The sequence below is a fragment of the Gracilinanus agilis genome, chromosome 2, assembly GCF_016433145.1.
Source record: "Gracilinanus agilis isolate LMUSP501 chromosome 2, AgileGrace, whole genome shotgun sequence".
NCBI lineage: Eukaryota > Metazoa > Chordata > Mammalia > Didelphimorphia > Didelphidae > Gracilinanus > Gracilinanus agilis.
The window spans coordinates 689,464,118-689,608,296 of NC_058131.1; the positions used below are offsets into that span (position 1 = coordinate 689,464,118).

Here is a 144,179-nt window from a genome sequence, read left to right on the forward strand (position 1 = left end):
GAGAAGAGAAAAAAGAGACAAGAGGAGAGGAGAGAAGAGAAAAGAAAAGAAAAGAGGAGAAAAGAGAAAAGAGAAGAGAGAAGAGAAAAAAGAGGAAAGGAGAGAAAAGAAGAGAGGAGAGAAAAGAGGAGAGAGAAGAGAAGAGAAAAGAAAAGAGGAGAGAAGAGAAGAGGAGAGAAGAGAAAAAAGAAGAAGAGGAGAGAAGAGAAAAGAGAAGAGAGGAGAGAAGAGAAGAAAAAAGAGGAGAGAAAAGAAAAGAGAGAAGAGAAGAGAAGAGAAAAGAAAAGAGGAGAGAAAAAGAAAAGAGAGGAGAGAAGAGAAGAGAAAAGAGGAGAGAAGAGAAAAGAGAAGAGAGAAGAGAAAAAAGAGAGGAGAGGAGAGAAGAGAAGAGAAGAGAAAAGAGAAGAGAAGAGAAGAGAAGAGAAGAGAAAAGAAGAGAAGAGAAGAGAAGAGAAGAGAAGAGAAGAGAAGAGGAAGTACACCAGTCCAAATCCTGATAGAGATTCCAGAAAAAATCACAAGTGATTTGTTCTACTCAACTTGGCACAGGGAGATGAGTCATCTTTGAATATTAGAGATGGGACTGGACCAGGAACACCATGAGTTGAGAGCTCCAGCACCCAGAGAAAAGTTCTTCATGGCAAGAGGAGGTTCCCCAGAGCACCTATGGAGCATCACTAGATCAGGGCATCAAGATGAAAACAGGTGCCAGCTGGCAGTTATGTCATCTGCTACCTAGTTCTGGGTCATAGATCCAAGGCAGAGTGAAGAGACCTGCGCATAAGGCATTCAGAAAGAAATCAGTTCAGAAGCAAGAAGCAATGGTGGGGCTCAGAACCCAGAAGCAGAAAGGAGTCTCAGCTCCAGCTCCTAACCTAGTGTGCAGAGGAATAACCAAGATTGGCATCCCAGACCAAGTAGAGTCTATAATTCTGCTACATTGGACCAGCAGAACTTTTCTAGCTGGCTAATAGAAACTGAATCTAAAAGCAGTTCGTCTACTGTTTCTCAGACCCAAAACCAGATCAGAACTTGCAGAGCTCAAACTAGGGGTGGGCAGCAAAAAGACTTTGCCCTGGAAATTTTGCCCTTTGGGAAGATTGACAGCTTTCAGATTGCCAGCCTGAAACATCCTTGACATCCCGGACTAACACAACACTCAATAACCCAAGAAAGCAGCAACAGGACCAGCTTAGACTTTCCCTCCAAAATGGCAGCAGAGCCCAGTCCTAACATCAAGTCCAAAGTCAAGAAGTAGCCCGGAAGAATGAGCAAAGAAAGAAAGAAAGGAGGGAATGATTCCAAAACATCTAGACGCAAAGCTTAGAGGAAAATACAATTTGGGCAAAAATTTAACTAGAATTCCTGGAAGAGATGAAACAAGAGTCTTAAAAAAAGGGTTTAAAATGTTTTTATAAATGAAATGAGTGCTTGAGGAAAAAAATTGGAAAAGAAGTGAGAGCTATGGAAAAAAGAAATGGAAGGGAAATCAGTAGGTTGGCACAAGAGATACAGAACTTTGCCTAAGCAACAAACTCTCTGAAAATTAGACATTGAAGTTAGGTTGGTGCCAGCCAGTGGGGGAGCCTTGAATGCCAAGCCAAGAAGTTTGAACTCTCCTTGGAAGGCAATACATTTGCATTTTGAACTCCATTTCCAAATCTGGCACTCTCTTGTACTCCACTGCCTTCCAGGGTTGAGTAGAACAAATATAATCATGGACATGGAAGCATTTTAGAAAGTAAAAAGAATACGCAACCCTGTAAAATCCCAGGAACAAAAAGCCCATTCAGCAGGCGTCCTTTGTTTTGAAGAGGACCAGCGATATCACGGAATGATGTTTCGATGTCCTCGTGAACTGGATTTAATGGAGGCGGAGTGGCACGAAGGCACCGGCTTCACTCTCTCTTCCACAGAAGTCAGGCCACCTGGAGGTGGCCCAGGATGCTCTCCGCTCTCCGGACTGCTCTCCTCCCGCTTTCTGCTCAGGGCGCCTTCCCAGGCTTGCCGTAGACATCTCCCTGCCTCATCCACGGCTTTGAGGTCCTTCAGGCACCCTCGAACTGGTTTCGCCCACTGGGGCACGGCTGCCGTGCCTGCGCCTGCTTCTTGGAGCCACCCAGGCTGGGTGAGCAGCCCTGAGAAGGGCTCAGCGTGGCAGATGCTGGGGAAAGAATGAATGTTTGAAAGTTGGAAGCTCTGGGTTCGGGTCCTGACTGGTAAATCCTAGCACTGTGGCACTGGCCGGTTATTAGGCTCCACCTGCTTGACTTTAGGCTTGATTCCATTCGTTCAGTCCATTTGCTTGTTTTTAGCCATCGGTGCTGGCCCAAAGTGCAATGGGCCGCCTGGGGGGGGGGCAGCGAGTGTCCCCTCACTGAAGGAGTTTGGGTGGGTCCTTGTTGGGGATGTTATAGAGGGGGTCTCAGTTGGGGGCAGCCAGGCAGGATTGGGCTAAAACCAGCTTGAATAGGCTGGAGAGAGAAGATGGTCAGGGTTTGAGGACAATTTGTGTGATAAAAAATATTCATTTTTTAAAACTCTTATCTTCCTACTAAATATTGACTCCAAGGCAGAAAAGTGGTAAGGGCTAGGAAACAGGGGCTAAGTGACCTACCCAGGGTCACCCAGCTAGGAAGTGTCTGAGGGCAGATTTGAATCCAGGACCTCCTGTCTGTGAGCCTGGCTCTCGATGCACTGAGCTACCTCAGCTTCTCTTGCATGACTATTCTTTTTTTTTTTTTAACCCTTGTACTTCGGTGTATTGTCTCATAGGTAGAAGATTGGTAAGGGTGGGCAATGGGGGTCAAGTGACTTGCCCAGGGTCACACAGCTGGGAAGTGACTGAGGCTGGGTTTGAACCTAGGACCTCCCGTCTCTAGGCCTGACTCTCACTCCACTGAGCTACCCAGCTGCCCTGCATGACTATTCTTAACAAAGCTGGGTAGCTCAGTGGATTTAGAGACAGGAGGTCCCAGGTTCAAATCCAGCCTCAGACACTTCCCAGCTGTGTGACCCTGGGCAAGTCACTTGACCCCCATTGCCCACCCTTACCACTCTTCCACCAAGGAGCCAATACACAGAAGTTAAGGGTTTAAAAAAAAAAACAAAGCTAAAAGTGCTGGTTGTTTATGTTTGCTTCCCTGTTTATTATTTTCTAAATAAACCTTTGGTTCAATTCCTCCATCATTCAGTTATAATCAGGCTTCTCCCTCCATTTTAGTAGTTCTTTACACTTAGTCCAATTCCCCTTCCTGACATGATGCCGTGTAAGAACTCAGTCTTGTGTTCTGCTAAGTTGGGCTTTTAGCATTTTATAGATGGTCCAGAGGAAGAATTGAACTGGGTCCTGTTGTGGAGCTCACAGTCGGGGAGAGACAAGAACAACATCCAGGCTTGCCCTTAGAGAACTCCGTCTGGGGGATCAGGAAGGAGATGAGGAGCCTTGGATGTCCAGAGGCAGGAGAATACAGGGCAAGGCCCGCTCCTTGGGCCCCGAGCCTGTCCTGGGCAGCCACAGGAGCTGCTCAAAGCCAACGAGGGCCTTTGGGGACAATTCCTCAGGAAGACACTGGCCCGCGGGAGCTAGAGGGAAGCCCAGCTGAGCCTGGCTGTCCTGAAAGGAAAGGCCTTTCCTGATTTTGGGAAAGGTTCGGGTTTGGCTTTTTCCTCTTCCAGAACAGAGATAATACCAGGACTTGGAGGAATCAGCCAGTCTCCACTGGCTGCCATGCTGCCGTCACAACAGTGCTGCCCCTCTTCCCAAAGCTGCCGAGGACTGGAGGAGTTTGTATCTCATGTAAGGTCCCTGGCGTCCCCCACTCCTGCTTTCCCAGGGATGGAGGGTACCTGAGGCCGGTCACCCTGCCCATGTTGTAACTGTACCCCATTAACTGTCTCTCTTTCCCCTCTCTCTCCTTCTCTCTCTTTGTCTCTGTCTCTCTGTCTCTCTCTTCCCCCCTCTCCCTCTTTCCCCCTCTCTCTTTCTTTCTCTCCTTCTCCCTTTCCCTCCCTCCCTCGCTTCCTCTGTCTCTGTCTCTCTCTGCTCTCTATCTCTCTCAGTGTCTTTCTCTGTCTGTCTCTGTCTGTCTGTCTCTCTCCCTCATTCTCTCTCTCCCTTTCATTCCTTCCCTCCCTCCCTCTGTCTCTCTGTCTCTGTCTCTGTCTCTCTCTTCCTCTCCTTCTCCCTCTCCTTCTCTCCCTCCCCTCCCCACATTAGTTTTCTATGGTTCCATTTTGGAGGTAATTTCTTCCAGGTATCTCTATTTCAGCTTGTTGATGCTGGCACACGGGTGAGCCTCTCCCTCCTTATTCAGCTCAGTTATTTAACCAGCAAACAGAGTTTGGATTCCAGTTTCACAGGCGGCCAGCTGTGTAGACCGGCCTTTCTGAAGATAGTCTTATGGCAAAAAGAAACCCCGTTCCAGGCGATGGCCTTGACGATGCTCTTTGAGGTTCGCTGTAGCAAGTTCCTGCCATTTGAGTTTAAAAAACATCAGATCAAAAAAGAATTCTTGAAAGGGGCTTGAATGCGTTTTCCTTTAGGCAGCCTCCGTGGCACGTTTTTAATGCCTCCCTTCCAAACAAATCAAGGTAAAAAACCAACGAATGACTCTGAAGCCCCCATCAGTCCGAGTCTGTCCTCGTGGGGGATAAGTGACAAAAAGCAGCGCCAGTTCTGGTGATAGAGGGAGGACCCGAACTAAACCAGCTGGACTTGTTAGCATTTCTCCTTCTCTAAACCATCTCGTAGAAAATCACCAATTGGATGGCGCATCCTTCTGGAAGTCTGGATCTGTGGTATGGCCTTTCAACACGGATCGCTTTATAAAATGAGCCAGGATGTGTTTGATGTAGTCTGCAGACCCTGTCATGAAGGACCTCATGGTCTGGGTTCCGTCCCTCAAGTCGGGCTCGGGCTGATTTCATCTAGTCTCGGACATCTTCCTCACCTTCCATCTTAGAATCAATATCACGTATTGGTTCCGAGGTAGAAGAGTGCTAAGGGCTGGGCAATGGGATTAAGAGACTTGCTGTAGCTAGGAGGCCATGTTTGAACCCAGGACCCCCCGCCCTCCTCCCCAGGCCTGGCTCTCAATCCACCGCCCACCCCACTTTTTGCAGGTTCTTTCCCGGATCTGGATCATTATAGATGGCGGCTCATTACGAGAGCATCCAGCTCTGCCCCGCTCAGGATCTTTAGCAGAGCTATTCTTCGACGAGTGAATCCTCCACAGTGCCCTCCTCCTCCAGGCATGGCCACTTCTGGATCTGGCAGAGGCTGGACAACATCCACCATGGCCAATGAGCTCCTGTAAGTGATCTCGGTAGCAGAAGGCGAGAGGTGGAGGCAGCGGGGTTAGAACCCGAGACCAGGAGCTCAGGAGAAGAGGGATCCCAAGGTGGGGCGACAGGGGAGCCATGAAACATTTTTATTTTATTTTATTTTATATTTTTTATATCTTTCAAGTATTTATCCTTTTTCATATCTTTCAAGTATTTACCCATATTTATATCTTTTTTGTATCTTTCAAGTATTTACCCATTTTACATCTTTTTTGCATCTTTCAAGTATTTATCCTTTTTCATATCTTTTTTATATCTTTCAAGTATTTACCCATTTTTATATCTTTTTTTGTATCTTTCAAGTATTTACCCATTTTTATCTTTTTTGTATCTTTCAAGTATTCACCCATTTTATATCTTTTTTGCATCTTTCAAGTATTTACCCATTTTTATATCTTTTTATATCTTTTAAGTATTTGCCTATTTTTATATCTTTCCAGTATTTACCCTTTTTTACATCTTTTTTTTCTCTTTCCAGTATTTACCCGAGCCTGGAGACTGAGGTGGGGGACATGGGAGAAGACTGAAAAGATCTTTTTCCTTCTCAAAATTTTCTAAAGGCATTTTGCAACTCTTGCGTACACACACCATCCCCATTTTACAGAAGAGGAAACGGAGGCAACAGGAAGCTGAGGGACTTGTGTTTGGCCACACAGGTAGTGAGTGTCTAAGGATGGATGTGAAGGGAGTTTTCCATCGAGCTGTCCCTGCCTCTCGTGGGCCGACGGTTTGGCTAGAGTGCCACCCAGTGCGTAGACGATGTGGTACATTCCCTTCCTGAATAAGTCGTCCGAAAGCGCCTGCCTGGCTTCTGCAGCTTGTGGCAAGCAGGGCGCTCACTCAGGGACGGAGACGGCCCAGTCAAAGACCCCAAAGGCTCTGGGCTCTCCTCCCGCCGTCATTGGCCTGGTTCGTCCCGGGGGCCCACGGGAGGCTCCGTGGAAAGATCAACTGAGCCATTCCTTTGCTCAGTGAGTCAGTAACAGAGGATGGAGCGCCCGAGAGGACGGGGTGGAGAAGGGCGGCTAAGCCCCGCTCTCTGCCTTCGGGGGGCTCCCGCAGCGAGGATCTGGGTGTGCAGGCTGGGGGAGGCCGGCGTCCCAAAGGGAGAAGAGGCGGAAACGGAGATGCCTCCACCTCACGGAGATCAGGGGCATTCGAGGGGAGCCAAACCCAAAGGCCGCCCGAGGTTTAAGAGGGAAGCTTGGCGTGGGTGAGGGATGGGCACCTCTTGGCACCGGCTCCTCTTTGCAGAGAACAAGGCGGCTTCCTAGCGGGAGGAAGGATTAGGCTGGCGGCAGTGAGAACAGATGAGGGGAAGAGAGAGGAGGGAGGCGCGATCTGGGTGCGGACATGATGGCAAGAGTCCAGGCACAACCACGGCCGGCCAACACCGAGCGGGGACAAAGCCACTGGGTGGCCAGAGGTGGGAGGGTTTGGGGCGGGAAATGCCTGTGTTTGGGACGAAGGCGGCTGGGGAGAAGAATACAGCATCGATGGACCTCTAGGGTGAGAGATGGGGGGACACCCGTTATTCAGCCAGGAGCTGAGGTAGCCAGTGGATACCCGGGAAAATGTCATCCACTCCACCATCTCATTGGCGCCTCAGTGGGCACCTATAAGGGGGGCAGGAGGGTGTCTTTGGTTTGGGTTTTGAAACAAAGTTCTCTCCTTAAGAATTCTAGCATGTCTCCACCAATGCCCGATGGCTGGTCTCCTTCCTGGCCAGGATTCCTGGAAAGGGTGCACATTATCGCCTTGGCGTGATGACAAATAAATGCGGACTCATCATCCTCGTAGGACTTTCCATTCCGGGACATCATGGCCCCAGAAACAGCGGTGACTGGGGAGCCTGTTCAGACAGGGGGAAACATTCCTGGGGCTTCCATAAGGCTTCTCTCTGGGTGGGCAGCTGGACCCCCACAGCCCCCTTCCCCAGGAACATGCCGTCAACAAACCAGGAGTTCCCAGCCTCCCCTCTTCACCTCTGTGATTATTGAGAGCCCTGGAAGCAACCATATCAATGAATTCCACAAAAACTTGTTAGACATCTCCCGTGTGCCAGGCGCAGAACTGAAGTGCTGGGGAGACAAAGACAAAAACAAGACAGCCGCTGCCTCAAGGAGCTTCCATTCTATTGCCTTAGAGCTGAGGTTCCCAAACTTTTTTGGCCTCCTGCCCCCTTTTCAGAAAAAAATATTACTTGGCCCCCTGGAAATTAATTTTTAATTTTAATAGCAATTAATAGGAAAGATAAATGCACCTGTGGCCATCACCGCTCTCTGGATCGCTGCAGCACCCACCAGGGGGCGGTGGTGCCCACTTTGGGAATTACTGCCTTAAGAGTGTACACTCTCTTCTGCGGGAAGGGGTGTCTACACCAAGATTGTGAAGACTTCATGTATCTCATGGCATTTTATGAGGCCTCTCCTTGGGACAGAGCCCAATTGACCTTGGACTGTCAATATTTCCGTCCTTCTCTCTTCCCATTAGGGCGCACGCTCTTTGAGGGCAAGGACTACAGTCTTCATCTTTGTATCTCCGGCCTCCAGCAGGGTTCTGTTTAATTACTGCAAGTTGAATTGAATATCAGGCCTCACAGAAGCTTCTTCTGCATGGGACTCCCATTTACCAAGTGGAAATGCTTCCTAGGAAAATTCACGATTGGCTCCAGCATCCCCGAGTGTATTGCTCCAGTAGAAGATAAATTATAAAATAAAAGGCAGCAGAATATAATATTGTTGGTCCTTCATTTTCAAAGGGGGCCAATGACATCACAGGGCACTGCCTTGACTTGTGCATGAATTGGATTTAAATGAGGCAGAGGGGTATATATCAGCCTCACTACTTCCAGAGTCATCAAAATTCAGTGGCAAGATCAAAAAGTCAGGATGCCTGGAGATGGCCCGGGATGCAGCGGACCACCTTGGCATCTTCAATGTCTCACCAAGGGCTCCATGGTGCTTGGGTTAGTCACCTTCATGGCCATTGGAAAAAATTGCTCTCATCTGCCCATTCCACCCAGGAAGTCTTCACAATCTTGGGGTAGACACCCCCTTAACCAGAAGAGAAAGTAGACTATAAGGCAATAGAATGGAAGTTCTTTGAGGGCAGCTGCCATCTTGTTTTTGTCTTTGTCTTCCCAGGGCTTTGGTCCTATGCCTGGCACATGTAGATATCTAATAAATATTTGTGGAATTAATTCATATGGTTGCTTCCAGGGCCTGTCAAAAATAATTAACCTTTAATTATTCTTGAGATTCTTTAAGCTTTAATTATGCTTAATTAATCTTAAGAGAGGTAAATTGTCCATAACCTTGGGCAAACCCTTAATGGGTGTTCTTTTATTTCTCTCCTCATATGGTGTTTATTTTAAATTTATTTTTAAAAGCATCTGACTATGAACTCGATCAACAGCACAAACATTTCATTATACACAGAAAAACAAAAAGAGAATTGTGTGTGAAGCCTATTAAGGTGTATACACACACACACACACACACACACACACACACACACACACACACACACACTCCCTCCCCCAGGTGGAGGTGGAACAGGCCCCAGCAAGGACCATATTTATCATCTAGAGAGGCCGGCAACCCTAAGTTTTGCCTCAGGGCATTAAGTCTGTGAGCCCCACCTCTCAGGAACTCTCTGCCAAGGCACTAAGGAAGGAAGTGGCTACCCCAACCCTCAACCCCACGATGGAATCACAACTCTTTGGCTTATCCGAGGACTCATTCAATTTTGTTTTCCACTGACTCCCATCCTACGTGAAATGCTCAGGGCTTAAAATGTTGCTCTTTTCATGTGTGTGGGAGTCCCAGGGAGACAAGAATAGACACCTCTAGTGGCTTTTTCCCCTCATTCTTTTCTAGCAGAGACTGATATCTGTCAGGAAGGGAAAGTTAATGTCTTCAGGTGGGCTGTATGCAGTATTTTTATCCATGTTCTTCCCTCTTTTCCCACTGCAGAAAGAGAAGGCAGCAAAGGACAAAGGGCCATTTTTTCATTTTTCTTTGTTTCGAGGGCCACCAGTGGGCCAGAGGCTGGTTGCTCAGTTCTCTTTGGAGAGAGGACATACTGGGCTAGAATGATATCCATATGCTGGGGATGGAATTCCTTTTTTTTTTTAAACCCTTGTACTTCGGTGTATTGTCTCCTAGGTGGAAGAATGGTAAGGGTGGGCAATGGGGGTCAAGTGACTTGCCCAGGGTCACACAGCTGGGAAGTGGCTGAGGCCAGATTTGAACCTAGGACCTCCCATCTCTAGGCCTGACTCTCACTCCACTGAGTTACCCAGCTGTCCCCCAGAGGATGGAATTCTTTTGTTCAAACTTATCTCCTGGTCACTGTTCCTTCAGAGGGAAGAAGTACCCCAAGAATTCTATGCAAGGCTTGACTTCTTTCCTACCAAATGCCAGTTCTACAATGAACATATCTAGAAAATGGCAAAGAACCCCCTTTACCTAAGTTAAAAGAACCAAAATCAGAGAAAGTACACTAAGAAGAATATATACCAGACAATACAGAATGAATGAGCTCTCTCATTGGGAGCAAAATAACTTTAAATCAACTAAGAGAGAGTTTCAGACCTCACCCACCCAAAGGGAAATTCCCTGGAGGTCTCTAGCAAATGAGTTCAGACCAAGCTAGCAAGTGGCATTGAACACTAGCTAATGGAAGGAGGGCTATTTGGAATAGAGGAAAGAAAATTTAGGGGGAGTCTTTAGTACAAGGGTCGGCAACCTTTTTGGCCATGAGAGCCATAAACGCCACATTTTTTAAAATGTAATTTTGTGAGAGCCGTACAGTGCTCACAGTGCTGCTCCTGTAACAGTGCCTGAAAAAAATGGACTTTATGGCTCCTGCAGAAAGAACCATAACTGGCCCTCGAAAGAGCCAGATATGGCTTAAGAGCCATACGTTGCCGACCCCTGCTTTAGTGCAATCTTCAAGTACCTTAAAGGGTGTCATGAGGCAACTGATTATATGGACAGGTGAGGGAAATGGAAGAAAGAGGACAGGATGATTCCGAAGGTGCAAACATGAGTAACACAAAGGATAGAGATGCTTCAGAAGAAATAAAGAAGCTTGGAAGGAGGAGCATGTTGAAAGGAAAAGATGGTGAGCTCCATTTTGGAAATATTTAGTATAAGATATTGATGATCATCCTGGTGGGGATATCCAACTGCCAATTGGTGATGAGGAATTGGAATTCAGGAGTGATCTTAGGGCTGAATAAATTTGTAATCTGAGTTTGGAAGACCTTATCTTCTGCACTAGACATTGATTTATAAACTAGAATTATCTTTATGGGATCTTTTTACTTATGCTTAATAAGCACCACAAAACGAGATGCCCAAATGCCCTATGAAATGAAGCATTCTGTTGCCTTTGAATACACAAACTGCTTTCTTTATTTGCCCTTCTATAAGAATAAACAGAACCAGTACCCAAATGTTATGATAGAAGGGGAGAGAGAGAAAGTGTATATGGGAGACTTTGGGGGGCATCACCCCAAAACTGGGTGACCTGGATGGTTGTGATGCCCTACAGGAGTTGGGGACGAGGCTTCTCTACAAGATAAGGTATTGGGTACCCCAATCCAATTCTGAATGAGGGTGGGGTTCACAAAAGCCTCCCCCGAGGTCCATCAATTTCACAGCGGGTGGTCTGGCTCCAAGATGGAGGCAGCCGGACCAAGCTGTGATTCCCCTCCCCCTCGTCTCTCAGGCACTCCGGAACACTATCTGGCTAATGAATGGCTTTTATTAATATCAATATTGGGATTGGGGAAAGGGGTGAAGGGCAGAGGGATTTGGGGTGCCCTCTTCTCTATTTCTATGGGGTCTGTCACTCGGGTGGGAACCTTTGGGGTTCCCACTCCTAAGCGTCTCCCCTTGCCTCTTTTTGTCCCATCCCCCATCCTTACACTTCCAAAGTGAACGTGTAGGTTATGTTTTAATTTAATTTATGTGTCACTATCTTTTACTTAAGAAATTCCTTTTAAAAATGGTTTTGTTCCTAACTGCAATGTTGTTATAATGTTGTCATCCCTTTAAAAAGTCCCCGCCTTTGCAGAAGTGGGAAGACTAGAGGTGTGGAATATTGTATATAGTACTGTTAGATTTAACTGGTCTGTCCAAGGAGTGAAGAGGGAGGGATACAGGTGAAAACAAAGATATAAAAATAGATATTAACAAAAATACACATATATGTACACACACACAACCTAATTCCAGTTCTTCCAGTAGCATGTGGAATGAATAATTGATGAACAAAAATTTCACACTGAAATGACCAACAATTAGTTAATGTCTTCATGTGATCCACATACTTTTTTTTTCTGTCTTCTCTCCTTTCCCACTGCAGAAAAAGAAGGCAGCAAGAGAAGGACAAAGGGCCATTTTTACATTTTTCTTTGTTTCAAGGGCCACCAAAAGCAAAAACTCATCACTGAATGAACGAACGGCCAGCTTTGGAGAGGTGATGGGTCTCTCCACATTTTAGGAGAGTTACCAGGATAGAGGGAGAACTGGCTGTTGTCTGTTGGCACAGTCTTCAAAAACCTGGGGTCCCACCTCCATGCTGCAATGAGGCATTGAAGCTGGGCGTAAATGGGAGACATTTTAACAAGTTGGGTTTTTGTTTGTTTTTAAGTTCATTTCTGGGTGTGCTTTTTTATACTGCAGAGAGACAACCATATAGGTAGAAGACCTTAAATTCATGTCAGATGAAGTTCATTTGAAGGAATTGGGGGGGGGGTGTAACCTAGAGAAGAGCTGGGGGTGGGATAGGGAATATAATACTTAATTTCAGGTATTTTAAGGGCTGGGATAGGGAAGAATGAGATTTGTTCTCTTTAGCAGAGGGTAAAGCAGGAGCAATGTGTAGAAGTTACAAAAAGGTGAATTGAGTTGTGGCTACATTTTCCTTCCTCCCCATCTTGAGCTCCTAGTAAAATAATTCAACTCTCCCCTGTCATCTTCTCTTGCCCACTTATCCCATCTCTGACCTAGCTCTACCCAGCCTCACTCTGCATTACTCCCATCATCCTACCTTCATCACCCCTAATCCTCATTGAAGCTGGAGAACATCAAGAGATCATGACATGTCCTGGATCCAGCTGCCAAGTACTATCAGGTGGGTCCTTGCTGCTGCCTGGCAATCCTTTTACATCTCCCTGACTGATTCACTATCCTTTTCTTCCTCACCTTCTCATTTCTCCTCAAATCTCTCATGGCTCTATGTCAGGTCTGGCAGGACTCCTAAGACAGAGCCGATGTCGGAGTGGGAAGGGAGATTGGAAGTTTTTGAAGTGTCCCAACAAAACCTCCTCATGCTAGAGAGGGAAGAAACAGATTGCCAAACTGAAACAGACCCCAAAAAGGACCCAAAGCCTGATTGATCTGAGTGGAAAGTTGTGCGTGGGGGGAAGGTGCCCTGGATATTCTGGGGACTTAAACACTGATCTGGAATGAACTCTCAGGACTACTCCCTGCCCCACCCTCAGCTTCCCTTTTGTGTATCGTTTTCCCACATTAGAGCATAAGCTTTCTTTTTGTTGCTTAGCACACAGAAAGCACTTCATGAATGCTTTATCAATCGCTCTGCTCTGTGCTCCACTGCATATAAAAACAGAGATGATCAGAGCTGGAAGGGACCTTTTGCTGCTCCCCATGATTTCTGGACTCTTAATCTTTAAGTTTTAGCTTCCTTCCAGTGATGATTTTAATTGTGAAAAGAAGGGGGAAAGTCAGAAAGTTACACAAAATGAACGTATTTTATTTTTTCCTTTAATATTACAATTCTAAAAATTCACTTGAAGATTGTGCACCTAGGTCCAAGTAACACACGAGCCGGCTGACGCCTTAAAAACAAGGCCTTCCTTTGGAGGCAGGTCACTACGGACATCTGCAGCCAGCTCCGGGCTGGAAGAGGGTGGCTCGGAACGCTTACATCACAGATTCCAGCAGCACGAGAACATCGGATGCCCAGGTCAGAAGTGCCACCCTGGAGGGTTTCTCCCCATTGCCTGCTCTCCAATGGCCAGCTCTAGCTCTGTTGGCCAAACCTTCCCTCAGTGCACAGGAAGGAAAATGCTGCGAGTAAGTCCCTCCAACTCCCTCCCCAAAGGAAGATGGGGGCCAGTTTATACAATATCTTAAACCATTAGTCAAAGAAAACAAAGCAGTAATACTTGCCTATAATACTTGATATTCCAGTACACAGTATAGTTGGAAGCAGAATGACTACCGTCCCACCTGGGCAGGGGCAGCTTTTCTTCCCTCTGCCGTTACTCTAATATTCCAGCACGAGTAACAGAGAGGGCCGCCTGGTGCCCCAAGTTCATGCATACAGTGAATGCTGACCCAGGACGGACGAGAACAGCAACTCAGTGGTTTGTGCTTACATAAATACCCACGAGGGGAATCATGCATTGGCCATATAAAATAAAATGTACGTAACCTAGAAAAACCTTGATAAAATTGCCTATAAAAATATAAACTGTAGTGAAAATATACAAAAAGCATTTATGAACAGATAGCCATTTCATTGAAGCAGGGGGTTGGGTTATCACTCTCATCCTAAACGTCAGCATTTCCAAAGCCCTGGCTTAGAACTGACCAGGAGGACTGGGCTCCTCACGAATGATCTCTCTTGGTCTCCGGAGATTCATCATCTGCCCCCCCCCCCCGTTTTCCCTATCGGTCCTCACTACAAGGGGATAACACTGAGGGTGAAGAGCGTGAACCCCTACCCTAGGATGAATCTTGAGGAGGTCCGGTTCCATCCTGCTAGATCTTTGGTAGACAGTGGATGCTGGAGTAGGGGATAAGCCGGCCCCTTTCTTCCCCCTGACCCCAACCCCTATTCCCCATGAGGAGGTCGGTGAAATTGTTCCTCTACAATCTCCTCTGATGGGGCTCCAGAGCAGTGGGGAAGAGGAGGAGGTCCTGGGGATGGGCCCCAGCACTGCCAGCGAAGAGCTGTCCTTGCCTCCCAGGAGGAATTCTGTATGGACAGTCCTGCAGACCTATACTGGTGCCATGAATTCCTCCCAAAGAATATTCCTCAGCTCTAAAAGCATAGCAGTATCTACTAGGGAATCAACTGATCAAATATCATCCCACCAAGAAAGGGCTCATGTTTTTATAAGCAATTAGGGAAAAACAAAATATTACCCCCCCCCCCATAACAAAGGCTAGGCTTTCACATTCAGCCCACAGGTTACAGTCTTCCTATCTAGAAATGTTCTTGAAGTACTTTCAAAGAACAATCACAAGATCCATTTCTAAAAAGAGAAGGTGCGAGATGTTTGACTCCAGTGGATCTGCCAAAGAGGAGGAAATTCCCGCACTGGAGCTCCCAAAGTGAGCAAGTGTCTCTTGTGAGGGCAGCGGTCAGTGACTGCCCCTGAGCCTTGGTATGCTGAAGCCCCAGAATGGCCCCATGTCCCAGCTCTCCTAGCGAAAGGAGTTGTGAAGAAGCGGGTACTTCAATCACTCCAGCTACACCCCAGCCAGGGATGAACTCTGAAACCTACTATCAGAATAGAAAATGAGACTATTATATGAAAGGTGTAACTAACTATAGATACTGGCTTCCTCCAAAGAATAAAACTCTAGATTCTAGAGTCAGAAAAGTTAGACTGAGACTCACTTTAGAATACAATGAAAAAAATGGATGACGATACGAATGGAAAAAACAAACAAACAAACAAAAAATCAAAACCATGACGGAAAAAGGATTTCTAGGAATCACTGAACAAATCTGAAAATTAGTGTCTGTAGCACACATATCACTTTTTCTAGAAGAGTTCAGTTAAGGTAGGGACTTTGGAAAAAATGTAATTTTTAAATCTCAATTTGTAAAAAATGCTCCTTACAATGTTTATGAATTAGAGTGGAACCAAGAGTATTAAACACAAGATGATTTCCTCCAACTAGGGCCTGTCCAAACCCAAACTGGATGAACAGTTCCTACTATAAACTAAAGGAAATCCCCCAGAACAAAGTTCCTCTTACATTTTGATTAGAACAGATGGCTGCCGCTTTATTATCAGGTGGCCATCCCAGGGTATATTGTCTAACAGCAGAGAGGAAGTCCCTCTAAGAAGCCGGCCACAGGCTGACAAGGGACCAAAGTCAGTCACTAGAGCTAAAGACATTTTGCTCTCTGAGAGATCTGGGAAGTGATTTGACCTTGATTTCTTTCTCTACCTTCTTACCCAGGAATTGCTAAAAATAAGACTAATTGGGGCCCCGTGGGAGCCATTCACCCTACAATGCTGAGAACCAAGCAGTGCTGGAAAACTTGGACGGTAAAACTTCTCTGAAGTGGTACTTGAATTAGAGAATGTGAGAAAACTCATCTGGAACCAAATCAGTTTGCTCTTTGGACAGATATGTCTGAGAAAACAGGAGGTGGGGGGCACTGAGGAAACATAGCTAAGCTCGGCCCATCCAGCATTTCTGGTCAGTGTCCAAAGCTGTGCCTGTATGGTCTGGTTTTGTCCAAGAGTTTTGCCAAGGGACCTACCATAAAGGACTTCTCCCCCAAATGGCTCCCAGACTGCCAAGGATGATGGCCCCCCAGCATAGAGATACACCGCCAAAAGGTTCATCTAAATACAATTGGACATTTAAGATGAAACCCCTATTGTTCTGCACCTAAAATAATTATGGTTGGCAAATATTATGGACAAGAATTGAGATGGGGCTCTCTCTGTGGAGTTTCCAAGTCCAAAAGCTGCTTTAGAATGTGTTTGTGAAGATGACCATGAAAGAACAAGGAAAAGGACAAACAGGACTGACTTCTCAGGGCACGTCAGGGGCTTTAACAACAGCATTTCAGTGATGGCCCTTTAGAAAAGGGCATCTTGCACGTGGCCAGTGCAGCAGACCTCGGGGAGGGAGGGCGCCCACCCCTAGAGACGCTCCAGCACACAGAGGCCCTGCGAGCCAGAGCAGGTTGGAGGGGAGGACCACAGCTCTGGGCCTCTGACCTCACACACAATGGACACGACTGGGGGAAAACAGCTGTAAACAAGTGAATGGGATCCTAACGTGGGCACGAAAAAAGGCCGCCGTGCTTGGGAAACGTGTCCAGCAGATTCCCAAACACGGACAGTTTACATTCTCTGCCTGACAGGAACAGACCAGCCTGAGGTCCATCTGCTCCATTCGCTTTGGTCATGGCATCCCGAGGGGACGGCGGGCCGGACCTCAGTTGTCCTCGTCGTCATCGCTGATGAGGTCTCGCTTGTCCGTGTTGGTGTCTCGCTCCCTCACAAAGTCCTCCCGGATGGCTTCGAGTTCCGTCAGCTCGAGCCGCACCTTCTCCAGGTGGTAGCTCCTCCGATTCCGAATGGGCCGGAGCGGGAAGGGGTTCAGGTCCCCAAAGGCAATACTGATCAGCTTCCTATGGGGAAAAGAAGAAGGCATCATTGGCGTGTTGTCCCCTTCAGGGCCGTCGTCAAGCAGCCGGTCACCGAGCTCAGGGAAAGGGAAGGAAGGCCGAAGGCAGGTCCTGGCCTCGAGGGGCTCCCGGCCTAGGGAGGGAAGCCACAGTGACAAGGAGGGAGCAGGAGAGGGTGAGGAGAGGCGTTAGCTGAGACCTACAGGAAGCCAGGAGGAGGAGGACGTGTCTGGACCCCAGAGAATATGGAGAGGAGCAGGTGAAAGAAGTCTGCAAATGAGGATGGGCCTTCAAGGCCAAAGCCTGGAAGTAACAGGAATTGGCTGAATCCAGGAGATGATTCGGTCATATCTGTTCTGTAGGAAAGTCACTCTGGCAGCTGACCAGAGGGTGGTGGGAAGACCCCCCCCCCCCAGCAGCTGCTGCAGCAGTCCAAAGGACGAGGGCAGTGCCAGGGGAGGGAAGGGGGCACGTGAACAGGAGATGGGATTGGACAGGAGCAGTTCCTGGGGGAGGGTGCAAGGCAGAGCCAAAGACCCAAGCCTGAGGGTCTGGAACAGTCAAGGGGGAACTGGGAGAAAGGACAGGAGCTCCTTGAAGGCCAGGATTAAACCTCCTGTTGCTCCTAGGTGGCAGTGCTGCCCAATGGGGACTCGCTGGTCATGCTGGGGATTCTGGCTCAGGGAGAGGGCCTCTGGGGTCTCTCTCATCTCAGATTTGTTAAATAAATCAGGTACCAGACACATTTATCTCATGCCTAGGAAAGTCTGACTAGATCTGTTCAGAAGTGTTCTCAGTGCATGGTGAGGCAGAAAGTACAATGGACTAGGGAAGGAAGGTCTGGGTTTGAATCCTAGGTCTGTGGGACCTTGGCAAGTCACTTCTCTCTGGGCTTCCATTTCCTTGTGGGTTCCCTAGATAATACTGAAGGTCTCTAGATCTAAATTCTTTAAGACCAAGTAAGAGATAGAGAATATTGCAAAATGTAAAATGAATGACTGATTATATCAAATTAAAAAGGTTTTGTACAAACAAAACCAATGCAACCAAATTTAGAAGTAAAGCAACAAACTGGGAGAACATTTTTATAACAAAACTCTCTCACAAAGGTTTAATTTCCTAAATATATAAGGAACTAAGTCAAATTTGCAAAAAATCAAGCCATTTCCCAATCAACAAATGGTCAAGGGACATGAACTGGTAGTTTTCACACAAAATCAAAACTATCAATAAACACATGAAAAAATGTTCTAAATCCCTCCTGACTAGAGAAATGCAAATTAAAACAATTCTGAGGTATCACTTCACACCTAGCAGACTGGCCAATATGGCAGCAAAGGGAAGTGATAAATGTTGGAGGGGATGTGGCAAAATTGGGACACTAATACACTGCTGGTGGAGTTGTGAATACATTTAAATTCTATTCTCTGTGATCCTAGGGCAGTTGTATGCCTGGACTACCATAACTAACTCCTTGTTAGCTTATTCTCTGCAGCTTCTCCACTCTCCACTCAGCTCCCAGAATGATCTCCTGTGGATCTCATTGTCTCCAGGAAAATGCAAACTCCATTGTTTGGAATTTAAAGCCCTTTGCAGTCTTGTTCTAGCCAGATTACTGTATTTATTACACATTATTCTCTTCACACATTTGTCCTCTGCCCACCTGGCTTACTTGCTGTCCCTTCCCTGTGATATTTCACCTCCTGTCTCCATCTTTGCCCAGGCTGGCGCCCATGCTGATAATAACTCATAGTTTATTCAAGTCTTTTAGAATCCCTCAATTTCCTTGAAGCTCAGTTCAAGCACAACTTCTTAATGAGGCCTTTCTAGAGTCTCATAATCACTATGACCTTATATTTGTTTTGTATATATTTTATACTTCTTTTTCTACGAATACACACATAGATTTCCCTATACTTTATGAATGTTCCTGGAGGATGAAGGCCGTTTTTGTCTCTGTATTTTGAGCACCCAGCACACCTGGTGATTAGTAAGTATTTGCTGGATGATTGAAGCATTAGATTTCAACAAATTATGAGATCAAAGGAGGTCAGAGCTACAAGAATCATGGCATCTTGAGCTGGAAGGGACCTTAGCATCAAGTCTACCTGTACTTCTCTTTAAAGCAGAGGAAACAGAAGCCCAGAAGGAAGAAGTCATTTAATCACAGCCACAAAGCTGGGTGATAGCAGAAATTGAACTAGAACTCACATCTCCCAAACCCTGGTTCACCCTAATGTTTTCTACTCATTATTTCTCTGATGAACTAAGAAAGCAAAGAAGCAAAGTCACCATGTTACCATGGACAAGTCACAACCTGTCCTGGGTCTCCACTACCTCATCCATAAGCTCAATGGTCTTCAGAATCCCTTTGAGCTCCAATAATACTCAAATTCCATGCTAAATTACTGCAGTGTTTTTAGTTCAAAAATATTGAAGTATCAACTCCATAAAAATTCACAAGATGGCGCTCTGCTGCTATATGTAAAAAGCCAATTGGGGAAGAAGCGGATAAATTCTGTTTGGCAGGCACTGGGTTGAATGCCACTTTTATTAATGTTCCCCATTAGAAATGACAGGCATTTGGCACTACTCCCAGCATATGTAGGGACACTGGCAATACTGGAGTCTGCCCAGCTATGAACTTTGTCCTATGAGCCAAAATAGCCTGAAAACAACTCATGTCATAAATAATCAGCTGCTTTGGTACTCAAACTTTGTCAAATCTTCCTAGAAACAGAGAAATGACTATAAACAGTTTGAGTTCCTCTCAGTCCTGGGATTCCATGTTTTGGAGATTATTTCTCCAAGATCCCAAATAATCACATTATGTAGGGATAAGCTAAATAAATAAAGGCTCTATCTTCGTTTTTGAAGAATTATAACCCTCCACTGGAGCCCCCACCTCTGCATCATCATTGGAAAGAGATAACTCAAGATTCCCAAATGCTATGCCAGGAGCACATAAATCCAGCCAAGTCCTGCTGAGTTCAAAGGGTTTCTTCCTGGTCCAGTAAAGAAGTGTGTTTCCATCCACTCTCACTAAGTGCAGGGAGGGAATTGTCACTACAAGGTTAGACAAGAAATAATTAATATTTTTAGCTATAGCACCACTGATGGAAACCCAAGTTAGTGAAAGGCATGCCCACACCATGAAAGTCATGGATTTTTTTAGCACTAAAATACAAGGATTGAATCATCAGCACTAATGAGAGGCCGAGCCACATATTTAAAAGCCATTCCATATTTTATGGACTACATCACCATATAATCTGGACATTAACTTGCCAAAAAACAGTCGGTGCTTTCTCCAGTTGAGCCAGCCTCTCAAACCCTCCAGCCCCTAACATTTCACTTGGTGATCTTTTGGTGGCCATGTTCAGTGGTTCTACTGCCACCAAGTTCAGTGATCCTGTTCTCTTACCCCCAAACTCCTATGGCCTATAGTCTTTGTCCCATGCCTTGGAGCCCTTGATAATGTGATACTGAATTGCAGGAGTAACTTAATATGCATGGGCAGGTCTCGTTTCCCTAATATAACAGTAAGGTCATGAAAGGCAAGAATCCTTAGAGAAATCATTTCCCTTCTCTAGACCTCTTAAAAGAGAGGGTGGCCTAGACAGAAAATGTCCAGGGCCCTCTGATGTTCAAAAAATCTGTAAGCTCTTCCCAAAGTATTTAGCAAAGTATTTCTAAACAATATCAACAAATTGGACAAGTATTTGTTAGAAGGCTGCTTATGAAATTTCTTTTCTGTCAGAGAACTAGAGCTCAGTAAAAAATGATGCAGAAAATACACTAAATTAGAGGAAGTGGTTGTTACCATTTGCCACACTGAGAAGCTGCTCACTAACTATTGGCACTTGGGGGCTAATGTGATTCAGAAGACCAACAGTGGACCGTTTATCCTCCCAAGGCCATTATGCGGGTAGTTTGGGGCCACCTTTGACACCCTCACTGCCTCCCCAGGTAAAATCTGATTCAAATGAGGATTGTCACTAAGGAATGAAACTGAGCTCCGGATGGAAGGTGTTTCAGTTCTGAACTAGGAGACGAGGTTCCAGTCCTTTTTAGCACCAATGACTGGTCCCATCCCTCCATTCTCTGTCACGGACCAGAAGGTCAGGGATAATTACTCTTGAGGTGTCTGCAGAGACTCCAGAGGCAGCCTTGAGCTTGGCCCCACCACTGCAAAGGGTGATTTCTTCAGGAAAGAACCATTAGCCAAGACTCCTAGCCCATACCTAGCATCGAGGACAGTGCGGGTGAAGTATCGCAGACACTTGAATATGGCCATCGGATCGTGCAGCTTCAGGATTGCTTCTTCTTTGTACTTAAAAAGTGCCAGAGCAAAGCGGAAAATGACCTGTGGATGCAAACACAAGAATCAGAGGATTCTGGGAGAATCCCCACAGTCACGCCTGCTCTGAGCCCTGCCACCTCCTCCTATCCCAAACTCAGGTATGTCTCATTTTTCCTGAGGCCGACTGCCAACGAGGCTTTTGTGGGCTATGATCATGTTTGCACCCTCAGTGGAGGGAACGTTTGGCTGCTGGAAGGAGAGTGAGAGCAGCTGACATCACAGCCCCTCTCTGAATGCTGAGCTCACTGGCTACTGCTCAACTGACCCGGGGCTTTTCTGCGTCTCTCCTTAAACTCCAGCATCATCAGCTTCACTTTGACCAAGACCAAGCTTTGTGACTGAACACATTTCTAAACTTTTCTTTTATAAGCTAATACTTCTCCTATTCCTAATGCTACATGAAATCAGAAACTACTTTTCTTATCTAAATTAATGGATTGCTGATTATGGGGAAAGCACTTTTGATACTGATTGGATAGGTAACTTCGCTAAGCCTCATTAAGCCTCAGATTTCTCATCTATAAAAAGGAGAAAACAACTCTTACACCCTTTTGGGCCTTAAGTAGATATTTGGAACACAGTCTCAAGGGCAAAATCACCATGACACAGCCTCTGCATTCGGCTCAAATCAGAATAGGTTCCAACTGACTGAAGGCCTCTCGGTTTCATTTCACCTCTTACACTTTTTTCTGTTTGACTCAAAGACTTCCAGAGTACAGTGATTATCCAGGTGGTCCTGCAGTGCCTTCAGATGCATAGGCTGGGCACATACCTTTGGTCCTTCATACAGGAAAGAGTCCCAGATTTTAAAGAGGATGTCACTGACAACACTGTCCACAAATATCACCAGGAACCAGTTGAAGGTAATGAGTGTGTAGTCGACTTTGTACTGCTCAAAGTGGGCATGTAACCGAGGCAGTTTCTCACTCATGAGATCCTTGAATACTCGCTGGTCAACCTCAAGAGAGACAGAAGAGGGTGGTAAGCAGTATTCATCCAAGCCAGTTCAGCAGTCATCTAAACCACCACTGAGAGCCTGCAGTGTGCCTGGCACCATCTGAAACACAGAGTCTACTCTTGGCATCTAACCCAATGCTGAGCACAGAACAAGAATTTCCCCAAAAGCAGGCTAACTGAAGAACCTCAGAAATGCTGTGAACAGTGGGAAAGGCAAGGACTAGTATTTCAGTACTCTTCAGAATGTCAGTTTGAGATCTCTTTGAGCCCAGCAGGAATGAAATCTGTAGCTCAGGTCTTGGTCTGATTTTCTTTCCCTTCAGAATTCTCACAAAATTTTGCATCTGCCTTTCCTATTCAATTAGATAAACATTTCTTCATCTATTTGGATTATGGTGATTTATCTTGGATTATTAGTTTATAAGTTCTTTCAGGACAAGGCCCACCTTTTACTCACAGTCCTCCTTATAAGACTTTCCTTCCTAACTTTAATCCCATCTTTTTTTGCCCTTTTCTTTTTCACAGGATGGTGTAAAAACTGGGAACTGACACCAAAATGGATTTGTAGATCTATGAGAGTGTCTATGACCAAAGGCTCTTCTCCTGAAAGCTAAGCAAAAACACACATAATATCCCAGAATACAGAGACTGGAGGGAAGGCTCTTGGATGTCATTAATCCTTCATTCTCAGGAGGAAGAAACTGAAGCCCATAGAGATTAAGTGACTTGCTCAAAGCAACATAGGTAATAAATAGCTGAGGCAGAATGCCTTTTATAAGATGGATTTTACATCATTTATAATTTCCCCAGTATTCCTACACCTAGTTTCCTCCCAGAGAGCAGTCCCATATAATAAAGAATAAAAAAAGAGGAAGAAAAAAGTTCAGCAAAAAAAAAAAAAAAGTTCACACTGAAAATGTGTGATGTTATATGTGATATTCCAAATCCACACACCACCTCCCTCCTCTATAAAGAGACTGGGAGGGGGAAGTGTCTTTTTACTTTCTTTTTTGGGGCCAACCTTGGCTACTCTAACTTTATGACATTCCTCTGTGATTGTTAAGTGGTTCTTGCCATTGAATTGGCTGTTTTCCTGGCTTTGCTGGCTTCACTTTGCATTAATAGTTCACAGAAGTCCTTCCAGGCATCTTTGCACTCACCATGTCTATCACTCCCTACAAAATCTTAATGATCTGTTATTACCGTAGATTATAATTGTTTAGCTATTTCCACTTCAATGGAAATCTTCCTTGTTTACAATTCTTAGCTACCACAAAAAGAGCTACTATAAATATTGGGATGCATATGGGGTCTTTTTTGGTCCTTAATCTCCTTGAGGATATGCGACCACCAAGGGAATCTCTCAATCTAATGGCAGGGATACATTGGTAACTGTATTCACATGATGCCATGTTGCTTTTTCCAGAGGGATTACAGCACAGATCTAATGTTCTTTCCACACTAAATGGTGTCTTCTCTCCACATAATCTGCTATAACCACAGGCCTACAGAATGTGAAAAACCTTTCTATTATCATCAATAAATTATTCCTTGTTTAATTTTTCAAGCTGACAATTTCTTTCATTAAGTTAAATAACTAAAACTTTAAAAAGGAATAAATTTAAATTAAATTTCAGATTAACTCTAAAAACAAATGATGAAAATGTAGCATTTACCTCACGCCTATCAGATTGGCCAATATGACAGTAAAGAAATGTGATAAATGTTAGAGGGGATGTGGCAAAATTGGGACACTATTGCATGGTTGGTGAAGTTGTGAACTGATCCAACCATTCTGGAGGGCAATTTGGAACTGTGTCCAAAGGGTTATAAAAGAATGCATACCCTTTGATCCTGTAATGCCACGACTGGGTCTGTATCCCAAGAAAATCATAAAAAAGGGGAAAAGACCCACTTGTGCAAAAATATTTGTAGCAGCTCTTTTTGTGGTAGCAAAGAATTGGAAACTAAGGGGATGTCCATCAATTGGGGAATGGCTGAACAAATTTTGGTATATAATGGTGATGGAAGACTATTGTACTATAAAGAATGATAAGCAAGATGATTTCAGAAAAAGTGGGAAAGATCTACAGGAACTGATGCAGAGTGAAATCAGCAGAACTGGGAGAACACTGTACACAAAAACAGCAATGATCTGGGACAATTCCAAAGAACTTGTGACAAAGAATGCCATTGTAGGTTTGGCTCCTACCTGGCTCACCAAAAACTGTTATAAAAAAACTAGTTCCTATGGAGATATAGATATCTAGAGATGTGGATGTATCTCTGTATTCTTCCTAGGGGGAATGGGGGAACACCAACCCCAATCACCCTTGCTAGCTGTTATAATTTACCCTTTCAATAGCAGTTGCCCAGGGAGGACCCCGAAAGGTTAGGTGGATGGGTAACCCTTTCAGGTCCAACCTGGGGTTGGATAAATTATTATAGGACTCTGATTAGCCTTGGATCACATCTGGTATCTGACTGCATTAGCTCCCTCCCGAAGGGTCATGATACAAAGACCACTCAGGAAGGTACTTATTAAACACTCTTTATCTATAATCTAAAATCAGGGAAAGGATAATCAGGATAAGGTTTAGGGATTGGAGACCCCGTCAATCTAATATATATAACTAGACAACTAGACTGGAGGCTACTGATTTAGTAGAAGCTGGAGCTTTGTTCTTCACAACCCCTCTGGCCCAGCCTGGCCGCTACCAAGCCAGAGAAAGTGACTGCTCTTGACACAGCTGTGTTGGTGATTTATTCTCTCAGCTTTTTCACTATCAGTGTTTGGTGATGTACTAGCCCTCACAGCCTTCAAGAAATATTCAGATCCTACCACCCTCTTCTTCATAGACCTCCCAACCTCCCTTCACCACCCAGGGCCCCAAGCCCAAAGGAAGACAAAAAGTCAAAAGCCAAAAGGCCAAAGACCAAAGGCCCAAAGATCCCTTCCAGGTGGCTGTTAGGGTTATTCATCCTCCCAGACCAACCGACTTTTGCCCCTGGCTCATGGCATCCGGGAACATTCCAATCTCTCCAACTGCCTCCCTTGTCAATCAAGGTGACATCCAACATTTTTCAGGATATGAATGTAACAACCTCCAGAGAAAGGACTGTTGGAGTCAGATGCAGATCAAAGCATAGTATCTTCCACATTAGTTTACTTACAGTTTCATTTGGGGGTTTTGGTTTTATATGAGTATTCTTTTACAATAATGACCAATATGAAAGGTTTTGCATAATAGTATATGTATAATCCTGATCAAATTGCTTACCATCTCTGAGAAAGAGGAGGGAAGGGAGGAAGGGAGACAATTTGGATCTTATAATTCTGGAAAATGTATGTTGAAAATTATTACATGTAATTAGGAAAATAAAATATCTTCGAATAATATAAACTCTATCTCCCCCCACCCCCCCAAAATGTAGCATTTGCTAAATTCTGCAATACCTGTGATCCTAGTAGAGTCTTTGTGTAATAATCTCGAGGCATGAAAACTTCCACAATGGTAACGAGACACCAGAAAGCATCTTCTTGGTCCAAGTAGAGGAGAGCGACTGCAGCCAACCTACAAGTAAACCAAGAAAAGTGAAAAAGCTGATACTTCCAGAAAACGACATTTGCTTCTATGTTATTTACAGGAAACAGATGCATTTCTCTCAAATAGCCAGAATAATTTATAGCTTCCCAATAAAGAAATGTTAGATGTTAATCTAGCATCCCTGAAAGTTTGAGAACAGAAAATCGATATTCTTTTCCTTTTTTTGTTTTTAACCTAGTCTTTCTTGCCAATTCTTTCCTTTGAAGGGACTATTTCTCTGGAGCAATCACATCTTTTTCATCAAAAACAAACAACAAATAAAACAAGAAACATTTCTTCAACTCACTAATCAAATTTGTGTCCTGTTCAAAAAGTTCAAGTAAATCCATGGATACTTTATAAGAAATTCAGAAACCAATGTGGAAAGCAGTGGTAGTTAAAAGCCCCAAGATCTTTCTGACTCTCTGGGTGATTATGGACAACAGAGGGTCTGTCTCTCTGTAAGCCTGCTTCCTCATCTGCAAAATGAGGATAATAATGCTTTTACTCAATATGGCACAAGGTTGTGAGGAGCGAAGCATTATGGAAGTCTCTGTATTTGGGAGGACTGACTTCAAAGGAATCAGAGAAATTGGTATAGGTCTGATCTCCTGGCCTAAAATTCTACAAGGTTTTAGAAAAATTAATCCAAGAGAGATAAGAAGGTTTCAAGAATGAAATTCTGAAACTCCAAATGGAAGCAATTCTGAAGAGAAAAAGAAGAAGGGCATTGTCTCCAGAGGTGGAGACACAAGCCCAGAATACTCCTTGCCCAACTTCTGTTGTCCAAAGACATGCACAGAGGATGGGAGCAAAGGCACTAGGGGAGGTCAGACACAAAAGAAGAGAAGCATTCTGAGAGAAAAATGCCAAAGGAGTTCCATTGGGGGAAGAGTTCAGGGCACCAAACGGTGTTGGTGGTTTGGTTTAGTTTGAGCTCTACCAGGAGAAAAGAGGAACTGCCCAGCAAGGACATGGCGCCTGCTTCTGAGGGGTATACAGTGATCACTAAGGAGGAGCCTCCATGGAAGACGTCTGAACAGGAAGGCTACAAGGTCAGATGTGGGTATTAGGAAGGTTGCTTTGCCAGCCATGTGAAGAATGCATAAGAAGAGGGCAGAGACTAGTCAGGAAAACCAGTTCAGAAGCTACTACTGCACTAGGCTAGGAAAGAGCTATTGAATGCTCAGAGTGTATACAACACAAGACTTTGAGCCACATTGGTCAAAACTAAATTGCTCATTGGGGGAATACCGTTGTCCAAAAAATCCCCTCCCTAGGAACTGCTCATTCCTCAAAAGGCCAGGTCAAGGATTTGGATCATACTAGGGAATGTAAAATTCTGATATCAAAGAGATGCGGGCGGAGCTGGGCACAGTCTGACACTTTTATGGGAACATTTTTCTCTGAGGGTATTAATCTGTCTCTCCCTGTTCATCAGAGAGAGAAGAACCAACTTGTGTCAGACAAAAGTAAAGTGGCTTTCCTCCATACTGCATGAAGTGGGGGCTTATTGTTCTAGATTTCTTCAAGATACTAGATATTCTGTTTCTTCTCTTCCCTTAAAAAGTAAGAAGGAAACACAGTGCAGTTTAAGAGCACTGGCCATGGGTCCAAGGACTTGGGTTTTAATCACATCCTACTCCCACCCCTGACCCTGGTCCAGATGGCTGCACAGAGCTCTGCCCCTGCTGGATTCAAACCTGTTTAACCCTTGGCAGTATCCTATATCGGGATTTCTCCACGAAAAGGCCAACAGGACATTGCGTAACTTCTGAATGCCTTCTGAAGTGGGGGAGGAGTAATGCTTGTTATTGGGCAGCGTTCTTAGGAGATCCAACTCGATTTGCTTTGAGGCTGGATTCTGCTTCTCCAGGGCACTCTGGAGCAGGCTCTGGAAATATCCAGGCTCAGCACGGTCCTTAAACTTCTTGGTGCGAAGGTCGACACACCACTTCCACATTTTGGAACGATGTTCATGTGGGATCCCCGTGCGGATGAGATTTTTCAGTTCAGGAGAACAGATCATCTCTCGGTTCATGGTGCTGGCAAAATAATTTTCCCATTTGACCCCAGTGGAAATCTCCTGATTTTCCGTGAGAGCCAGAGTCTTTAGATCTAGTGCTCGTACTTTAGCGACTAGCTTCTCCTCTTCATCATCCTCAGGAACTGTCCGGAACCCGTAAATGTCATATTCACTGAGGAGAAGAAATTTAAATCTGCTTTAGGTCTTTTAACTACACCATTAACAGAAATGTGTGCATCCTCATGACAGTACTGCTCCTATCTGCTGGTAAGAGCACAGACTGGAGCCTAGAACCTGGGTTCAAATTTCCATCTGTGTGAATATAGCCAGGTCCCTTCCCCAGGGCAACTGGCCTCACTGTTACCTTGATCTTGACATTCTATGGTGCCAAGAGCTAGAGTGGCCCAAAGTGGCACAAAACAGTCTTTGCCTTCAAGGAACAAGGAAAGGAGGAGAAAAATAAGCATTTATATAGCGCCTGCTATGTGCCAGGCATTGTGCTAAGCACTATTTTCTCCTTAAATCCTCACAACTCTGTCTGGTAGCTACTGTTGCCTCCATTTTTATAGTTGAGGAAACAGAGGCAAAGAGAGGTTAAGTGACTCGCCCAAGTGACTAGGATCTGAGGCCATATTTGAACTTGGTCTGGTCTTTGTGACTCCAGGCCCAGTTCTCTATCCCTGTACCCACTGGCCCCAGGAAAGCCCCTTCTGTGCCCCAGGTACAAGGGTGAAGCAGACCCTGTTCACAAGGACATTCTACTGGAGGAGGCCTGGGCACAAAGTAAAATAAGCTCTTCAAAGTTCAATCAAAATGAAGAAATCGAACAATAATAAACACAAAGACACAAGCCATAATGCGGTGCATGCTTTGATTCTCTCTCTTACTAAGTAGCTCTGGCCATGTTACTTGACCACCCATAATTCCTACCTCCTCACTGACCAAATGAGGGATTTAGATCTCAAAGCACTCTTCTGGGTTTGAGGAGTCTTTGCATCTGTTTTTTTTTTTTTCTTAATTAGTGAGGCTTAACAAAATATTTCTAAGAAACAAACAACAATAAAAATGTCAGAGCCCAGCATGGCTATGGCACAGGGCATGGGAAGGCAGCTGGTGTTACTGTCTCCCTTTGTCCCAAGCCTTAGAGCCCTGTGCTCATCCTCGGGGGGAGGGAAGCAGCCTCCGCTTCCTTTCTTCTTCACCTGTAAAATGGGGGCAAAGGCAGTCCAAAGCTCCAGGCAATCCTTCCCTCCAAAGGGGAAAGTTAGGAAGGCAGGATTCCTGCGTGCCCACCCTGGAAATGGTCCAATGGCACATTTACCTGACAAGATGAGGTTTGACAAAAGCTTGTTCAGGCTGTTCTGGGCCTTCCACTTGCAAAGCGTCTTCCAGTAACCGGGCTATGACATCGTGGGCAGGTCCCTGCTCTTCAGAGCACACGGGAGTCTTCATTTCTTGAAGCAAAATCAAATACTTGCTTTCTATTTGACAAAGCTTGGCTTCCAGGCTGGAATACTGAAGAAATTGTTCTCATGACCACTTTGATTCAGATGCAGACACAGAAAGAACAGAAATATGCACACACGTCTACGTATAGACAGACAGACTTGCTTTGTCAGGAATCTGTCCCTGAGGTGAGGGCTCCCTCCTTTAATGTAGATCACAACCCATCACCTTTTGGCCAGCTTTCTGCTGACAAGCCTCTGCACTTAGCTGCTCCTTACTCAACATCCAGCCTATCAGTGGGTCCATACAATCAAAGCCTTCTACCTTGGGAGGGCTCCATCTCCACCAATACAGCCTTCAAAGGATCAGTCACTTGATCAGAAGCAGGACTTGAGTGGAGAAAGATGCAGGAAAATAATGCCCTTCTCTCCCTCCATTTCCTCATCTCTAAAACAAGTTTATAAGAGCTTACATTTCTATACTGCTGTGAGGTTTGTGAAGCCCTTTGCATACATTATCTCACTTTAGCCTGTCCCAAGAATGTAGCTCTTCTACCACCACCCTTCCAGGGTAAAATGGGGCATTAATTTTTCAAGCCCTAAAATGCTAAGAAAGTAAGATTATTTATTAGAGTCTATGTTCTTTGGCTCCATTTTACAGATGATAAAATGACTGTAGTCAAGCTGGAAAGGGCATGACTATCTGTTGGGCTTGCCTCCTTTCCATTATCTGACACCTCTACATTCATACATACATGCACTTTTTAAAAACCCTCACCTTCCATCTTAGAATCAATACTGTATTGATTCCCAGGCAAATGGGAGGTAGGGGCTAGCTGATGGAGATTAAGTGACATGCCCAAGGTCACACTGCTAGGCAGTGTCTGGGGTCATATTTGAACCAAGGACCTCCTGTTTCTAGGCCTGGTTCTCTGTCCACTGAGCCACCTAGCTGCCCCCTATACATATACTTCTAGTTTCTTAGTCATAAGACTAAGAAAGACAAAACAATTCCTGAATAGTTTAAACCTCTGGCACTTTTTAGTAAAATTCTCTTTTAAAGCAAGATATGCCAAAATGATATTTTAAACTATTTGCAACAGAACTACTTAAAAATGTACTGTTTAAATGTCATAAGAGTATACCTCTTCTCAATCAGGCAAGCCATAATAAAAAATGATTAATTGCATTTACTTCAAAGTACCACCAAACTTCAAAGAAGTAATCACTTCCTTCTCTATAGGATTTTTGTTTTAACTGGCTTTTCTAAACTCCCAAATTGGAATGTCCTCCTTTCATATCTTCCCAGCACAGGGTAAAATTTTCAAGCTGACCTTAACCATTAAATCCTTCTCTCGTCTTTCTGCATTTCTTCGAAGAGCTGACAGTTCCAAAATTTCTTTATTTAGAAATTTATTCTGTGTTTTATACCCTTGAAGACAGTCCTGCAGAAGGGAGGAAAAAAAAAACCACTCCATGATTATAAACATTCTGGAATTCTGATTATGCCATCAGCATATAAGTAATTAACATAGCCATGTTAAGACATGTCTTTTCTTAATAGCGAGCATTTACATATATCCCTTTAGGGTTTATAAAGCACTTTAAAAGTTTTCTCATTTGCTCCTCACAACAACCCAATTTTATATATGGGGAAACTATACTATATTGGGGAAATTATATTATATGTGGGAAAATATACATTTTATATATGAGAAAACTGAGGCAGAGAAGGGCTGACTTATTCATAGTTACTTTTCACATTACAGAACTGACTTGATCTAAGGTGAGCGAACTGAAGCCCTCTTTAGGCTTTCAACTTAAGGACAAATATTCTTAGTAAAACAAAGAAGACATTAAAACTGACTGTTTTAAAGTGGGGATTTTCTCTGCTGCTTTTAATAAAAGAGCTTCCTTGCCTGGGAATCACTTCTTAAAGTTACACAAACACTGTGAGTACCCAAGACCACTCTGGAGACCACAATTACCCAACATCTTAGAGTAAGAAGAAACACAGATGTTTATGGACACCTTCACTCCATGAGAGCCTCCCAAATGGAGAAATGGGGAATGTGAGCCCCAAAGAGGTTGTGCTGCTATGATCACAAAGACTGGCAGGTCCTGTGCCCCACTGATCCTATCTCTCAACCTGTTACTTCCTGGGAACCCCACTGACCTCTGCAGCCTTCCCTTCTCTACTCTCTCCTTTAAAACCTATAGAATCAGACTCAGAAAAGATGAGACGCCCCAGAACAAAGAATGTTCAAAGGCAGAAGGAACTTCAGAAAAGAGACAGTTCCAGAAGGAATCTCAACAGGCAGGACTGGAAGGGAACCTACCCCTGAGGCTGAAGAAAGAGAAGATGCTTGCTCCAAGGCTGGTCAAGCCCCAGTATGAACCCAGGCTTCCTGACTCCCCCTGTAGGGTTCTGGGGCATGATGCCAACCCTCAATAAATACATTCCTGATAATGTTTAAGTTAGACTCATGAGAATCAAATCCTATTTTCATGGCATGTCACACACTCATCTTCATTAAATCCATACAGGCTCCATTCTCAGCAGGAGCATTTATCATTCCAACTACCTGGTACTGTTTGTGCATTTTTTAAAAATCACATCCAACACAACATTAAATTTTAGCATGCTGGAGTTGGAAGATATAAAAAACTGTCTTGTACAATCTCCTCAACTTTTAGGTGGGAGAATTCCATGTGGCAGAGCTGGAAACTTGATGCCTGATTCCCAGACTTGTTTTCTGTTGCTCCACGGACCCCTTGGTTCTAGAGCTACTCCCATGTTTTCTGTAAAAGGACACACAGCTAGATCTATATGCAGACACAAAAGCAATTAGCTGATTATATAATTTGGCATTCCAGAGCACATTGATAAGCCAGTGACAAACTCTGCTGACCTGAGGCTTAAGTGTGGGCTGTGCAGAGATACTCAGGCATACTAGCAGCTATCAACTGGTTTCAGGAAACCAAATCCCTTGGAAGTCTGAGCAGGAAAGACTGAAAGGTGTCAGAGAAAGAACAATGAAACTGGAGTCTTCATGAGAGACCATAGGTACACCAGGTACACACACACACACACACACACACACACACACACACACACACACACCCTCAAAATGAGTTAAATTCAATAAATTAAAACAGGCTGAAAGAACGTGCTAAGTCATGTCAAGGGATTTCATGGAAACCAGTCAGGAATCATTGGGGCAGTGATGACCAGGGCTTCCTGCCCACACTCCTGGCAGTGTTGGCCAAATTCTTTGTTTGAATGCTTGTCGATTTTCCCAACTCAAGTGTTCTTTGCGTCACTCTCTATGAATTTATATGCCCCCATGTGGCTCATTATTTTTCTCTGGGATCTGACCTTTCATGACCCACCTGCCTGGTCAACTCAGCTAGGAAAGAAGAAGTTTCTCAGCTCTCCACTCAGAGAGGTCACTCAGGCTTAGAGGAATGGGGTCCTCGGAGAGGGGTCCTTGACTGTTTTTGTGTCTGGACTGTGTCGGAGCCCATGCCCCATTCAGAGTAACTGCAGAAATGGTGACTGTCGATGGAAGGTCATGCCATAGACCCCACCTCTGAAGTCTACCCCCAGATGTCCTCAGGGGTTCATGGAGCCCACATCAGGGACCCCTCATCTAGGAGAATGGTGGCTTAACATGGACATGGTGACTGTGGGTAAGCCCTTCCAATGCACTGTTTCAATGGATTCTCATAAAGGTTGTGTATAAAGGAGAAAGAAGGCAGGATTAGAAGCTCGGAAGGCCAGGGTCTGGCTTGGACATGCCTCTGTCCTGTGACTTTCACAAGCTTTAGTGTCCTCACCTGCAGAATGGGGAAGTTTCTGGGGTTGCTCTCCCGGGAGGCCAGTGTTCCAGAAATGAGGGATGTTTCTTACAACCCTACAAAGCAGGAAGTGTAAGTGTTCCTACCATTGCTCCACAGCCTTGGAGCCAGGGTTAGAGAGGACAGGGCAGAGCCAGCAGGTGGCAGAGCTGGAATGGGAGGCCAGGTTCTAGACTCTGAGCCTAAAAAAAAAAAAGCAGCCTTTCCCCTGGCTACCTTGCATCCTGGCCACTGGATTCCCATGTTCTCAAGTCAAGTCTGTCAGAAGTTCTCTGGAAATCAAGAGACAAGGTGGCATGATGCACCAGGGCATGGGAGGCCCACTCTTGCTGGCCCAGGGGGGCTCTTGGGAATGGGAAGGCCCCTTGGTGGGCAGCTGGGTGGCACAGAGGATAGAGTGCCATGCCTGGAGTTTCAAATCACTTCAGAGCCTTTCTAGCTGGGTGACCCTAGGAAAGTCACTAAGCCCTGGCTGCCTAGCCCTGGCTGCTCTTCTGTCTTAGAACTGATATAAAGATAGTGGAAGGTGAGGGTTTGAAGAGAAGAAGAGGAGGGGGCGAAGGTGTGCTCTTTTCCTCTCCCCCAGAGAGAGAGAGAGGGCCACAGAGTCAAGGAGTCATCCAGCTCAGAAGTGTTGGAGGAAGATCCAAGCCTAGGTCTTTCTGACTCTGGGCCCAGGGCCTCTCTATACCACCATCTGGGTTTTGGGACTTTCACAGCCACATTGTGAAGCCCAAGGGTTAGGAGAAAAGGGAACACAGAGGCTGGAGGCAGTCAGGGCCTCCAGTGATGACTTTCTTAGCTTCTATCCCAGGGGCTAGGAAGGAGAGGCTGCCCCAACCCTAAGGCAGGGAATCCATTTTGGTCTGGCCTTGAGCGCTGCCATAACAGCAGACTACAGAAACAACAGAGTGGCCAGCCACCAGGTAAAGCTAGAGATCTGGGCCTTGATAAACTGAAGAGAAACCTGTTGTCAAGGAGCATCAGTCCAGAATGATCTGTTCCTCCTCACGAGGGCTCCAGCTAATGCTCAGTCTTAGTCACTGAGTGCACCTGCAGCAGATCTCCCTGATATTCCTCCCACTAGCCCCAAAGGGAAAGCCACTGGCCAAGGATGACTCTCATCTGGCCCTCGGCAGCTTTTCCATCTCACTGCTCCTGCTTCTGCCCTGGGGCCAAACAGAATAAATGTATCTCTCTTCCAGGGTTTGGAGATCAGTGACTTCCATGGAAGCTCAGAGACTGAACCTGGGGAGGAGACATCTGGAAGGACATGATGAAGAAGAGCCAGAGCAAGAAGAGTGGCAGAAAGACGCAGGGGCAAGACAAAGGATGAGACCTGGAGGAAGAAGGGCAGGTGGGTGTGGCCTGAATGAGAAGGAAAAGGAGAAAGAGAGGAAGGGGAAAGCCTAGTTTGGTATAAGATTCATGAGATACAAAAATTCATGGCAAGAAATGTCAAGACATAAGGGAGCATGAGTGGTGCTGCTGGATTGTGCAGCTTGGGCTGAAGTCACAGGAGGGGACCCAGAATCCATTTTGCTCAGAGGCATTAAGTGACTGGCCAAGGTCAGTCACGCAGATCATAATCAGCAGAGTTGGGACTCGCACTCAGGCTGCCAAGGTCAGGGCCCTTCCCATGCACCTTCCAAAGTGCAAAGGGGACACTTCATCTTTGGAAGTGAACTAACCCACAGCTTGTTTTCCACAGCCTTTTGATGTTTACCCTGGGCGGAAATTCCTTGGAAAGCATCAAGTAGATATATCAGCACATTCCTTGAGACCCTCTCCTTTACGCAATCGGGGCAGTGAAAGAGCTTTGGAAGGAAGAACTGGGAAGAAGAGCAGCCAGTTGTCTGTAGCACTTGTATTAGCAGCAAATGCTGGTTCTAAGAGACTCTCATCTGTATGTGTTGTGAAGGTGACTGTGGCAATCCCAATCCAGAAGACCTTGGAGAAGCCTGATCCTTTGCACAGAGGAAGGATGCAGGCAAAGGAAGAGGTAGACATTTCAGACACTGAAAATGCTTCTATTCTTTTATGCTTATTTGTTCCAAGGGAGAGCATGATGAAGGGAAGCCATCAAAAAGTGACAGAGACGTTTTAAAAAATGCCAATTAAAAATATTTTTAAAGGTGTGAAAAAAATTTTTTTGAGGATTGCTGATATTTCCTTGTCAATCTCTGCCTTAAACTAAAATATTTGTCATCATTTTGGTCTGAATTTGTGACTTCTCTCCCAATACAACTCAGAAACAGTTGTGTAATGTACTCTTTCCTTATTAATGAAGGTGTTTTAGCTGCTTGGGGCACTGAGAAGTTAAGTGATGAGCTTACAGTCATTCAGTCAATGTGTCAGAGGGCAAACATGAAACTAGGTCTGCTTCAGGGCTGGCCCTCTCTGATGGTCTTAAAATTCAAAGAGAATCCTATGGCCTACAAATGTTCCTCCTCTGGCTATCTTTATGATCCCAGAGTTGTGTTGATCTTAAAAGCCTTGAGGCTCTTCTTAGTTATTTGTTGTAAGACAACAACAAAAGAATGTAGATTAATTTCAAAGCAGGAAGCTGAAGGCTCTCTCCTACTCTGGCCTTAATGTAGGCAAAAAACTCCAGTGATTTCACTCTGATTTTGGCCTGTAATTTCTAAATATATAGTTTCCATGAATTAGAAGCATGTGCCCTCAGTGAATCAGGCTTGTCTAATGACATGTTATAATGAGTTATGTGGAATCTAGCCTCTTTCCTATGGTAGCTGTATTTCCAATGTAAACTGGAGGCATTTCCTTTTGACTTCTGATCTACTTATTTTTTTTTTCAAATTGGTGGAATGTAGCCCAGTCATTCTGGATGAATTTAATCAAATTCAATTGCTTGAATGATAACCAAACTACTGTCAGTTTCTTGGGATCAGTACACTGTACAAAATGATCCAGAAAGCATCTGGGCCCAGATGCTTTATAAAGCTCAGTGAGGTCACCATGAATCCCCTTTAGATACAGAGAAGGAAGGTGGGGTGAACATTTCCAAGTTCACCAAGTAATAACACATTAGACCTCTTTTTCTACATATAGTTAAGTGGTAGGGTAGGAAACTGCTAACACAAAGTCTTGTCTTAGCCTTGCTCCCAGTCACCCATGTTTCTATTCTCCCTGCTACAGGGCTGCAGGGCCTGTGTAGCTTACAGCCTTGGAGAGACCAAATACACAAGTAAGTGTAGTACAAAACGGATAAGGCAATGTGTATGCTGTCTAGGGAAGAAGTGAAGGAGAGAGAGGATCCGAGATGTTCAGGAGCCCCTCCTGCTGACACCCACTTCACACAGCCCAGCCCTCCTCCCCCTGCACCTCCAGCACCAGGCAGGGGCCTCTCACAGCTTGGAGCCCTCTCCTCCACGTGCCCATCTCCAGCAGGCCTGGACCGTCTGCACTCGGGCCCTGAGGCTCCTGCCTTTTCTTACAGTCCTGCTTCTCCTCCTGCCCATCTTACTCCTCCTTCCTCAGTCTCCTTTGTTGGAGGAACATCCAGGATATGCCTGCTAACCATGGGTGCCCCATGGGGACCCCCTGAATCTTCTTCTTCCTCCATACTATATCATTTGGTGATCTTCTTGGTTCCAATTATTATCTCTTTGCTATAATTAGATCTATTTATCTAGCCCTAACTTCTTTGCTGACCTCTAGGCTCTCACAATTCCAATAACCTCTTAAGACATCTCAAACTAGATATACAATAGACATCTTAAACTTAGCACGTGTTGAATACTGACTGTATTGCCTTCCTCTAAACCTCCTCCTCCCTGACTCCATCTACTGTGGCCCTGGGCTTCCTTTGAGTCCTAAGTAAAATGGCACCATCTACACAAAGCCTTTCCCAAATCCTGTTAATGCCAAAACCTTCCCTCTGAGATTATTTCCAGTTTATCCTGTACATAGTTTGAACAGTACACTCTGTCTTACTATTAGACTGTGAGCCCCTTGGGAGCTGAGACTGTTTTACCTTTCTTTGTACTCTAGTGCTTAACAGTGCCTTGTACACAGTAAGCATTTAATATATGCCTGTCAGTTTGACTTAGACCATTTCTGGGGTACAGATCTGTGTTGGCAATATGCCTTAGTCCATTTATACCCAACATGTGCCTGTCTCTTCACTGCCCTTTGGGGGATACACAACTTTAATTCCCAAGTGACTGTATTATTCTCTGATTCACAGCCATACAGCATCACTGGAAGAATATGGGGATTGAAAAGAAGTTTCTGTTTCAAAGAAAAGCTCCCTTGAAAAATAAAATAAAAAAAGAAAAGCTCCCTTGGCTTACTGAATTCTTACTTGATCTTTAAAACTAAATTCAGATGCCTTATGCTCCAAGAAGTCTTCTCTGGCATCCGTCCTCCCTTTCTGTTGGTAAGGACCATCCATCCCTGGCTTCCCTTAAGCCTCAGCTCGTATCTCACCTTTGGCCAAAGGACTTTCTTGTTCTCCTCACTGCCAATGCCTTCTGGTGTCACTGTGTGTAGCTTGTGTGGACATGACTGGTTTCATATGTGCTCCTGAGGACAGTGATTGCTTTTGTATTTTTGTGTCTGTGAATCCCCAGCATTTAGCACATTGCCTGGAACATGGCCATTTTTTCTAACTGACTGACCTTCCAACTTACCTCTCAATGGCATTTTATGGCTCTCTAAAGTACTTGGCAGGAAATAATCTGGTTTTAAAGCTTGTGGTGGGGGTCAGAGTTTTCAAACTTCATCTACAATACCCTCCCCAGGAACAGGACTATTATTATGTAAGTCCCCTAATAATACAAGGTGCTTTATAGACTAAAGAATCTTGTAGAATTAGACAAAACAATCTTGGAAAGCCAGCACAATATACAAATCTAATAAGATAAAATTCAGTGAGTAACATCCTACACCTGTTTAGAAAGCCAGTGACAGGAATACCTGGTGGGTGAATTATGGTTAGATGTATTTTTCATGATAAAAAGAACTTTAGGTTTTAATACCCTGTAGGTTCAATGAATTAGTAGTCAAGAAAGAGGATTCAATTTTATGTTGAATAAATTGGAGGGCATTGTCCAGAATGACAGTGCTAACTGGACTGTACCCACTCCTGATCAGACATCTGGAACTTCTTGTTCCATCTGAGGCACTAAATTTTAGGGAAAATATCAACTATCTCAAGAATGTTTCTTTTTAAAAAACTCTTACATTCTGTCTTAAAAAATATAAACTAAAATTTTAAAGCCAAGGCCACTGATCTAGGGTTTGCCCATTCTATTCTCTTCCCTTTTTGCTAGTCAGTTCAGTATCTGAGGCACTTCTACCATTTCCCACATTCTTTCAAGGATCATGGACACATCTGCTAAGGGGTGATTTACCAGAGCCAGGTGAACATCAAGGGCAAGGAGTGGTTCTCTTTCTAATCCCCTATTTACCTTGGGAATCAAATTCTCTATGAGCCAATTTTATAAGATCCTTTCCAGTACAATGGTTGTTCTCTTTGGCAAGGAAAAGCAGCCAAATTGGAGCTGAGCAGTTTTGTGCTCCCCCAGGGCTCAATTAAAAACCTCAACCATCTCTGGGTTATCTTTTGCTTTCCCTGACAGTCTCAGCTCAGTCTGACCTTTACCCCCCCCCCCGACACTGCTCTTGCAGGACAGGACCCCACTTTTATATTCATCTTCCATGACTTCTCTCTGTCTGCCTCACAGGAAGAGCTTGGAAGTACAGCTTCAGGAATAAAGTCAGAAAGACTTGGGTTAACATCCCAATTGTGAGGATACTAGAACCTCTGACCTCACGCAGCTAGTCTACAAGCATTTACTAAGCACCTACTAGTTACTAGATGTTGTATTGAGGGCAAGGAGAACAAAGAGAGAGAGAAGCAGTCCCTGCTCTTGAAGGACTCACAATTTAATGGGAAGACATGAAAACATGAGATATATATAGAGAGAATAAAGGGAAGACAGTCAACAGAGGGGAGGCACTTTAAGCACTTTCTTGTAGAAAGTGAGTTTTCAGCTGAAATTTGAAGCAAGCCAGGGAAGCCAGGAGGTGCAAACAGGGAGAGAGTTTGAGGCATGGGGAACTGTCAGTGAAAATACATGGAGGGGCAGTCAGGTGGTTCGGTAGATAGAGAGCCAGGCCTAGAGATGGGAAGTCTTGAGTTCTAATCTGGCTTAAGATACTTCCTAGCTGTATGACTTTGGGTGAGTCATTTAACTCCTATTGCCTAGTTCTTGCCTTTCTGTCTTAAGAGTTGTTTCTTGACAGAAAGGAAAGAAAGACAGAAAATGTATACTCACTGGGGCAGCTAGGTGGTTCAGTGGATTGAGAGCCAGGCCCAGAGACGGGAGGTCCTGGGTTCAAATCTGGCCTTAGACACTTCCCCAGCTGTGTGACTCTGAGCAAGTCACTTAATCCCCATTGCCTAGCCCTTACTGCACTTCTGCCTTAGAACTACACAGTATTAATTCTAAGACGGAAGATAAGGGTTAAAAAAAAAAAAGAAAGAAAATGCATGCTCAGGAAATAGAATGTCTTGATCAGGAAAGAGCAAGGAGGCCAGCGTCACTGAATCATAGAGTATGTGGGAGTCAGGGAGACATAAGAATCCAGGAAAGGTAGGAGGGAACTAGGTTATGAAAGGCATTAAAGGCCAAATCCAGGACAGTGTCTGCTCCTAGAGCTGATGTGGACTCACTAGAGTTTAATGACTGAGGGTCAAAGGGACATAGTCAGACTATGCTTTAGGAAAATCAATGTGAGAGCTGAATAGAGAGAGGGGGAACTGTAGTGGGGAGACTTGAGGCCAACCAGAAGGCTCTGAAACAGTCCAGCTGCGGGGTGCTAAGAGCTGGATGGTGGCAGTGTCAAAGGAGAGAATGGGGCAGATTTGTGAGATGTCATGAAAGTAAAATTGCCAGCAGATTGGCTATGGAAGGGGAGAGAAAGTGGAAGGTCAAGGATGACAAGTAGGTTGCAAGCCTGGAAACTGAGAGGAGAGGATTGTGGTATCCTCAACAGTGACAGGAACACAGCAGAAAGGGGAGAGTTTGGAGGAAACTTTCCTGGCCTAGATGTGAGATTCTCAAAGGCTCTTAAAAAGATTTTTCTTACATGAAGCTCATCTCTGCTTCTCTGAAGCTCATCGAGTGCAGGGTCTGATACATAGAGGTCACCTAATAAAGACTTGCGGATTAATCAACAGCCTCAGGGATTACTCTGAAGGATAACCCTGGCTTGGATATGAGCAACACTTTGAAAGTTGGCTACGGTAGTCTTCTTACTTTACAATCACACAGAGTCAGTCAATTCCTCAAGATCATCATCAATATCATCAGCCACCACCTTTTCACAATCACTCCCAGACAAGGTGGGTTTGGGGGAATCCTACTCCTGTAATAAAGAAGAATAAGGAAGAACTTTTTGCTTGCTTACTTTTAGTCTGTCGAGTTCCTGAAGGTCTTTGTTAGTGGAAGAGGACGTGGAAGTGCTAAGGGTCTGGGGAGATGCATTCCCCTCACATTCACTGAGCTGTCTGGAGAGTTTAATGATCACTTCATCTTTGGCTTGGATTGTTTCCACTAACATGCCCAGCTGCTCGTTGAGCTCACCAACTTTGCATTTCAAGTTCTTCACTTCCTGTTGGAGGCTGTCTTTTTCCAGATTGAACTTTTCAAGCTGGCTGCTGAGGCCTAGAATCTGGTCATCCTTTTGGTGCAGAAGCTCAAGCTTTTCTTTTGGGATCCCATCACAAAGATGGCTGCTCGTGAAATACTTATCATATTGGGATGACCTGACTGTCTGCTGTAAGAGTCGGACAAGTTCCTGAAGAGGGAGATGAGGTTAGGGGAAGAACAGAGGTAGAATGAATGATTAAAACCTAAAGAAAAAGAAAAATGTCAGCAACTCTCCACAACGCAATTGCCAGATATTGAAGAAATGCAGCAACTTTACTAGTAACATTAAAACCCAGAACTTTTTCTTGATAGACTTTAAAAAAAAAGAAGGAAAAAAGGGTTTACTTTTTTAAGGAAAGCAAGTAGAAAATAAGAAATAATAATGCATGCATAATTAAATAATATCACTACTAGGGGAACATTTATGCAAATATTAAATTCTTCTGAGAATTTAAAGCATTTTAGCATGAATTATTCAAGTACATGTAGGATTTATAAAATTCATCTTTTTCCTGACTGACTCAGAAATTAGTCCTATTATCTGACTTGTCTCAGCCAGACAAAACTAAATTACCAGTAATGCTGATGACTACTTAAAGTTGACAATTTTTGGACTCAGAAAGATTTCTGAAACCTATTTAGAGTGATAATCAGGTTTGTGGGTGCAGACCCATATAGGAAGTAGGAAGACATTTCCCCTTAAAGATTGGTTCAGCAGTGATGAAAATTCAAGGTATTTGGAGCTAACATTATTGAGAACATTTGTGCCTTCAACACTGGCCATGGGCCCTGGAAACTGTTAAATAAAATTCAGATTGGAAGTTTCTTAAGTTCTCATCCACTTTTGGCCCTTTGCCTACCAATACAACTATATAAAGAGAAAGTTACCTTTTGGCTAGAGAGTTCCTTCTTCAGTCTTTCTAGTTCTTCCTGTTGGTTTTGAAACTTCAAATGTATTTCAGAAGTTGATTTACTGCCATTGCCTGAAGTCCACTCAACTGGATAATCACCACTGTTGTTTCGGTTCTTGTATGACCCAATCATATCTTTCAAAGGTCGCTTTCCTTTATAGGGAATACGGCCAAAATCAAAGGAGAATGCTGAGCCAATTACTCCTATGCAAAAACAAAACCATTTGTCTAGCACAGACCATGAAACCCACATCTGAAACCTCAAAAGTGCCTTTTAGAACATACAAGGGAGATTCCTATCAGTCCTTGACAACCCCCAAATCACCACACCTTCACACATGGACGGGAATGCTCGGCCCCTGAAGACAATTACATCCTCTCTCTATTTGGGGTACTTCTCAGCTTCAGTGTTCAGAGACCCCTGACCTCACTGATGAGGGCCGTTCTTCCACTGGCGAACACCATTTACTTCCCATTCCCATGCCTCAGCTGTGACCAAAACAATTCATCACCTACGAGTTCATTCTACAAGACGAAATCCACTTGGAAACTGCAACCTCCTCTGTATCCCCTAGTCCTGGTGGAAGTGGGGAGGAGATGGCCATCTGGAAGGAGGACCCATCACTATAAGATAATGCCCAGGGAATTTTCATCCCACTCGGCTGCTTTCCTGAACTTTGTCATTACCCCAAACTCATCATTCAACATGATGAAATCAATTCAAAGGAAGTTTGCACCTCCTCAGATCATTTCCCTCCCTGGTTGTAGACCTTCACTGTAGACTTTGATAGGCCACTGTCTTCCAGCCCTGCTGTTCAGCTTCTTCTTCTATGTTGTGTCCCCCATCCTACAATGAGCTCCTGGAGGGTGGGCTCTATCTGATCTGCCTCTCTGTATCCTCAGTACTTAACACAGTTCCTGGAACATTGGAGGCATTTTAATCAGTATTTTATGGATCCTGACTCCAGTTCATCTCTGAATTTAGCCAGGCTGGGCCTCAGATCACTGACATATCATCCAGCCATCATTCTACCTTCCCACTTGTCAGGACCAGCCAAAGCCTGTGCTTGAATGGCATGGGCGTCCGGAACCTAGAGCCGGTGCCCTCGCCAACTGAGATTACCATTTGAAACTATAAATGCCAGTCTGCATTGGTGCACCGGGACTTTGGTCAGAAAAGAACAGTGCCAATGAGAAGTAGTAGATTTTAACTTCCTGTTTCTTCAGTGTAGTATAATAGAAAGCCCACTAGACCCAAATTTTAATCTCCTCTGCTCCTTATCTCTGAGCCTCAGTTCCACATTTGTAGGACAAAGGGTTAGGCCTTGCTCTTTCAGCTCCCTTCCAGCTCCAGTGTCTGGGAACTTTCTGCCTTCAGTAAAGAACCGTGACAAGCCCAAAGGCATTTTCCCCTCTACCACTTCAATAAATGCACTCCAAAAATTCATTAAGAACATGGCAGAACTCTTAAGTGATAAAAGTAAATGTAGCCATATTCAAATATACACTTAAAACACAACAAGGGGTTAATACAAGCTGTTGGGTAGATGATGGCTCACATCTACATGGGCCTTTGCAGCTTAAAAATCACTGTGGATTGTTTTCCGTGGTCCAGCTTTATTTACGGGCATATAAAATGAAATTGTGAAATGTTTTACAAGCTTCTTTTTACCTTGAGTAGCTTTTGATTTGTATGTTTTTGTTTATATAGTTTGAAGAGCATGACTTCTGCTTTTGTGCAATAGGTTCAACCGTGCATTTATTAGACATATGTTGAAATGGCAATGTAGCATCTACTCACTGCTGAACTGAAAGGTAATTAATTGTAGGTGGGATTTTAAAGTGTGTACATCCAGCTACTTGGTTTTCCCCCCATGTTTTATTTCTTTTTTCTAATTGTAAGAATGACATTTTGTGATTAAAATGGTATGTGCGTGTGTGCACGTATGTGTGTATGTAGACACGCACATGTGAAAGAACTACCTGTTAGCAATATTTAAAAATAAATGATTGGGCAAGAAACCTTAAAAAAAAAAAAATCACTGTGGAAGAAATGCAAGCCTTAGGAAAGGTGGTGTTGCCTCAACCACATGCACTTTACAGAAGATCAAGGAAGAGCAGAGATAAATGTCAGACAACTAAGGAGTGGCAGAACTGGAACCAGAATCCAAAGTCCACTGTTCTTTCTACAAGAAATGATACTGCCATATACTGATGTTATTAGGGAAACTTAGGAATAAAAATGATTGGGCTAAAAGGTCTTTCGTGTTTCTCTAGCTCTTCTTAAAATAGGTTCCATTTGAAAAACAGATAAAAAATGTAGAAGAGATTTTTTTAAAATTATTTTTCAATAAAAATATATAGCCATGTAATTCTTCTTTCTAATGGTACTGGAGATATGACAATTTCTGTTACATCGAACTAGGCTATATTTCTCTGTTTTTTAACTTTTCAACTGGTCGTGCCCTTTTTATTCATTCAACAAGCATTTAAGTACCTGCTATATGCCAGTACCTTGCTAGAGACTGGGGATGTAGAGATGAAAACAGGGCCTACCCTCAAGGAGCTTATACTTTATTGGGAGTGAAAAGGAAAAAATATAAATAGAGATAAGTGAACATCAAACATACAAAGTAGTTCCTGCAGAGCACAGCAACCACACCAGGCCTCAGGCTGGAGATGGCTCTAGAGCAGTGATGGGCAAACTACAGCCCTCAGGCCAGATGCAGCCCCCTGAAATGTTCTATCTGGCCACAAGACATTCTTCCTAATCTGACGAATACAGTGAGTATTATACAATACAATGAAACTTCAAAAGAGTTGCCCTTTCCTTTGGCTCCCTCTTTAAAAAGTTTGCCCATCACTGCTCTAGAGGAAGAGGTAAAAGAATGGAGGGAGAAAGCCTATGCAAAGGCAGAAATAAAGGAGCCAGGATGCTGTGTCCAGGGAACAGTAAGGAGGCACATCTGGCTAAAGCATAGTATGGAAGGGGGTGATGTCCAACAGGCTGGCGTAGGTGGCTGACGCACATGGTGAAGAGTTTTAAGAACCAAAAGAAAAGTGAACAGGGAGCCCCAAGGGAGTTCGAGGGCAGAGAATGCATGTTCTAAGGCCTCACATTAGCTTGTTCTTTGCAGGTGTTCAAAAAATAACAGAACTGGATATTTACCTTTGTTTCCTTCTGAGATTTGTTTCTTCCTTTCTTCATGAACCATTGATTCCTCTAAATCTTTAGGATTTGGGTCTATTAATTCCCAGTCTTCATTAGTGTAAAACACACTCTTCCGGCTATCATTATTTCCTCTCCCAGGTCTAAATGAAGACATTGAGTTTCTGTGAAAATAGGAGGAAATGACTATTTAAAATCTTTTAAGTAAAAGAAAGCACAGGGGGCAGCTGGGTAGCTCAGTGGATTGAGAGCCAGGCCTAGAGATAGGAGGTCCTGGGTTCAAATCTGCCCTCAGACACTTCCCAGCTGTGTGACCCTGGGCAAGTCACTTGACCCCCATTGCCCACCCTTACCAATCTTCCACCTATAAGTCAATACACAGAAGTTAAGGGTTTAAAAAAAACAAAAACAAAAACAAAAACAAAAAAAAGAAAGCACAATCACTTTTGTTATTACATTTCACTTTTGACAAGTGATCTGAGAGAAACTGGTGTGATTGTGTGAAAGAGAGGGAACAAGAAAAGAAGGGAAGGGCAGAGAAAGGGAAAGAGAGAAGAGAAGGGAGGGGAGGACAGGCTAAATCTTAATCGAAAGAAAACCAATGATTACACAGAAAGTCATAGCAATCAGAAATTGATTAGTTTATTAGAATTAAGATTAAATTAGAAGAAAGGATAAAGATGTGAAGATGATACCCTGTCTATCTCTAGCATCTCCAACCTGATCTTATGGGGCAAACTATTGATGCTTTTAAAAAAGGTGAGAAAATAGGAAAAGGCAGGGATGCTGATCTCAATTATCACCATTTTATAGAGAAGTTAAATATAAAGCAGCAAAGAAATAGGACCAAAGAAGTCAGAAATTACCCTAGCCAACACACATTTCATTTCTTTGCTGAGCAGAAGCCAAGGACAACACTAGTCTAAAAAGCAAATTCAGCTGTAAAATGTTATAGGGATTGGCAGATGACTATAAGCAATTTCATCTCAAACAACAGCAAAAAGAAGGGTTGGATTAAAACAAGTGTGTATATAACTCAGCATGAATCTCAACCAACAGCATTCAGAAAGAAAAATTGGTTAGTCAGTTGTTATACTCAAGAACAAAATGATACCACTGATGGAGTCTTTTTTTTTTTAAACCCTTACCTTGCATCTTGGAGTCAATACTGTGTACTGGCTCCAAGGCAGAAGAGTGGTAAGGGTAGGCAATGGGGGCCAAGTGACTTGCCCAGGGTCACACAGCTGGGAAGTGTCTGAGGTCGGATTTGAACCCAGGACCTCCCAACTCTAGACCTGGTTCTCAATCCACTGAGCTACCCAGCTGTCCTCTGATGATGTCTTTTGTCTTACACATAAATTGAATTTAAGTAATGCAATGTTGGGCAAAGTCATTGGCCTCACTCATTCTTCCAAAGTCACTAATAAAGAAAGAAAAAAACTACAGAAGAAACAAATGAAAAATGGAAGAAAATAACATGCATTTTTATAACAAGTTTTTTTATCATCATCAATGATAGTGGAACCAGCACTACTGGACCCTAACAACTCAATCCTCAAATGTCTACATGAAGAAGAAGAAATGTATTTAAGTGCCTGTATGGAGAAGAGTAGCTAGACCTATAGTTAGGTAAAGAAGAAAAATGTGCTACAAGAGATTATTTGATAAAATATTTTAGAGAGGAACTGAAGAAAGGACAATAATATTATTATCTCCAAAAAAGGCAACTGAAAGGACAAAAATCTCTACCAACTTTCCAATCTTCAAAAGGATATTCTAGAGAGAGGGTGTTATTGATGACAAAATGAGAACTGAGCAGGCAGACTTTCACTCATTTTGAATTTGTATATAAGATCGCATTTTTATAGTCACTTAATTGATAGGAAAGTACAGTGAATACAATAACCGGCTGTATTTGTTAGCTCCATAGAGGCATTTGACACAGTACTACAAAATGTGACTTTACAGGTTCTTCTCCAACAAAGGGGTTCTTCTTACGTACATGTTAAGATAGTATAGAATTCTTTGATAAATGTAAGTTTGAAGACAATTCTGTTCAATGATCTCCTTATTAACATACATTTATTATATACTGTGAGTCTCTGTATCCCAGTACCTAGCACAGAAGGCACTTAATGAACATTTGATAATTGACTGGAGTCAAGAACAAGTCATGTCAGATAAGCCTTACTTTAATAGGGTTAAACTGGTAGAACATGGAAATGGAACAGTTTACTGATTTTTCACAAAGCATGATAGTTTTTCATGCTCTTTTTATGGAAAAGATGGACAGATGTGGAATAGATTAGTAAAGAATTCATTGAATGATTGTACTCAAAGAAATTAGTGGTTTGATGTCACCTTTAGTTTTTAGTGGAGTGCCTCCAAGATCTGAGCTTGGCCCTGCACTATCTAACATTTTTAATCAATGACTTGGATAAAGGCACAGATAGTCTCTTCATCATGTTTGCAGATGGATCCAAAATTAAAAAAAAAATCCTGACAGGATAGAAAACTGGTCTGAATCTGAGATAAAATTTAATAGGAGGGGGCAGCTGGGTAGCTCAGTGGATTGAGAGTCAGGCCTAGAGATGGGAGGTCCTAGGTTCAAATCTGGCCTCAGACACTTCCTAGCTGTGTGACCCTGGGCAAGTCACTTGACCCTCATTGCCCACCCTTACCATTCTTCCACCTAGGAGCCAATACACAGAAGTTAAGGGTTTAAAAAATAAAAAAAAAAATTTAATAGGGATAAAATGTAAAAATTTATATTTGGGGTCAAAATAATTGATTTCACAAGTACTAGATAGGGACTTCAGTTTGTTTGAAAAAGATTTGGGCATCTTATTGGACTTCATACTCAAAATAACAGTGCTATTGGGCTGCATTAAGAGAGGTGTAGCTTCCAGGAATAGAGATGAATCTTACTCTCTTCTGTCCTGAGGACCTACATCTAGAAAACTGGGTTCAGTTCTGGGAATTACTTATTAGGAAGACCATCAATAAGCCAGGGAGCATCAAAAGATGGCAATCAGAACAGGAAAATGTCTCAAACCTATGCTCTATAAGAATGGAATTGGAGACTTTTAGCCCTGAGAAGAGAAGGCTCTTGAAGTAAAGATAGCTGCCTTCAAGTGATTGAAAGGGCTATTCATGATTGGTTTGGTCCCAGAGGACAAAAGTTGGAGCCACCCCAGGAGAAATCAAAGTGACAAATTTAGGCTTGATCTAAGGACAAAAATCCTAACAGGCTCTATTAAAAAATGAAGGTCCCCAGGAAAAGAATGTAGTAGTGAGGATTCTTTTTCAAGAACAGGATGGACTAGAAGTCTTTGAATTGCACCTGAGGAATTGTTCAGTGCTTTCTTGTGTATTAAATGACTTTCCCCTTGGCTGCTGACAGAATTTGTTGATTCTGAATTGAATCACTAAATTTAGTCATTATGTGGCTTGCAATTTGCGGGCTTGGAGTTTTTTTTTTTTTTTTTTTTTTTTTTTTTTTTTTTTTTCTGGGGAGGTCTATGCTTTCTTTTAATTGCTTTTCCTTTTCTGTGTTCAGAAATTCTAGATAGTTTTCTTGTATTATTTTTGCATGACAGTGTCCAAAGTCTTTTGATTTGTGTTCTTCTAGGAGACCTATACTCCTTAGATTGTCTCTATGTGTCCTTTCTTCAAGATCAACATCTTTTGATTGATGAGATCATTTTTTCTTTTAATGTTACTGCTTTTTGATCTTCTTCTGGATTGTTCTTTGCATCTGTGTATATGCCTTCTTAATCAGTTGTCCTTTCTTTCATTTCTTCGGTGAAACTTGCCCATGCAAATTCAAATTTTTCTGTTCTACCAATTATTTCTGTTGTATAGACCATAAATGCTAGTTTTGTAATTTTCATTTCTCTTTTAATCCACTCAGAAATAGTGTGCTGTGGTTCTATTTTCTCCTCGAATTCCATAGTCCTCTTGTCTTATAAAGTGCTTAGTCATTTGCTTTGTTTTGCAGCATTTATTCATATAGATATAAACTCTTTTAGCAGATCTGGTGACCATATTTCCTTCTGCTATTCATGTTTTCCCTGTTGATTTATCTGGTTATGATCAAGGTCTTTAAGTTTTCTTTAGCCTCCTGAGATCTTTGGAGATTTCCTTCTTTCTTTTCCTTTTTCTTTCTTTTTTTTTGGGGGTGTGGGGTGGATAAGAGGAGCTTATCTTCCCCTATTGCCCACTTTCTGAATCCCTTTTCTCTGATGGCAGTTCCTCTTTGGCCAGGTCTCAAAACATCTCAGCTTCCTCCCATTCTGGCCAATTCATGGTTCACTAGTCTAGGTCTCTCTGCCCAAGTGACTTTTGGGAGAACAGAACTGGGCCCATCTGGATACCGGGTTGTCTCCCTTAAGCTTAATTGAGTGCCACACAGATATCCACATACAAGATTCTGCCCTGTTCCTGTTGTTCTTCAGTTTTCTGGCCCAGCAGTACAGAGTACTGCCATGCTGGTGCTTTCTATAGTTTGGAATTTGGCTCTCCAAGGTTCTGAGAGAGAAGTGGGGGGAGCTGAGCTCTATTTCAAGCCCAGGAATATGTTAGTCCTGTTCTGTGTTTCTCTATCTTTTTCCCCCCTCACATGGGGAAGGGACAGGTTGGAGGGAGGGAGAAAAATACTCATTAATTAAATTCAATTTTAAAAGATGCTGAATAAAGGTCATCATTAATATAATTTTTTAAAAGTGGCATAAGGGATATTTTCCTAAAAATGCATTATCAGGAAAGGAGTTGGGCCAGACATGTAGTAAAAGCAAGTGGTAACAGATGACCAGCCCAAGCACTGCTCTGGTACAAAAGATGATTTCTAGCCCAATGGGTAGATCCTCTAAAGGACATATTGGAGAATACATCAAGAAGAGGAGCACAGGACAAGAAAGCATGGTTGGATCTCAATCTGCTTGATGGAATACTCATATAACTAGGTTCAGAGTGCCAATGAAGGGCTGATCTGCCAGTGGTTCAGGACCTGAAATCATTAATGTCTCACTGATCTTATGGTAAAATCTACTCATTTATTAATCTTCCTCACAACACTGAGCACCCTTAAGTAAAATAGTATAGTTACTAAATGCTATAAAAACAAAAATAAGAAATCTTTACAAGACAAAGCAAGCAATAGAAGCTATTAATAGAAAGTTCATGCCCTCAGGGAGCTTCTCATCTAAGAGGGAAATTATATATATATATATATATATATACATACACAAAAAATCATATAAAGTAGAATGTATTAATGAAGTGAGGAAGGCTTATATGTGTGATACGTGTTTTCTTTCATAGCAAGAGGAATATAGAAAATGTATTGCATGAAAGCACTGGTAAAACCTATATCAAACTATTTGCCACCTTAGAGAGGATAAAGGGGAGGGAGGAAAGGAGGGAAAGAGAGAATTTGAATAAAAAGAGTCAGATAATAATTGTTAAAAATTATTTCTACATAAAATTGAAGAAATAAAATAAAATTAACCAAACAAAAGAGAGAGAGAGAGAGAGAGAGAGAGAGAGAGAGAGAGAGAGAGAGAGAGAGAGGAGAGACAGACAGACAGAGACAGAGGCAGAGACAGAGACAGACAGAGAGAAGGGAAAGGAACAAGTATTATTAGGCATCTCCTTTATACCAAGCACTGTGCTAAGTGTTTTACAAATACTGCTTCCTTTGATCTCTCACAACAACTTTGCAGGGTGGGTGCTAATATTATCCCTATTTTATGGTTCAGGAAACTGAGGCACAGAGAGAATAAGTAACTTTCTCAAGTAAATATCTGAGACTGGATTTGAATCCAGGTCTTCCTGACTCCCATCCCAGTGCTCTATTCAATGTGCCACCAACCCCTTTTGCTATAAGGGAAAAGGACAGATCCAAAAAAATTAATTCAAAGAAAGAGTGATTACTTTAATTCATGGATAAGCTGACATCTGAGACTTGAATAGAAATAGTCATGCAATGCAGGAAGCACTAGAAGAAGGCCTGGAACAAAGCATGGAATTAGGAGAGGGCAGGAAGAGAGCTGGCAGAAGCAAATGGTTTCAATTGGTTGTAACAACATCTGTGAAGGGGGAAAACATAAAATAAAGCCAGAAAGGTAGATGCACAATAGGGTTAAGTGGAGTGTCTTCTCACTGAGCAGGCCGATACAACTAGCATACTGGTGTAGTACCTATATTAGAGGGTCTAGAATCAGTTCATTCATTCAGCAAATACTTAGCTATCACCTACTATGCAGGAGAAACAGCAGCTTGTTTCTTTGCATTTGTTGACTAGATCTGCAGCTGCTCTGATCTACAACTTATCCAGGAGGATGAGCTGACTTCTGCCAAATGTTAATATTCTATCCAGATTTTCATAGGAAAGTTTTGCATGCTTTGCTTTTTAAAAAATCCTTCTATATTTCATTGTTATATTTGGATTTTTAAAAGTTCATAGAAGAATTAGAAAAACAATTATCAGATTTCTTAAGAGCCTAGAGCCATGTGAATTCCATCAATTGACATTTCAGATTCCACTGAAACCCAATTTATCCAGAACCCTCAGTGGAATTAGAGACAATAACAAAGAAAGGAGTGTTTCCTCACTAAGAACTCGCTGACTAAAGCCTCCCTCCTAGCAGGCCTATGATTCCCTAGGCCTGTCTGCTAACCAAGTCTCTCAACCTTAAGCTTATGAGCACATTTTAAAACAAAACCCTGCAATGAGATTTCACCATTTAAGGGATTTTTCAGCCTGTAGACAAATTGAAAGGCTCCACTTTGCCATGTGGAAGCTCTTGTGGAAGTGAATTATAAACACCAACTTTAGACATCTCATTGCATTTACACTGGCTACAATATATTTTACTGCTTCTGAGAAGCTTCAGAAAGCTACCTGGACATCAAACAGACCCAAGGAAAGGCTTACTAAAATAGGCCATTTCTTAAGACACTTGAAAAGCCCAACATTCTATAATGTATAAATATACTATTGCGGAGATCACAGACAGAATTTCTGCCCTGAAAGGTTTCCTTCCTCTTCACAAAACCACTCTTACTATCAGGATTAGAAAGTAAAAAGTAAAAAGATGCAGTCTGCACTCATCTTTATAAAGTAACAGAACCAGCACAGTTCAATAGAAAACCAAAGGCAAAATATATCACATAAAGAAGTTCTGGGGATGGGTGGGTGGGGAAATCAATACAATGAAAGGGAGGAAGAGGTTAGTGATAGGTAATACTTAAACTGTACTGTCAGTGGAATTGGCTCAGAAATAGAAGAATAGCCAGACTCATTGGGGTATAGAATTGAATCATATTCTATAGAAAAGTAGAAGAGGAATAAGAAATGGGGTGGTGGGGAGAGGAGAAATACAAGGGAGGGAGAAGCTGGGAGGGGTCATCCAAAAAGTCCTATAGTAAGAAGGAAGTAAAAAGGGAGGGAGTATAAGGGGAACAATATAATGGGAGGGGAAAGGGGGGAGACTGACTAAAAGCAGGGAAGGAAAAGAATAGGAGTAAAGTTAGAATTAAAGAAGGAAGTTAAAATAGAGGGGAATACACAGTTAGTAATCATAACTGTGAATGTGAATGGGGTGAACTCACCCATAAAACACAAGGGCATAGAAAAATGGATTAAACACCAGAATCCTAGTATATTTTGTCTATAAGAAACGCGCATGAGGCAGATAGACACACACAGGGTAAAGGTAAAAGGCTAGAGCAGAATCTATTGGACTGTAACTAAGAAAAAGAAGGAGCAAAAATAGATTTGATTAAAAGAGACAAAGAAAGAAACTATATCTTGATAAAAGCCAACATAAATAATGAAGAAATATCAGTATTCAACATATATGCACCAAATGGTATAGCTTCTAGATTTTTAAAGGAGAAATTGAAGGAGCTCAAGGAGAAAATAGATAGTAAAACCATACTAGTGGGTTTTAGGGAAACCTTCCCCTATCAGAACTAGACAAATAATACCAAAAAATCAGTAGAAAACCATAGCATTTTCCATCAGAAAATGTGGGTTTCCTTCCTGGCTCTGCTTCTTATTAGATATATGTTAGTGGGCCAGTCATATCCCCTTGGTTTCCTCCAAGTAAATGGGAAGAATCATCAACTATCCATACCATGCAGAGAGTAACATTAAGGAAAGCAAAGTGAAAATTGTAAAATGCTTTATGTAAATGTGAAAAACAATTAAGTAAAATTCCAGCATCAATTTATTTAATGAATTCATGTGATTATTGTCATGAAAAACAATGACTTGTCTCCTCACAGGTGGGTGTTTATTAATGAATGTGAGCAAAGGAAAAAAGATGGGCAGAAGACTGAGCATCACTGAGAGCTGTAGAATACAAATCTGAATTTTGAAAGAAGTTAACAGAAACACTGAGTTTCAAGACAAGTTAGACTCAAAGTAAAAGTCAATTTTCTGCAAATGCTTAACTCTGAGGTTGTGTGGTGGTTATCTTAAAGTATGCCTTACTAGAAAAAAAATGGAAAGCTACCATGACTTTGAAAATGCCAGTGTCTGGTACAGGGTAACTGAATTAAGTATTTTTCATGCTAAAAATAGTTGTACCATAGATCATCGTGGGCATGGAAACCTCCCACACAAACGTTAATATAGAATGTTGGATTTTTCCAAACCATTTTCACATTGATTCATTACCCCACTGGCCCCAATTGTGAGAAGTATGAAAAACAGGCCTTTTCCCTATTCAACATATGAGTAAAATGAGAAGTTAGGTGGATCTTCACTAAGGAGCTGTGTTGCCTTAGGAGAGTCAGTAATACTGCTATGACTGTCTTCCATGTATAGATGGCTTTATGCAGTTTCTTAAGAAATAGTGTGGTCTCATGTAAAACCCAGTGGAATTGTGCATTGACTATGGGAGAGGGGTGGTAGGAGGGGCGGGAAAGAATATGAATTATGTAACCATGGAAAATGTTTCATAATTAATCAATAAAATAAAAAAAGTTTTAAAAAGCATTGCAAACTAAAAAAAAAAAAAGAAGAAGAAAGAAATTGTGTAGAGACACAGCTCCAGAAGCAGGAGGCCCAGGGTTCAAGGCCTCTTACATATAATGGCTGTGTGAGTTTGGGCCAGTCAGGTACAGAGCAGATACTGAAGTCCATGGACAAATGAGCCCACTACACTGATGAAGTCAAATGAATGTCCAGTTCAAAACAAAAAATGTCATCCCAAAGTACTGCTGACATGTGACCTCATCTGGCCAGAAGCCTGGGCTCTTGACCCTTAGCCCTCTGCTTCCTCCCACCCTCTTACTGCCTGACTGTCCATGACAGGCCAATACCATCATTTCCTAACAGATGCAGAGATTTCAGTGTTTCTCTGGCCTTGGCTCATCAACTGTCCCCCCAGGATACAAAGCCAACTTCTGGGCTATTCACTGGGCAGTTCTGATTGTGGTTCTCAGCCTTTGCTGCCTGCTGGGGCCTGCTGTGCTCACTGGGGTCTCCATGCCAGCCTGAGGCTGGCTCAGCCAATAAACCAAAGGCCTCCCTCCTTAGTCCTGGCACACTATCAACTGCTTCTTTTGAATCCTTCTCTCATTTGCATTTTTAGAGAGGACAGAGAGCTAACAAGCAGAATTTGGAATCTTGTTAGGAAACCTAATGACAATGGCTCAGAGCTAGAGAGACACATTTGGGCTCTGTCTATGGGGAGATACCAAGAATGACATCATCCAAAAGGAGCTCAGGCTTTCTGGGGTGGGGATGAGTCCCTGTTAGGAAAGGTCTTCAAGCAAAGGTTTAGACAATCATTTGAGAAAAAAGAATATCTGTGCTGGCACAGGGCAGACTAGCTGCTTTCTCAGTTCAATTCAGTTCCCAGTCTGGGTCCAGTGCCACACTAGTACTAGGGAAGCAGCTCCAGGGAATGGTACTAGGGAAGCAGCTCCAGTTCCTGCAGGCACAAGGAGCTGATGTGCCAACAGGGGAGACAAGAATGAAGTACAGGAGAGAAGAGACCAAGAGAGGGACCAGAGTGATCCCATGGCCAGAGGCAGCTGCCAGAGAGCAGCTCCCTCTGCAAAGACAGGCAGGCACCGTCTCTGCAACACGGAGGTGGGAAGTGTCTGAGGCGGCGGATGCCAGATGCTGGACCTGAACCCAGGCCTCCCTGGCTCCGAGGCCGAGCTGCCTCCATGCCAATTATAAAAAGAATAAATCCAAGTAGTTAGAGATGGGCACGAGCAGGGTGAAGGGCAGAGGATCAGAGGCTGAGGGGGTATGAGCTAATGCCGGAGCCTGCAGACCCACAGAAGGCAGACTATGGAGGGGGAAGGGAGAAGGCCAGGAGCCAGATCATTTAGTGCAGCTCGTCAAGCCCTTGGCACTCTGGCCCCGACCTCTCTGCATGTTCCTCTCCCTTCATATCCGGCTTTGGAACAGCCGAGCCAGCTTGCTCGGTTCCCTCTGCCTTGGCTGACTCTCATGCCTACAGTGCTCACCCTTCTCCACCCTCCTCTGGGCCTCAGTGCCCTCATCTGCCCAATAAAAGGCTGAACTCTGTGATCTCTAAGCTCCAAGGTTGCCTAGCTATGAAATTCACTTATTTGCACCACTTCACTGGCTTCATTTTATGTACAAAATATTTTTGTCCAGGGAGAAGGGGCTGTACAACTAAAATGACTAAGCTTTCTGGCCTGTGAGAAAGGGTGGAAAGTGAAGGGTGATGTTGGCAAAATCCCCACAACTTCTTAGTAATGAGAATGATCTCCCATTTACATAACTCAAAAAGGCTGACAAAGCCTTACAAAATCTTTTCCTCACCAGAACTCAGATAGGCAGAATAAATATTATTATTCCCACTTCACAGAGGTCCAGAGGTATACAGTGGCATGACCATATTCACACAGCTGGCAAGTGTCAGCAGCTGGACTTGAACCCAGGTCTCCTGACTCTAAACACTATGCCTTTTCTGTTGCCCCACAGTGCCCACATAGCTCTGGTGGAGCTGGGAAACAATGAAGACTCACTTGATCTCAGTGCCCCACTGCTTTAGGGAAAAATTAATGGTACTTGGATGAACTGGAGCTGGCTGGTTGGCTGCTTGCTCTCCAACCAGCTCTCCAGGGGCAGCTTCCACAGAAAGGACGTTTCTGGCTTTCTCTGCAGAGGCATTTGGATGCAGGAGAATTACATCTGAAAGAAAATGGAAACAAAGGTCAGTTGGCCTCCTTGGCTTTCCCAGTGAGCCTGAATTCAGATCTTGGGGATCAGAAACATGAATTTCTATCCCTAGACAGCTTTTGACATTCTTTCCATAGGCTCTAAAGTAGGTTTTCTCTATTGAAAAAGGGAAGAAAGATTATGCTAACAAAAATGGGCTATTTCCTGGCTTTTCATATATTATGAAATGTTTCTCAGTGATGTTACAGCAAACCACCAAATAAGACCATCACTGACAGATGAAGATTACAAATTACTTCCATACACACTGTCACTAAAACATAGCATTGTTCCTTTAACTACCTTAACTGAATATAATTGGCCAATTTTGTAAAACACAAAACAAAATATATATTTTTCAAGAGTAAAGACAATAACACTGAATATACTTTCAAACTTCAGCATGTCCATTTTATAAAATTTTTGCCCGAATGTCTCCATTTACAATTTCCCCAAAATCATGAGAGCAGCTAGCTGGCTCAGTGGATATAGATCAAGGCCTGAAGTCAGGAGGACCTGATTCAAATCTGGCCTCAGACATTTTCTCACTACATAATCCTAGGCAAGTCACTTAACCCTGTTAGCTAGACCTTGGCCCTTTTGACTTAGAGTTGTTACTAAGCAGAAAGTATGGGCTTAAAATATATAAATACACACACACACACACACACACACACACACACACACACACACACACACACACACACGTAAAATTCTTCCAAATGAGATATCCTTGGGAAAAATACATTATTTAAATTTAGCAATAAGGAATTCTGGGAAAATGGCAGTTTAGACAGAACAAATCTTAAAATAAAACCTCTACACCCTTTCCACACTGAGATAGAAAACAATGCACTTCTAGAAGAAAGAGGATCAAATCTAACAACAGGACAGAGCAAGGGTATCCTACCATTGGACAGCTCAAGAAATACATTGAGAAAAAGGCTTGAATTCTTGAACTGTCAGGTCTGAGGGTATAGAAGGGGAATCCCAGGACCTCTCCACCACATGCTATGCTGAGTCTCTAGAGGCCCCTGAAATCTCCGGTTGTGCAAGCTCATCCTCCTGAAGAGAGGGCCTTGCTGGCACTGGACTTGGGGAGTTGAACACAGGCACCAAGAAGGTGACTGGAGGAGAAAGCCAGAGAAACACAGCAAAAACTCTTGGAAGATAGCGGTTTAGATGGAGACAAACCTCAGACCGCCTGGCTTTATCACACCAAGATAGAGAACAAAGGGCTTCAGGAGGAAAGAAAACCAGGTCAAACAGCAGGACAGAACAAGGGGACCCTACTGCTGGACAGCTCAGCGAAAACACTCCATCTTGTCCCCCAACTTCTTTTTTTTCCTCTCAAGGTTTTAACTTCAGAGCACATTAAGCAATACAGACTGATCCAATCAACACAGGCTTAATCACATCAATTGGACAGACAGGAAGTCTTCAGAGGGCAGAGAAACTCCAACACCCCTCTCCCATGGACTTCTGAGAACATAACTACAAACCTCCATTGCCAGCTGGGGGAAGATCTTTCATCAAAGCTCATTAAATCCGTCTGCTTAAACTAGCAGGACAGAAAAGGAAAAAATATGAGTAAACAACAGAAAAAAACAGAAAAGAAATGACAATTGACGGCTTCTTTCAAAGAAGTGAAAAGAGAGCAAATGAAATAGAAGAGGAAGAAGCTCCAGTGAATTGGACACAGGCTTTGGAAGATCTCAAAATTCAATTAACTTAACAACTTCAGGAAATCAAAAAGGAATCAAGAGAGGCTAAAGACAATTTGAAAAAGGAAATACATGAACTAAAACAAGAAAATAAAGTCTTAAAAGCCAGAATTGACCAGCTTGAAAACAAAGCAAAGAAGGCAAAAGATGATCTACAAAGAAAATCAGACCAGAAGGAGAGGGATGACCAAAAAGCCAGGGATGAAATTTAGTCTTTAAAAAATAGAACTCAACAACTAGAAGCAAATGACTTCACAAGGCAGCAAGAATATATAAAACAAAATTTTAAAAAATGAAAAATTTGAGGAGAATATGAAACACCTCATTGATTCAACCAAAGATCTGGAGAATAGAGCTAGAAGAGACAATTTAAGAATTATTGGTTTACCAGAACATCATGACAAAAGAAAGGGTTTAGACATCATCCTAAAGGAAATTATCCAAGAAAACTGCCATGACATTCTTGAACAAGAGGGAAAAGTGGAAATTGAAAGAATCCACAGATCACCTCCTACATTTAATCCACAACTAACAACTTCCAGGAATATTATAGACAAATTAAAAAACTACCAGACCAAGGAAAAAATATTACAAGCTGCTCAAAAGAAGTCATTCAGATACCAGGGAACCACAGATAGGATAAGACAGGATCTGACTACATCTACATTGAAGGACCGGAAGGCATAGAACATAATATTCTGGAAAGCAAGAGAACTGGGTCTACAACCAAGAATCAACTATCCAGCAAAAATGACTATATTTTTGTAGGAGAAAGTATAGTCATTCAATAAAATTGAGGACTTTCAAGCATTCATAAAGAAAAAACCAGACTTAAACAGAGAGTTTGCTGCCCAAACACAGAACTCAAGAGAATCACCATAAAGTAATTAAGAGAGTGGGGTGGGGTGGGGGTGGGGAAATCTTTTCTTTAAGGGACCTAATAAGTTCAATCAATTTATATCCCTAGAAGAAAAGAATATTTTGGCAAATATTAAAAATTGTTATTATCAACAGGGTAACTAGAAGAAGTTTACATAGAGGGAACAATGACAAACTGTATAAGATGAAATGTCAAGATATATATGTATATATATGTACATATATATGTATGCATAAATATATACAAAATAAGAGGGGAAAAAGAAGGTAATATTAAGAAAAATGGGAAAACAAAAAAATGGAATAAATTTATATTCCATAAAGAAGCACATGGGATGAACAGGGAAGAATAACAAAACTCTGGAAGGGTAAAGAGGTTGGAGGGAGGAAATATTTAATACCTAAGTGCACTGAAATCAACTTAAAGAGGGAAGAACAATCAGATCCACTGGGGCAGAGATTCGTGCCCTATAGAGAAGTAGAAGGGTAACAAAAGGACTGGTGGGGAGGGAAGCAACACTAGGAAGGGAGGAGGCGGGGGGGGGGATAGCTTAAAAAGACCCTAAAGAAGAATAAGAGGGGAATAAGAAGGGAGAAGGGAGAAAGGGGAATACAATAAGAGAGGGTATTAGGGGAACTGATTAAAAACGAAACACTGGTATAGAAGGAAACAGTGAAAGAAGAAAGGGCAGGACAAGGAGAGAGAATCAAAATGTCTGGGAATACACAGTTGATAATTATAACTTTGAATGTGAATGGGATGAACTCACCCATAAAATGGAAGCAAATAGCAGAGTGGATTAGAACCCAAAATCCTACCATATGTTGTCTACAAGAAACACACTTGAGACAGGCAGATATACATAGAGTAAAAATGAAAGGATGGAGCAAAATCTATTGGGCTTTAACTGAGAAAAAGAAGGCAGGAGTTGCAATCATGATTTCTGACAGAGCCAAAGTAAAGGTAGATCTGGTTAAAAGAGACAAGGAAGGTAATTACATCCTAATAAAAGGCAGTATAAACAATGAAGAAATATCAGTACTCAACAAGTATGCACCAAACGGTATAGTATCCAAATTTCTAAAGGAGAAGCTAGTGGAACTCAAGGACAAAATAGATAGCAAAACTATACTAGTGGGTGACCTCAACCTTCCCCTATCAAATCTAGATAAATCAAACCAAAAAAGAAATAAGAAAGAAATAAGAGAGGTGAATGAAATCCTAGAAAAATTAGAGTTAATAGATGTATGGAGAAAAATAAATAGAGACAAAAAGGAATACACCTTCTTTTCAGTAGTACATGGAATATTCACAAAGACAGACCATGTACTAGGGCATAGAAACATGGCAAAAAAATGCAAAAAAGCAGAAATAATAAATGCAACCTTATCAGATCATAATGTAATAAAAATAGTTATTAGTAAGAATACATGGAGAAGCAAACCAAAAACTAATTGGAAATTTAAAAATTAAATAAAATAAATGAACTTAACCTATTGGACAATGAAAGCAATAAAGCGATTATTTAACGAAGCCTATAGAAATGAGGGCAGAAATGAATCGGCATGCACCAAATGCCTATACTGATAAAATCAGACACTGTTACTGACATCTGACATAGGTTCATGATGAGGTTGAGTTGTGCCGCTGAACTGCTTGTATTTGAACATAAGGCATATAAACTTTAACAATCTTTGTGTATGTTACAAGTGTCACAATCTTTGTAATCTCTCTCAACATGATCCATCTGAAAAGTATGATAGGATGATTCCATTCAATGCAAAAAATTATAAAATTTAAGAGCATTGATAGAGAAGCATTCGATGCTTTCAACAACTGAACTTAAATTTGATTGTTTCAATTTCATTATGTGTAATTTTAAACGAGTAAAATTTAAAATATTCCTTAATGATAGTTTGAGGAGAAAATTTACTGGAGCAGCTGAGACTAGTATAAGCAAAGACAACAGAGATAGCTTTAAAGTGGAGCAGAAATACATATATGCAAAGTAAAAACTCCAAATCAAGAAAACACAATCCACTACAATTATCAATGAAATTCATAAGTGCTATTAAGGAGAAGCAATCCCATTGGATTTGCTTTGTAAGAATGCCATGACTGCAGATAACACAGAATCTAATAAACTGAAACATTTTGTCAAAGGCAGGATGAAAATTTATCCAGAGAAATTTAGATGCTTCTAATAAAGGAAAACAAATGTTTTTACCTCTAATTAAAATTAAATAAAATTAGAATAATGATGCTACCTTCAACTACTGAGATAATCAAAGCAATGTTCTTGGAAAGCATATGCAAAAGAGCTTGGAGTGATTCCACAGTCAAGTAATACAATGAGGAGAACCATCCATATGTCTGATGCCCTCTGTAGTCAATTAATTGAGAAACTAAAATTTCTAGATTTTGTATTGCAATGGATAAGGCAAGAGATACAGCTAAAGATGCTCATTTGAATACATATGTCTGATAAGTTATTGAAAATATTAGGGAAGACTCATTACTTTGTAAAACAATGACAATGCCACATAAAGAGAAATTTTCAATAAAATTGGTGAATTTCTTTAATGAAGATATGGAAAATTATTGGATTATGCACTGACATAGCTTTATCAAGGTTGGGATAAAAATTAGTCTATAATAGAAGTACTGGAAAAAAATTACCTCATGTAAACTAGCCACATTGCATGCATCACAATCAATTGTATGGAGAAATATGAAGAATTCCACACTTACATAAAATGAACGGCTACAAACAATTTTTGAAGATGGAACAAAAGTAACAATTTTTGAAGTTGGCACAAGGGTAATCAATTTTTAAAAATAAACAATCCGTTTAAAGGAAAGTTCTATAAAGTTGTGATAACCAACTTCTCTTCCTTGCTCTTTTCACATGAGCAGCCCCTTTTCCTACCATACATTCTGATGGTGTCCTTCATTCCTATTCCTTGGAATTTCTTATTGTTGATGGGCTGCAATCTGGTCATACTCTCCTATACTCCCATAAACCCTTCTTTTCCTTTCTATGAGATGTTTATCTTTAGTTCTTTGGGAGCAGTAGAGTCCCATAGCTCATTACCACAATGTGTTAAGTTGTTTTTCAGTTGTGTCTGCCTCTTTGTGACCCTATTTGGGATTTGCTTGGCAAAGATACTGGAGTGGTTTTGCTGTTTCCCTCTTCAGGTCATTTTACAAAGGAGGAAACTGAGGCAAACAGGATTAAGTGACTTTCCCAGGGTCACACAGCTAGTGTCTGAGGCTAGATTTGAAATCAGGAAAATGAGTCTTCTGACTCTAGATCCAGTACTCTATCCACTGTACCACTTTGCTGCAAATTGCTAGTACTGAAAAAACAGGGCCAGAAAAGGAGCTTTCCAAGATATTTTTTGAAAGCAATCTAGCCTACACTCAGTTCAAGTCAAGGCCCAATCCCTTATATATCTGTACTATCTGACCTAAATATATGTTCTATTGGACAAGTTCCATAAGGATAGAGAAAAATCTGTTTGCCACAGATTAATATGAAACATTTTATCTTACTTTAACTGAACGAGAAGGGAATGTCTTGTGTTAATACATTGAAACAAGAATCTGAACCGGAAAATCTTTTGCTTTGGCTAACAGTCAATAAAAAATTCTTTGGTTTATCAAACAAAGTAATTCAAAATTTACTACCATTTGAATATCCTGCATGCATGAAATAGGTTTTTCTCTATGGAATTATTAAAAAGATAAAGTATCTATCTCAATTAGTGTTTGAAAAAGAATTATGAGGAGTCATATCAATAATGACCTATTTAAGGAACTTTGTTCCCCATCCTTCACATTTATAATACTATTGTGGTTATTCTTTAAATGTTGAAAATATGATAATTATAAAGATTTTATCAATAAACATCTGTGTAAGTTACTGTATATTTAAAGTTTGTTATAAAATAGCCACAAAAATTGCAAGGATAATAATGAAAAACAGTGGGAAGAAAGAGGTATATCAGTACCAAATCTCAATCTATATTAAAAAGCAGTAATTGTTAAAAAGCATTTTGGTATTAGTTAAAAGTAGAGAAGTTGATCATTAGAGATTGGCATGTACAAAAGCAAATGAACATAGTTATCTAATATTCAATAAACCCAAATACTTACTGAGATGAGGACTAACTATATAACAATAACTTCTAGGAAAACTGAAAAGCAGTTTGGTAAAAAATAAGTACTGCCCAACATCTCACACTAATATCAAGAAAAAACTCCAAATGAATATGAGACTTGGACATAAAAGATGACCTCATAAGCAAATCAGAAGAGCAAGAAAGAAATTACCTTTCACACCTATGGACAGAAGAAGAGTTCATGACTAAACAAACAATAGAGAGGGTCACAAGAGAGCAAATAAACAATTTTGTTTATATAAAATTTAAAAGATTTTGCACAAACAAATTTAATGCAGTTAACATTAGGAGACACAGAAAAATGGGAAAATATCTTCACAGCAAGTTTTTCTGAAAAAGGATTCATTTCCAAAGGTAAATATAAGACTAAGAGCTATTTATTCTCCAATAAATAAATGGTCAAAGGATAGTAAGTAGTTTTCAAAGGAAGAAATCTAAGTTATCAAAAGCCATATGAAAAAATGCTCCAAATCACTAATAATAAGAAAAACTCCAACAAAAATGGCTTACGATTTAGATTGACAAAGATGATAAAAAAGGAAAATGACAGATGTTGGAGGATCTGTGAGAACCCGGACCACTAGTATACCTTTGGTGGAATTATGGGTTGATCTAGCAGTTCTAGAAAACAATTCAGAATGATGTCCAATTACCAAACTAATATTCTCTTGACCTAGATATACCATCACTAGGGCTTTATTCCAAAGACATCGAAGAAACAGGAAAAGAATTTACATGTACAAAGTTATTTATAATAACAAAAAACTGGAAAAAATTAACGGGTAACTTGCTATTGGGAAAAGGTTAAACTAATTATGGCATATGAAGATAATAAAACATTTTCCACAAGAAATTTCAAAATGGAGAGTTTCAGAAAAAACAACTCTGAATTGATGCAAAGTAAAGTAAGCAGAAATAGAACAATTTACACAGACATTATCAGAAAAACAATTCTGAAGAACTGTAGAACTCTGTACAATGAAATAATTAAATCATGGGTCCAAAGGATTGAAGGTAAACCATGCCATTAATTTATTAGAAGTGATGGACTTAAAATGTAGAATGAGACTTAAAATTTTGAACATGTCATGAGAATTTATTTCACATTTTTGTTATGAGTGTTTTATTGATCTTTTCTCTGTTTGACTAGGGAAGGTATTGAGAAGGAAATAAATTAAAAAAGTGCTTAAAAAATAAATAATTTTAATTGCAATAAATTCTTAATTGTATGTGAAAAAATGAGCTAATATCATTTGTATTGATCAGTGATTCCCAAAGTGGGCACCAGCACCCCCTGGTGGGTGCTGCAGTGATCCAGGGGAGCAGTGATGGCCACAGGTGCATTTATCTTTCCTATTAATTGCTATTAAAATTTTTTTTAAATTAATTTCCAGGGGCGCTAAGTAATATGTTTTCTGGAAAGGGAGCAGTAGGACAAAAAAGTTAGGGAACCACTGATATAGATTAACTTCCTAAAATTATCAAAGATAAACTAAAATGACAGTCATTTATGTAGCTTATATTACAGTAAATATCATATATTAAACATTACTAGTAGAGAAAAGAGTGCAAAAAAATTTAGAACTTTAAAGCAAGAATCTTATAGATCCATCTACTCTTTTTCTAGCTGATGACTAACAATGGTACCTAACAAATTAGTTGTAGCACAACCAGGACTAGAATCAGGTTGACTCCTACTCTGCTGAGGAAAGGGGCCTAGTGATGCATTTATTTTATAGGAGAAAAATTCTGTAATGGGAATAAACTAAATGCCTTTCTAATAATATCAAAAGTAAAGTATAGATGTCCATAATCATTGTTACTATTCAATATAGTGCCAGAAACACCAGCTATAGTAGTAAGACAAGAAAAAGAAATGGAAGGGATACGCAGAGGCAATGAAGAAACAAAATTATCACTTTTTGCACATGACAATGGTTTACTTCAAGAACCATGAAAAGTCAGCTAAAAAACTAATTAAAGGATATGATATAAATAAACCCACATAAATCAGCAGCATTTCTGTATTTTATAAAAAAATACCACCACCACCAGAAGGAAGAGATGAAGATTTAAAATTACTTCAGAGAGTATAAAATATTTGAGAGTCAACTTGCAAGGATACACAAAGGAACTATTTCAACATTACTACAGATATTTTTTATACAAATAAAGACAGATCTAAATAACTAGAAAAATATTAATTGCTCATGGGTAGGCTAAGCCAATAGAGAAAAGGAAGAAATAGAGGAAGAAATTGAAAATAACGGCATAACTTGTTTGGATCAAACAAACAGTCTACTCTTATTATGCAGTCTCATCTAAACAATGGCCTAGGAAGTCTGCTCTATTTTTACAGATTCTAGTTCCTGATTTCTGCTTATAGATCATAATTATTACATATTATACTTTGTTGTTAGCTCAGGGGCTAATATATGATTTTTCACATCTCTTCTGAGGGTAGTGTCTACTCTTTCTATGTTTTTTGGAAGATAAAGGGAAAGCAGCAATGAAATGCCTGGATCTTCATTAGCTGTACAGTTGGAAGAGACAGACCTGATCCTTTCTGTTTAGCCTACCCACACTGGACATCTGGGAAAGCTCAGACCCAGCAAGATTAAAGGATTTGTCCCAAATACACAGAGCCAGAATTCAAACCCAAGTCTCCTGACTCCAAATCCAGTGTTGTGCCAAGCAGTGGTAGCTGCCTATAAGTTCTGCTGTCAGGGAGGTGAGCCTGGCAGATTGCTTGAGTTCTAGAGTTCTAAGCTGGGCCTGGAAGGGGGCTGGAGGTGGGGGGGGGGTTGGCATAACACTAATTCTGGCACCAATATGGTGAGGAAGATGACTAGGTTGCCTGAGGAAAGGCAAATATCAGTCTGGGGTTGGAAACAAGGCAGATGCCAATTAATTATAGGATCAGTCTTCAAGTGGCCACTCTACTTCCAGCCTAGGTGAGAGAGAGCCAGTTTCCATCCTAATCTCCCACTCTACAACATGTCCTGCCCCACCAATCAATGTTCTTTCTTCTAGAATTGATAATATTAGATCTACATGTGCAAGCTGTACAAGGAACTGCAACCACTAGAGTAAGACAATAGGAAGGAAGTAGTTATGTTAAAAAGGCAACTTTTAAATTACTAGATTTAAAATGGAAAAAGAGATGAGTTGTAAAAGAGATGAGTAAAAAATTTGTAAGAAGCGAAGTCAATTGTACAAAAAAATCAAGCCATTCCCCAATTGATAAATGGGTGAGTGACATGAATAGACAATTTTCAGATGAAATCAAAACTATAATAAGCACATGAAAAAGTGTTCTAAATCTCTAATAATTAGAGAAATGCAAATCAAAACAACGCTGAGGTACCACCTCACACCTAGCAAATTGGCCAATATGACAGCAAAGGAAAGTAATAAATGTTGGAGAGTGTTATAAGGAAAGAGAGCATATGAGCAAGATCTGGAAAAGATGCAGAGGCAGGAAAGGTTCTGGAATTCTGCAGAAGTGACTAGGTGGTTTCTAACACAGAGTAGAGCCTCGAGTCTTGTCTCCTGGGGTGGACTTTCCCTTTGATTTCTCTCCTGTGGCTTTCCTTCTGCTACATCTTATCATCATCATCATACCTGTTCCTGTGGTTTTCCTGTTTCCTGCTGGCGGAGAGATATATATACAGGGCTGCTTGAACCACCTCAGACATCTGTCCGTGAGAACCTCTCCCTGAGCCCTGTTCCTGCTTAGTTTCCAACCTTAATACCTCTGTTACCATCCAAGGAGGGATATGGGTTAGAGGAGTTTATTTATATTAGGGTTTGGGACTTCAGGTAGAGAGGTAAAGGGCAGTGTAGCTAAAATCTCTCTGAAGGCTTCCCGTGAGGGAATAAGTGTAGATTTGTTGGGGAGGGTTAGTTAGTGAGTACTAGATAAGATTATCCAAATTCCCTTCCCTTACTTCAATAAACCAAACCAAACCAATCCCTGTGTTTATTACCTCTGCTTGGACTGTATGTGTTAGCCTGTCACCTATATCCTGTTGGCTTTCCCAAACCCTGTGTTATCTTTTGATACTGGCCCTGAGTAACCATTCCTTGAACCTACTGACATCCCATTACTACCACCCTGTTATTTCAGATACTTATTTCAAGGGGATGTGAAATTGGGACACTAATGCACTGCTTGCTGGTGGAGTTGTGAACTGATCCCGCCATTCTGGAAGGCAATTTGGAATTATGCCCAAAGGGCTTTAAAAGACTGCCTTTAAAAAAAAAAAAAAAAAAAAAGACTGCCTGCCCTTTGATACAGTCATACCACTGCTGGGTTTGCACCCCAGAGATAGCAGGGAAAATATGTGTACAAAAATATTCATAGCCATGTTCTTTGTGGGGGCAAAAAGCTGGAAAATGAGGGGGTGTCCATCAATTAGGGAATGGCTGAACAAATTGTGGTATCTGACAGTGATGGAATACTATTATGCTGAAAGGTATAAAGAACTGGAGGAATTCCATGTGAACTGGAACGACCTCCAGGAATTGATGCAGAGTGAAAGGAGCAGAACCAGAAGAACATTGTACACAGAGACTGATACACTGTGGTAAAATAGAATGTAATGGACTTCTCTACTAGCAGCAATGCAAGGATCCAGGTCAGTTCTGAGGGACTTATGAGAAAGAAAACTATCCACATCCAGAGAAAGAACTGTGGGAGTAGAAAATCAGAAGAAAAACAACTGCTTGATCACATGGTTCAATGGGGATATGATTGGGGATATTGACTTTAAAAGATCGCTCTAGTGCAAATATTAATAAAATGGAAATAGGTTTTGACCAATGATACATGTAAAACCCAGTGGAATTGCTCATCGACTCTGGGAGGGGGTAGGAAAGAGAGGAGGGAAAGAATATATGAATCATGTAACCATGGAAAAATGAATCATGTAACCATGGAAAAATATTTTTAATTAATAAATCAAATTTAAAAAAGAGATGAGTAAAATAGGTCAATATAAGAATTATTTAGTGTAAAGGGGTCTGTATGCTTTTCCAATAATGCAATACTGGATGGCTGTTAAGTTCACAATAAAAAACAAAATTCCATTTAAAGGGCAAATATTAGCACTTAGTAAATCATATTTTTGGTGGGAAAATCGTACTATAGAACACAAACTAAAAAATCTATATTTTCTTCAAAGAAAAGGAAAGGAAGGAAAGAAGGGAAGGAAGATTTATTAAGCACTTACAATGTGTCCATTTATAAATATTCTCTGCTCTGACCCAGGATATTCAGGAAGCCACAGCCTAAGGGGACCCTTTAAACCAGTGATGGGCAAACTATGGCCCACGGGCCAGATGCGGTCCCCTGAAATGTTCTATCCCACCCCACCACATTATTACTAATCTGACGAATATAACGAGTAGGATACAATACAATGAAACTTCAAAAGAGTTGCCTTAGAAACAGACTGACAGATGAGCATTTCCTCTCCTTTAGTCCCCTCTTCAAAAAGTTTGCCCATCACTGCTTTAAACATTTTCAAGTGGGGGCAGCTGGGTAGCTCAGTGGAGTGAGAGTCAGGCCTAGAGACAGGAGGTCCTGGGTTCAAACCCGGCCTCAGCACACTTCCCAGCTGTGTGACCCTGGGCAAGTCACTTGACCCCCATTGCCCACCCTTACCACTCTTCCACCTATGAGACAATACACCGAAGTACAAGGGTTAAAAAAAAATAAATTAAAAAAAAAAAAAAAGTAAGTTCTCTTAAAAAAAAAAAACATTTTCAAGTGCTTAAAGCACTTGTTTTATGTAATTCTCTCCTTGATTCTGTCACTAACTTGGTATGTTTCTCCTCCGGGCCTCTATTTCCTTATCTGTTACACAAGGAGGTCGGACAAGAGGACCCCTGCCATCCCCTCCAGCACTTCAAAATGTTTAAGACTTACAAAGAATTTAAGGATCAGAAGATTTCCCAAGTATGCTCCCTCTCGCAGGAAGGGTGCTAGTGCTGGTGCTGGTGACCATCTCAGACCACAGAGCCCCTGTAACGGTGGCACCAGTAATAATGAACAAAGCTCCCCCTGCCAGGCTTCCCATTTATGCAGTACTTTAGGCTTACAGAGCATGATCCTCACAATATGAGGTATGGAGGAGGAAGTCTAATTGTTTCCAATTGGCAAATGAAGAAACTGAGGATCAGAGAAGGCTCAGGGCACACAGCTAGTCTGGGTCAGGGCTGACTCCAAGACCAACGCTCGCTCTATCACGCCATGTTGCTACACTATTCCAAACTCCACTAGGACAGACATGTATATTCTGTTCTATAAGATAAGTTATTAATAGTTAAATAGGCTTCTAAAATTAGTGAAACAAGCAGTACAGCCTGTATCCGGTTTACAATTAGTCAGTATTATGACCAGGGGTCTGGAGACCTGGGTTCGGGGCCCGTTTCTGCTGCTAGTGACTAGCTGCGTGACTTTGGCCAAGTCCCTTCTCTCACCTTGTCTTCATTTCCACATCTACCCTTAACTCTAAACCAGACATGGTTTCTAATAACATGTGCATAGCAACAACAGGGTTTTTAGTCTACTGCTTCCTTTTATTCTTGCTGCCAAATCAAGAATACCCAAAATAATTTTGCTTTCTAAGTTTATTCTTTAGACCAGTGGTGCCCAAACCTTTTTGGCCTACCGCCCCCTTTTCAGAAAAAATATTACTTAGCCCCCTGGAAATTAATTTTTTAAATTTTAATAGCAATTAATAGGAAAGATAAATGCACCTGCAGCCATCACCACCCCCCTGGATTGCTGCAGCACCCGCCAGGGGGCGGTAGCACCCACTTTGGGAATCACTGCTTTAGACATTTCAATCATAATCCAACAAATCATTTCTTGGCCCAGGGCTGGATTATTGGTACTAGGATCCCCTGGAAACCTGCAAAGAAGCTCACAGCGGTGTCTGGCTCATATCCGAAGGCTCTGAAGGCGCCTCTCCTTTCTACATTTACCAAGAAAAGAATCTAAGGCAAGTATGCAGTTGGCAAACCTAACAGAATCTCCCTGCCTTCCCACCAGGGCCTTGGCTTAAAGGAGGAATGGGCAGGATTTACCTGGGCCAAGCAAGGAAAACACAGTCAGGTTCCCGAGAGACTACACTATATATATATATATATATATATATATATATATATGCCTATGCACACTACCTAACCCACAGAGGCCAGAGGTCTGGATAGCCCTTCATGTAATAGTCTCTCCACAGCTGACAGTGGTTCTCTGGGCTGCAGAGTGCAAGCACTGCTGTCCCATATTTAGGTAAGATAAACTGGTTCGGAGGGATAAGATGACTAGCCACAGGCACAAAGGTAGTCAGTGGCAGATTTTTACTGGAGTTCTAGATCTATTGAACTCAAAGTCCAGGATTTTTACCACGGTTCTCCGAGATTCCTTTCTCCAGCTTTAGAGGATTAGCACGTATAAAATTACAGAGCTAGAAGGAATCTTAGCAAGCTAATAGCCAAAGCTTTCATAGACCCAGCTTACGTGTCTTAGCAGCCTTCCTAACAGCTGACATCGGCACACAAATTTATGAAGTATCTGTTGGCTGAGTGGACATCACAGCTCTATCAATGGAATGATGCAAGCAAATGAATTCTGCATTCTAAAGTACAAGCATTCAGAGTTCACCAATCTGAACAAGACCAACCTCCTAGTTGGCATCTCTCCAGCATATCTCTTGCCCATGGAGCCCATCCTTCACCCAAAGGCCAAAAGGATCTTTTTTAGCCCAAGACTGACCTGGTCACTCTGCTCCTCAAGTACCAGTGGCTCACTGTGCCAATTGGATCAAATATCCAGGCCTCTATATGTCAGTGAAGGCCCTTCCCCAGAAGGCCCAACGTTATCACTGCCACCTTCTTTTGACTAACTCTCTTCATCACCACCCAGTCCAGTCAGGCTGGCTTGTACAGAACCTTGCACTATCTGTCTCTGTGCTTTGTCCTGTTGATCCCCTATTCCCATCATGCATTTCCCACCTCTCCTCCATCTCTTAGAACCCCTTGTTTCCATTTAGGACTTAGGTTAAATACCATTTTCTACATGAAGCCTTTCCTGATTCTGCTTAGCTCTGAATAGTACCTTGCCTCCAAATTATCTTTCATCTCTTTAATATGTGATTTGTATATAAAGTATACAATATACTTTTAATAGGAAGGAAGTGTAGATCAATAGTCACCCCAATTAACTGATTTCCCCCCAGCCCAATGGACAGAATAACACTATAAAATAAGGCGCAAGTAACAGAAACAATAAGGGGCTATGGTCTTAAATGAAGTGCAAATGTTAGCCTTGTAGAGGGTAAAAGACTTTCTTGAGTCAAGCTTGATAGACTTTGAGAATAGCCTAGTTGCTGGTTAGGCTAACAACTGGGCACCTTGCTAGTGGTCCTTTAAACTAAAATAAAAAGCCAGCCACTCTCCAGGAAGAGTGAGACAGGAGACAGCTGAGCAGTGTGAGCTCAGGCAATGGAAGAAAGTCCAATCCTTTGGAGGACATCATTCCTAACATCTTGGAGCTGGAGGTGGGGAGGAGCAGAGAGATGACTGTTTTACTCCCCCCCCCCTTCCTTGCCATGCCTGCAGAGGCAGAGCCACTAGCCCACACCCAGAAGGGAGAAATCTCAGAGAGTCAAGGCACCGACCAGAGCAGCTTTGCCAGTGAAGAGAAACTTTATGAGGAGAGAAATTGCCTTCAGGCTATAAACTAAAGAAGATAAAGACTACTCACCTTTTTAAGAGGAAGAATCCAAGAAGAAGCCACAAGCTACCGCCAGAGAAAAGCTTCACAGTCTACTTTCCAAAGAAGTTACTATGCCTGGCAACAACCAACCATAACTACAGGACCAGACAAACAACTCTTGGCAGCCACAGGTACCCTCAGTATCTCTAAGACTAGCCAGAAGCAGGAACACCACTGGAACAACATAATGGCATCAGCCACTCGGGTGGGGTGGACTTGCCCCTCTAAACATGGTCCTTACTTCTATGCCCCTCCATACTTTACCCTAGTTATACAAACATACCTTTTGATTTATATTCCATATGTGTCTACTTTTCTCTCTGAGGGCACATACACTGGTAGGAGAAGATGTCCCAAGTTTAGGTGATGAACACTTTATTGTTTTCTTTATTATTTCACTAAATATTTTTGTTTTGAACTAATTGTGTCCTCTGGATGACTAGACAAGCCAGGGTTCTAAATAGAAATGGGCCTTGAAAGTAGTAATGGGCCTTGAACGTTATTTGGGGGACACCCTCTTGTGCTATGTCTTTTTTTTTTAACCCTTAACTTCTGTGTATTGGCTCCTAGGTGGAAGAGTGGTAAGGGCTAGGCAATGGGAGTTAAGTGACTTGCCCAGGGTCACACAGCTGGGAAGTGTCTGAGGCCAGATTTGAACGTAGGACCTCCCATCTCTAGGCCTCACTCTCAATCCACTGAGCTATGCAGCTGCTCCTGCTATGTCTTTTAAAAAGATCAAGAACATTCTTCTTATATATGCTTGCCTATTAGCTTTGTCAAAGTAGTTGGACTGGATAACTTCATTGAGAAATGGAGATAATGTTAAAACAAAAGATATCAATAACATTTTTAACTGAATAACACTCACCTGTGTTATCTTTGGCAACAAGACCTTTGGAAAAGTCACCAGGATTTGGGAAGGTCCTGCTGTCCCGCTTTACAGTATCAAGACTGTTGCAATATTCCCATCTCTTCTGCTGTAATTCTTGTAACCAGTAAGTCATGAGTTGACGATTAGGAGCCTAGAGAGGAAGAAAAAATAACAAGAGAATAATTATCTTCTAAGAAATTCATAACAATATAGATTTATTCAGTCATGGTTAATTATATCTTTAAGAAAAAGGAAGGAGGAAAAAGAAGAGGTCAGATGGAAAAGAAAGGGAATCTCATCAGGCAGAATTATTAGACTATGCAATGACTTTTTCTGGGAGCTAGAGGCAGCAGGATACAACAGAAAGAATGAAGGGGCAGCTAGGAGGTTCAGTGGACAGAGAGCCAGGCTCAGAGTTGGGAGGTCCAGGTTCAAATTTGTCTTCAGACACTTCCTAACTATGTAACCTTTGGCAAGTCATTTAACCCCAACTGCTTAACCCTTAGAGCTTTTATGTCTTGGAATTGATAGTTAGTATCAGGGTTTAAAAAAAAGAAGAAGAATACTGGGGTTGGATTCAAAAGAAAAATAGACAGCAATGATAAGTCAAATAATAAAGCATTTAATTAAAACTAAGCACATTGAAGACAGAGTAAAACAGGCTAGGATCCAGCTGAACTCTCCCAACTTTCCTCTTTAGACAACTTTAGAATAACACCTCCAATCAGATTTTGGATAGCAGAACCAAGAAAGGGGCAGAAAGAAACATTTTTCCAACCTAAAACAACTTAGAAGGTCTGAAGGAGAAGTTGTAGCAATGGGGTGGGCATAGGCCCAGGACAAGGCATTAGTACCAACAGTGGGCCTTGGAGGCAGTTGCAGTGGCAGCTATAGCAGCAGCAGCAGCTTCAGGTGCTCTCAGCCCAGACAATTGGTCAGAGAGAGATACAGGAAATCCTTTGTTGGCACTGGGTACAGCTGGCACTGTTTGGTAATTCTTTTGCCCATAAACAACTTTGAGTCACTGTTCTAGGACAGAGAGGAGCACTTATGCTAGGTCACAAGAGATCTGGGGCTCTGGTCACAGTTCCAAGGCTAAGAGTTATACTAATACTTGTGGCTACAGGAAGGCAGGGACTCTTTCCTGGGTAAAGACCAAAGTATAGACCAGGAAAGTAGTGACCATACTTTTCCCAGGACGGCACCACCTCGGAAGCACCAAAACTTCCCAATCCCCAGAATTAGCTCTGAAAATAGCAGTGTGAAAAACCTAAAGCTTGGGACACCCCCAGGTGAGCAAATCCCAACTTTAATATAAAGTTCAAAATTAATAAAAAGGCTTGGAAAATGAGCAAACAAAACCACAAAAAATAAGAACTTGACCACAAAAAATTACTATGGTGGCAGGGAAGACTAAGACATAAATTTGGAAGAAGTCAATAATGTGAAAAACAAAATAATAAGCAAAGCCTCAAAAAGAAATGCTAATTGGATCCAAAAACAGAAAGAATTTCTGAAAGCAATAAGTGATGCAGAGGAAAAATTGGGAAAAGAAATGAGAAAGAAGAAAATTACAAAAAGATAATTAATAGTTTTGGCAAAAGGTGTACCAAAAAATGCTAAAGAAAACATCACCCTAGGAAATAGAATTATCCTAATGGTAAAAGAGACATAAAAATTCACTGAAGAAAAGAACTTAACAGATTTGACCAAATGGAAAAAAAGAAGTAACAAAAGTTCACTAAAGAAAATAAGTGGAAGCTAATGACTCCATGAGACTTCAAGAAACAATGAAACAATGTCAAAGTACTGGGGAGTACTGGGGAGTACAAAGAAAATGTGAAATATCTTGTTGGAAAAACAACTGATCTGGCCAACAGACTGAGGAGAGATAATTCAACAATAATTGGACTACCTGAAAGCCATGATCAGAAAAATAACCTAGATATCATATTTCAAGAAATTATAAAGGAAATCTACCCTGATATTTTAGATATAGAGGGGAAAATAGAAATAGAAAGAATCCATTAATCACCTTCTGAAAGAGAACCCAAAATTAAAACTCTCAGGAATGTTATACCAAATTCCAGAGCTCCCAGGTCAAGAAGAAAATATTGCAAGCAGTCAGAAAGAAACAATTAAAATACTGTGGAGCTACAGTTAGGATCACACAAGATTTATTGGCTTCCACATCCAAGCAGAGGGCTTGGAATATGATATTTGGAAAGGCAAAGGAGAGAGGGTTAAAACCAAGACAACCTATCCAACAAATGAGCATAATCCTTTGGGGGTGGGGGTGGGGAGAGTGGATATTTAATGATATGGAGGACTTTCAAATCTCACTGATGAAAAGACCAGAGCTAAATAGAAAATGTGACATTCAAACAGAAGCATTAAAAGAATAAAAGAGGCATGAACGAATAATCATAAAGGACATAATATTTACATTCTTATGGGAAGAGGATAACTCCTAAGAACTTTATCATTATTAGGACAGTTAGAAGAGGAATATATAGACAAAGGCACAGGTGTGAATCAATTATACTGAGATGCTCTCAAAAAACAGAATATAAGTATGAGAGAGAAGGATGCACTGGGGAAAGGGGGAAGAGAGAGATAGAATGGAACAAATTTTCTCACATTAAGGAGGTATACAAGGAAGAGCATTTTTAATGGAAGGGAAAATGCAGAGGTGGGCAATGCTTGAACCTCACTCTCATTGGATTTGGTTCAAAAAGGAAAGAATACAGATTTGGGTAGATAGTGGTCAAAAGCAAGACAGACTTTTGAAAAGGGACAGGATAAAAAGAGAGAGAGAAGGATAAACAGAGGAAAATGGGATGAAGGGAAATACAATTAGTGACCATAACTGTGAATGTGAATAGGATGAGCTAACTCATAATATGGATAGCAGAATGAAATGGAAACCAGAATCCAACAATATGTTCTGTACAAGAGACACACTTGGGCCAGAAAGACACACAGAGTTGAAATTAAAGGTTGGAGCAGAGTTTATTATGTTTCAGCTGAAGTGAAAAGGACAGAGGTGAAAATCATGACCTTAAACAAAGCAAAGCAAAATTAGACCTAATTGAAAGAGATAGAGAAATTGTATTTTGCTAAAAAGGTACTATGAAGTGATATCAAGACAATGAAGTAATATCAAATTTCTCTGATAAAGGACTCATTTCTCAAACATATAAGGAAATGAATTGAATTTATTAAAAAAAGTCCCATTCCCCAACCGATAAATGCCCAAAGGTATATGAACAGGCAGTTTTCAGAAGAAATTGAGCTATCTAAAGTCATATGGGAAATGTTCTAAATCACTAGTGATCAGAAAAATGCAAATTAAAATAACTCTGAAGTAACACTTCACAGCTACCAAAAATGACAAATGCTGGAGGGGATAAGGGAAAGTCAATACATTAATGAACTGTTGGTGAGGCAGTGAACTACTTCAACCATTCTGGAGAACAATCTGGAACTATGCCTGAAGGACTATAAAACTGCAGATTTCTTTGATCCAGTGATACCATTTCTAGGTCTATACCCCAAATAAATCACAGAAAAGGGAAAATGACTGATATGCATAAAATATTCATAACAGTGATTTTTATGTTGACAAAGAATTAGAAATTGAGGGGATGAGGATCGTCAGTTGAGGAATGGCTGAATGAGCTATGGCATATGATTGTGATGAGTGCTATTGTGCTCACAGAAATAATGAGGGGTGTGGTTTCAGAAAAAAAAAAAAAAAGACAAACCAGGACGAGATCTATATGAACTGAGACAAAGTGAATGAGAAGAACCAGGAGATCAATGTGCACAATAATAGCAATGGCATAATGATGATCAACTATGGAAGACTTTACTGTAATCAATATCCAATATCCAAGATAATTGTAAAGGATTCATGAAGAAATGCTATCTACATCCAGAAAGAGAATTGATTGATGAATCCTATGTACAAATTGAAATATAATTTTCTTACTTTATATACTTTTTTGTTTTTCATGTTTTCAAAGGTATAACTAATATATCATGAGGCTTCTTAGTGGGTGGGGTAGGGGTAAGAGAGAAGGGGAGAATTTGGAACTCAAAATTTTAAAAGATTGTATTAATAAATAAAAATGAGTTTTAAAAAACTGAACAACAAAAGAAATGAGGGAAAATCAAGTAAAAATCATTTTCTACTCTCATTCATGAAAGAATATAGGCCTCCAAGCTGGTGGAGGAAGAAATACCCTCTGGACAACTGATGAAGGCTTGTATCATGGAGGAACATTTCTTCTGGCTCAATTTCTTAGCAACCAGCCGTGCCTCACTGCTCTTGTTCCTTTTTGCCAGGAAAGCTGTCATCTCCTTCTACTTTCATTTCTCATAAAACATCTAGTTTGGGATTATACTCTCAAGAATGCTGCTGGTACCTTACTTAGCCATCACCTAGAACAAGAATAAATGTAATCTTAAAAAAAAAATCCTTTTTTTTTTTTACAGCACAAAATAGTGGCAAGAGATGAGAAGACAACTAATAATCAAAATTGAATGTTGCAAAATTATAAGGACCAGGCTTGGTCTCAAACAGAGATAGGGGAAGACATCTTTACCACCTTGTTGGCAGAAGTGGGAGATCAAAGGTATAGAACTCTATACATCATGTCAGACTTTTTCAACGTGTGGATTAGTTTAGCACAATACCACTATGCTAATTAAGCCATCATGACAGAATGGAGACATGCTGCTTGCAAAGAAACTCAATAACTGATAAGGTATTGTGGGGAAGAAAAAACTCAAGTATCTAGACTGTGTTCAGTATTGCTGATATATTATTACCTTAAATTTACATGACATATTACATGTCCATTCATTGGGGTATATGAGATATTCAGGGAGGGCTGAGACCTCTGGTGAGAGGGCTTGTAGAGTCCTTTTCAGGGCTGCTTACCCACCTTTCGTGTCTACCTTTCACTCAACTCTCACCTGTGGTTCTAAGAAGCTGTAGCAAGTGCAGTGGCTACACCCTAGTAAAATGTCTCAGCAAGGCCTCTGTATGTTATGTTAGGTACCTTTGCATACCCCTCACCTTTGGCAGAATGGATGGATAAGAACAATTTGTTCCAATGGCTATGAAGGTAGCTAAAGCATGTGTTGTGGAGTACTTAGAGCTTGGTCAGACATGGAAGACTCAAGGTCATCCACTGTATCCTGGGCCATCACCAGTAGTCTTGACTTTGGTCATGCCACTGGCATTCGACGCTGGTGGGAGAGTGAGACTCATAACTTTGTGTAACTGTGCCTCACTTAAATCCAGTTCATGCACAAGTCAAGACATCATCCTGTAATGTCACTGGTCCTCTTCAAAAACAAATAGCAATTTCATGTGACTGAAATCACAACTTTGGGAGGCAAGTAGGACCAATATATTGCCATTTTGCCAATGAGGCTGAAAGGGTGAGTAGCAAGTCCAAGACCACTCCAATATTCAAATGAGGGCGTAATCTCTTTGTTGGTGCTTCAGAGAATGGAGTATTATTTCAAGAACAGTCTTGTTAAATAGATGGACCTCTGTTTCAGGAAGAAGCCTGAAATCATTAAGAAAATTTTGAAGTTTCCTAATAGCAATCCAGTTTTTCACTTTCCTTCTGTTGGATTCTGAAATAGGGCAAATGAATTTTTTCCAACTCTTCTCATGCTCCTGAGGGCCAAGGTTATACAAGTTAGTTTAAATCAGTGATAAATCTAAAAGAGGCCCTTATCAACAGGGAGCTAGAAAATTGGCCATGCATTCTTGTCCTAGATATAGAGATAATCAGACAGATAGAGGTGTATATATGTACATATGTTTGTGTGTGACACAAATATATACACACACAGACGTATAGGCAAAAGAAGTTATTTTTTATAAGGCAGTGAATTTTTCTTTATGAAGGTAAATCATAGATAGTAGCCTGCTGAATGTTTATATATATATAGTTATATCTCTTATCATTCATCTATCTGTCTACTTCCTAATCCCTGCCTGTTTCTCTCTCTCTCTCTCTCTCTTTTTCTCCCTATGCTTCTTTCAGCGATCTGAAATCTGCCTCTACAATTTCTACTCTACACCTAGTGTTGCCTTCCGAGGCCAAGCAAATCAAGTCTAATCTAAAAAACTCTAATCTCTCACAGGATATCCCTTCAGATACTTGAAGGCAGTTCTCTTGTCTCTCTAAATACTTTCTTCTCCAGGCCAGGCATCCCTATGTTCTTCACCTGACCCTTTTTAGTAGGATATTAAGACCCTTTGTCAGGCAGATTGCCTTCCTTTGGAAGCTTTCTTATATATCTACATCCTTCCTGAAAAGTGGAACCCAGAGCTAAAGTCAGTACTCTAGATCTTATCTCATCTGGGCAGAGTACAGTAGATACTCTAGGTAGTAAATAGCAAAGCTTGGACTCATACCCACATGTCCCAGCAATTTACACACAACACACTAAGGTTTGGGCTTTGCAGACAAAAGGGATTCAAGAGTTACGCAAAGTCCTGAGAAAATCCCAGCCTCAGGGGTTAGTTCATTTACTGTTTTCCCCCCTTACACACACATTCATACACATGTACAAATACATTACCCTTGCATACAAGAACATAGACACACATGTGTATGCACACATACACACCCATATACACACCAAGGCCATCCTAGACATTTCCTCGGGGAGTGTTAAACAAGTTTGTCTTGGATACCATCCAAAATTTTTTATTCATGTACCAAGTGAATTTTACAAGTATCTCCCCCAAGGTGATCCTCCATACAGATCCAAAGACTATTTTATAATGAGTCATGTTAACTTTCTAGAGTCAGGTATACTAGGAACTAGAGGAAACAGGAAAACTTCCTCTTCTAAGGCAATTTACATTCTGAAAACAGATAAGACAAATGCTAATTGCATTTTTTAAACCCAATGGGAGTTGATTAACTTTCTTCTTTAATACTTGCCCTTTTTAAAATAACACCATCTAAATCACTTGGAATAACCAAGAGAATAGGCAGCCATGAGAAATGAAGGCTGACCAACCAATATAGCAAGATGTCCCAGCTCTGCAGGCATTCTTGTACTTCTGGGTTAACCTTACCCAGTAACATTACCTCACCTATTTAGACTATCAAGTTCTACATAGACAACAATTAGTTGTGAAAAAATAAACCATGAATACAACTTTGTGATTTTAATTTTTGTGGGTCTAAGGGAGGCAGTTGAGGTAGAATAGGATGAAGAATATTTGGCATCACAAAAGTCGTCAGTAGTGTGTATATTTTTCTTAAAGGAAGGGTAGGGGTATCACAAAAGACCTCTGGTATTATCTCATAAGGTATGTGATTAAACAGGATAGTGAAAAGGATGGGTCTCTCAGTTGGTTATAACCTAAACAAAAACCTCTCAGCAGGCAATATTCTAAACCTCAAGCATCCTCACCTAGGGCCCACCAGATCAATGCCATAGCTCCGATAAAGGCTCATCAGGAGGCAGACTTTGGACTCCAAAAAGAGCAAAATGGTCAATAAGATCCCTACCACACTCTTCATTTTCTGTAGGACAAGGTTGTACAGTATGAGCCAGAATGGGACAGGTTTATGCAATTTGTAGCATAGATCTTATTATCTTCTTTACCTCAAAACTTCATCCTCTTCAGAACTTCCCTTTTTTCAGGACACCAACTCCAGGATCATCCTTAACTCAGACAGTGATGTGCATCTAATCACTTGCAAATCTTGTCATTTCTACATCGGTCCCCTTTCCTCAACTCACAAAACCATCATCCTAGTTCAGTACCTGACTATCTTTCAGTCTGGACTATTACAATGGCCTCCTAGCTGTTGTTTTTCAAATATTTTCCTACCTAAGCTTATCCTCTATCTAGTTACCAAAGTGATTTTCTAAAAGCAAAGATATAATATCACTCCTCTACTGAAATTCAATGGTTCCCCAGTGATTTGAGGGTCAAATAATTCATGTTTATCTCATCCTTTAACATTTGTTTTCATGTAAGTTTATAACACCATTTTGTTAAAGCAATAATACCGTATAAGGTGGTACTCTATTGATAAGCTAGCCCAGTGATTCCCAAAGTGGGTGCTACCATCCCCTCTTGGGTACTGCAATGATCCAGAAGAGCAGTGATGGCCACAGGTGCATTTATCTTTCCTATTAATTGCTATTAAAATTTTTAAAAAATTTAATTTCCAGGGGGCTAAGTAATATTTTTTTCTGGAAAGGAGGCAGTAGGCCAAAAAAGTTTGGGAACCACTGATTTAGCCCATCTGTATACCTCCTAGAATGCATCAAATCATTGAGTAACAGACATGGTTATGTCCTGAGGAATTTGTAAGCTAATTCTGATCCAGATAGATTCCAAAGATCTAGAAGTTGAGAGGAACTAATAGCAATTAATAGGAAAGATAAATGTACAAAATCCCTCTGTATCCTGCAGAAAACTTTCTTCAGAAAGGAGGCTAAGTAGTTCGGAACCATCTCCTCTGTGAAGCTTATCTGCCTCCACAAACAAAGTATTCTCTCCCTTTTTCAACAGTCCTAAAGCACTTTGGATTTCTCTTGCCTTCTCAGACCCTAACTTCCATTATACTTAGCTGTGTCTGTGTCATATTTACATCACACACACATCAGTGAAGCTGACTGTAAATTCCTTAAGGTCAGGGACAGTGTCATTGCTTACCTTTGGACCCCCAGCACAAAGCCTGGAACATTAGTAGGCAATTCAGAAATATTTAATTGAACTAAACTAAGATAAAGGAGAATGATGCCATTTTCCGCTTTTATACTTTCCTCAGGGAGTAGGAAATGTGAAAGACTGTTGAAAATACTTTCTATTTCAAAAGTGCATGAAAGTCTGAACTGCAAAATAAAATGTGGCCTCCAAGTGACCACGTCTACATTCCAATGGATTAGGAAAGCAGCTGGGTCATTTGGGTAAATCTGAGCTGGATCTGGAGCTAACCACTACACAATTCAGGACAGTCAAAGTGCACAAGCTCCAATTTTGTTTGTTCAGGGTAAATAAAAACCCAAATAGCCACACCCAATGTCATCTTGGGAGCTCTGCTCTTGGCTCTGCAACTAATAGTTTCAATGTGCAATCATTACAGATTTCATTCCATGATCTTGGCTCTACAAACATCATCATATTTTTGGAAACACATAGATACTTTACAAAAGTGGAATAGAAAGATATCGAGGTTAAACATTACAGGTGAAATTATATCTGCTTCGCAAGGAAGCATTTTAAACTCCTTTTATGACACAAATATGGTACTGATTCCAAAGCCAGGTAGATCAAAAACAGAGAAAGAAAACTACAGACCAATCTCCCTAGTGAACATAGATGCAAAAATATTCAACAGAATTCTAGCAAAAAGACTCCAGCAAGTGATCATAAGGGTTATCCATCATGATCAGGTGGGATTTATACCAAGAATGTAAGGATGGTTCAACATTAGGAAAACCATCCACATAATTGACCATATCAACAAGCACACCAACAAAAACCACATGATTATTTCAATAGATGCTGAAAAAGCCTTTGACAAAATACAATATCCATTCCTTACTGAAAACACTAGAAAGTTTAGGAATAGAAGGTGCCTTTCCTAAAAATAATAAACAGAATATATCTAAAACCATCAATGAACATCATCTGCAATGGGGATAAATTAGAAGCATTCCCAATAAGATTGGGAGTGAAACAAGGATGCCCATTGTCACCTCTATTATTTAACATTGTACTGGAAACACTAGCAGTAGCAATTAGAGAAGAAAAAGAAATTCAAGGTATTAAAATAGGCAATGAGGAGACCAAGCTATCACTCTTTGCAGATGATATGATGGTCTACTTAAAAAATCCTAGAGAATCAACTAAAAAGTTAGTAGAAATAATCAACAACTTTAGCAAAGTTGCAGGATACAAAATAAAAACACATAAATCATCAGTATTTCTATATTTTCCAATACATCACAGCAGCAAGAGTTAGAAAGAGAAATTCCATTTAAAATCACCCTAGACAATATAGAAATCTATCTGCCAAAACAAACACAGGAATTATACGAACGCAACTATGAAACCCTTTCCACACAATTAAAACTAGATTTAAACAATTGGAAAAACATTGAGTGCTCATGGGTAGGATGAGCTAACATAATAAAAATGGCCATCCTACCCAAATTAATTTACCTTTTTACTGCTATACCTATCAAACTACCAAAAAACTTTTTTACTGAATTAGAAAAAAACTATAACAAAGTTCATTTGGAAGAACAAAAGACCAAGAATATCAAGGGAAATAATGGAAAAAAATATGAAGGAAGGTGGTCTAGCAGTACCAGATCTTAAACTGTACTATAAGCAATAGTCATCAAAACAATATGGTACTGGCTAAGAGACAGAAAGGAGGATCAGTGGAATAGACTAGGGGTAAGCGACCTCAGCAAGACAGTCTTCGATAAACCCAAAGAACCCAGCTTTGGGGACAAAAACTCACTATTTGACAAAAACTGCTGGGAAAATTGGAAAACAATATGGGAGAGATTGGGTCTAGATCAACATCTCACACCCTATACCAAGATAAACTCAGAATGGGTGAATGACTTGAATATAAAGAAGGAAACTATAGGTAAACTGGTTGAGCACAGAACAGTATACTTGTCAGATCTATGGGAAGGGAAAGATTTTTAAAACCAAGCAAGAGTTAGAAAAAATTACAAAATGTAAAATAAATAATTTTGACTACATTAAACTAAAAAGGTTTTGTATAGACGAAACCAATGCTACCAAAATTAGAAGGGAAGCAACAAATTGGGGGAAAATCTTTATAATAAAAAAACTCAAAGGTCTAATTACTCAAATATACAAGGAGCTAAATCAAATGTACAAAAAATCAAGCCATTCCCCCAATTGATAAATGGGCAAGGGACATGAATAGGCAATTTTCAGATAAAGAAATCAAAAGTATCAATAAGCACATGAGAAAGTGTTCTAAATCTCTAATAATTAGAGAAATGCAAATCAAAACAACTCTGAGGTATCACTTCACACCTAGCAGATTGGCTAAAATGACAACAAGGGAGAGTAATGAATGTTGGAGGGGATGTGGCAAAATTGGGACATTAATGCATTGCTGGTGGAGTTGTGAACTGATCCAACCATTCTGGATGGGAATTTGGAACTATGCCCAAAGGCTTTAAAAGACATTTGATCCAGCCATAGCACTGCTTGGATTATACCCAAAAGAGATAATAAGGAAAAAGACTTGTACAAAAATATTTATAACCGCACTCTTTGTGGTTGCAAAAAACTGGAAAATGAGAGAATGTCCTTCGATTGGGGAATGGCTGAACAAATTGTGGTATCTGTTGGTGATGGAATACTATTGTGCTCAAAGGAATAAAGAACTGGAGGAATTCCATGTGAACTGGAATGACCTCCAGGGATGGATGCAGAGTGAAAGGAGCAGATCCAGGAGAACATTGTACACAGAGACTGTAAGAATTAAAATTTAGTTATTAGCTATATATTAAAATTATGTGGCCGCCAGGAATCAACAATTCAAGTTGATTCCGTAATTAAATCAGACCCAAGTCAGCATCGGGTTGAAGAGTTTATTTACAATCAGGAAGGTAAGTAGGGATAAAGAGAAGAGGGAGGTTAGAGGTCTAAATAAATGAAGCTGTAAGCCGCAAGGCCCAACAGCCGGATAGGCAGAGTTTAGAATTGGCCCAGCTAGGCCAAGGAAGCCAGCCTAACTTACAGAGCATAAGCTGTCTGTGGTCTCAGGAGATGCTTCTTCCTCTAGTTCCAGACGGGGACTGCCTCCACAGGAAGTTCACTCACTTACTTAAAGAGAATGTGTCTTTCATCACTTCCTGTGGTCCACCTCTAATTCAAATGGACAAATGGCAGTTTCTACATTGATTTGGACTGCCCAAAGGGCAGTCCCTTATTCTTGATTTGTTACTTATTGTCACGTGTGGGTAACTCGTCTCCCCTCCCCACTAAGGGAGGTGGGAGTGACATCATTAGCACGCCTGGGTTGAGTAGATTTTTGACTATTAATGGGATAGAGCTAATTTCTATTTACACAAGACTAATACACTGTGGTACAATTGAACTTAACGGACTTCTCTACTAGCAGCAATGTAAGGATCCAGAGCAAGGCTGAGGGACTTATGAGAAAGAAAACTAGCCCCATTCAGAGGAAGAACTGTGGGAGGAGAAACACAGAAGAAAAACAACTGCTTGAACACATGGGCTGATGGGGATATTATTGGTGATGTAGACACTAAATGATAACTCTAGTCCAACTATCAATAATATGGAATTAGGTCTTGATCAATGATATATGTAACACCCAGTGGAATTGTGCATCAGCTAAGGGAGATTGGGGAGTTTGGGGGAGAGGGAAAGAACATGAAATATGTAACTATGGGAAAATATTCAAAATAGAAAGGAAGGAAGAAAGAAGGGAGGAAGAAAGAAAGAAAGAGAAAGAAAAAAAGGAAATATCTTAATAGCTTGACCATAACCTGAAAACTTATATTACTCTCATCACACTACTGTCATGCACTATAGCTGCAATATGTGGCCCATAAGACTGTTATGTGATGGATAAGTCCAGATATCAGAGGGTTCAGAGCCACAGGGGTCTTCCTAACTCTTTGGTGGTAGCAATGGCAAAACCACATGGATTGTATGAAATGCTGGGCCAGCCTCTAAGCTACCAGGCAATCTTCTTAACCCTGCTCTTTGCTCCTCCTGAACTTCATGTATGACAGCATGGTAGAAACCAGTTTGGATATAGAGCCATAATGCCTGAGCCTAAACCACTTACTAGCTGTGTGACTTTAAACAAGTTACTCTGCTTCTCTGGGCTTCATTTCTTCAACGGTTATGTGAAGAGGCTATGTCAGAAAGTCTCCAAGGAACCTCCTAGCCTAAAATTCTATGGTCCTGTGAGCTCCAATAGCATTTTTTTGGCAGCAATACCTACAAAATAGACAATGAACTTATTTGGGGAAGTGTTGACACAAGAGTGTAAAGAAAAAACCTGAAAAACACTGGTCTAGAGGAAATTCATTTGGATAAAGAGAAGGCATTCAAATACAAACCACCAAATATTAGATCAGTGATTCCCAAAGTGGGCGCCACCTCCCCCTGGTGGGTGCTGAAGCAATCCACAGGTGCATTTGGGGGCAGTGAATAACTGTAAGGGGGCGGTGATAGTATGTGACAGGGGGTGCTAAGTAATATTTTTTCTGGAAAGGGGGCGGTAGGCCAAAAAAGTTTGGGAACCACTGTGTTAGATCAACAAGAAATATGCATTACCATCCATTTTGTCACTGCCTTAAGAGCCCTAGGCATTTCTGTCTGTCCTATAGCTGAACCTTCCTATATGGATTGTTTCTTCCTTGAAAGAAAGGACTACCTTGCTTTTCTATTTGTATTTCCAGCGCTGAACCAAGTGATTTTCACAAAGTAAGCCCTTAATAGATGGTTTAAATTCTTTCATTTGTAGTATGGTATGACCACAACTCCATTTCTCATGGAAGACAATAAAGGTTTTTTAACACAGTCAAAGTGGTCCTTTAAGAAGATGACTGACAGCAGTTCTGTGGCTCTGTGGATAGAGAGTCAGGCCTGGAGCCAGGAGATCCTGGTTTAAATCTGGCCTCAGACACTTCCTAGCTATGTGGCCTTGGACAAGTCACTTAACCCCAATTGTTTAGCCCTTACCATTCTTCAACCTTGGCACCACTACTTAGTATCAAAACTTTTTTTTTAAAGAAGTAAGCAGAGTGCTGGTAAAATGTGAGGTAGTAGATCCTGGGTTCCAGTGTGATTCTGGGAGGCTCTGATCAGTGTAAAGATGGAATTGGTGCAAGGGGGATGGGACAGAAGGAGCCAGAGAAGGAGGGACTGACAGTGGCTGACAGTTTGTGACAGTTGAGACCAGAAGGATTCTGGGAGTTTTTCCCAGGAAAAGGAAGGAAGAGGAGAGGCTTCTGGTGGAGGACTAGGAGAGGAGGAGAACATCCCAGCTCGAATCCAGGCCTGAGGGCTTCCTGAGGATCTTTCTTTGGACACTGATACCCCGATTCCCTGGTCAAAGGCATCCCATCGCTTCTCCCCCAGCAAGACTTCAACCAACGAGTTAGCTAAGTTTTGGGACTCCATTTTGGGAGCCATCTCTTGGGCTTCTTCTCCCGTTACCCAGCCTTGCTGAGAGACCCCTTCTGGTCTAACTGCAATTACAGAGAAGGACAGAAATAGAAACAGAAGGAGAAGGGGCAGGAGATGCTTCCGCCTGAGTGACGGGCCCCACAGAAATAGAGAAGAGGGCACCCCAAAATCCCTCTGCCCTTCACCCCTTTCCCCAGTCCCCATATTGATATTAATAAAAGCCATACATTAGTCAGATAGCATTCCAGAGTGCCTGAGAGACGAGCGGGAGGGAAAGCACTGCTTGGTCTGGCTGCCTCCATCTTGGAGCCAGACTGACCTCGGGGGAGGCTTGCGTGAACCTCGCCTTCATTCAGAATCAGATTGGGGTCCCCCATACCTCATCTTAAAGGGAAGCCTTGCCCCCAACTCCTGTGGGGTGGCACGACCATCCAGGTCACCCAGTTTCAGGGTGATACCCCTCAAAGTCTCAGAGTGTATATACGGCAGGAGGGGAGAGCTAGAAGAGAGTCTCACCTCATAGACTTTATCTCCCCTCCATCCCTAACATTAATTACTGGCTAGCAGTGTGATTCTGGACAAGACACTTAACCTCCCATTGCCTAGCCCCTACCATGCTTCTACCTTGGAAATGATGCATAGTACTGATTCTAAGACAGAAGGTAAGGGTTTAAAAAAAAAGAAAAAGAAAAAAGATTACTCATTAAGATAGAGCACTGCTTCATTTCCATTTTATGCACAACACTTACTTGAGCAGCAAGAAGCGGGCTTCAATGAGTCAAGAAGACCTGGGTTCAGTTTTGAACTTCTAATATTCTGGCCAGTACCTGGAGTAATTATTCTCAAGGGAGAAAAAGGATTCCTCCCTGACTCATCATATTTCCCCTAAATTGCTGCAGAAAACTTGGAACCTGTCTCTGGCAACCATTCCTTACCTCAAGGATGTGATATTCTATCACAGCTACTGTTTTTTGCTCCCAATCCTGCTTTGACTCAGAGCCTCCTAGGATCTCAAAGATCCTTCCCAAGACAGGCATTTCCTGAATGCTTCAGCTTTATATCATTTCTAGCCATTATAGGCAGTTCATTGTCTATCAACTGTCTCTCTTAGCCCTCCCATTCTTCCTTCCCCAAGTTTTAGCTTGCTACTTGCCCAGAGGTAGAATGCACCTCTCAAGCCCCATATGTCTTAGCTTTTTTATCCTACTAGAAGGTAATGTCTTTAAGGACAGGGACTTTACAAACATATATTTGTATTCCCAGTGCTTAGGACCTTGTATGTTCTTAATGTTTTTTCACTCATCCATGTCTGAAACATGCTATGTGGCGTGATCCTGGGAAAGTCACAACCTTTCCATGTCCTAGATAACTCTCTGGTACCACTCTGCACCGCTAGAAAACATCTTCTCATCAGGATTTCTCTTATGAATGAAATCAGAGATCTAGTTCCAAACAACAACAAACCTAAAGGTGATCACTAGGAGGGCCACATTTTTAGTGGGGACACATTAGTTAGGTCAGAACAAAGCATTTTTTGAGAATCTTGTATTCCAATTCTGGCCTGCTCTGATTTGTCCCTTTCCCGAGAGCCCAGAACATTTTTGGTGGGCTATATACTTTCACACACTGGCTATATGACCATGGACAAGTCACTTCATTTTGGGGTACTCTGGGCAGTTCTCTAGAACTTTGAAGACAAGGTTCCTACCTACCTGAGTAGCAGTTTTATCCCAGAGTTCCCTTACCCATGAAATCCCAGCCCAGTCCCTATGCCCAACATTTTTAGCAACTGATTATAAGTGAATATGATAATTCTACATAGAAGATTCTCCTATCTAGATTTCCTAAGACATGAATTTCCAAGAGAATATTTTAGATGGCAACCTATTTCTCTCGAGTTTTTATGATTACATGTAGAGCTCTTGTATTATCAACAATCTATAATGTGTGACAAGCAGGAAAATGGAATCTCTCCCAAATGGATGTATCTTTCCCACCAAAATACTTCCAGGCACCTATAACAGTCAATGAGAGAAATAAAGACAGTTAAAGCTATAGGTTCCCTATGCTTCATGGAATATCTGAAACCGTGACTTTTAAATACAGACAGAAAATCCTTCGGATAAATTCTCATCATCCTCTCATTTTTTTCTATCTAAGTCTTATCTCTTCATCCAGATCATAAGTTTCCTGATGACAAGAGGAGATTCTTTTCATTTGTGTCCTCTACAGTATTTATTACATTATTGGCACCCTCACATTAGTCAGATATGGTATTCAGCAGAATTCATGAGGTTTTTAACAGGACTTGCCAATTCTCTGTTTCCATCCACATGGCATTATTTTTTTAATTCTCTTTAAAGAAAAAAGTAACAAATACTCAACAAAACAGTTCTGACAGTTGACTATCTCCCAATAGAGTTAAGCATGCATTCAGTTAAATGTATGGTATAGTGTGCCATTAGGAAGGTCACTTCAATACCTCTGCCCTATATTCATTTTACTCCTCTTGCTGCTTCATAAATTGTGGTTACTCTGAAAAGGGAAGGAAATTGGGAAAGTATGTGATCTTGCACTATTTACTGCAAAGAGCGAGGGGAGTCATTAAAGGTTAGAAAACATTAGAAAAGCTTTACATTAGCAAGGCTTAATGAGAGCCAGTTGACTAGAGCCAAACAGCAAAAAGCCCAAGACCAAAACCAAAGCATCTTGCAACAGGACTAAATTTAACACGTTACTCATGAAGCCACACGTTCCACATCACCTCTTGAACTATATTAGAAAGAGGCCCTATTTAGGAGATAATTTTGGGACTAATGTCTATTTTAAAATCTAAATACATATATACATGTGGACATACATACACATGGGCCTACTCTGTACAGCATAAAGCAGAGCCACTGATTCCACTAAATTAAACATTTCATTGAGCATCTGATAAGTAACTATTATGTGCCAGGGACTGTGTTAGACCCTGGGGATAAAATAAGACAGGCCTTGCCTTCCCTGAGCTTGCAAATGAGTAGGAAATCCATAAACTAAATACGGTTTTTTTCAGTGGGCAGCCACTAACACCTGGGAGAATCCAAGAAAGGGGGCAGTTAGGTGGCTCAATAGATTAGGAGTCAGGCCTAGAGACAGAAGGTCCTAGATTCAAATGTGTGACTTTGGGCAAGTCAAACCCCATTACCTAGCCCTTACTACTCTTTTACCTTGGAACCAATATGCAATATTGATTCTATGAGGGAAGGTAAGAATTAAAAATGACAACAATAACAAACAAAACGCCTTTGAAAATTGAGTTTTCCAGGGTTTGGGTATTCCAAGAGCTAAAGCAAGGAGGGAGAGGAGCCCAAGTGAGGCAGTTGGCAGGGGAGACAGATGATAGAATAATGTGTGCAGGGAAGGGCAAACAGTTTAGGTGGCTGATGGGGCAGAGGCTGTGGAGGGAAGTGATGGCTAAGCAGCCTAGAGAGAGAGAGACCAGAACCCAGCTGTCAATGCCAAGCAGAGAAGTTTGTATTTGATTCTAAAAGCAAGGAGCCACATGTCACAATAAATGTCAGTCAGACTGGGCTACTTCAGTAGAATTGCTTTGGCAGCTATGTGGAGGAGAGATACATAGGAAGATCACTTAGAAGACTCCTGCAATAGCAAAGGCAAGAGGGGACCAAAAACCTCTAACACAGGGGTTGTGGTAGCTGTGAAAGGTGTTGCAAAAAGGCAACAGACTCATGGATACTATTGGTGGAGCTGTGAATTGGTCTAGCTATTATGGAAGGCAATTTGGAATTGTGTCTGAAAAATGACTAAACTGTACATACTCTTTGACCCAGAAATATGATCCTAAAGATTTTTTTAAAAAAGGAAAGGAGCTTATAGAAAAAAATCTACAGAACAATTCTTTTTGCGATGGCAAAGAACTGGAAACTGAGGAGGTATCCAATTAAGAAATGACTCAAAATGTACAGAACAAAACACTGAATTGTACTTTAAAAAATTAAGAAAGGGATTTTTTTTCACAGAAACCTGAGAAGACATGTATGAACTTATTCAGAGTGAAATGAGCAGAACCAGAGCCATTTGTGGTAGTCACATCAACATTGTAAAAACCAAGCCATTTTGAAAAACTCAATTATCAATCATGACTCTAGAGTGTCAACGAGGCAGAATGCTTCCCACCCCCTGACCCAGAGCCCCCAGCCTAATGTGCACAAGGAGATATGGCCAACAAGGGAATCCATTTTGCTCTACTACTTATTTGCTACAAAGGCTTTATTTTTCTTATTGGGCCATGGTGGGGAATAAATGATTGATGATTAAAAATAAAGATGTTGCCCTAGTTCTATCCCTAACTAGTTACCTAGCCTTAAGCAGCCAGGCCACTCTGGCCTCCATTTCCTCAGTGGTGAACAGGGATGGGGAGTGATTGGGTTGCATCCTCCCTAATATATATACATGCCCTGGTTCTGGATGATGTCCTACTCCAGCCACCCCAGCCCTGAGACCTGCCCTTCTTCGTGCCTCTTCAGGTTTCTCCGCTAAGCTTAGAAAGTGATTTCTCCTCTTCCATGAACAGCCCCACACAACCTCCTCGAGGAAGTCTTTCATGGCATACCCTCCCCCAACTCAGAATGAACTTTCTTTTCTTGGACCTCTCAAAGCATTTTGTATGTGCATAACAGATATTAATTTGCATTAGAGTTATTTGGGCAGTGAGCAGTTATATGCAAGATGTCCCAAAGGTCTCAGTGCCATTTTAAGCTCTTACACCACTAATAGTTAAACTGCACTAAGATTTTGGGGACAGCCTGACTATATTTCGATTGAAATCTGTGGTGTACTGCTTGGCCTAGAGCATAGAATAAGAGCAAAGAATAACAGAAAAGCAAGTTTTTTTGTCTAGGATTTAAAGTTCTCAGGGCCCTTAGTAATCACTCAGGCCAAGGCCTTCATTGAAAGATCCAGAGAAGTTCCATGATCTGTCTGCAGTCCCACAGGCAGTGTGGAGTCACACCAAACCATGTACTCGGGCCCTTGGAATCCAAGTTCAGAGCTCCAGGCACTACCAGTGCTGCAGCCTTGACAGAACAAACAATTCTCTAAGACTCAGAACTGTCCAAAATGGAACATGCTGCTTCCAGTAGGATGACAATTTGTGAAGGATGACCCAGAAAAGGGTACAAGGAGAGGTTGGACCACATGCCCAAGCCAAAATCAAATCAAACAGCAAAGACCATATACTGTGTTCAAGACGCAAGACTCAGAGCCTGTCTGAGCAAGCAAAGAAATCAAGGCAGCAGAGCTTAGGGAGCCTGTGATTTTGCGGGGAAGACAGTTGATACAGCAAAGACTTAAGCAGAAATTCAAGACAATAGCTAAAAAGGTATAGTGAGGAAATGTGCAATTAACAATTAAGTAATTAAAGGCCAAACTACTTTTGCATAAAATATACTTTCTGTGATTATAATAGCAACAAGTATCCACAAAGAAACAGAAGATGTTTCACAGAAAAGTTGTATCCTTCACTCAAAAGCAGGTTAGCCCTGGGAACATGTAACTACTTGGCTATCCTGACCTCACTCTGTAAGGAAAAGGCAGAGGAAACACCGACACTTTAACAAACCCAAATCACAACGTGGGCAGCCCTGGGACATGGAAACCAAATCAAAAGGCCAGACAGTCCAGATTGGGAGGAAATCAGGCTGGATTCATTGAGTTCAATTAAATTCAACAGATATTCATTAAGCCCTGGCTGTGTACCAGCCAGTGTAGGAGGAAAGACCCCAGCTAGGAACATCCTCCCACACTCTTCTCAGCTGTATCACATGTCCCCATGTTCATTTGTCGCCAATCTTACGACCTTATTTCAGTCACAGAAATAAGAAAACATATTGGGGCAGCGAGGTAGCACAGTGGATAGAGTGCCAGGCCTGGAGTCGGGTACAACTGGGCAGAGACCTAGATTCAGATACCTCCTAAGCTGTGTGACTCTGAGGAAAGTAAGGGGGTAGGAAGGGAGGAAGGAAAAAAAGGAAAGGAGGAAGGAAGACCTAAAATGTTTTGTTTTGTTTTTTCTTTCTACTTGGTGTTGGAAGGGGACCTTCAGGCTTATCTAACCTATTCCATTGATTTTACAGATAGGGAAATTGAGGCCTGAATCCTGATTGTCCTGCCCAAGGTCAGGTAGCTAGTAATTTGCAGAGCTGAGGTTCAAACTGAGGTTATCTGACTCCAAGTACAGGGATCTTTCAGCTTCATTTGACTGATACACAGATCATGGTGAAAATTGTTCCTTTCCTTTCACTTTAAGAAAAGATTTAATGAAACAGAGCCCAAGGGTATACACTACTAGTATATCTCAACCTTGTGTTGCAACACAAGAAGTATTTATTCACTGGGAACTATGGTTTCTGTCAAGAAGGATGACCAAAGTAGGCTTGCCCCCAAAAAGCTGATGAGCACATCTATTTTTCAAACAGGATGTTTACTAAGACTATACATTATCAACTACTCTACAAAGTTCTTCAAGAAGTGGAAACAGTTGAGAAACCCAATAAAACCCCAACCACAGGCATTTTTTTATAAATGACCTCAGCTGAACAAAATGAGCATGGTGTGAGCCCCTCTCATTTATAAAATTCTAGAACTGGACAAGGCATTCTCTAAGGTATCTACTGACTCAATGATCATATGGGTCACCTTGTGGGATAGAAATGAATTTATAAAAGGAAAGCTCTGTTTATAGCATGATATATACATATACACATACTTGTGTATTTGTATAAATATACACAGGAAACAAATTTAAGAAAAACAATCAAGAATTACAAAAATCTATTTGAAAACTGAGTCTTTCTTATGATCAGTTGGGCAATGGCTAATTGAACTGAATAAACCATGAACCTGGGCTTCGATCCAAAAGTTAGTAAAGATGAATTCTAATTTTCACTTAAAATTTTTGAAAAAATTTCATTGAAAAAGCAAATTTTAAAATTTACATCAAGTTACAAAAAATTATATTATTATTTTAAAATTACATTTTGACTCAACCTCTTAAAGTATGTTCCCATCCCAAATCGAATATTGTTTTCAACTTTTCTATTGCTCTTTATAAGGCTCTCATTTAGATAGTTTTATTTTTTAATCAGTTTAAGACTAATTTTTATGCCAAAAACATATTCTTGTGTGTGGGTACACACACATATAGATATAGATATATATAGAGAAACATAAAAGCTGATGAATATTAGTTCCCTTGACTTCCACTCTAAAGTCACTCTCCTTAAGTCTTAAAAGTTATCATTTCCAATTATAAATATTAGAGGGGATGTGGCAAAATTGGGACACTAATGCATTGCTGGTAGAGTTGTGAACTGATCCAAAAGCCAATAATAGCCCTACTAGGTCTGTATCCCAAAGATATTTTTTTTTTTAAGGAAAGGATCTGTTTGTATAAAAATATTTATAACTGCTCTCTTTGTGGTGGCAAAGAATTGGAAACTAAAGGAATGGTCCTTAATTGGGGAATGGCTTAAATTGTGATATATGATGGTGATGGAATACTGTTGTGTTATAAGTAATGATGAACAGGATTTCAGAGAGAGCTGGAAACACTTACATGAAGTGATGCAGAGTGAAATAAGCAGAATCAGGAAAACATTGTACACAACAGTAACAGCAATATGGTGGAACAATCAAATGTGATGGACTTTGCTACCAGTAGCAATACAATGATTCAGAACAATTCTGAGGGACTTATGAAAAAGAATGCTATCTACCTTTAGAGAAAGAACTGTTGGAGTAAGAATGAAGATGGAAGCATTTGGTTTATCACTTATAAGTTTGATTATGTTTTAGGGTTTTAGTTTTATAAGATTATTCACTTACAAAAATGAATAATATGGAAACATGTTTTGCATGATAATACATGTATTACCCTGACTGAATTGCTTGCCAGCTCCAAGAGAGGGGAGAGAAGATGGGAGGGAGAAAATCTGGGTCATATAACTTCAGAAAACTCATATGGAAATTTGTTATTAATTTTTTAAATTAAAAAAGATCATTTCTAGTAGTTTATGATCTATACATACTCAAACAAAGATAAATCTGAATCATAGAATTTCAGAGCTGTAAGCAGTCTTAGAAACCAGCCAGACTCCTTCATTTTTCAGATGGGGAAAATCACACCTAGTTGAATTTATTTTCAGTAGCTTTACTGTCCCACCAGAGAACATAAGGGTGGGGAAAGTTTCTTCTTCCAGAAAGCAGAACTAAGAGCCATTGCTTACTTTATATTAACTATTCTATGACACACACAGATTTGGGGAGGAGGAAGGAAGCAATAATATCAAACCCAAAAGTAATCAAAGAAATTTTGGGACAGGATACCATGACCTGAAACTATATGACAAGAAGCTTCTATTTTCATGCTTAGTAAACAGGTCTGCAAGAAATGACACTTATATTATGATGATAAATTTGCTAGCTGCTGACGGGTCATTGCTTTGGGCCAAAGTCCCTTTGTACTTGATGGGCTATAACTAATTTTACTTAAGAGTTCGGTGCACACAACTCTAACTTTGATTCTCTTCAGCTTTATTGAAGAAAAGTACCCAACAGCCTCTACGAATCTACAGAAAGAACTAGTTTGCTAGAGCCTACTTTAATCAAAACCAGAACAAGATAGTAATGGAAGAATATGAAGTAAACACTTCAACAATGACTTCAGTTGTGGGCAAAAACAGCTGCTGAGTATGACCAAACTTAGTAAAGGGATCCTTTGGGAAAACCCCAAGCTCACAACTGTTGCTCCCACCACCCCAGCCACAACTGGTTGGTGCTGATCTTACTATCACTTGGTTAATTTCTTAAAAAAAAATATCATCCTGAAGATAAATTGCTTTGAATAAGGAATGGAAAAGATGATTGAAGATGGAAAGAACTCAAGAAAAGAAACGAAAGAGGGAGTCATAGGTGCTAGCAAAGTAGTCATGCCTGGAAGAATCAAGAAATGTAGAAGAGGCTAAGCAGGGGATAGTTGAACCAAGCGAAGCTGGCAGGGATAATGAGGGAGAAATGAGAGTGAAAAAGGAGGAAGACAGGTTCCATAACTCCCCAGAATGATCAACTCACACATTCTACCCACTAGTTCTCCTTCGGTGGCTTAAAGAGGGACAGAAAATGCTAAGGTTGAGCACATAATAGGGATGGCACCCAAAAGAAGATACCAGGCATGGGTAATTTCTCCAGATATGAAGGCTCCTGGAGTAGCCCCAGGTAGAGAAGTCCTCCAATCCTGGCAATTAAACAGGATTTCATCTTCAGAATGATCTGGGGGAGGGAGGGCGATTTTTGCAGCCTAGACTAGGAGAAGCAGACAGGAAACTTTGGAGAACTAGTCCAAACTCTTCTTCTAAGGGAATGGAAATTGGGACGTCTAAAGGGCAGGAAATGGCAAAGCTGGTATTGCCTGTAGGAGAGAGAACACAGCATAGGAGTGGGGGTTAGGGACAAGAAGGGAAATAAGGGACAGTAGGAGAAGTGAGGTCAGTAAGGGAAGCGCTGTGGGTGGGGAGGGGGCTGGAGTGAGGGAAGGAACTGGGGGAGGAGGACAGAGATGAGGGTGAAAGGGACAGCGGGAAGGAAGAGGAGGGAAAGAGACTTCCTGGAAGTGAGAAAAGGGGCGAGGGAAGATGGAGGGTGGGTTCAGAGGAGGCTCGGTTTGGGAGAAGTGCCTCAACTAGGCAGAGAGGGGGACGAGAAAGGCCCAGTTGGAGGACGATAGGAGAACTGTCCTGATGGGAGGGGGGAATTCTGGTTGGGGATAGTTCTGTGGATCGGGTCGGGGTGCTCTCTTGTTTAAGGGCCTGCGGGCAAGGGGGGTAGCCGGTTAGTGGCCGAATCCCAGGGAGGGGAAGGAGTGCCTTGCTGGGAAGGGTCCCCCAGGGTGGGCTGTTGGAGGGGGGAGGAATGCCACGTTGGTCAGGGTCCTCCATAGGGGAGGATACAACGTTGAGGAGGGTCCTCCGGCTGGGAGGTGGTGATGGTGGTATCTGAATGAAGAGGGCTTCTGGGGAGGGTGTCCCCCAGGGTGAGGGAGAGATTTCCTGGGAGGGTCCCCCGGTCTGAGGGAGGTGGGCCCACATGACTAGGGGGTATCCCTCTGGGGGAGGGCTTTTGGAGATTGTCCTTCTGAAGGGCCGGGGGTGCGGTTCCGAGGCGGAGGTATTCTACTTAGGAGCCTTGGAATGGGGGGGAGGGCCTCCCGGTCTGCTGCAGGGGGCGGGGAGGGAATCCCTCTGGGGAGGGTCCCTCGGACTAGGGGTGGTCCTATTCACCTTGAGCACCGTGACACTGCCTCCGCTGTGCACCTGGAAGAGCGCGGCGGGCGGATCATCGGCGCCCCCGGCCGAGGCGGGCCCGACGGCAACCGCCGGCCCCGCAGCTGACGGTTCGTCCGGGCCCTGGTAGCTGAAGCAGGCGTCAGCGATGTCCAGGTGGCCGAGCGGCAGAGCGTCCTGCGGACTCTTGAAGTAGTAGAGGTAGCAGCGGCGCGGGTCGAACACGAACCAGCGGCTGCGGTAGCCGCGCAGGGGCCCCTTGCCCGACAGCTTCTGCAGGTAGCCGCACAGCCGCGCCGGTTCCCGAGTCGTTTCGGGGCCCCCGCCCTCCTCCGAAGCCCCGGCCCCGGCCCCAGCCCCGGGCATCCCCGGGCGCCCGCAGCGCCAACGGCCCGCCCGCCGCGGCCGATTCCCCTAGCCGAGCCGCCCCGCCTCCGCCTCCGTCCCCGCCCCGCTCCCAACTGACAGGACAGCCGCCAGCTGCGCACGGCAGCCTGGGACACGTAGTCCTTGATCGGGGCGGGGTGCAAAGCAGGCTGGGAAGTGTAGTCTCTTCCTTTCCTCCCCGCTTCCACCTCCTTCTCTTCTACGGACAGGCGGGCTGTCCCGCAAAGCAGCCTGGGATTGATAGTCGCTCTATCCCTCTCCCCAGCTCCCACCCCTCCCAACCCCTATCCAACTCTCTCTAGTTCTCTCCTGGTTCCGGAAGCTGGCGCACAGCCTTCTGGGATTTGTAGTCCTTCCTTTCCTACCCTTTCTCTGGCACCTGTGCTTTCAACTAAGTTCTCTACAGAGTCCATTGGCGGGGCACGTGGTTTCTCCTAAAGCCGGTCTTTGGGCCTCCATTTCCATAGCACAATACCTGGCACATAGTAGGCCCTTAATAGATGTGAGTTGACCAACTGAACTTACTAGACTGGATCATCCCTAAGGCTCCTTCCTACTGAAATGGACAGTGCCTGGCCACCTAGTAGGCACTTAATAAATGTTAATTGATCGATTATTGAGCTTCTCCAGATTTGTGATGGACCTCGCCATTGGCAGGTAGGTCCCAAATCTGCCAGCCAACATCCATGGGAGAAAGAGGAAGTGGCCACACACAGCAGTTCAGTGGCCAGAGCCCAGCGCAAGAAGCCAGGTCTTTCGAATTCCAGAGCACGAGCGCTTTTCAGGGTCCTGCCCTGCCCCTCATCCAGACATGAAGGTTTATCAGGTTCATTTTTTTGTTTTTCGTGGCAAACTGACCCAGGGAGGGATGTTGGCATAGGAAAGGAAGGGCCTCCAAAGGAGAGGCAATGGAAAGCAACACAATAGGGCATTAGAAAAAAAAAAATTAAGAATAGCACATTAGGGGGCTATTGAGTCAACCATAAGAGAGCAGTTAACTTGTAGCCCGGTAACTGGCCAACCAGACCAGTTACAGATAACCTATTTAAATCTTTGAATTCTATTTTTCAGGAATAATCAGCTTCTTTGGCTTTAAGCTGACCTGCCTAGAAACCTGAACCACAATATGGTTTCCTTCCAGTCTGACTCAGCTTGAATCTTCCTCACCTCACTTCCTACTTGTTCTGTCTGCTTCCCCCCAGGTCCTAATCTCCCAGTTTCTAAACTCCAGCTGGTAACCTGACCCCTATTCCTTGTGGCACTTCTATATCTAACAGTTTAGTGCTATTGTTCTTGGCCACACTAAGTTCATGATAGATATTTAATAATCATAGTAATTAGAAAAGAAAAGAGAGAAAAAGTAGATGTCTGTTGCTTGGATTATGACACGAAATTAGAGCTTGTACATCAGTATATCTCTTTGGGACAGACAGTACAAAGGAACAATGGGTTGGACACAGAATTGGACTGGAGAGCAGCCTGAATTGTCTTCAGGAAACAGCAGGATTCACTACTCACCCCCCTTTATCCCTAATATTTTCTTCTTTCTCCAGTTTTCAGAGCATCACTCTCTCCTGGTTCTCCTTCTTCCTTTTTGACTTCTCCGTCTCCTTTGCTGGATTTTCTGGAGATCACTCACCACAGGTGTCCCACAGGGTTCTGTCTTATGCCTTCTTCCCTTCTCCCTCTGTCCAACTTCACTTGGTAATCTTATCATATCCCATGGATTTAATGGCCATCTCTATGCTGATGATACTCACATCTACCTTTCCTGCCTCAGTCTTTCTGCTGACCTCCAGTCTTTCATTTCCAACAACCTTTCAGACATCTCAAACTGGATGTCCAGTAGATGTCTTGAACTCAGCTCAATATGTACAAAACTGAACTCTCCCTTTTCCAAACTTCCCTATTGCTGTCAAGGGCACTACCATCTTCCCAGTCCCCAGTCTGACCTGCTTTGAAATCCAGGAGCCTTGCTTTATTCCTCACCATCTCTCACATCCTCACATCTAATCTGTGATCAAAGCCTGACAATTATGCCTTTGCAATCTCTCTCCAGTATACCCTCTTCTCTCCACTGATATTTTCACTTCTCCACTGCAGAACCTCAACACCCTACCCCTGGACTATTACAATAGCCTGGTGGGAAGAGGGTGAGGATCTGCCTGCCTCAAGTCTCTTCCCACTCTAATCTATCCTCCATTCAACCACCAAAGTGATTTTCCTAAAACATACATCTATCCATGCCACATAGACTCCTCCCCACACACAATAAATTCCAGTGGTCCCTAACACTTTCAAGATTAAACACAAAATCCTGTTTGGCCATTTAAAGCCTCTCTAGTCTTCTTACACCAGTCCAAATCTAATTCTATTTTTATTTGGAATTTGGTTGAGTACAAGTCATCCTTCTCATCATTCTCATCATCACTGATATGTAGAATTATAAAAGAATTGTACCCGAGATATAAAAAAGTGCAGTTTGCTTTAGGTAATGACCCCTGAATCACCAAGCTTTAAAAATACACAAAAAATTTGCACCATATTGACCTTTGACATTGATATTGACTCTTATAGAAATATATAAAACAGGAATTTATACTCCAGAGAAAGTACTGCAATCAACAGTGAAGACACACTATTTCATCAATTAACCATCCATTTACCAAAAAAAGACAGTGATGCAGAAATTTGTATTTAAAAAAAATCACATAAGACTATAAAATTTTACCTGATCAAGTAATTTGCCCTTCTAAAAGTTTCCCAACATATATGCTTTGATCCAGAAACACTGGCCTTCTGGATATTTCCAGAACAAGACCCTTCCTCTCTATGCTTCAGGCATTCTCTCTAGCTTCCCCACATGCCTGAAATGCTCTAGCTCCTCTATCTCTGCCTCCTGGTTCCTCTGGCTTCCTTCAAGTTCCAGCTAAAATCCCACCATTGACAAGAAACCTTTCCCAATCCCTCTTGATTCTAGCACCTTCCTTCTATTGATTATTGCCCATTTATCCTGTTTGTTTACATATTGTTATTTACCTGTTGGCTCCCCATTAGAATTCCCAAACACTTAGCACAGAACCTGACCTAAGGACAATGGAATATGCAAGACTATTCCAAACCCACTAGAAATAAGGAGGAAAGCAGGCGTTTGATCCATGTTTACTGGCTGACTCCTTTAATGGTCCCAAACTTCTCCTAGAAACCAAGCCCCATCTGTGGAATACCAGTGTCCTACCAATGTCCTTGTATAGCTAATGGAAGACCACTCTCCAAAGGGAGGGGTTAGAATAACTCTCATCTAGAAAACATTGGAGAAGAGCATGGTGGGTAAGAGTAGGCTACAAGAAGTGACAAAGAAGGAATTTTGGAGAAACGAAGCAACAATGCTTCATTTCAGAAAATTCATTCAGAAAAATGCCTGAATGAAAAAGAAGATGGCGGACTCACTTGGCTCACAGATATGGGACTTCCCCATCAGACGGTGATGGCCTCTGAGAAAGCCTTTGTAGCTGTGTCCTCCTGGAACTTCCCTCAGCACCTGGGGCTACCACATCCTTTTTTTTTTTTTCTTTTGGTATCTTTGAGTCTTTTTTATCAGTAGTTTCCATGACCAAAAAAAGACTTCTTATCTTTCAGCATGAGAGATAGAAAAATACCACAAATCCTGCAGCCAGGAGTCAGGTGTTTTGGTACGGTGGGATCTGCTTGTCCACTCTCTCCTGACGGATTTCACCTTTTGGAATTCAGGCCAATTCTGCCTCAACTGGCAGAATCCAGCATCCTCTCTGCCAGACTCCCAACCCCACAGGAAACTTCTTCCCAAGCCAAAGTCGAACTACTACTGATTGCTCTTTGAATTCAGGCATTCAGATGGGGCTGGATGCTACTGTTGTCTAACCCTCCTCTGATGTCCTGTAACCCAAGGGTTTGGAGCCTTTTTTGAGTTATGGACCTCCTTGGCGGTCTGGAGAAAATCTATGAATGCTTGCTCAGAAGAGTATTTCAAAATGTATACAATTAAATGGATAAGGTTGTAAATGAAGCTAATTATTTTGAAATACAGCTATTACAATATTGAAAAAAGAACACAACAACATATGGACCAGGGGCTCAGTGGATAGAGATCCAGGCCTAGAGATGGGAGGACCTGGGTTCAAATTTGACCCCAGACACTTCCTAGCTATGTGATCCTAGGCAAGTCACTTAACCCCCATTGCCTAGTCCCTACTGCTCTTCTATCTTGGAGCCAATCCATAGTACTGATTCTGAAACAGAAAGTAAGGGTTTAAAAACAAACAAACAAGACCCTATGGATCCTGCCACAAGAATTCCTATTGTAGAGGCAGTAAGGTGATTAGGTGGATAGAGTGTTGGGCCTAGAGTCAAGGAAGACTTGAGTTCAAGTCCAGTCTCAGGTACTGCCTAGCTGTGTGATCCTGGGCAAGTCACTGAATCGCTGCCTGCCTGAGTTTCCTCAGCTTAAAAATGAGACTAATAATAGCATCTACCTCCCAGGGTTTGTTGTGGGAATCAAATGAGAATAACTCTAAAAAGCACCTAGCCCAGTGCCTGGTACATAGTTGGCTCTTAATAAATGCTTATGCTCTTTCCCTACCTTATTCATTTGGCAATGATGAGTGTCAAGCGCCACCTCTATTGTCCTCTATCGGATTTTAGCATTCTTGAGTTATTGGGATTATTATTGAATATTGGAATTCAATATTTCAATGTAATTATTTAAATCTTTTCTTGTTCTTAAAAAAAAAATCAAAAACAATCTGTCCCTGTTTTGCCTCCCAGGGGGAAGATTAGGGAGGGAGAGAAGGAATGAGAATGTAAGTAAGCATCTACTGTGTGCCAGGCACTGCTTTTTTAATTTTATTTTTTCCTAGGTAATGGGAATAAATTGACTAGTCCAGGGTCACACAGTTGGGAAATATCAGGGGACAGATTTGAACCCAGGACTCCAGGAACTGCTTTTTACAAATATTTTCTCATTTGAGCTTCACAACAACCCTCCAGAGGTAGGTGGGTGCCATTCTTGTCCCCATTTGACAGTTGAGGAAACAGAGGCAGCCAGAAGTTAAACAACTTGCCCAGGGTCACACGACTAGTTGAGATCAGATTTGAACTCTGGTCTTCTCTTCCTAGCTCCAGCCTCCGAGCTTTATCCACTCCCGGTGCCACCAGTTGCAGCACTGAGCCCGGGCTAAGTCCTCTACAAGTGTTTGCTGAATAAATGAGTGAGTAAATGCAATGAGATCTGCTCCCCAGGCCTCCCCGCCTCCCTGAGCACCCTTCTCTGGGGACCAGAAATGGGAAGGAAGCAGCTGAGCCAATACGTTCCAGATGGAGAGAGCGGGCTGCATCTGACCACAGGCGCTGCTCGCTGCGGCTCGCTTCCCCAATCCTGGGGCGGTGGAGCGGCTCCGACCACAAGCCCGGAGACACCCCGGGGCGGCGGTCCCTGCGCGCCCCGCGCCTCCCTGCGCTGCCTCCCTCTCGGGGTGCCCGCCTCCGCCTCCGCCGAGCTCTGCGCTCTCGCCCCCGACGCCCGCGGAGGGAAGCTGCTGCTGCTGCTGCTGCTGCTGCTGAGCTCGGAGAGAAACAGCGAAAACCACAAACGAGCATCTTCTAGGTCGGAGCGCAACATTGCCCAGTTCCGTTCTGCAGCCCGACTTTTAGCCGCTACGGCCAATTAGCCATGTAGTGTCAGATTAGCGTGAGACTAATAGGCTTAGGCTGTATCAGACACTGGCGCCCAAAGCAAGGCAGAACCAGCTCCGGTCCCGAAGACTCCAGTTCAAATCCCGCCCCAGAAACCCACCAGCTGTATAACCTTGGACAAATCACGGAACCTGACAGCCTCGGTTTCTTCATCTGCCAAGTGGGAATAATAATAAATAATATTTTATGTCTATATTCTTAAATATTTTTATTTATAGATAAATGTGTAAAATTATATAAATAATAACTGCCAGCCTCCGTTTCTTCACCCGTCACACGGGGATAATACTAGCGCCTACCTCCTAGGCTTGGTGCCAGGATCAAATGAGACGGCATAAAGTGCTTTAGAAATTAAACACTTAATAACAACAATCAATAGTTAACATTTAAAAAGCCTTTCAAGGCTTACAAAGCACTTTCCAAAGAATATCTCACTGGATCATCCCAACAGCCTTGAGAGGCAGGTGCTATAGAAAGGACATCCCGAGGGCCAGCTGGGTGGCTCAATGGATTGAGAGCCAGATCTGGACTCCAGGGGTGTCCCGGGTTCAAATCTGACCTCGGAACACTTCTTAGCAGTATGACTCTGGACGAGTCACTTAATCTCCTCTGCCGAGCCCTTACTCTTCTTTGACCTTGGATCTGCTATACGGTATTTCTTTTTATTATTTAATATTTTTTTTAATTTAAAACATCTTAATGATAAATTTCCACAGACGTTTTCCAAAGAGCTATGATCCAAATCGTCTCCCTCCCTCCTTCCTTCCCCCTTCCTGGGTTAAGCACGGACTACACAGCACCGATTCTAGGCTGGAAGGGAGGGGTTTAAATAAATAAATGGCATCCGTGATACGATGGGGACGCTGCCCCTTCCGTGCACGCCTTACACCTGCCATCCTCTGGCCCAGCAGGGCGAGTGGCCCTGCGCACCAGCCCAGCTTTCCCTTTGAGCGGTTCTGAACAATCCAGCAGAAAGTCCATGTAACCCTTAAGCGTTAGCCCTTGCGGCACCTCTGAAGCTTCCCTCTCTCCCTTCTCCCATCCAGTCCTCCAAGCACTAATGACTTTCCCAGGACAACGTCTCCCCTGCCTCTCCTTCCTCCCCAGAACTGGCTTTTCAGCAGAGATAGAAGGAATAGCCTTGCATCTGAAGCCCAAAGATGGGGGTTCGAATTCGGACCCGGCTAACTTTCTAGCTAGATGACTGTAGGCGAGTCCCATTCCTTCTCTGGGTCTCACAGTTTTTCTGCTTTTGTTCTATGAGAGGTCTGGGCTGGGTGACCTCTAATGTCCCAGCCAGCTCTAACTTGTTTAATCTTTTTTTATTTTTAAACCCTCACCTTCCATCTTGGAGTCAATACTGTGTATTGGCTCCAAGGCGGAAGAGTGGTAAGGGTGGGCAATAGGGGTAAAGGGACTTGCCCAGGGTCACACAGCTAGGGAGTGTCTGAGGTCAGATTTGAACCTAGAACCTCCCGTCTCTAGATCCACTGAGCTACCCAGCTGCCCCAGCTTTGATTTTTGTCTTTGAGCTGGTGACAGGCCAAGCCTTCTTCTTCTGTCCTCTCAGCTGTTTTCTGCAATGCCAAGAGGTTCCTCCCATGTAGGGGGCTCTTGGCACCCTCTGGGGTCCTGGCTGCCACCTTCCTCATATGATATCGACCCCGAGGGAGGCTGGGAATTGCTCCTGCCCTCGTCCTTTTATGGGGAAAGGCTGATGAGAAGGAAACAAGAAGAGAGGAAGTAGCCAAAGTTTACTTAAAAGAGGAAACCGAAGTAAACAAACGTATCCTAATTCAGCCCTGGGATGGGCAGCCTTCAACCTGGCACCCACCACATGCAAAGAAGGATTCCTTTCAAGCTGAAAATTCGAGCCAGGGCTGAGGGGGGGAGGGAAGAGGACGTCACACCTTGCTTCCAAGAAGCTCCCTCCAGGCAGTGAGGAACTGCAGGCGCCACTTGCCGCCTTCCCCAGAGCAGGAAGCTTTTGTGAAGAAGGTGAGGCCAAGGGGCTTGTTCAGAGCCTCCCACAACTGGCTTCTGGCTGATCTTGGCAGGCTTATCACCCCTCAATGCACAGATCCCATTCTCTTCCGCATCCCTGGAGAGATCTAGGGCAGGGTGAGAGGGGCTTTGCCCCAGGGTGCTAAAAGGTAAGGGGTGTAAAAATGTAGCAGAATGAACCAATGACTAGGTCAAAAGTCATTTATTAGGCTCTTACTATGTACCAGGCACTGTCCCAGGTCCTGGCGATGCAAGTACAAAAGAAAGCTATTCTCTGCCTGGAAGGAACTTCTACTCTTTAAAAAAAAAAAAATTGTTTTTTTAACCCCTTACCTTCCATCTTAGAGTCAATACTGTGCATTGGCTCCAAGGCAGAAAAGAGGTAAGGGTGGGTGATGGGAGTCAAGTGACTTGCCCAGGGTCACACAGCTAGGAAGTGTCTGAGGCCAGATTTGAACCTAGGACCTCTCATCTCTAGATCTACTGAGCTACCCAGCTGCCCCCAACTTAGAAGTAATAGGAAAATGCTAGCAAGGGAGAGGGAGGTTATAGGAATGGTAAATGGAGTCCATGCGTGGCAGCGATATGAAGTTATCATAGCCATTAATTTCCTCTTCCTCGCCTCTCAATTATTTCTTGCCTTGTTTTAACATTTAAGAATTTTGTGTGTGTGTGTGTGTGTGTGTGTGTGTGTGTGTGTGTGTGTGTGTGTGTGTATCCAGGTGGCTCAGTGAATTGAAAGCCAGGCCCAGAGACAGGAGGTCCTGGGTTAAATCTGGATTCAGACACTTCCTGGCTTTGTGACCCTGGGCAAGTCACTTAACTCCCATTGCCTAGTTCTTACTACTCTTCCATCTTAGAATCAATACATAGTATAGGTAGAGGTTTAAAAAAAAGAAAGGATGACATGGAGGCATCCTGACATGGTAGATAGATATCAGGCTTGGGAGTCAGGAAGATCTGGGTTTGAGTCTTGCCTCTAACACTGCAGATGGTGACTCAGGGACAATCGGGAGACCTCTTAGAGTTCTCTGCAACTGCCAGGACTCGGGGCTGTAGAGAAGGTTCCTGATTTGTGTAGGTAGAGCCAGTTCCATCAGGTAGGAGGTCCCTAGACCAGTGCAAGGGCAGATCTAGGCAGTGCCCGGTCACTGAATTACAAAGTGATTGTTTGCCACCCTTCCAGAATGGTTCATGCCGCTTATCCCAGGTGCCCAAACTGCTAGTTATGGCTCCCTACCCGCCATCATCTCCAGCCACCCTGTAGCTACCCTGGCCACTGTTGCCCACTGACCTTCAAAATCCCAAATCCCCCCATCTTCATCCTTCTCTTCCTCTTCTTCCTCCTCAAGTCAAAAACTTTCCTCTCAATCAATCAATCAATCAGCAGTGTTTGTGAATGCGTGCCCCATGTCAGGTTCTCTGCTGAGTGCCGGTGATACAAAGACAAGGAAGGCAGCCCCTGCCCTCAGGGAGTTTACATGCATTCTGGGTAAATACACGAGCAAGCATATTCACAATAAATACAAATGTATGATATAATGCGGGGAGGAAGGCACTTTGCTGCCAGAGAGATCAGAACAGGTCTCCTATGGAAGGAAACAACTGAGCTGAGCTTTGAATGAAACTAGAGATTCTAAGAGGTGGAATTAAGGAGGGAGTATATTTCAGGCATGGGGCACAGCCTGTGCAAAGGCTTGGAGATGGGAGTTAGTGTCCTGTGTGAGTTGCTGCAAGAAGGCCAGTTTGGCTGGATTGTTGAGTACCACCCAGGGATATAGTCACACCTTGTTGCTCGGTCGTGTTCAATTCTACATGACCCCATGGATATTGAGTTTTTCTTGATACTGGAGTGTTTTCTATTTCCTTCTCCAGTGGGTCCCTATTTTACAGATGAAGAACTGAGGCAGTGACTTGCTCAGGGTCACATAGCTAGCCAGATTTGAACTCAGGACTTCCCGACTCTAAGCCTGATACTCTCTCCATTGCCACCAAGTTCTTAGCACAGTGCCTGACACAAAGAAGGGCTACAGAAATGTTAGTAGTCATTATTGCCATTCTCCTCCCACTTCCCCCACTCTCTCACTCACTCCAGATCTCCTCTTCCCCTGCATTCTGGCTCAGAATCCTATGATCTCCTGCCCGTAGTCATGACCTTTGGTTCCTCCTTCTAACTTTGGTCTTCAGGTTCATTTCCCCCATTTTGGTTTCACTCGCCTCCATCCCAAGCCTGGCTGCCATGGCTTGCACTTGCTGCCTCACTAGCTGCTTCCCTAGAATCATAGAATCACAGGTTCCTAAATCCAGAGGTGGAAGGGACCTCTGACCCAGCCCCTTAATTTACAGATGAGTAGACTGAGGAGCAGGGAAGTGACATGACTTGTCCAAGGTCACAGTGAGAACCAATGGCATAGACAGGATTCCCAAACACGTTCCTCTCCCTCCCTCCACCGTGATACGCTGCCCCTCATTTCACCTAGTATTCACTATTCCCAGCATGCAAAACCTCATTTTGGGATGACCCTCCTTCCCTCCAATTCCTCTCTTCCCCCTCTAAAGGCTCTCCATTTATACTGGACCGGACCGTCACTGCTGCCCCAAATCTTTTGTTATCACTCACCTTATTCCCCTCAGCTACCATTTCACACCCTTCTTCTCCACTCAGGAACTTTTCCAGGAATCTCTGCCTCTGCTTCTGCCGCTGGAACCTTTCTGGGCTCTTCTAGACCAGCTTTGGCAGAATCCCATCGAGGCCCGGACTTCCACATCCCTTTCTGGCCATCAGTAAGCTGTGATGTCACAAACCTGCCCCACTCTATGCCCTCGCTTCTCCTGTCCCCCATTTGGTGCCCTCTTCCCTCATTAGAATGGAAGATCCCCCAAAGCAGAGACCGTTGTGTTTGCTTGTATTCCTAGGTCTTGGCCCAGAGCCTGAAACGATGCAGGCACCCCCCGGAAAGTCGGAGCCTCTACCCTGTTCCTGAAAATTCAAGCTATACAAGTTCTAACTCCCTCGGTGTCATTCCCTGGTCACCAAAGAGGAGACATTCTTACCCCATGTGAGCACCAACCCCATTTCTCATGCCCCAAGTTCTACTCCCTCCTGCCTTCTCCAGGACCTTGCTCCAACCAACCATTCCTTCGGGCATAAGGAAGAGGCAGATTCAAATCTCACCTCTCACATTTACTAGCTGCATGGCTCTGGGGAAGTTGCTTAACAGTTTACTCATCTGTAAATTGGGGATGATAAGAGAATTGAGTTCAGGTCCCTAATTTTATACACAAAGAAACTGCACCCTGAGTCACACAGCTAATCAGGATCTTAAGTGGGATTTGAACCCAAGTCTTCTTACCTCTTTGGAGTTCAGGGGTACAGCTAGGTGACACCATGGATAGAGTACTGAGTCTAAAGACAGGAAGACTCATTTTCCTGACTTCAAATCACACGAGCTGTGTGATCCTTAACTCTACTTGCCTCAGTTTCCTCACCTATAAAATTAAGCTGAAGAAGGAAATAATAGCAAACCAGTCTGGCCTGAGACACTTAATAGTGGTGTGACCCTGGACAAGTCACTTAAGCCCTGTTTGTCTCAGTTTCCTCACCTGTAAAATGAGTTGGAGAAGGAAATAGCCAACCACTCTAGGATCTTTATCATGAAAACCCCAAAAGGGCTCACAAAGAGTCAGATAGAACTGATACATGACTGAACTTCCTGACTTGAAACTCTGACTTGCAAATCATTTTATAGACCTTAAATGACCAACAAATGATTATTATTCTTATCATGATTATATCTCCATCTCCTCTAGCTTCTAATTATCTGCTCACCAATATGCCTATTTCTCCAATTCTTTAAAAAAAGTCTCACCTCAATATTTCCTTTTAAAACCTCAGTCCTTGAAGCAAAACAAGCTCTTGTTCCTTTATTTCCTCCTCTTCAATGCTATTTCTTGAAAAAGTTATCAACACCCAAAAATGCCGCCTCCACTTCCCCTCTCTGCCTCTGAGCTTCTGACTTCATCACTCAAATTAAAACTGTGGCTAAGATTCACCAGAAACCAACAGCTCTTTTTTCAGCCCTCCTTCTCCTCCTCTTTCTGTTCCTCCTCTTCCTCCTCCTCCTCCTCCTCCTCTTTGAAGGACCTTTCTGAAGCTTTGGACACTGGGGTTCACTAGCTCCTCCAGTCTATTCTCCTCTCAGCCTCGGAGTCCTTCTCTCCTCCTTCCTCTCTGATAGTTTTTGTTTCTTCAAAAAGACACTCTATCTCCCTCAAAATAATAAACAGTATTTGTTTTAAACCATCAGTAAGTATCATTTACAATGGGGAGAAATTAGAAGCCTTCCCAATAAGATCAGGAGAGAAGCAAGGGTGTCCATTATCACCACTACTAATTAATAGTGTACTTGAAATGCTAGCTGTGGCAGTTAGAGAAGAAAAAGAAATTGAAGGGATCAAAGCAGGCAATGAGGGACACTAAACTATCACTCTTTGCAGAGGACATGATGGTATATACCTAGAGAATCTGAGAAAATCAACGAAAAAGCTAGTTGAGATAATCAATAACTTTAGCAAAGTTGCAGGGTACAAAATAAACCCACATAAATCATTAGCATTCCTATATGTTTCCAACAAGACCATTTAAAATCACTCTAGACAAGATAAAATACTTGCCAAGACAAATTCGGGAATTATATGAATGTAACTACAAAACACTCTTTCTGATAACCCCAACTGCTACTGTCCTTCAGTGCTCCTGAAACACTAGGTAGCATAGGACGGTCCTAGAGGCAGCTACTACTTGACTTTTCAGCAACTGACCATCTGGTGGTTTGGTGAGGTGGAAAGAGCCCAAGCCCAGGACTTTAAAGGCCTGGGGTCTGGACCAAGCCCTACCACTAACTGTTTGACTTTTGACAAGTCATTTCTCTGGACCTCAGATCCCTCTTCTATAAAATAAGCGTAGGCTGATACAATCTATAAAGCTCTTCTTGCTCTAAATTCTGTGATTTATCGATGGAGGCAGCCCTACACATCCTTTCCTTTTACAGAAGAAGGATCCCAGGACTGAAAAAATTAAGTGGTTTATCCACAGTCAAGAAGCAAAGTTCAGATTCTAACCAGGGCCTCTACTTCTAAATAGAGTGCTCTTTCTGCTCTAACACGTGAAGAAAAGGTTTTTTCCCACTTTACAGATGAGCACACTGAGGCCACATTCCAAGCCAGTACCCTTTCCAACCTACCCAGTCCACTCCCCCTTCCACTTTACAGAATCACAAAATCCCACTATAGCCTTCAAGTCCAATCCATACTTGAGAAGTGGTCGTCCACCTTTTATATGAAGATCCTCAGGGAGGGGGAACCTGTCACCAACTGGAATCATATATCCATAAGGCAGCCCTTCAGATACTTGGAAATTGCTATCATATACCCCATCTAAAGCAGGGAGAAGGGAGAGATCTTTTACTCTCTTTCTACCTTAGTTTCCCCATCTATAAAATGGAAATAATAGTAGAACTTGCCTCACATAGTTGTTGTGAGGATGGAAGGTAAGGATTTAAAAAAAAATGTTTATTGATTGACTCTTTGCTGACTAGATAGGTGATGATAATACCTTTAGGTATTCTCTCCCCCTCCCCAGGCCATTGATATTTCCATACCAATGGCCTCAAAACTAGAAAGAAAACTATAAATCTACCCTGATGGTAGATTTCAGAATTCCTGGATGGCCAATCGAGTCAATTTTTCCTCTGGCTGGGAAGAGCCAGACAGGGATATAGTCTCTGAGCAAACAGCATTTCAGACATTCAGGGGAATATAGATGGTGCTAAGTCACTCTAGCATCCCAGAATCACCTGTCTTGGAAAACCGACACCCTCATCCCATCCTGCCCTCGTCTTCCCCTTAAGATCACAGATTTAAAGTTAGAAGGGCCTTCAGAGACCACATAGCCCAACATCTTCATTTCACAAATGAAAACACCAAGGGTCAGGGGTGAGGGCTGGGGTTGGTAAATGCCTTCCCCCATAGTCCATTGTCAGAGGTGGGTTTTGAACCCAGCTCTTCCTGACTCCAATTCCAGTGTCCTCTCCACTGTACCATGCTGGCTCTCAAAGGATGATACCAGGCACCGACAGAGGAGGAAGATAGAGACCCAACATTCTGCCTTCCTTTTCATCCACACACTGAAGAGAAACACACAGAGACAAATTCACATTCAGAAAGCCTCCAAGGACACTTAGACCATCTACCTATACCTTTCCCAAGCTTGAGGAGTTTACTTGGCTTTGATTCTTTCTCTGAAAATAACTGAGTCTACCTAGAAGCTGCAAGGTCATGGCTGATATAATCGAGAAGCTTTCATCCCTCTCCCCGTCTTGTTCTTCCAGCGAAATGCCCTGATACATGTGGGGACGATGACCTCCTGAATGCAGTGTGTTTGCTCCCCATTCTGACATCTTCCCTAATCATAATCTTACTGTAAGTATCCCTCAGGGTTCTGTCCTGGGTCTTCTTCGCTTCTTCCACTCTCTACTTTACTTGATCTCAGCAGATCTCATGGATTTCATGATCAATTAATAATCATATCAATTATTTATTAATATTAATTAATCTGATAGTTAATTCTCAAATCTACTGTCCTCCCCCAACCTCTCTACTCAACTTGCAGTCTTGCATCTCCAACTGGATGTCCAGAGACATCTTCAACTCAACGTGTCCAAAATCAAACACATTACCTTTCTCCCTAAATCTTCCTCCTCTACTCCCTTCTCTTTGACTGTAGAGGGACGACATCATCGTCTCAGGCCCTCAGGCTCAAAACCTAAGAGTCATCGTAGATTCTTTACTATCTCTCACCACCACTACCTTTAATCACCATATCTAAGCTATTGCCAAGGTTGGTCAATTTTAGTTTTCCAACATTTCTTGAATATATTCCCTTTTCTCTGTGACATTGCCATCCCTTTAACGCAAGTCCCCACCTCTGGATTACCACAATAGCCTCCTGGTGGGTCTGTCTGCCTCAAATCTCTCCCCACTCCAGTCCATGATCTATTCAGTCATGTAAAGTGATCTTCCTAAAGCCCAGGTCCATCCATGTCACTCCTCTACTCAATAAACTTCTGTGACTCCCTATTGCTTCTTATTAGCATTCAAAATACTTTACGCCCTACCCCCCTCCTATCTTTCCAGTCTTCTTACATCTTACTGCCTTACTCTTACTCTTTGACTCAGTGACATTGGCCTCATTTCTTAAACTTGGGCTCTGAGCATTCTTTCTAGTCACCCTCATGCTTGAGATACTCTCTATCCTCTGTTCCAACTGCTGATCTCCTTGGCTTCCTTTAAGTTCCACTTAAAATCTGATCTTTTACAGGATGCCTTTCCCAACCTTCTTAATTCCAATGCCTTCCCTCTGTTAATTATTTACTATTTATCCTGTATATACTCTGCTCTGTATAGATGTATTTATATATTGTCTATCTCATTGGATTATAAGCTTCTTGAGGGCAGGGACTGACTTTTGCTTCTTTTTGTATCATTAGCATTTAAACAGTGCTTGGGACACAGTGCTTCATAAATATTTATGGATTGATTAACTGAATAAGTGATTTTCTCAAAGATATACAGATATCAGTGAAGGGATTTGAACCAGGGTTTTCTGTCTCAGAGCCAGGACTAGAACCCAAGTCTCTAGACTCCCAGTTTAAGACCCTTTCTACAATACAATGAAGCACTGTATCAGATAGCAATTAAGACAAGAGCTCTGAGGATAAAACACAGAACTGTCTTCTTCCTCTCTGTGGTACCCAGCATTGCCACCTCTAGACCAATGGGTATAGAGGAAGACCACATAGAGGCATGCCATCTTCCCTCTTGTCCATTAGATGTCATCTTTTTTGTCCTTTCCACTATACTGAGTGGTGGGATTGCCACCATGCTGGCCTTCCCAAAGCAGGCAATTCCATTCCTTCTCCAGTAATCTGTGGACTTTTAAAGAAAGCAGTAACATACTTCTCTGGTCTTGTGATATGGGATCATCAGGCACATGAATGGGCCTGAGGGAGGGGAGGAGACCCAAGTTATTCCTGTCTGCTGCCTCCTTCATCCTGGAGCTTGCCAGGAAATTCCAAAGAGCCAGGAAATGGTGCCATGATTTAACCTCAAGAAGGGAAACAACTGAATATCATTTGCCAAATTCTTGTGGATTCTGGCCAAGACAGAAGGTGTGGAAATTGCCAGGAACTGTTTGTTTTCTGTGCTAGCAAGAGAATTAGTTCGGATTTTAGATTCATAACATTTCTCAACTGGAATAGACCCCATTGGCCATCTACCTGAACAGGATTCCTCTGTCCAACATTCCTGACAAATTGCCATCTAGCCTCTAGGTGAACACATCCAGTGAAGGGGAAGTCATTACCTGTTGGAGAAACTCGTCAATCACTCAAAAACCAACCACATGCCAGGAGCAAGTGCTTTGTCCTTAAAGAGCTTAAAACGACTCATTGTGCATTTATGAAAGTTCTTCTTACTCCAAAATTTGTTCTTATTTTAAGCTGAAATCCGCCTCTCTTCATCTGTCCTCTGAGACTGAAGAAAATGATCCAGACCCCTTTATCAAACAATTGGTCAATCAATCGACATTTATTAAGCATCCTACTTTGTGCCAAGCACTGTGCTAAGTGCTGGGGATGCAAAAAGAGGAAAAAGATAGTTTCTACCTCATGATGACCCTTCAAATACTTAAATGAAAGTTATCCTGACTCCCCTCAATCTTTTCTTCTTCAGGGTCAATCTACCAAGTTCTTAAACTGACAAGGTTTCCAGACCCTAAAAATCCTGGTCACAGTCCTTGCTCTAGAATAGATGCTTCTTTCCCCTCAACATCCCAGTGCCCCTGAGTTGATCCTTCAAGTTGGTCTTCCCCCACCCTGGAGCTCAGAACTTTTTCATTCTTCTTTCCCTGGGAATTCTGTGGCCTGTCAACTCTGCTCCAGGGACACCCAAATCCATCTCTCCGACCCTTATCTGTCTCTGAAACTATAGTTCTATTTAAACACTTGAAAGCTCCACCTGTCTGACAGCTCAGATTCAGCATGTCTAAAATGGAATTCTGCCCAATTCCTCCCTCCTGCACCACCATCCTTCTAGTCATTCATATTCACCATCTTGGAGTTATCCAAAACTCTGTCCTCTTCAACACCCACATCCTGTTAGCTTCCAAGTCTTGTTGAAGCTTTGTTGTTATTGTTCAGTCATTTCAGTCATGGTTTTCTTGGCAAAGATCTTGGAGTGCTTTGCCATTTCCTTCTCCATCTCATGTGACAAATGAGGAAACTGAGGCAAACAGGGTTAATAGACTTGCCCAGGGTCACACACCTAATATCTGAGACCAGATCTGAACCCAGGAATATGAGCCTTCCCAGGACCAGCACTCTATTCACTGCTCCACCCAGCTGCTGAAGCTACCTCCATAATGTTTTCATATCTGTCCCTAAATTTCCATTTGGGCACAGACTCATTCATTGTCTTTGTCATTACAAAAGCATCTTTATTGCCTCCCTTGTCTAATCTATTCTCCACCCAGATACCAAATTTTGTTTTTCTTAACTCTTACCTTCTGTCTTGGAATCAATACTGTGTCTTGGTTCCAAGGCAGAAGAGTGGTAAGGGCTAGGCAATAGAGGTTAGGTGACTTGCCCAGGGTCACACAGCTAGGAAGTGCCTCAGGCCAGATTTGAACTCAGGACCTCCTATATCTAGCAGATACCAAATTAATATTGTTAAAACTCAGATCTGAGTATAAGGGAGAGGAGATTTTGTTTCCCAGGTCAGTCACAGAAAACAAAGGACAGATAAGAGAATGGAGAAAATGAGGATTTAATGTGTTAACACCCAGTCATCCCTTTATAAAATGTAAATACCTTTTCCTGATGGAATTAAAAGGAACAACTTCATAGAAAGAGCAAAAATTGGACATCATTTTTCCAGGCTTTAAATAGTCAAATCCTAGATGTGTCCATTTTTTGAAGAGAATGTGGGCCAGGAGCATTGTGAAAGAGAAATTCCCTCCTCCTTCCCTCTCGCCATTATTGAACACATTACTTTGAAGCAAAACTTGGAAAGTTCAAGGCAAGGTTGAGGGAACAGAGCCATCTACCCGAGAAAGACATGAATACAGAGAAGCAGTCATTTGAGGAAGTCACTTTCGGGCGCCTGACATCTGGCATCAGAGAAGGAAGCCAGCTGTGAACTCCAAAGAGAGCTACTGGGAAATCAGAGAATTACAGAGTACAGGAGAGGACTATGAAAGACCAGCAGATGCACCGAGTCGAGAGTAGAGTTTTATGACATGTGGAGAGAAAAGAACTTGAGGCTCTTTGGTACCAGAGTTGAGAGTTGCCTTCTTGGCCATGTGTTTCCTAGAAATGTGTCTCATTACCATTCCTCTCTAAGGTTCTGTTCATTTCCCCCATGGATTATCTATCTATCTATCTATCTATCTATCTATCTATCTATCTATCTATCTATCCCTTACCTTCTGTCTTAGAATCAATACTAAATATCAGTTTCAAGGCAGAAGAGTGGTAAAGGTAAGGGCTAGGCAATTGGAGGTAAATTACTTGCTCATGGTCACACAGCTAGGGCATATCTGAAGTTGGATTTGAACCCAGGACCTCCCATCTCCAGTCCAGGATCTCTATCCACTGAGCCACTCAGCTGCCCCTTCTATATGTATTTATGGGTGACTGTGTCCCAGATTTAAAGAAGAAATGTGTTCTGGGGATTGTTTTTACTATACCATCTTAGTAAATGCTTTTGCTAAGAACGGATTATATCTATGGGCTGAGTATTAATGGGATGTGCACCACTGGGGACCAGTGAACTATATAGTTAGGAGCTGGTACTCATAGCCTGTACTCTAAAATCTAGGAGGAAACCCAGATGACCAATACAAGTGCAATTTGGGGAGTATACTACCAGAGGTGCTGTATGTCCCTGCCCTGCTCAAATAGTTTCAATAATTCCACATTGTCTCTAGAATCAAATGCAAAATCCTCATCCTGGCATTTAAAGTTGTCTACGGTCTGACTCCTACTTGCCTTCCCCTTCCCAGTCATCTCATATCATTTCCCTCCCCCAAAATTCCATTTTCTTCTACTCTCATTGTCTTTAAGGGAAAAAAAAACCCTCACCTTCCATCTTAGGATCAATACTGCATATTGGTTCTAAGGCAGAAGAGTGGTAAGGGCTAAGTGACTGGCCCAGGGTCACACAGCTAGGAAATGTCTGAGGCCAGATTTGAACCCAGGACTTCCCTTCTCTGGGCCTGGCTCTCAATCCACTGAACCACCCAGCTGCCCCTACTCTCATTGTCTTGTTAGTTGTTTCCCAACTCCCACTTCTGACTGTTGCATAAGCTGTCACCCAAACCTGGAATTTGGGTTGTGGAGAGCCCTCTCTTCTTCTCTGTCTTACACCCTCCCTTGTTTGCTTTGAAGCACAGCTTAGGCAACATCTCCTACCAGACATCTAAATAGCCTCAGTTATACTTGAAGGAGGAGGCTCTACATCAGTGATTCCCAAAGTGGGCGCTACCGCCCCCTGGTGGGCGCTGCAGTGATCCAGGAAAGCGGTGATGGCCACAGGTGCATTTATCTTTCCTATTAATTGTTATTAAAATTTTAAAAAAATTAATTTCCAGGGGGCTAAGTAATATTTTTTTCTGGAAAGGGGGCGGAAGGCCAAAAAAAGTTTGGGAACCCCTGGTCTACATGGTCCCTTCCAACTCCCCAAGTCTAGTGTGGAAGAACTCCCCTGTCATTTATGGCATTGCTCACCAGGTGGCACACTTACACTATATTTTAAAGATCTTTGCCATCCTTGGAAAAGGAACTTCTGTTCTGGGTTTTCCAAAACAAAGCAAAATTGTAGATGAGATTAGAGAATGCCACTAAATAGTTTTCTCTTTTTGTTTCTTCTTTCTTTCTTCCTTTCTTCTTCCTTTCTTCTTTCTTTCCTTTCTTCCTTCCCTCCCTCTCTTCCCTCCCTCCTTCCTTTCTTCCATTTCCCTTGCCTTCTGTCCTAGTATCAGTTCTAAGACAAAAGCATGGAAAGAGCTAGGCAAATGGGGTTAAATGACTTGCCCAGGGTCACACAGTTGGAAAATGTCAGAAGTCAGATCTGAACCTAGGACCTTCCATCTCCAGGCCTGTCACTTGATCCACTATGTTCAACCTTCTTTAAATTCTGCCAAATTATAACTCATGTGCCCCTATCTCTACCCCAACTCAAGAAGAAAGTGCCATCACTATTACAGGGAATCAAAGCCATCTTCTAGGGACATGGGCCAGGAGCCAGGAAATCTAGATTTTGGCTGAAATTAACCTTAAAAAGCAGAGGCTGGCTTCTGGGTGATCCTTCTGAAATTATAAGATCATAGGCAGAAATCTGGAGGGGACATTAAAAGCCCAATCTCCCATTTTATAGAGAAAGTCAAAACTCAGGAAAATTTAGTGACCTGCTCAGGGTCACTTAACCAGAAAGTGTCTGAGACAGGATTTGAATCTAGGCTTTAACTTCAAATTCAGAGCCTTATTGGTTCCCAAGTGATATCTCTCATAATAGAATAGACCACTGGTTCCCAAACTTTTTTGACCTACCGCCCCCTTGCCAGAAAAAATATTACTTAGCTCCCTGGAAATTCATTTTTAAAAAAATTTTAATAGCAATTAATGGGAAAGATAAATGCACCTCTGGCCATCACTGCCTCCCTGGATCACTGCAGCACCCACCAGGGGGCGGTGGCGCCCACTTTGGGAATCACTGGAATAGAGGAATGGAAAAACTAAGACCTTCCTTTTTTCCCAGATGCAGAAAATTTCCTTCAAAGGTACCATGGAGTGGCAAAAAGACCAGGAAAGACTCAGCTCCCTCTCTTACCCATACCGGACATACATCACCCTGAGATTTGATTTCTCCTTTGGAAAAAAAGAAGGGATCAGATTTGACAAAATCTGGGGTCCATTTCTTCTCTAGAGGTTGTGATTAATCCCATTATTTTCTGTGCTGGCCTGATCTCATCCACATGTAGGGTAGTGATGGGGCCATGCTTTAAGAAGGATATTGGTAGCCTGGAGAAGACAGTAAACAAGGTGGTGAGGGGGCTGAGCCATTTGACTGTAGAACTGAAGGAACTGCTGATATTTAGCCTGGAAGCTGGGTTTAAGTACCCCAAAGTTTATTAAGTAGAAAGGGAACTGAACAAATTTTGGTTGACCCCAGAAAGGTAGAACTGAGGTGGGGATGGAGAGAAGCAGTTTCTGCTGGAAGAAAAGAAAATATTTCCTACAATTTGAGGCATCCCAAAGTGGAACAGACTGCCTCAGGCAGCAAGGAGTTCCCTATTGTTTGAGTGTTTCAAGTGGAAATAAAAGAGAGGGCTCTGGAAGAGGGAGTAGGACTCACAAACCTGGATGACTCTGCCTCACTTAAATCAAGTCCATGCACAAGTAGACATCGTCCATGATCGCGATGTCATCGGTCCTCTCTGAAAAGAGACCAGCAACAACAATAGCCGAGGGTAGAAAACTGGCAACAGAGAAAGTGGGCAGAAACCTTGGCTCTCCTGGCTGAAGTGAGAAGCTGGGGAAGACTGAAACTCTCCCAATCTTCTCTTCCTCTCGTCCTCCGCCCTGTTTCATCTTAGTGAGGTTAGACCCAGAAGAAAGAGAAAGGGGGGGTCCAAATGCCTAGAAGCCACCAAAAGGCACAGGTTAAAAAATGGGAAAGTCAGAGGCTCACAGACCCCTGGAAAGGGGCTTAGTCGTCCATTGAAGACCAGAGGTGTCAAATATACCCCTCCCTCCATTCCCATGGGCGGGAAACCCAGATTAATATGTAGTGGTTCAATGGATAGAGAGCCAGACCTAGAGACTGGAGGTCTTGGGTTCAAATGTGGCCTCAGACACTTCACAGGTGTATGACCCTGGGTAAATCACTTCACCCCAATTGCTTACCCTGGCAAGGGCTCTCTTCTACCTTGGAACCAATAGTTGGTATTGTTTCTAAGACGGAAGATAAGGATTTTAAAAGAAAAGAAGGGGCAGCTCGGTGGGTCAGTGGATGGAGAGCCAGGCCTAGAAACAAGGGGTCCTAGGTTCAAATCCGGCCTCAGACACTTCCCAGCTGTATGACCCTGGGCAAGTCACTTGACCCCCATTGCCCACCCTGACCGCTCTTCCACCTAGGAGCCAATATACAGAAGTTAAGGGTTTAAAAATTAAATGAAAAACATAATTTTTGGGGAATTGGGCAATATTTAGCAAAACAAACAGAAATACAATGGAACATAGATCATGTTAACATAAATCAATATACAGCCAATTCCTGACCTCAGTTTACCACTCTCAGCACAGCTGTGCTTAGGATTGAAGTTTTCTCAGTTACTATGGCAACATGTACAACTTTCTTCTCAAAAAAACCATTGTGAGCCCTCTAAGTAGTTTGATCTGTAACCTGACTTATGGAATTCTAATTCTGATTATGTATATTAAAAAAGCATCCCATAGATTTGGCTTATAGATGGGGGATCCTTGAGGGGAGTGTGCAAGGACCTGGGTTATCTTGGCCAGAAATGCAGTCAGATCCTAAGGCTGATGCAAGGAGTTTTCTTATAATTGTACATCTCAAGCAGCCCAAATGTCTTATCTGAAAACTGACTTCCTGTGGATCACTCCGTTATTGTGTCCATGTCCCTTTGATTGTTTATAGAAAGTTGGGAGGAGTGGGATACTGCTTTTCCTGAATTCAGGGAATTGCACCTATTTGTTCTCTCTCTCTCCACTTGGAAAATCCCTGATCTTTATTAGAAATCAATTACCTAATGTTGTATTTTTCCTTTTAATTTGGTATTTTTTTTATTGTTTTTTAAAAAACTCTTATCTTCTGTCTTAGAATCCATACCGAGTATTGGTTCCAAAGCAGAAGAGAGATAAGGACTAGACATTTGGGGTTAAGTGACTTGCCCAGGGTCACATAGCTAGCAAGTGTCTGAGGCCAGATTTGAACCCAGGATCTCTCTCTATCCACTGAGTCACCTAGCTGCTGCCTCTTGATTAATTGTTTTTTAGTGTATAAAAGTCTGTCTCTCCCTGTATTCAAGGTCAGTCCTGATTTGTTGGGCACTTACCGAGCATTATTTAATAAATCAATCAGCTCAGAAGATCAAATCTTTATTTCCTCAGTCTTTTTATCTTAAGCTCATTACAAAGGATCTTTATGTGCTGTTTAATGCTCTTCCCACTCCTCCGGTTTCTATTTGATTAATCTATTCCTCTCATTTTGCTGATGAGGAAAGGGGAAGTCCTTGGTGAGTTGGATAAAATGCCTTATCCACTCTTGCATTTAATAAGTGGCAGGGTCAAGATTTGAACCCTGATTCCAGTTCATCCCACTGCCTTGGGGTGGAGGAAGGAGACACCATTTTCTTCTCATTTTTCCAGCAGAGACAAAAGACATCCAGCTCTGGGTTGGAGGTGAACAAGGAAGAAGAAAGAAATCCTGCCCTTGAGAAGACAATAAGATATGACATGGAATTAAAGTGAACAAAGAGCTCCCACAGTGGTAAAAGCACTGAATTTAGGGTTTAAAAAGCTTGATTGGAATCCCAGTTCTGCTACTTATTAGCTGTATGACCTCAGATAAACTTTGCCTCTCTTTGTCTGCATTTAGGTGATGTTGTACCTAGATGCTAGACTTGGAGACAGAAGGCTTGAGTTCAAATCCAGTCCTAGACCCTTATTGGATGTGTGACTCTGGATAGATCACATAACACCCCTGTGCCTCAGTTTCCTCTGTGAAATGAGGGGCCTGGGAATGGTGGCCTCCAGGGTCCCTTGCAGCTCTGACTCTGGTCCTCATCAGGAAAACAAGGAGGTTGAATTAGATGATCCCTCTCCAACTCCAAAATCCTACAATGGAATCCAATTGAATCAGGTTATCTTGCTTTCTCCTTTAGCATCTGCTACAGGCAGCTGGAGCTCTCTGACATCTTCAGGAAGACAACCTTCTGTCCTGCCCATTGTATGACGCCATTTTCCACCTGGGTAGAGGTTATTTTCCTATCAAATTGGGAAGCAAATAATGAAGCTCCCCCCGTTCTGTTCACAAAGGAAACATTTCAAGGACACAAGCCTAGGCTGAAGGTCTGGGCCATTATAGGATCAGGGGGGGAGGGTGGTGGTAAAAGCTGCGCCAAATGAGAGAAAAGGCCACTGGTCTAGGCACAAGGGGCCTCGGGGGCCTGGGAGTTGTCCCAGATCTCTAAGGGTTCTTTCAGCTCCAAATTCTGCCATTGTGCCTTCTGTTATATCTTTATGAAGCCCAGATGTCTTCAGAACTGTGGAGATGCCCAACGTCTACTCTTTCCCCACTGAAGTCCTCATTTTTACCTTCAAAGAGCCAATGGTCTCAGACTCTGAAAACTTTTCACCCATGAAAATCTGCTCTCAGGTTACCTGATCCAACCCTTTTCTGATACAAGTGATAAAAGGGAGGATGAGTGGGAAAGGGACTTATCCAAGGTCACGTAACCAGTTAGTGGCAGCGTCAGAATTGCTCTGGCCCTCCTCATTCTAAATCTGATGGTTTTTTTTTTAACTATTACCTTCTGCACCACTAAGAATTCTAAGACAAAAGGGCAAGGGCTAGGCCTTTGGGACCATGTCCTAGGAAGTATCTGAGGTCGGATTTGAACTCAGGTCCTCCTGACTCCAGGCCCAGCACACCATCCACTATGCTATCTACTTAGCTACTCTCCCCTCCTTCCCCCTTCCCCAATGTTCTTTCTACTGCCCATGAAAGGAAAGTTAAAAAAAATCCTTCTGGAAAGGACCAAGGAGAGAAGAAAGTGGGTTTGCTTTCCAAAAATTGAAGGACTCAAATTTGTAGCCAAGGCAGTAGCAGTTTAAAAAGCAACATTTAAGCGACTGTGTAAATCTGGGCATTCTGAATGCTTGAATGTGTGCAGAGGGAGAAGTGAACGACATTTCGCTTTACCAGTGCTGTATAAAAATAAGTGGAAATGCAATTCTTGTCCTGGAGAATAAAAATGTTTAAAATTGGCACCATAAAAAAATGTATGTTGTTGAGAAGAAAGTAATGGATTTGGAATCACAGGGCACAAGTTTAAATCTACCTCAGCTCCCTTCCTGTGTGACTTTGAGCTAGTTTATAACCTCTCTGGGTCTCAGTTTCCATGTCTATAAAATGAAGGGTTGAACGAAGGTCCTTTCCATCACTAGATCCATAACACCTCTCATCTACCACCATCCCCTCCAATATATCCTCCACGCTACTGCCAGACTAAATTCCTCTATCCTTTGACATGGCCATATCTCACTCCTTCACTCAAAAATGTTCACTGGCTCCCTAGTGTCTGTGGAAGCAAATTCACTCTTTAGGTTGGCAGGGAAGTCCGTCAACAACCTAGTTCCACCATACCTTTCTTATTTCTCCCCTCCACTGACCCTCCAGACAAACTGGCCTATTTATCAGGCCAGAGGCTTAGAGACAACACATCACTTTTTTTTTTTTTTTTTTTTTTTTAAACCCTTACCTTCCGTCTTGGAGTCAATACTGTGTATTGGCTCCAAGGCAGAAGAGTGGTAAGGGTAGGCAATGGGGGTCAAGTGACTTGCCCAGGGTCACACAGCTGGGAAGTGTCTGAGGCCAGATTTGAACCTAGGACCTCCCGTCTCTAGGCCTGGCACAACACATCACTTTTATAAAATGGAAGGTCAGAGAATTTAAAGGATTTCTCTAAGATCACAGAGCTGTTAAGTATCAGTCATAGATTGATTGATTTATCTATTTATCTATTAATTAATTAATCAATCTATTTATTTATTCATTCATTCATTTATTTATTTAAAGCCTTACCTTCCATCTTAGAATCAATACTGAATATTGGTTCCAAGGCAGAAGAGTGGTAAGGGTGGGCAATGGGGGTCAAGTGACTTGCCCAGGGTCACACAGCTAGGAAGTGTCTGAGGCCAGATTTGAACCGAGGACCTCTCATCTCTAGGCCTGACTCTCAGTCCACTGAGCAACCCAGCTGCCCCTTCAGTCATAGATTTAAACCTATATCTTCTTCACTCCAAACTCTGTACTTGGGCTGAATTATGGCTGACTCTCATTCCCGCCCAAAGCTCTCCAGTCATGCTATCTCTTATTTCTGAATTTTTCTTCCTCCTTTTTTTTTGCCTACTTATATCCCTCCTCGTCTTTTAAAGACTTCGTAAGCCTCCGAGCTGTCCTAGTTTTACTAGGAGGTGGGCACAAGCTGTAGAATGAGAGCTGGGTGGAAGATGGACACCCATAGTGGATGAAGGGCCATGAAGAGAGCTCAGCAAGCCCTCACTCCGGAGGAGCTAGTCCTCCCTGAGCAACTGGTACACCTCAGTCAGCTGTCTCTGCAGACAGGCTGAACCAGGCTGAGGGAAACCAACAGGGAGTTGGGGGGGCGTGTGTAGACTTTCCTCAGGGGATCACGTGGATAAGAGCACTTTGTTCCAATGGCCATGAAGGTGGTGTAAGCAGGCACTCCTGAAAGCTTAGAGTTTGGGCAGACATCAAAGACGCCAAGGCCGATCACTGCATCCCAGAGCATATCAGTCACCTTTATTTTTGTCCGGTCACTGGACTTCGATGACTTTGGAGGAGAGAGTCAGGTTGATGACTTTGTGCAACTCCACTTCACTTAAATCCAACTCATGCACAAGTCAAAAGACATCGCCAATGACTTCCTTTTGGTCGCCTTCAAGTACAAAGGACAGCAACCAGCCAAGCCTCAGAGCTGTCCAAAAATGTAATGGAAATGGGGAGAGGGTGGAAAGGAGAAATCCAGGAAGGGAAGAAGTAAGTTTCTCTCTATGCGAGATATTCAAGGGGAAAACTGGGGACATCTTGTTGGGTTGGGGTGTTGTCAAAGAGATTTTGCACAGGCTCTCCAACTTGCCTGGAATGCCCCTTCTTCTAACCTCTCTGCCTCTTAGGGTCCTTATTTTATTTTCTTTTTTAAACTCTTACCTTCTGTCTTAGAATCAATACTGCCTATTGGTTCCAAAGCAGAAGAGCAATAAGGGCTAGGCAATGGGGATTAAGTGACTTGCCCAGGGTCACACAACTGGGAAGTGTCTGAGGTCAGATTTGAACCCAAGACCTTCCATCTCCAGGTCTGGCTCTCAATCCACTGAGCCACCCAGACCAGATTAGAGTCTTTAGTTGATATCTGGGATCAGCTCAGGATCCAGCTCTTAAGACAAGCCTTTTTCTTACCTCTCTTGACATCATCAGTGTTCTGCACCTCCCTAAATTATATTTATGTTGTATCCCTTACTACCCTTGTGGCAAACCTACGACATACGTGTCAGCGCTAACACGTGTAGCTGTTTTTGATGACATGCGGCCGCATGCAGAGAAGCACGTTATTTAAACTATAAATATCGCAAAATTATGGGTTTTTTTTTCTCAGAGTGACACACCACCAGAGTTATGCTCTGTTTCTTGGCGAATCTTGACACACCGAGCTCCAAAGGTGGCCCATCACTGCCTTAGTAGAATGTAAAGCTCTTTGAAGGCAGACACTGTTTGACTTTTGTCTTTGCATTTCCAGCACTGTGCCTGGATCCTAGTGATGGACACAAAACAAGTGCTGAATAATGCCCTTTCCTTCATTCCTTCAATATCGAATGGGAATGGGGAAAAGCCACTAAACAACAAAACATTTTTCTGAGCTTTCGAGTTCACACAAAGTCTCCTTTACACCAATTCTAAGAGGTAGCTAGTACAAGTATTAATGTGCCCATTTTACAGATGAGACCACCAAGGCTCAGCATCAAGTAGCATAATGCCTGGCATAGAGAAGGCACTAAATATTTATGTCAGTTGATGGATAGACAGAGAGACAAGAGTCCGCACCAAGCATCACCTGCCTCACAGTTCTGTCGCCCTCTTAGCCTCCACCAGGTCTAAGATCACCATCAGAGGGGTGAGCACTGTCATCATTTGCATAGTTTCTGAACCCTTGGACCCCTGACTGCCTTTCATCCCCGTAGGGAAGGGGAAATTTCCATGCACACAAAGCCCTTTATTTCCTTATGCAAAAATGCTACATTACAGGTCCATAAAAATGGCCACCTCTCCTTTGTGTCCTGCCTACAAGGGAGGCGGAAGGGACCGATTTCATGGAAAGGTACAAAACCTTCCCAGAGCTGGATTTGAATACTTCTAGCCCAGTTTTTCCAAATAGCTAGAACTGTGGAGTTAGGGCCAAAAGAGCTGGTGGTAGCCAAATTGGTCTCAAGATGGATCCATTATTCTGTTTTGTGAATTCCAGGCTGTTCTGGATGTCCAAAGGGACTAAAAGGGTACTTGAAGAGTGGTGAGGTGGCTCAGTGGCTAGAGCTCAGAGTCAAAGTCTAGAAGACTCATGTCTGAATTCAAATCTGGTCTGGGACACTTGTTAGCTGTATTTAACAAACAGTTTAACCCTGTTTGCCTCAGTTTCAGGGCTGTTAGAACAGTGGCACAGTGGATAGAAAGCCAGGCTTGGAGTTGGGGGAAGTGGACCTGAGTTCAAATTTGACCTCATACACTTCCTAATTGTGTCACCCTGGGCAAATCACTTAACCCCAATTGCCTAACCCTTGCCCATCTCTCCTAGAGTTGTTAGTAGGTCAGAAAGTAAGGGTTGTTGGTTTTTTTTAAGTACTTGTTTAAGTCCCCTCACTTTGGATGGTGGTGATGATGGTGACAGCTAGCACCGATCTAGCAGTTTACAAACATTATCTCAGTTTAAACAATTCCAACAAGTTAAACAATTCCAATCCAGTTTTAATAATAATACATTCACCCTACAGTAGAAGGATGCCTAGATTTTGAGTCAGGACCCTTGGATCTAAATTTTCTACTCTGAGACTACCCTATTACCTGTGAGAACTTGGGTAAATCATTTCTCCTTTCTGGGTTTTCTGTTGCCTCATTTGCAAAAAAAGAAGTTAAACTAAATGTTTAATGTCTCTTTCACCAGTTAGATGGCAAAATGAATAAGTGTTGAGCTTGGAGTCAGGAAGAACTGAGTTCAAATCCAGCTGCAGACACTTACTAACTATGATCCTGGGCAAGCCACTTAACTTCTCTCAGTCTCAGTTTCCCTCTTCTATAAAATGGAGACAATAACAGTACCCATCCTCCAGGATTATTATAAGGATCCAATGAGATAACATATGTATAGCACTTTGCAAACCTTAAAGCACGATGTAAATGTTAGTTATTTTTATTATTAGCAACATCAGCACCATTACAATAAATAATCATAATGAACCCATAAACCCTCCTGGCTTGAAGTCCTTCAAAGAAGGCGTCTTTTTCACTTTCATAAAACTTCTGTGGCTTCATTTAGGGGGATGAAAGCTTTTTCTCTCATTCTTCCTTCTCTGGAGCATTCTAACCCACATTTGGAACTGTCAAATGCAATAAATCAGGACTCAATTTATTGTTTTGTTGATTTTCCAGACTTAAGAAAATGATGGAGAAAATGTTAAGAATGCAGAATAAGGGGAAACTGGGTGGATCAGTAAATTGAGAGCCAGGCCTAGAGACAGGAGGTCCTGGGTTCAAATATGACTTCAGATGCCTAGCTGTGTGACCCTGGACGAGTCACTTGACTCTGGGCGAGTCCCTTGACTCCAGGCAAGTCACTTGATCCCCTTTGCCTAGCCCTTACTGCTCTTCTGCCTAGGAACCAATACACAGTATTCCAAGACAGAAGGTAAGGGTTTAAAAAAAAGAATGCAGTCTAAACTTAAAAGTATGCTGTGTGTACTTTTTGCCTCTGGAAAGCCAATTGCTAAATATTTATCTATATATCCTTGCATAGGATCAGTAATTGAGGAATGAGTAAAGGAGTGAGAAATGTAAAAGAAGGATAAGGGACATGGGGCATGGACAGAAAAGCAGGTTTTGCTTTAACATAAAGAAGAATCATCTAATCATTAGAGACATCCAGAATTGGAGTGAGTAGTCTCTGGAGATAGTGAGGATCCTATCTCTGGAGGTGTTCAAGGAAAGTCTTGGTTGGGAATATTGTTAAGGGAATTCTTATTTCAGGTACGGGTTGGACAAGATGACCTCTGAGGCTTCTGCCAAATCTAAGATTCTGTGTTTTCTATAGGAATAGTTGGCAAATTCACAAATTATTGGGGGTGGAGGGAAGGGCTTATACTTAGATGATTAAGATGTTTGAATTTCTGTCAAGGCGATTCATTTTATAAATTGAGTTTTTCTATTGATCAACAATGCACCATTGGGCTGCCCTAATGGAAGGAAGTTGCAGAGGAGAGGCAAATTTTAGCATGACTTCAGGAAAACTTTCTAACAATGAGAGTAATCTATTTCCTTCCCTCCACACCCACCCTGGGGCAGAGGTGATAATGGTGGAGAAAAACAAAATCTTTAGAGCAATTAGCATAGTTAAAATAAATTTCTGCATTGAATATATCTAAATATAGACATAGACATATTGGTATATGTACATACATGTGTAAGTGTATCTATTATCTATACATATATAATGTTTACATAAACATATATTTTTATATATTTTATATTTGTATATATTATATATATTTTAAACATAGTATTTATATTGTTATATATTATTCTATAAATAATAATATATTATATGTTATATATAAATTATATATTAAATATATATTAAAATAATAAATATATGAATATATATGTATAAAATTCTGCATCCTGAGCCCATTTCCCCTCTGTCAGGAGGATGGGATCATGCTATATCACCAGTCCTCTGGAATTTTTGTTGGCCATTGCTTTGATCAGAATTCTTTAATTTTTTTAATTTATTCGTCTTTATGATATTGTTATTGTACTAATTGTTCTCCTGGTTCTGCTCCTTCCAAGAAGCATTAAATAATAATAATTAATATCCATATAATGTCCACTATGTGCCAGTCATTGTGCTTAAGCACTTTACCGTCACTTTCAATCTCCTCTGATCCTCACAACTACCCTAAGAGGCAGGTCCTTTTATTATCCTCATTTTATAGATGAAGAAATAGAGGCAAAGTTAAGTGACCTCCTCAGGATTAGGTTGCTAGTAAGTGGTTGAGATTGGATTTGAACTCAGATCTTCCCGACTGAGGGCCATCCACTCTATACCACCTAGCTGCTCCATTTATTAAATTCTTATATTCCTGAAGCTGTGCTTGGTCTTGGGGATGCAAAGATATAAATAAAACAGACCCTTCAGCCAAGGAGCTTCCATTCTGCCAAGGAAGACAGCATATGCCTCCCTAGATGGGGTGAGTCCACTGGAGAGGCAGTGAGTCCCTCCTCATTAGAGGGCTTCAAAAGCCAAGGCTGGAGGACCACATGTATGGTTGGCGGCTTCTCCAGTTCTGCCCATATTCTTGATCTTGCCATGACTCTCAAGAGGTCAAAACCTCTAGATTTCCTTTATCCGGATATAATCAGATTTTTTTTCTTTCCATCTTCCCTGATGTCTTACTCCTCATACACCTACTTTTTGGGGACTCAGTGATGCCGAATCATCAAACTTGATGCATTAGTTAGTTTTGTGAAATGTTCTTTTTTCTCTTTTGTATTCTTGGTTATAAGGAATAAGGAATGGTTCTTAAGGTAGAGGGGTGTGTGTGTGTGTGTGTGTGTGTGTGTGTGTGTGTATGCAAATAAAGGTGATATAAAAACTAAAGATAGCAATTTTCTTTTTTTTTAACAAGTTATTGCCTCCCTTGTACAGATGAGGAAACTGAGGCCCAGAGAAGTACAATGAATTTTTAGGTGGGTATACTTCATAAATATCCGCTGAGATACCAGCCCAGGACTTCTGCTCTTCCCATTAGACAATCTTTCCTCTCCTAGATCTCGCCTCGATGAGAAGTGACAAAAGAGGCCATGTCTCTGAAATGACCCAATCCCTCACCCAATGGGACTTCTTCAGCCTCTCCCTGACATCATAGTGGAAAACTGGTCAATGGTCTTGATATCAATAAGGGCTTCTGTTCTCTGCCAGGTAGCTAAAAAGGAAGTGACGATTAAGCAAATGAGCTCTCCTCTAGGATATAGAGAGCCTTGTAAGTGGGATGGAAAAACAGAATTGGGGATTCTCTCTCATCAAGCATCAGCCTTCAGATGTCCCAGGGCCCCCCACAACTGGATGGAGGACAGGATGAGGCCTGCAGACCCAGAGAAGTGGGTGAGTCCCATGGACATGGAAAGCCAGGCCATGGACGTGCTCAAAGACCTCGCCATCAAATGGTTTATGGAGACCCAGGCGCCCCTCATATTACAAAATGGCACCCTTCCTGAGTGGTTCCATGGATTCATTACAAGAAAGTAAGCTTGGCTCTCTTAGCTAATGTGGGAAATGGGCTTTATGGGCTATTACACATCTCTCTGGACCAGAAGGGCAGCAGGCTGGTGACTGAGGGTGGCTTCTGAGCCCATCTAACAAGATGAATGTGTCATTACCTTAGTTCCATTTTCTTATATTGGACAATGTTATTTACGTTCAGGTATGGGTTAGGTAAGATGACCACTGAGGCACCTTCCACATCCAAGACTCTGTGATTTAATAGGAATATCAATTTGGCAAATTATTAAGGGTGGAGGGAAGGGGTGTAGTTCATTATTATTAAAATGTTTGCATTTGTACTATATGTTATGATCTATGTATATATGTGTGTATACTTGTGTGTATGTATGTGTGAAATTTATATTGCTAGAGATGTTTAGGGACTAAAGGATGGGGTTAGGGGTTTGGTAGAAGTGATGGGAAGAGTGATTGATTTGTTGGTAGAAGCCCTGGGTTAGAACCCCAGACCTGGTACTCATTCATGTGCTCTTAGGCAAGTCCCTACACTGGGTCTGTTTCTCTGTCTTTAAAATGGTAGGAGGGGAAGCCTAGAGATTTTCTAAGGGCCTCTGGGTCCTACAAATTGCCCTTAGCTTTGTCTGAAATGAGCAAAGATTTGGGCAAGGCAGAGAAAGGCCATTAATAGTGATAATCCCATGGACGAACAAAGGGATGGTAAAAGTGTTTGTGCTCCTGTTTGAAAAGGACTGCTAAAATAGAGAAAAAGTAGGGACTTTCACATAAACCAATTGCTACAGAGCAGAGCTCCTCTCTGAACTGCTCTTCCTATCCAAAAGAGGGATACAGGGAAAGGAGATAGATTTGGAGTCAAAGGACTGAGGTTCAAATCCTGCCTCTGCCATTTACTAGCTAAGGGATCTTAGGTGAATCACTTATGCCTGAGTTTCCTCACCTGTAAAATTAGGGAATTGATCTAGAAAAATAATAGGTTCTTAATCTGGTGTCTAGGAGCTTAAAAAAGCTTTAATGGCTAGATGTCAAAGTAATTGGTTTCCTTCATCATCTTATGTGTTTTATTTGATGAATTAAAAATGTTATTCTAGGAGAGAGTTTGTAGACTTCATCAGACAGCCAAAGGGTTCTGTGATATAACTGAGGGCTCTTCAGCTCTAGATCTAAGATTCTATGACTTCTCTGGCTTTCCAATGGGTCAATGCATCCCAACCATCCATGCAAAGTAAATCCCTAGCACCATAGAAATTACCTATGTACGATGTCACTGGATGAACAAAGGAACCAACAAAAGAATCGGTCAATTAATTTTGTTTATTGTATTATAGATCTAGGGCTAGAAGGACCTCAGGAGCCATCTAGTCCAACTCTCTCCCCATTTTAGAGAGGAGACTGAAACCCAAAGAGATTAAGTGGCTTGCCCCAAATTGGTAAATGAAAGAACCAGAATTTGAAACTAGTGCTCTGGCACCAAACCTCACGCTTTTTGACACAATTTAAAAATCTGGAAGATGACCAGAATACTTCACTGTCCATCCAAATATTTGGAATTTTTTGGGCAGAGCTGCCAATGACTAGGTCAGGAAAGATGGGAGCATTGGAGAGTATGGGAAAGCTTGTGGGGGATCCTTTAAGGAGTATCATGCAGAAATCCCATCCCTTATGATAACTCCATATCTTCCAACTCAGCCTTTAATTGGAACGTTGGCAAACCATTAGCTCCATGTTAGAACAGGAATAAAACTCTCAAACTACCGGCCTATGACCAATTGTTACAATTTCAGTGTATTTATAACTCAGAAATTGGTAAATGTCACAAATCAGGGCTTGAGAAAAAATGGAGAAAATGTTGATAATGCAGGTTCAGCTTAAAGGTGTTTTGTGCTTACATTTTCCCCTTTAGAGAACTGTTTGTTAATCATTTACCTACATATCAGGGTCTATAGCAGGGGTCGGCAACGTATGGCTCTTTCTGCAGGAGCCACAAAGTCCATTTTTTTTTCAGGTGCTGTTATAGGAGCGGCACTGGGAGCACTGTACGGCTCTCACAAAATTACATTTTTTTTTATTTTTTATTTTTTAAACCCTTAACTTTCTGTGTATTGACTTATAGGTGGAAGAGTGGTAAGGATAGGCAATGGGGGTCAAGTGACTTGCCCAGGGTCACACAGCTGGGAAGTGTCTGAGGCCGGATTTGAACCTAGGACCGCCCGTCTCTAGGCCTGACTCTCAATCCACTGAGCTACCCAGCTGCCCCCACGAAATTACATTTTAAAAAATGTGGCGTTTATGGCTCTCACGGCCAAAAAGGTTGCCGACCCCTGGTCTATAGGGTCTGTTTACCACCCCCAAGACATATTACACACCCGTTGGTCCATTTGTACAGCTAATGTAATCAGATTAAAAAATCTTTATGAAGAGAAACAAAGATTTAGATGGTAGTAAGTTAAATAGATGTGTGCTATAAAATCAAACCAATGTGAAACTGTCTTTGAGGCTACTAGAGGTTTAAGAGACTAGGACCTGGATTCCTTCTTTCTATAACTCTGTAAGTTTCACACTGTTCTAAGGTTCCAGGCTGACCACTTCCAACTCCAGCCACCCCCAAACCCAGCTATAAACTGACCTTGGCCTTTGGCCATATATCAAGCTGACAGATGAACCCTAGCATAAACCATGGCCCCACACTGGTCCCCAAATCTACCCTCTAATTGTGGCCATGGTGAAGCCCCAACCTCAGCCCCAGGTCTCCTCAGTGCATCATTTTGATTTGTGGAAGAATGGCATGAGAAAATATGGCCTCCTCATCCCTACTGCTAGAGAAGGAGTTCAAAGCAGAATGCCAGGAATGGGACCTTAGGACATGGATGTCTGTATCTTCCTAGGACATCCCTGGGAGAGCTGAGAGTAAATAACAGTTCTCTTAAGGTAGCTGGATTTGTTCAGGTATTCAACAGGAGCGAGTGGCTCAGCAGGAAAAATGAAGGGTAAAGGATGTTTTTAAATCATGGAGCTCTCAAATCAAAAAGGAAAATATTCCCTGAGTAGATCGGAAGTGAGGTGGTATGGGGAATACGGTGGTCAAGGCTTCAGGTCCAAAGCTATTTCCTCCCACCAGGCAAACTGAAGAGCTGCTTAGAGACAAACCAGTTGGCTGCTTTCTCATCAGGCTAAGTGACAGGGCCATTGGCTACATCCTTTCATACAGGTAAGATTCCCTTTGCTCTGCAAAGAGAGGGCTTGACTCTATGAAATAACCCTTGGCTCTGGTTAACTTGGGCTTTTTGGGCAAGCTTTCAAGTCACCTAACATTGACCCGCAGAGAAATATAGGCCCTACGAGTCCACACAATTAAGCGCTCTCTCTCTCTCTCTCTCTCTCTCTCTCTCTCTCTCTCTCTCTCTCTCTCTCTCTCTCTCTCTCTCTCTCTCTCTCTCTCTCTCTCTCCTGTAAAATGGGTTGGAAGCACAAGGTATTGGCCTTCTGGATTCAGTCCCACATTCAATCCCAGATTCAGTACCCTCTCTCATTCCCAAATGTTTGTGTTTTGTAACATAAATATTATTTGTTTAAAAATCAAACCCTTCCCTTCCATCTTAGAATCAATACTGGGTATTGGTCCCAAGGCAGAAGATCAGTAAAGGCTTAGAAATGGGGGTTACGTGACTTGTCCAGGGTCACACAGCTAGGAAGTGTTTGAGGCTAGATTTGAACCTAGCACCTCCCACCTCTAGGCCTGGCTCTCAGTCCACTGAGCTCCCTAACTGCCACTCCAACCCCACCATATTATTTGCTTTTACCCATCAAGTTGAACATCCCAAGTCCCAAGGGCAGAAACTTTCACTTTTGTCCTTGCATCCTCAGCTGATGGCACAGTGCCTGGTACATCACTGGGGCTTGACCAAAGTTTGATGAGTGAATGAATAGAATAAATGACTGGAGTCTATTGCTAAGGCTTCTTCTGGCTCTAGATCCTCTAACTGTGAGGTTCTATGACTTGTCGCTTTTCAGGGGGTACAACCGTTGCCGCCACTTTGTGATCAATCAGCTTCAGAACCGGAGGTACCTCATCTCTGGAGACACCTGCAACCACCCCACACTCACTGCCCTCATCAGCTACTACCAGGGAGCAAAGATAGAGCCCTTCGGGGAGACCCTCACCACCGCCTGTCCTCGGGTATGCCGGGTCTGCATGTCTGATATATCGCACATGTGCTAAGTGTCCCTGATGGGCAGCATCCCAAGCTGTATGCTGTGAGGATGCAGGGGTGGATGAGGCACATCGGTGAGCCAAGAGAACGATGGGGAGAGAAGAGGTGGATACTAGTCACTGGAATACAAAAAGAAATGAGGATAAACACAGGGGAAAGGAAGTCTAACTGGGTAGAGGAAGGGGCAGGGTTGGCTTTGGGGAGCAGATGGCATCTGAGTTGGTCCTTGAAGGAAAGGAGAGATTTCATCTGAGGCAGAAATGGGGACATCTCTTCCAGAGGATGGGGAGATTCTGGAACCTCACCCAAGAGAACAACATGAGCTAGGTTGTAGAGGTGGGAAAGCTTGGAATGAAAGAATGGGAATGTAATCCCAATTGGCTGGAACATAGGGCACAGGAGAGGGAGAACTGGGGAGAAGATCAAACCAGGAGGTTGAAGCCCAAGAGTAGTAGACATCGAATTTCAGGTTTATTATTTGATGGGCAACTGGAAGCCACTGGAGATTATTGCCCAAATCCTTCATACACCCTCCTCCTGACCCTGCAGGGCTATTGAGTCAGAGAGTGGGGCAGCCACAATTCTAATCCGTCATGACTCCAGTTTCCCTTCCTCCAAGGATCCCTTCCCCTCCTAAGGACTTAGGGGCAGTTGCTAAATTAACTCAGTATGCCTATACAACACCAAATACCTATACAACTCACTGGAGAGGGGTGGTGGAAAGTAGCAAAATGGAAAGATAAGCCAGATCTGAGACCTTCCTCTGTAAGTAACTAGCTGGGAGAACCTACACAAGTCACTTGATCTCTTATTAAATCTCAATTTCCTCTGTCAAATAGGGAAAGGAACTCTTTCTATGTTACAGAGCTGTTTTGAGTATCAAGTAGCATTTCAAAAACAAGCTTTTATTAGTCCTCGAATCATTTATGCAAATTCCCTTATCTCACATTCATATGTATAAGGTATTATTATTATGAATTTCTCTCCTGTTATTACACTTTGGTCTAACAGTATTATGAAATAAAAATGGCCAAGTATTGTTATCCCCATTGAATTGAAATAAATTGAAAAACCAAGACCCAGGGAAATCAAGTGACTTGACTATGATTTAAGAAAATAGCTATTATTAATTATTATTATTAATTATTATTATTATTATAAAGCACATAGTGCCTTAAGGTTTACCAAGCGCTTTATATCTTTTTTGGACCTCACAACAATTTCGTGAAGTAGATGCTATTATGATTTCCATTTTGGAGAAAGGAAAACTGATGAGAAGTTAAGTGATTTGACTAGAATCATTCAGTTGGTAAATATCTGAGGTAGGATTTGAATTCAGGCCTTCCTAACCAATTCCATCCCTCTATCCATGGTGTCACCTGGGCTTCCATGAAGCTAGTAGATGAGAGAACCAAAGTCCTTTCCTTATCAATGTTCTTTCACCTACACCTGGGAAGACCTTCCTAGAATTTCTAGCTGGACTTTTGGTTGGATAGTGTGAGGGGGTGAAGGGATGAAGGTAGGAGGATTGGAGGAATAAATGTCACAATAGACAGGTGATCAAAAATGTTGTCCTTCCTGCTGCCACAGCCTGCAGAGAATAGCTTGTATGATGCCATCTCCCTGAACCTCTTGATGGTGGCCCCACCAGAGTCAACCAGTCCCTCGATGGAGAAGCAAGAACCGGGGGACTTAGAATACCTGAGATCTGCCAAAGACAAAGACCCCAAGACCAACTCCACTCCAAAGCCCAAGACTTCTTTTCTCCACTCCAAGAAATCCCTAGAAGAATGCCCTTGGAAGCTCTCAGAAGAGGACAAGGATGTAAGTATTTCTCCAAAGGGTAGAGATCCAGAATGGGAGTTAAGAGATCAAGTTTTTTCTTTTAAAACCCTTACCACATTCAATACTAAATATTCGTTCCAAGGCAGAAGAGCAGTAAGGGCTAGGCAATGGGGGTTAAGTGACTTGCCCAGGGTCACATAGCTAGCAGGGTCTGAGGTCATATTCGAAACCAGAACCTCCCATCTTCAGGTGTAACTATTCACTGAGTCACCTTGCTGCCCCCAAGACCAGGCTTTTAATCATGGCTCTGCCACTAACTAGCTATGTGACGATGACTATTAATCTCTTTGGGTCTCCATATGATGGAAGAGCAGTGTTATACTAGAAGACCTCAGAGGTCCCTTTCTACCTCTAGATGCTCAGTTGCTATCTCACAGGGAAGTTAAAGAATCAAATGAAATCACCCTTTGGAAAGTGCTTGGAAAGATTACCTAGTCCAGCCCTCTTGTTTTCAGAGGAGGAAATGGAGACCCAGAGAAGATAAATGATCTGTTTAAAGTTCATCACCCAGCAGATCCAGGGCTAGAAGCTTTGCCTGATCACTCAGCCCAAAACTCTTTCTGTAACATTCCTACCCCAGGAGTGCTTTCTTCTCTTGGGCAAGTGAAGGACCATCTTCTCCTCCTTTCTGTCAATAGGAAAGAGATCTCTCCCAGCTTGCATTCAGGAGAAATGGTCAATCAATTAGTGCATACTAATTGAATATCTACTACGGGCCAAGCCCAGGGTTAAAATCTGGGGGAAAGAAGAGTTGGGTAGGATGGAGACACATTGGGAAAAATCTCGGAAGCCAGAATGTGACATTGAACTCAGCCATTAGACCATGGATTTTTTAAGCTGGGCAGGACCTGCAAAACCCTCTGGGTCTCAGATTCTTAACCTACTGTCCATAGACGAGAGGTCCAGGAGAGATTTCAGGGGATCCATGAAGAACTCGGATGCGGAATAAATGTCATTTATTTTTTACCTTCCCCCTTTGTAATTTGTGTTATACATTATTCTGAGAAGGGGGTCCCTTCTCTTGAGTTTACACAGACTGTCAGAGGGGTTTGATGCACACAAAAGATGAATTCCTGATCTAGGTCAACCTCCTTATTTTACAAATGGGGAAATTGAGGTCCAGAGGGAAGAAAGAAACTTAGTTGAGGTCACAGAGGGTAGTAGTGTCTGTTCTATGAATCTACCAATCAGTTATTCAGTTAAGCTTATTAAGTACTGACTGAGCTCTAGGCATTGTATTAGGCTCTGGGTATACAAAGATAAAAATGGGGGCTCTGACCCCAAGGAGCTTATAGTCTATCTGTCTGAATGTAAGTCTCCAAGATGCAGAGGACTGTAGATGTGGGTTAGTGTGTGGGTTTGATGTGGGGCTTGTTCTTGCCTCTCCTCCCTATCAGTTTCCAGATGAAGCCCCTCCTCTGCCTGAAAGAAGTTCATCGTTTCTGATGGAATCCATCAGTGGCAGAAACTCAGGAAACATTGTGTATGCAGAGCTGAAGAAAAAAAATCAGAACCAGCAAAGCCTGAGCCTGGAGTCCTCTGACATTCCCTCGCAGATCCCTTCCTCTGGCAGAGAGTCCCAGGGAAGGTTTAACACTCTAAGTGGAGAAGAAGTGACTCCAAAAACCAAGGAGGCCTCACTCCTCACTTCTCTAAATGCCACCACATTCCCAGAGATAAAGGTGGATTCCATCAAGAAGTCTCCCACTGTTCCCCAAGGCACTGTGTTGGATAGCAGCTTGCCTGTGCCTATGTCAACATCTCCTGGAGATAGAAGCAACATGTCAAACCCCTCACATCATCAGGCCTCTCCCAGGGCTCAGGGCTCCCCTGAATCCATAGGGAGTGGTCAAGGATTTGCCATCCATGCTGTTCCTCAAGCCTTCGGAAACCTGGCACCCAATAAGTCCAGGGACCCCAGCCCTTCAGGTACCTTTGAACTCATGCCCAAGGTGAACAACTCTTATTCTTTGGAAGATCAGGACCAGGACTGGGGCAGCCATGCCTATGAGCCTCTCCCTGCTAGGTTGCCCAAGTCAGCCTTTCTGCCATTCATACCCATCTATAATCAGCTGGAAAGCCCCAGAGGCAGCGTGGATAATACTTATGAGAAGATCCCAGGAAGCCAGGCAGTGCCTTCACCTACCTTACCAAGCAACCCCTATGAGCAGATCCCTATCTCGAAGGCCCCGGAGACTAAGCAGTCACACTCACACAAGGTACAGTGCATCCCAGGAGATCTGAGTCCTTATCCTAATGCCAGTGATTAAGAGCTCTAGGACCCGGGGCTAGCCATTTCCATTTTCAGAGCCCCCGTTTCCTTATCTATTAAATGGGCAAAAGAATCCTGCACCACTGGGAGGGAAGAACTTTGTAAGATGCTCTAGAAAAGGATTGCCTTCTGGATCATAGATTTAGAGCTCAAAAGGACCTTAAACCAACTCCACTGCACAATCTTACATATTGCCTCTCCAATGGGGGCTCATTCTTCCTCTTCTTGAACAGCTATAGAAATAGAAAGCTTGCTGATGGTTAGAATATCCTTCCTGATGATGAGCTGACTTCTGCTTCCCTCTAATTTCCGCTATCAGTCCTAGTTGTGCCCTCTGAGATGCCATAGAATGTCTGACTCCCTCGATCTCCCATTGGACAATCCCTAAAGGGAGCATCTAAAGTTGGGCAACCGGTCATCACTCACTTATTAAGCTCTTTCTATGTTCTAGGCACTAAGATAAATGCTGACGATAAAAGGAAAGGCAAAAACACAGACTCTGCCCTTCGGAAGCTTCCAGTGTAATGGGAGGGAGACAGCATCTACAGAACCATAAACATAGAAAATATACACAAAAGCCATCTCAGGGAGAAGCCATAGCAGTGAAGTGGGAGCAGGAGAGGGAGCCTGAGAAAGACCTCCTTTAGAGGGAGGGATTCAAGCTGAGATCTGAAGGAAGCCCAAGGGAAAAGGGGACAGCATTCCAGTGTTAAAGCCTCGATTTGAGTTCTCTCTCTCCCATTCACTCATCTCATGTCCTTATGTCTTTTCTGGACTTATTTCTCCATTTGTGACACAAGTAGGTCTGACTTGATGTACTCCTAGCAAGAATGCCCGGCACATGGTAGGCATGTACTGTCTCCTTGTTGGTTGGTTAAGGTCCTTTCCAGCTCTGACTTTCCATGAGTTTCTAAATAGTTGAGGCACAGCAGCTGCAATTATTGACTCCCCTGATCCTCTTGTCCCCATGCCCACCTCACTTCTCCCCACCCCAGGCTCACTGCCTTTTTTCTTTTCTTCATCTCCCAGGCTGAAAAACACCGAAGGTTCTTCTTCACTGACCGGAAGAATAAACAGTAACACCAGGGACCTTGGTTGTCTTGGCAGCAGAGACACCAGAGGAGAGAAGCTTGGAGTTTGAGGAAGGCTCCCTTGGCAGCCAACAGCTGACTGAGGGACCCAGGTCCATACTCCGGGGTCCAATCATCTAGAAACCTCTGTTATTCCAGACTCCACAAGTTCAACTTGAACACAAAAAATGAATCCAGAAGCCTAAAAATAAAACCTGAGGAAGGGCATTCAGTCCATGACCTTGGGATTTCTAAGGAAAATAAACATAAAGGCTAGAGATGTGTAGAATATTAGAGCTGGATGGGTCCTTAGAGGTCACTGAATCCAGCTGCTTCATTTTACATATAAAGGAATCAAGGTCCAAAAAAAGGGAAGCAACTTGCCCAAAGTCACACAGCAAAGCCATGGCAGAACAGACACTGGAATGCCTGCCTCCTGCCTCCTGGGTCAATGATTCTTCCATTTCAATACCTTCACTCATTTCTTCCTGATTCCTGTCTCCCCAGCTATGTCCTACTATGTGGCAAGGGACCAGGGAAGAATGATGGAATAAATATGTATTAAGTGCTTACTATGTGCCTGGCACTATGGAAAGCACATTATCTCATTGGATAGTAAAGAAATTTTAGCCCAATGTAAAGATCAATATTCTTTAAAATACACACACACACACACACACACACACACACACACACACACACACACACACACATCACTATCATTTTCCAATGCCTCCTCTCTCCTCAACAGAGCTCTCCCTTCTTTACAAACTCTACAATTAAGCAAAACAAATCAATATTTCTAACAAGCATGCTTCGTTGGGCACTCTTAGGCCATCACGACCTCAGAAAGAAACAGGAGCATCGTTTCAGTCCAGATTTCCATTCTGATAATGGAGCAATTTGGTTTTCTCTCTTACCAGTGCTGAAGAATGTCATACGGAAATTGCAAAATGGTCAAATAACCAAGAAAAAAACATATGTTCTTATGGGTTGTTATCCCTCTCCCACCCTATGCCAATGCTAAGATCTTTTATAATGTGGAAGTGCATCCCCTAAAGCATTCATCCATTCCTTGGGTGTTGGCAAGGAAGATACACACTGGGGTTCCCCAAGAGAATCCTGTTCCATTAAAATTATTTTTGCCTCTCAGAATTTTATTCCATCCACATAGATAGGGATAATAAAAATGGATCATTCTTAATATAGAACTAATATGCAAATAAAAAGGAAATTGAGTATATTTATAACTAGATGGAACTTTAAAGATAAACTCCTCCAATTCCAATCTTTTATAGATGAGAGAACTGAGGCTCAGAGAAGTTTGTGGCCAAGGCCATGAAGATTAGTTAGTGGTGGATCTGGATTCAAACCCAGACATTTAAAATTTAAAATTTTAACTTATCATTCCATAAGGCAGATGTTGGCAAAATGAGATTGACTAAGACAATTCTCTTTAAGAATGCACATATTTGTGATCAGTGACTCTGTGGTGGAACTCTATCTCTGACAATAACTAGCTGTGTGACTCTGGGCAAGTCACCTATCCAACAGTTGCACTACCTACCTCTCCTCACTATCTCCCTCTCAGTAGGGTTGATATGATGAAACTACTTTGTAAATTTTAATGGGAATGCAAGTTCTCATTATAGTTTCAGAAGTCTACAATGATAGAGAACTTTCTGCTCTGGAAGACAGCCTCCACTTCCAAATAAAAAGTTTCTTTAGCGTCCTTAGGAGCCCTTGGGAGTCCCTCAAGCATTTCAGATTGAGAGCTTAGGATCTCAGGGCTTACTGCAGACCAGGGGGCCTCAGACAGTTGGAATCAAGTCAACTGTGGCTCTTGGAAACCATTTAGGTAGTAGAATATAAGCTCCTTGAGGGCAGGGGCTATTTCATCTTCTCTTTGTGTCCTCAGCACCTAGAACAGTGCCTGGCATATCATAGTCACTTCATAAATGTTTGTGGTATTAAAATGAACTGGGTCAGTCATGAGGCCAATGACTGACTTGTGGCCCTTTGACCCAAGTCCTCCAGGAAACCCCCTTGATCACTTCAGCCAACAGGGATCTCTTCTTTCCTTAAAGTAAGTGCAGTAATGTCCAATTAAGGTCCTAGAGAACAGATGGTGAAAATGTTTCCCTCTTTTCTACAAAGAGGTGAGGGGCCATAGATGCAAAACGGTGCATATGCAAGGGAACATGCCTACCCCCCTTACAAGAGCATGACTGATAAGTAGTTGATGGGAGTGACTGGAGAGGGACAATACCCTGAAGCTGAGAGTGTTGATGTACATGTTTGTGGAGCTTTGTAGGTGTTGATCCCTGGACAGTCTTATTCAAGATCTCAGCCAACCCACAGTCAGATTCATTATCAAAAATTTCTTACATATCTCCACAGTGTCTAGCACTCTTAGGAACTTGAGAGGGAAGAGAGTCAAAGACAGTCGAGACATGACTTCTCTGGCTTCCTTTAAGTCCAATTAAAGTCTCAGCTTCTACAGAGAGCCTCCCTTAAATTTTAGTGCCTTCCCTCTATAAATTACTTCTGATATAGCCTGTATGTAGCTTGTTTATTTATTTACATGTTATCTCCTTGAGGACAGAGACTCTTTTGTCTCTTTTTATATCCCCAGCACTTAGCACAGTGCCAGGCACATAGCAGACACTTATTAAATATTTATCAATTGATTGATTGGCATGGCCCTATCTCAAAGTGTTTACAACATGGTTGAGAACTGTCATATATGTAGTTTGGGGGACGAAGTCAATTTCCATTCCTGGGGCAGGAGGTGGTGTTTGAAAGTTATAAGGAAGAACATGGAGAGGGTGATGCTCAAGAGAACCTTCACTGTTGGACCTTCTCAAATAACACTATGCAAGAAATCAATCCCTATACTTTTCATTTCCCCATGAACTCAGTTCCTTAATACACAGTAGATGCATAACAAATGTTTGTCAAATGACCAACTACTTATTGGGCATTTCCAAAGGGACGTCCTGTAGGATATTTTGAACTCAAGTCCAAAATGGAGCCCATCTTTCCTTTCAAACTCATTCCTCTTTCTGAACTTTCCTGTCTCTGTTGAGGGAATTACCATTCTTCCAGCCTCTCAGGTTTGAAACCAAAATCCAATCAGTTGCCATATCTGGTCAATTCTGTCTGCATCTCCTGCCATCCATCCCCCTCCTACCCTTCAAACAGCTACCACTTTAATTCATTTGCATCACCTCTTCATCATTGCAGCTGCTTCCTAATTAGTGTCCTTGAGTCTGTCCCCACTCTAATCCACCATGTGCATAGCTGCCAACATCGTTATCCTAGTGTTCAGGTCAGAACGTATTATTCCTCTATTCCCTATCACATCCAGAATAAAATATGAAGGCCCTTTGCGAACTGACTTCATCCTACTTTTCCCGCCTTCTCATCCATTACCCCTACTACTTTATGAAACCTACAGTCCAACCAAACTGATTTTTCAGCAATGATACTTCATCTCTCATCATTTGGCCTTTGCCCATGACTGGAACACACTCATTGCCTCTTAGAATCTCTAGATTCCTTCAAAGCTCAGCTAAAACATGTTTTATATGACCTTTTTTTTTTAATCCCCCTAAATACTTTTTTTAATGCCTTTGGATCCAGCCATACCACTGCTGGGGTTATACCCCAAAGAGATAATAAGGAAAAAACTTATACAAAAAATATTTATATCTGCACTCTTTGTAGTGGCAAAAAATTGGAAAATGAGGAGATGCCCTTCGATTGGGGAATGAATGAACAAATTGTGGTATCTGTTGGTGATGGAATACTATTGTGCTCAAAGGAATAATGAACTGGAGGAATTCCATGTGAACTGGAAAGACCTCCAGGAATTGATGCAGAGTGAAGGGAGCAGAACCAGGAGAACATTATATATAGAACAGATACACTGTGGCCCAATCGAATGTAATGAATTTCTCTACTAGCAACAATGCGATGATCCACAACATTTCTGAGGGACTTATGAGAAAGAACACTATTCAAATCCAGAGAAAGAACTGTGGGAGTAGAAACACAGAAGAAAAACAACTGCTTGATCACATGGGTCGATGGAGATAGGATTGGGGATGTAGACTCTAAGTGATCACCCTAATGCAAATAATAATAGGGAAATAGGTCTTGATTGATGACATATGTAAAACCCAGTGGAATTACTCGTTGGCTGCAGGGGGAGGGTTGTGGGTGGTAGAGGGGAGGGAAAGAACATCAATCATGTAACCATGGAAAAATATTTTAAATCAATTAATTAAGTAAAAAAATTTCAAAAATAAAATAAAATCCCCCTAAATGCTAGTGCTTTCTCCCCAGAACTCTTGCTTTATCTTTTTCTTTGTATTCCCACCCAGTACCTAGTATGGTGTAGAAGCGTTCTAGGTACTTTGTTGGTTGTCTGAAAGAATGAATAATGGCGCCAAGGTCCACATATCATTTAGTCATGGTCAAATCAATAAGAATATTTAATGGGGAAAAGAATGATGAAATAAGAGAGACAGAGCCCTTCCATTGACTGCCAGAGGCAAGTGGCAGTGGGTCCCGGGCCAGGCCCGGAGAGGGGGATGACAGTGTCTGGTCAAGGGAGAAAGGCAGAGTTGAATAGGGACATTTGATGAGAAAGATTGCATAGCTGATTTGAAACTTCATCTCTCTTTTTTTTTTCTTTTGTGTTCACTCTCATGTTTCTTAGAAATCATTCCAGTCTTAGTAGAGTGAAGCTCTTTTATGATTTTTAAAAGATGTTTCCCCCCTGCCTTCTTCTTGGTTCTTTAAGGAGGTTTGGGAAAGAAAAGATATCAATATGGATGAAGCCTCATTTCCCAAGGCAGGACAGATTTAGACCCAGCTTGGCCTTCATTGTGGAGTCAACAGATTGGCAAACCTTAGGGCAGGAATCAAGATGTGGTTCTCTGCCTGTGACCCTTCCAGACAGACAGACAGATAAATTCAAAGCCATGAAGATTGGCAAGAGATAATTCCCAGTCCCAACATTCCAGCTGGTTAAGAGTATCTTTGGTATGGAGGAGAAAACTATGAGATCTTGGGAGTATATGGGAGACTGATGGGAGTCTCCTAGTAGGTCAATTGTTTCTGTTTGGTTAGTGGTTTTGGTTTGGTGGGCTTGTTTTTTGCTAACAGGGCCATAATAAATTTTCACAGGTATAAAATCACAGGAAGC

At 42.4% G+C, this 144,179-nt stretch overlaps 3 protein-coding genes across 3 annotated transcripts in view; 1 reads left to right on the forward strand and 2 right to left on the reverse strand.

Moving 5' to 3' along the window:
* Positions 1–16,580: 16,580 nt before the first annotated feature.
* Positions 16,581–97,372, reverse strand: TBC1D2B (TBC1 domain family member 2B). Its single transcript, XM_044659163.1, has 13 exons — positions 97,004–97,372; positions 72,431–72,584; positions 55,797–55,962; positions 44,775–44,938; positions 41,583–41,809; positions 40,453–40,842; positions 30,486–30,596; positions 29,028–29,221; positions 27,384–27,878; positions 25,551–25,668; positions 21,909–22,094; positions 21,018–21,139; positions 16,581–16,776 (listed from the first exon to the last, which is right to left on the reverse strand). Exons 1-13 carry the CDS (start codon positions 97,370–97,372, stop codon positions 16,581–16,583), a joined length of 2,892 nt encoding a protein of 963 aa, XP_044515098.1.
* A 32,023-nt stretch (positions 97,373–129,395) lies between these two features.
* SH2D7 (SH2 domain containing 7) lies at positions 129,396–138,974 on the forward strand. Its single transcript, XM_044662890.1, has 6 exons — positions 129,396–129,574; positions 132,685–132,774; positions 133,578–133,743; positions 135,368–135,601; positions 137,020–137,841; positions 138,924–138,974. Exons 1-6 carry the CDS (start codon positions 129,396–129,398, stop codon positions 138,972–138,974), a joined length of 1,542 nt encoding a protein of 513 aa, XP_044518825.1.
* Positions 138,975–143,445: 4,471 nt separating this feature from the next.
* Positions 143,446–144,179, reverse strand: part of CIB2 (calcium and integrin binding family member 2) — a 23,516-nt gene continuing 22,782 nt past the window's right edge. Inside the window, exon 5 of the mRNA XM_044662891.1 lies at positions 143,446–144,179. This exon is cut by the window's right edge and continues 143 nt beyond it. The gene's annotated coding sequence lies outside the window, so the exon portion shown is untranslated.

Coding starts and splice junctions, on each gene's coding strand:
- TBC1D2B (XM_044659163.1), bottom strand. CDS start 97,372: ATGCCCGGGGCTGGGGCCGGGGCCGGGGCTTCGGAGGAGGGCGGGGGC. Junction 41,810..44,774: donor AATCTCAGAAGGAAACAAAG/GTAAATATCCAG, acceptor GTTTTTGCATAG/GAGTAATTGGCTCAGCATTC. Junction 29,222..30,485: donor AGAAGGATTTAATGGTTAAG/GTCAGCTTGAAA, acceptor CAATTTCTTCAG/TATTCCAGCCTGGAAGCCAA.
- SH2D7 (XM_044662890.1), top strand. CDS start 129,396: ATGGAGGACAGGATGAGGCCTGCAGACCCAGAGAAGTGGGTGAGTCCC. Junction 129,575..132,684: donor CATGGATTCATTACAAGAAA/GTAAGCTTGGCT, acceptor TCCTCCCACCAG/GCAAACTGAAGAGCTGCTTA. Junction 137,842..138,923: donor AGCAGTCACACTCACACAAG/GTACAGTGCATC, acceptor TTCATCTCCCAG/GCTGAAAAACACCGAAGGTT.